This window comes from Staurois parvus, unplaced genomic scaffold (genome assembly GCF_062004578.1).
Source record: "Staurois parvus isolate SC_StPar_1 unplaced genomic scaffold, SC_StPar_1.0 ptg001284l, whole genome shotgun sequence".
Classification (NCBI taxonomy): domain Eukaryota; kingdom Metazoa; phylum Chordata; class Amphibia; order Anura; family Ranidae; genus Staurois; species Staurois parvus.
Genome location: NW_028319080.1, coordinates 484300 through 628478, shown reverse-complemented (window position 1 = coordinate 628478; position 144179 = coordinate 484300). Strand labels below are relative to the sequence as shown.

The window sequence follows — 144179 nt, the reverse complement described above, 5'->3', positions numbered from 1 at the left end:
AGTGCCCCACAGTGGAAATAATAGTGCCTTATATAATTGGGAGGTATAGTGCCCCAAGGGCTGGGTAAAAGCTAGCAAAGGGCTGCATCTAGCCCTCAAGCCGCTCCAGTTATATTTCCAGCAGACGCTGGCATGGTCAGTGTTTGAATGATCAGCAAAGGCAAACATAAAGTGGAACCTTAGTCAGAAAATGAATCACATGTGAACCTCCTGCCTGCAATGTACGGCTGACGGACTGCCCTGCAGGGACAGCAACATACTGGTACACCACTGTCTTTTTCCAGGTTTAGGGCTGCGACACCCCCCCCCCCGGCGACACCCACTGCGACAGTACACAGCAGGTCCTGTGATTCATGGCCAGGACCTGCTGATCAAATGTGTTCAATCACAGCCCAGAGCCCTGTGTTGACAATCGACACATGGTTCTGTAAAGAGGGAACAATCTTCCTGTTTCTCATCCCTGCTATGCAGGTATTAGAAACATAGAGATCTTTACTAAAAAGCAGCACATACTACACACATGACACATTGTTAGGCACACATTTAACCCCCTGATTACCATCGATGGTAACCCTTCCCAGCCAGTGTCATTAGTATGACAGTGTTAAGTATTAGCACTGATGACTATGTTAGTGTCACTGGTGATAACAGTGGCAGTTAGTCAGTTCCCACTCAGTGTAAGTTAGTGTCAGATTGCCCACCACACTGCTGCAGTGCTGCATTAAAAGTTGATGATCACCGCCATTAGTAGTATAAAAAAAAGAATAAAAATTCCAATATATATAGCATAGTTTTTAGACACTATAACCACTCGCTGACCGGCACATAACAATTCTGCTGCTACAGGGCGGTCGCTGTGTGCAAAATCACGTATATATACTGTACTTGATTTTGTACTTCTGCATTGCCAGCGTGTGCACTGCCGACATGCTACTTTTGCTGTGATTTGTAACAGCAGTAGCCGATCTGTTGTCCACCGGTGCCCTGCAATTGTCAAGGAGAAAGACAGGGTGGAGCTCTGCCTATGTAAACAATGAAGCCCTGTCCTGTCAGCAAGGATGTGATGGATTTTCTTTCCCTGCAAAGCAGGGAAAGAAAATCAGTCACATCCATTAGCGAAAGTACCTCACACAGTACACATAAACACTGGCTAGGCACACATTTAACCCTGTGATCACCCTAGATGTTTAACCTCCTTCCTAAACAAATAAATAAAAATTCCAGTATATACAGTCAGGTCCATAAATATTGGGACATCGACACAATTCTAACATTTTTGGCTCTATACACCACCACAATGGATTTGAAATTAAACAAACAAGATGTGCTTTAACTGCAGACTGTCAGCTTTAATTTGAGGGTATTTACATCCAAATCAGGTGAACGGTGTAGGAATTACAACAGTTTGCATATGTGCCTCCCACTTGTTAAGGGACCAAAAGTAATGGGACAATTGGCTTCTCAGCTGTTCCATGGCCAGGTGTGTGTTATTCCTCATTATCCCAATTACAATGAGCAGATAAAAGGTCCAGAGTTCATGCTATTTGCATTTGGAATCTGTTGCTGTCAACTCTCAAGATGAGATCCAAAGAGCTGTCACTATCAGTGAAGCAAGCCATCATTAGGCTGAAAAAACAAAACAAACCCATCAGAGAGATAGCAAAAACATTAGGCGTGGCCAAAACAACTGTTTGGAACATTCTTAAAAAGAAGGAACGCACCGGTGAGCTCAGCAACACCAAAGACCCGGAAGACCACGGAAAACAACTGTAGTGGATGACCGAAGAATTCTTTCCCTGGTGAAGAAAACACCCTTCACAACAGTTGGCCAGATCAAGAACACTCTCCAGGAGGTAGGTGTATGTGTGTCAAAGTCACCAATCAAGAGAAGACTTCACCAGAGTGAATACAGAGGGTTCACCACAAGATGGAAACCATTGGTGAGCCTCAAAAACAGGAAGGCCAGATTAGAATTTGCCAAACGACATCTAAAAAAGCCTTCACAGTTCTGGAACAACATCCTATGGACAGATGAGACCAAGATCAACTTGTACCAGAGTGATGGGAAGAGAAGAGTATGGAGAAGGAAAAGAACTGCTCATGATCCTAAGCATACCACCTCATCAGTGAAGCATGGTGGTGGTAGTGTCATGGCGTGGGCATGTATGGCTGCCAATGGAACTGGTTCTCTTGTATTTATTAATGATGTGACTGCAGACAAAAGCAGCCGGATGAATTCTGAAGTGTTTCGGGAATATTATCTGCTCATATTCAGCCAAATGCTTCACAACTCATTGGACGCTTCACAGTGCAGATGGACAATGACCCAAAGCATACTGCAAAAGCAACCAAAGAGTTTTTTAAGGGAAAGAAGTGGAATGTTATGCAATGGCCAAGTCAATCACCTGACCTGAATCCGATTGAGCATGCATTTCACTTGCTGAAGACAAAACTGAAGGGAAAATGCCCCAAGAACAAGCAGGAACTGAAGACAGTTGCAGTTGAGGCCTGGCAGAGCATCACCAGGGATGAAACCCAGCGTCTGGTGATGTCTATGCGTTCCAGACTTCAGGCTGTAATTGACTGCAAAGGATTTGCAACCAAGTATTAAAAAGTGAAAGTTTGATTTATGATTATTATTCTGTCCCATTACTTTTGGTCCCTTAACAAGTGGGAGGCACATATGCAAACTGTTGTAATTCCTACACCGTTCACCTGATTTGGATGTAAATACCCTCAAATTAAAGCTGACAGTCTGCAGTTAAAGCACATCTTGTTTGTTTCATTACAAATCCATTGTGGTGGTGTATAGAGCCAAAAATGTTAGAATTGTGTCAATGTCCCAATATTTATGGACCTGACTGTATCCCATAGTTTGTAGATGCTATACCTTTTGTGCAATCCAATCAACATACGCTTATTGGGATTTTTTTTAGCAAAGAAATGTAGCAGAATACATATTGGACTAAATTTATGAAGAAATTAGATTTTTTAAAATTCTTTATTGAATATGTTTTATAGCAAAAAGAAAAAAAATTGTCGTTATTTTCTTGTTTATAGTTCAAAAAAGAAAGTTACATTGTGGGTGGAAAACATATATATATATCGTTTGTGTGCACTGTTACATGACTGCGCAATTGTTAGTTACAGTATTGCAGTGCCAAAAAGCAAAAATTTACCTGGTCATGAAGGGGGGTAAATCTTCAAGTGGATAACTCTCTCTCAGAAACCAACCAATATACACTTAGGGTCCTTTCACACGGACATTCTGTTTTTATTCCTCAGTTCAGTCACATTTTTTCAAAGAAAAAACGGACGAGTTTACATCCAATTTTTCATCTATTTACATTGGTTTGCATCCATTTTTCTTCCATTTAGATCCGTTTTTGGATGGTTTTTGGAGGGTTTTCTTCCATTCAAAAAAACGGATGTTACCGGATGCGGACATTAACGGATGTAAAAAGATGTTCATCCGTTTACATCCTCAGGTCCATAGAAATACATGGGTGTCCGTTAATTCATCTGAAAACGGACAGATGAAAAACGGACATACGGAACGCCCATGTAAAAGGGGCCTTACTCACATTTTTGTTTACCAAAGACATGTAGAAGAATACATTTTGTCCAAATTGTATGAAGAAATTTGTTTAAATTTTTTTTTATTGGATATTTATTGGATATGATTTATAGAAGAAAGTAAAAAATATGTTAAAATGTTTGGTCTTTTTTATTAATATATAAAAAAAATAAAAACTCAGTGGTGATTGAATACCGCCAATGAAATCTCTATCTGTGCGAAAAAAAGAGGATACAAACCTTGTTTGGGAACAGTGTTGCATGGGCAGACACATGGGGGTGCCACCGTTTTTTCTTGATGGTACTCCATGCACCAGCAAAATGTGTCCACGAGCACTAATCTGCATGGTGCCACAACACCACTCAATTCTGTCTGGCACAGTTTAAAAAAAAAAGAAAAAGGCTGGGAATTCTTTACCCATGTTTTTGGCTGCCCTACCTGCAGAACGTAGGTTGCACAAGTGTGAGCCTAGCGTTATACAGTTGCAAGAAAAAGTATGTGAACCCCTTGGGATTACGTGGAGTTTTGCATGACTTGGGCATAAAATGTGCTCTGAACGTCATCTAAGTCACAACAATAGAAGAACACAGTCTGCTGAACATAATACTACACAAACATTAGATGTTGCCATGGTTTAATTGCACATAACGTAAACATTCACAGTGCAGGGAGGAAAAAGTATGTGAACCTTTGGACTTAATAACTGGACAGCATTTCAATCGGGCTGAGGTCAGGACTCAGACTGGGCCACTCCAGAAGGCGTATTCTGTGCTGTTGCAGCCATTGTTTTGTTGAATGACTTGTATGCTTTGGGTCATTGTCCTGTTGCATCACCCATCCTCTGCGGAGCTTCAGTTGGCGGACAGATGGTCGTACGTTTTCCTGCAAAATGTCTTGATAAACTCTGGAATTCATTCTCCTATCAATGACAACAATCCGTCCAGGCCCTGAGGCAGCAAAGCAGCCCCAAACCATGATGCTCCCTCCCTTATTGCTGCCAAAGGAGGGTCAACCAGTTATTAAGTTTAAGGGTTCACATACTTTTTCCTCCCTGCACTGTGAATGTTTACATGTTATGTGCAATTAAACCATGGCAACATCTAATGTTTGTGTAGTATTATGTTCAGCAGACTGTGTTCTTCTATTGTTGTGACTTAGATGACGTTCAGAGCACATTTTATGCCCAATTCATGCAAAACTCCACGTAATCCCAAGGGGTTCACATACTTTTTCTTGCAACTGTAGGTGGCTGTCATCATTGGTGAAGATCCTGTTGAGGCTGTAACTGCCTACGCAAAACGCGGCTCATGGAGCCTCTATACTGTGAACCCAGCGTTAAAAACAGGATCATATATACAGTAAGATCAAATCCATGCCTAACATATATCCATTATTGGACCCCTCTTTACACTGAAACAAGACTAGCAAGATGAAAGCAAACAGCCCATTAAAAGATACAACAACAAAACCAGTTTTTGATGTGCTATTCAGCTTCAGTCAGATATTTGCCCTGCAATATCTTTTCTGCCGCTAGATGTCCTCAGTCTGATGGCCAGCATCATTCAACAAACTTCCTCTGAGCCCAGGTCATTCTGCCCCAGAATTGTCCAACTCTACTTGGGAAATATGTATTGATATGTCAAATAAAATGTTAAATCTTTTTTTTTTTTAAATTGTTTGGTTTATATACTCTAAGGTTGCCTTAAAAATCCCACTAAATGTAAGGTACAAATCTCTTTATTAGAAGGATCATACTATTAGCCCTGATTCGCACTGAATGCAACTTTCAAATTGTGCTACTTCACTTGCAGTAGCACAATCTCAAAGTCGCAGGTCAGAGTGATTTCATGTGTGACTTGCCTGGAATCTCTGCGACTTCATCCACAGATGTCTATGCAGGTCGTACATGAAATCACAAAAATAGTGCAGGAACCTTTTTTCCAAATTGGTGCAGCACTGCAAAGTCAGAGTCACACTGATCTGAATGAATAGGATACACTTGTCAGGCAATTGGGAGCTGTCAAATCGCATGACACCAGGGTATAGACTAGGTTTACACCTGTGTGAGTGATTGTCACTGAGGGATTGTACCTGTTCCCGCAGCTGCCGCCACCCACACAGGAAAATGGGCTGCCACTTAGGAAATTGCAGCAGCTGCTTCCCATTCTGGGAACCATACTGCACTTGCAGTTCCCGTGTGGGCTGCGATTTTAAAAATTATGCAGGGACATTTTCCCTGTGTTATCAGGGCTGCCCTGCTTGCGCAAAACGTGGCTCATGGAACCACTATAGTGTGGACCCAGGGTTAAAATCAGGATTAAATATAAGGAGATCAAATGAATGCCAAACATATATCCATTATTGGACCCCTGTTTACACTGAAACAAGACTAGCAAGATGAAAGCAAACGGCCCATTAAAAGATACAACAACAAAACCAGTTTTTGTTGTACTATTCAGCTTCAATCAGATATTTGCCCTGCAATACCTTTTCTGCTGCTAGATGTCCTCAGTCTGATGACCAGCATCAATCAACAAACTTCCTCTGAGCCCAGGTCATCCTGTCCCAGGCTTTTTCCAAACAGTGAAAGGAGAAGCAGCACAATGATGGGCTCATTTATCTGCGGTTTTCCCCCTTATCAGCATGATTCTTGTCAACACAAGAATTTTGATTGGCTCCTCGTACTGCTTCTTCCTCTTACATTCCAGATCTACTCCACAGAGACTGCAATAGGCTGATATCAGGTTAGATTCAGGTATTTACACTGATTGTATTTAACTACTTGCCCTCCTCAGGATCCCCCCCCCCCCTTCCTGACCAGGCCATTTTTTGTGTTACGGCGCTGAGTTACTTTAACTGACAGTAGCGCGGTCATGCAATGCTGCACACAAATTAATGTCCTTTTTCCTATAAATGGAGCTTTCTTTCAGTGGTATTTGTTCGCCTCTGTGTTTTTTATGTCTTGCATTATACAAAGAAAAAGACCGACAATTTTGAAAAAAAAATATTTTTGACTTTTTGCTATTAAACATGTCCAATAAAAAAAGTTTTAAAAATCAAATTTCATCATAAATTTAGGCCAAAATGTATTCTGCTCCATGCAGGGGTGGACTGACCATTTGGAAACTCGGGCACTGCCTGAGGGCCCGGGGTCAGTAGGGGGCCCCATGAGATGCCCCTTGTACCTTTTTCATAGGGTTTTTTGAGTTTGGGCAAGGACACAGGGGTCCCATGATCCCCTATGGCCCGGGGGGTCAGTAGGGGGCCCCATGAGATGCCCCTGGTACCTTTTTCATAGGCTTTTTTGAGTTTGGGAAAGGACACAGGGGCCCCATGATCCCCTATTGTCCAGGGCCCCATGAGTTGTCAGTCCGCCCCTGGCTCCATGTCTTTGTTAAAAAATCCCAATACCTGTAATTTAATTGGTTTATGTGAAAGTTATAGCATCTACAAATGGCGATATATATTCTGAGATTTAAAAAAAAAATTATACTAGTAATGGCGTTGATCAGTGACTTATAGTGGGACTGTGGGACTGCGGTGAGCATTCCCACAGTCCCACTATATCTGACAAGTCACACTGACTAATTGCCACTGACATCCCCAGTGACACCAATACAGTGATCAGTGCTAATAAAAAGTAGACACTGTACTAATGACATTGAGCAGGAAGGGGTTAACATCTGGGGCGATCAAAGGGTTAACTGTGTGCTGTGTTGTGTTTTACTGTGTAAGCAGAGCAAAACAAAGCAGCATGCTGGAGCTGACAGGGGAGAGATCTGTATTGTTTACATATAGACCTCTCCACTGAATGCATGCAGCTGCTGAATACCTGCAGGAGGGAGAAGAGGAGAAGCACGCATTCAGCAGCTGCAGGAGGAAAATGTAGAGATTGATATCTCTATATGCAGCCACCCCTGGCCCCTGCCGCTCCTCCCATCCAGGCGTACGGGGGGGGGGGAGCACACAGCCCCCTGCAGCATGGGGCCAGGTTGCAATTGTGACCCCTGTAGGTACACCCCTGACTAAATGATATCCTTATTCTCAAAAAATAAATCATACACATCCACTACTTAATGGTCTTGTATTCCATTTTTCATAACATCGTTTCTTACTGTGTTTTTCTACTTCCTTGTAATGTACTTTGTAAGCTCCAGAACCTCCCCCTTTCCCCCTCACTTACGTTTGCCTGGAATGAGCGGTGCACATTAATTGTGGTTGTTTATGCTGCTCTGTGCACACTACAAATCCCATAGTCCCTAGTCCATGGTGCATCTCTGGAGCGAGCAAGAAAGGTTTGCTACGTTCCTACATACAGTGGGACCATGGAGAACGAACCTAGACACCCTCCAACAGGAAGTCAGATCACAGCAGCAAACAAAAAGGGATTTAGAGATTTGGAGAAAGCTGAGAGCAATAGAAGGGACTTTTTGAGTTAGGAACACACATTTGAGTAGAATATATTTTTTTAACTAGTTCCTGTCTGGGCTAAGTCTGACATTTCTCTCATACACAAAAACCTAGCCTGAGGGCCCGACGTCCTCTAGTGGGCCCTGTGCTCACTGCCCGGCACCATAGAGCTCGATTGGCATTTGCCATTGAACACCACAATTGGCACCCTGTGTTTTTCACAGATGAGAGCAGGTTCACCCTCAGCACATGTGACAGACGTGAAAGGGTCTGGAGAAGCCGTGGAGAACGTTCTGCTACCTGTAACATCATTCAGCATGACCGTTTTGGTGGTGGGTCAGTGATGGTCTGGGGAGGCATATCCATGGAGGGACACATAGACCTCTACAGGATAGACAATGGCACCTTGACTGCCATTAGGTATTGGGATGAAATCCTTGGACCCATTGTCAGACCCTACGCTGGTGCAGTGGGTCCTGGGTTGCTCCTGGTGCACGACAATGCCCGGTCTCATGCAGTGAGAGTATGCAGGCAGTTCCTGGAGGATGAAGGAATGGATACCAATGAATAGCCCCCACTCTCGCCTGACCTAAATCCAATAGAACACCTCTGGGATGTCATGTTTCGGGCCATCCGACGCTGCCAGGTTGCACCTCAGACTGTCCAGGAGCTCAGTGATGCCCTGGTCCAGATCTGGGAGGAAATACCTCAGGACACCATCCGTGGTCTTATTAGAAACATACCTCAACGTTGTCAGGCATACATACAAGCACGTGGGGGCCATACAAACTACTGAGGACCATTCTGAGTTGCTGCAATGACATTTGGACTCGCCTGCTGCATCATTTTGTTCACTTTGATTTTTGGGGTGTCTTTGAATTCAGTCCTCTGTTGGTCGATCATTTTCATTTCCATCAAAAGATGGGTCATCCTTACATTCCTAACACATTACCCCGTTCATATCAGGATAGATATCCAGCAGGAGATGTTTCCCCATTGAGATCTGATGTGTTTTCAAAGTGTTCCTTTCATTTTTTTATAGCAGTGTATTTTTTTTTCAGCAGAGACCCTGAAGAGTAAAATGGTTGTTATTGAAATTTTTTATGTTGCATGATATTTAATACCCAATTTTTTTGGTAAGACATAAAAGATGATTTTATATAGATACTGAACAAATGGGTGGACTGACCATTTGGAAACTCGGGCACCGCACGAGAGCCCTGGGTCAGTAGGGGGCCCCATGAGATGCCCCTGGTACCTTTTCATAGGCTTTTTTGGGTGTGGTTTGATTGTGGGCGAGGACACAGGGGCCCCATGATCCCCTTTTGCCCGGGGGCCCCATGAGTTGTCAGTGCTGATGCACGGGCTCACCTTTGCATGTGAGCAGGGGAGGTTCAGGGGCACTTACATTTTTTTTTTAATTATTTTATTTTAATTTTTTAACAACGTACCTTTAATTTTTGTTTATCAGCTTTATTGCTATCCAGGGTTTCTCAGAGAATAGGTGCAGAAACTCCCCCTTTCTGAATCACCCCTTGTCTCCATCCCTGGGTTTCACCCCCCACCCACCTCCCAGTACTGCCCCTTTTAGAGAATACAGAACCAAAGTATCATTTTGTGGTGCTAAGTAATTTGTATGGAATTTGTTATTGAAAACAAGAAAAGTAGTAAAAACAGATCTGCAGCCAGCAACAATAAACCCCATCCAACAACAAAAGATCCCACACAATAATAGACCCCCTCCAGCAAAAAATAGATCCCATCTACAACAACAGACCCCCAGCAACAATGGACCCCCAACAATGCCACCCCAGCAATAGTAGATTCACCCCAGCAACCACAGATCCCAGCAGCATCATCAATAGACCTCTCCCTCAACAGTATATCCTTCCCAGCAACAACTTGAACACCCAGCAACTATAGATTCCCCACCAGCAAAAATAGACCTCTTCAGCAACAATAGACCCTATTCAAAGATAGATCCCCTCCAGAGACAATAGATCCCCCATCAGCCAGCATCAATAGACCCTTCAGCACACTCCATCACCCCTTGCCTTGCCATTACATACATTCAGTGCTGGAGGTGCCGGAACTGCAATGGAAAGGGAGATCCCAGTAAAGGCAGCAGCGGACCCCCTTCCCCCGCCTGTAAAAGTAATCCAGTGACTGTATGGCTGCACATTAAGCATCATCACTAAATATGTGGCCCTGTGGCACTGGTGATGAGTGCAGAAGTCTGGAACTTTTTTGGTACGTGGCAATGTGTCTCAGTCAACAGTATAATGTGTAGGTATATAAAGAGGTACGGTGCTAAGAACAAAAATCAGAAATATAATAAAACATAAAGTCCAATCCAAAAGGCTTGAAACATGTAAGAAAAAAGGTCCTGTGCCACGAAACCACAGCAGTCATATAGACATCCCAGAAGCCACCAAGAGAATAGGAGGCAGAAATCCTTCACCAACACCGATCACACTGCCTCTTACTGAATGATCATGACCCCCAATTACGGAAAGGTCAAATTGCACGGTGTGATCCCCAAGGGCAAGCTGTAAGCTTGTGAACTCTTTTAGATCCGGATCTTCAAACTAAAGTGACTCTGGAATCAACCTATAATGAATGTTATCCTCATAGAGGACAATCCAATTCAGAGATTAAACGATTCCTCATAGTGTAGTAATTAAAATAAATTTTAATGCATCAACCACAGTAAAAAATGTACATCATGAATAGTAAAAAACAGCATGTCACCATATCACTGGTGGTTAGTTTCTAACCAACAAGATGGCATCCATGTTCTGGAGCGCGATGATGTCATGCGCTCCAACTCCTTTCTACGCATTTCGTTGTCAATGATGTCGTCAGGGGTGTCCCCTGAGTGGATTTTTAGCAAAGTGATAACTTGTAGTAGCTCTTGGTTACCTTTGTGAACAAAATACCTGGCTAAGGTATCTGATCCCAGAACAAGGGGTAGGGTAGTGTCAGGGAGCGAGGAGCCAGACACACAAGGAGGTGCAATAAAAGGTAGGTTTATTGTACAAAAACAAGACAGAGTCTATGCAAGTCCAACAGCAACAGCGGATGACTGGGTAGGACAGTAGCCAGGAAGGATGGTCGCCAGAGCCGGAGTCAGAAGCCAGGAAGGATGGTCGCCAGAGCCGGAAGCCAGGAAGGATGGTCGCCAGAGCCGGAAGCCAGGAAGGATGGTCGCCAGAGCCGGGGTCAGAAGCCAGGAAGGATGGTCGCCAGAGCCGGAGTCGGAAGCCAGGAAGGATGGTCGCTAGAGCCGGAGTCGGAAGCCAGGAAGGATGGTCGCCAGAGCCAGGTCAGAAGCCAGGAAGGATGGTCGCCAGAGCCGGGGTCAGAAGCAGGAAGGAGTCTTGCCAAAACCGAGTCGATATCCAGGAGAGCACTGAGACACTAACAGGAGCTTGTTGCAATTCAACAGACAGGACACGAATGCAATGAGCAGCTGCAGACAGCAGGCTTAAATGTGATAAGCTGCCACCTCCTGGAGGAGGAGCCGCAGAGGCTTGAAAGCATAAAGAATCCCACAATGCTTTGCAGAAACCTAAGATGTATGCCAGCACATGGAGCAGCACAAGCTCTGAGGAAAGGTAGGACCTTGACAGGTAGGCAATAAACTGTCCCCCGAAGACTTTCCAGGAACTTCCATCCAGCAGACCTGTCCCTCACAGGCCCTGGGGGTGTAGAGGTACTCACTGTCCTTGTCCTGTGGAGAGAACTGCCATCAGGCCTTTGTAGCTGGGCTGGTTCTTTTCCAAGCTTTGCAGGCTATCCTTCCTTGGTGGACCGCAGGGCAGTGGAGCTGCCACTTTCAGCTCTCTTCCTTCCTCCAACCTCCAGCCTGGAGGCAGAACCCCCCTCCTCTGGGGCCCCTCTCAGGTTGCACAGCAGCACTTCAACAATCTGTCTTCCACCCGACTTCCCTGCTAGCCAGGCTCTGTCATATTTGTGGGCTGATCTGTCACACTGCCAGGCCTCCTGAATGGGATTGTCCAGACTTCTATAAATATGCAGATCAGCTCCTCCTCGCCTCTGCCTACTGACTTCTAGAAGCTTCTCCAAGCTTGTAGAGCAAGAGGAGGTACCAGAGGAATGACCTTTTGAGCACTCCAGCCTGACCTGAAGTAAACCCTTCTAGCAAGCCTTTAGCTACATTAAATAATTTTATTAGACTGTGTCTATTAACAATTAAAACGGCATTATAAACCAAAACGAAAAATTTTATATACTGCAGCTTACAGATCAATAAATGTGGTGGCTGCATTAGTTTTCTTTTTTAGGATTTTTTTTCGCTCTGTTTTCACCTGGTGATATGGCCAATAACATACCAACAGTATTAGAGCACCCCCACTTTGGATAAAGGAGCACCTTTGGACTGCAGCATTGTCAGCCTGGTGGAAGGGGAGTGTTAGATGTACTAGCAGATTTAGATACACCAACAAAGTGAAGCAAAATGTCAACTAAAGCTGGTCATAGAGGGATCAATTTTCAGCTGGTTTGTCAGGGACCAGCTGAAGTTCAATCCATCTATGGTCATTCCTGCCAGAGGGAAGTTAATCTAATGATCAACTTCTCTCCAATGTTGGAAAATTTCCACTTGATCAGTGCCGGTTGGCTGATGAAAAAAAAAAAACCACTTTATAGGTAGTTACAGCACATTTGTTGTCCTTTTGTGTTTTACCTAGATAAAAACAATAATCTTTGTAAGCATCCCTGTCAGTGGTAAATATTTTGTCTCAACACTCCAACTGCTACATTTGCAAAACAGCTTATTCATTTGAAAAACAACAGACTTACCGGCAGGATCATCAGATGACAATAGAAGAAAGAAAGCCTAAAAAGAGAAAACTAATGCAGACATCACATCTAAGAATTGCTAAGCTGTAAAATAATAAATGTTTGCTTTTGGGTTTAACCACTTGTGCATGTACGTGATTAAATTCAAGTGGTTGTACTGGGGTTTTGGCTGCAGCTGTCCGGCATAACCCCGGTATTGTTTTCTTCAGCCGACGATGTTCTACAAAAAAAGCAATCCTAGCGGCTAAGTAGCAACTGGATTACTTTTACAGGTGTTTGAAGGGGGTCCGTTACCTGCCGCCCTCTGGTGCCTCTCTGGGCTCTCCCATCCTGGCCAGGAGCCCAGGATCCAATCCGGTGGTTGTGCTGGCTTACAATTGGGGTGTTCGGCTCTGATCGCCTCTGTGGTCTAGGAGACAGGAGGCAACGGGCATTTTCATTACTTCTGGTTGGGCAGATGTAAAACGCTGACATTTTTTTTCTAGGAAGCACAGGGGCGGACTGACCATCTGGAAACGCGGGCGCTGCCTGAGGGCCCGGGGTCAGTAGGGGGCCCCATGAGATGCCCCTGGTACCTTTTTCATAGGCTTTTTTCAGTTTGGGCAAGGACACAGGGGCCCCATGATCCCCTATTGCCCGAGGGCCCCATGAGTTGTCAGTCCGCCCCTGAGGAAGCATGATATCATTGTTTTTTTGTCATTGCTATTCTCATGCTTTCAGCCCTGGTTCACATTGATGTGAGTTTTCATGTGATTTGACCATTCAAATCACATGACAAATCGCATCCAGTGATCAGCCATGGAACCGTTCTAATTGTCAGAGTCGCACCGAATTAAAAAGTAGGTCCTGTACTACTTTTGCCGATTTTGGGTGCGACTTGCATAGACATCTGTGCATGAAGTTGCATAGATGTCTATCAAGTCGCACAGCCATCTGACCTTGAAATCTTGCGACTTCAAGTAAAGTTGCGCAATTCCAAAAAGTCGGATCCAGTGTGAACCGGGGCTCAGGGGTAGAGAAGAGATGTGGGGTCTTATAGACCCGGATGTCTTCATAAACAGAACCTGTCATGCTTTATTGCTATCTCAAGGGATGTTTACATTTCTTATGATGGCAATAAAAGTGATAAAAAAAAAAATAAGAGCAGAATAAAAATTAACTCTAAACTGGTAATCTGTAAACATTTTATAAGTGGAGATTTTGAAGAATTCTAATTTGTCAGCATTTCACAAGTGTGCGCAATTTTAAAGTGTGACGTGTTACGTATCTGTTCACTCAGCGTAACAATCTTTTATATTTTACCAAAAAATTGGGTTATATAATGTGTTTTTTGCATTAAAATTCCTTAAAGTGTATTTTTCCCAAAAAAAAAATTGGAACCACCATTTTATTCTCTAGCTACTTGCCGACCGCAGATAGCCGAATGACGGCTGCACTGCGGCCGGCCAGTTCTGGGTGGGCGTCATATGACGTCCTCCCAGAACGCGCTCTCCTGCGCACCCCTGGGGGTGCGCACCCGGCGATCTCCATGATCGCTGTGTCCTACGGACACAGCTGATCACGTGATGTGGTAAAAGGCCAACCACAGCGGCCTTTTACCACGTGATCAGCTGTGTCCAATGACACTCTGATCACCGGGAAATGTAATTGTCGGTTCTCAGCTGCCCTTTCCTCACGTTGTCAGATCATGAGGAAAGTACTGCTGAGAACCGGCAGTTGTTAGAGCAGGGATTGGCACCGATCATCAGGGCACTGATGATCAGTGCTCTGATGATCGGTGCCTAGCAGTGCCACCCACAAGTTCCGCCCACCTGTGCCCAGCAGTGCGCCCTCTAACACCACCCACCCGTGCCCAGCAGTGCATCCACCTGTGCCCAGCAGTGCACCCACCTGTGCCACCCAGCAGTGTCACACAAGTGTGCCCAGAAGTGCCACCCACCTGTGCCCAGCAGTGCCACCCACATGTGCCCACCCACCTGTGCCCACCAGTGCCACCCACCTGTGCCCCCCCAGTGCCCATCAGTGCAGCCCAGCAGTGCTGCCAGTCAGTGGCACCAGTCAGTGGCCAGCGGTTGTGCCAGTCAGTGTCCAGCAGTGCCGCCAGTCAGTGCCCAGCAGTGATGCCAGTCAGTGCCACCTATCAAAGCTGTCTATCAGTACCCATCATCAGTGTCGCCTATCAGTGCCGCCTATCCGTGACACCTCATTAGTGCCGCCTATCAATGCCGCCTATCCGTGCCACCTCATTAGTACTGCCTATCAGTGCACATCAGTGCTGCCTCATCAACGCACATCAGTGAAGGAGACAAATTACCTGTTTGAAAAATTTTATAATAGAAACAAAGAAACCTTTTTTTTTTTTCAAATTTTTTGCAATATTTTTGTTTATAGCACAAAAACTAAAGTGCCCAGTGGCGATTAAATACCACCAAAAGAAAGCTCCATCTGTGAGAAAAAAATGATAAAAATTTCATATGGGTACAATCTTGCATGACCGCGCAATTGTCAATCAAAGTGCGACAGCGCTGAAAGCTGAAAATTGGCCTGGTAAAGAAGGGGGTATAAGTGCCCGGTAGGCGAGTGGCTAGAGCCTCTGCTAACAATCTAATATAATGTTTGGGGTTCAAATCTGATTTTTACAGGTAAACAAAATAGGCCTGGTCTTCAAGTAGTCTTCAAGTGGTTCATACTGCAAGGCATTTTCCTAGCTACAATAAAAAACAAATATTTATTTGGCCTAACTGAAGTTTTGAACAAAGCAAATAACCGTTCCCTGCCTTCTATTATGTTTCACCATGACTACCGCCAAAGCACGGAAAAACACTGCGCTTCTAGAGAAAGAAAAAAATCTACAACGAGAAATTCTTCATTTACAGCCAATCAAAGTCCACAGAATATGATGCATCACTTGTTACCAAGGAATTGTTGTCTTCACAGGTTAGAACAAGAAAACTTTCCATTTTAACCACTTTCCCTCCACAGGATTCCCCTCCCTGACAAGACCAGTTTTTGCAATACGGCGCTGCGTTACTTTAACTGACAATTGCGCGATCGTGCAACGCTGCACCCAAAATTTATTAAACTTATGTCCTTTTTTCCCACAAATACAGCTTTCTTTCTGTGGTATTTGATCGCCTGTGCGGTTTTTTATTTTTTGCGCTGTAAACAAAAAAAAAGAACCAACAATTTTGAGACAAAAACAATATGTTTGACTTTTTGCTTTTAAACATGTCCAGTAAAAACATAAAAAAAATCAAATTTCATCATAAATTTAGGCCAAAATGTATTCTGCGCCATGTCTTTGCTAAAAAAAATCCCAATATGTGTAAATTAATAAGTTTACATGAAAGTCTACAAATGGCGGTATATATACTGGGATTTTTTTTTTTTTACTAGTAATGGCGGCGATCAGCGACTTATAGCGGGACTGCGACAGACATTCTGGCACTGGGGGGAACTGACATGGTGTCAATGACATCCCCAGTGACACCAATAAAGTGATTATTGCTGATAAAAACCACTGACACTGTACTAATTAGGCCCCATGCACACTGGGTGTTTTTACAGCTTCTGTTTTTGTCATCAGGCATTTTGTCCATGAACACATAGGCTTTTATCAGCATTTTTTGGCAGGGGCATTTTCAGGCTGGAAAAAAAAAAAACACAGAACTACTGCATTTTTCAGCTGCAAAAACACTCTAACACTGAAAAATGCTGGAAAAAACTCAGCTATCCTGTGTTTATGAGCATTTTTGAGCCTCAAGCTTTTGTGGGAGTATAGTTTTGCTAAAAACCACTAAAACCGCAAGTGCTGAAAAACACTAAAAAGCACGAATGCAAAACTGCTACAAAAATTCAACAAAATTAGTGTTTTTTTTAAACGCAGCATTCTACAGCTACCGCTGATGGCACTTTTCTTACAATCAGTGTGCATGAGGCTCTGATCTCACTGCTTCTCACATTGTGCATTAGAAGCTGCAGCAAGTCACACTGTGCCCCCCAGATGTTAGCTGTGCTCCCCCCAGGTCTCTGAGAGGGTATCCACTGATCCCTGAGCCAGTCTGATTGGCAGCAATTGATATAAGGGAGCATTCTGATATGATGCAGTAAGGCACACTGATTGGGACAATCCATTTAAGGGGGCACAGTGATGGGTATACCTGATCTAAGGGGGCACTCTGATGGGGACAGTTGATGTAAAAGGGAACTCTGATGGGGACACCTGACGGAAAGGGGCACCCTGATAGGGACACCTAATTGGGACCTTGATGTAAGGAGGTACTCTGATGGGGGCCCTGATGTAGAGGGGCACTATGATGGGGGCCTGATGTAGGGGGGCACTATGATGAGGGCCCTGATGTAGGGGGGCACTATGATGAGGGTCCTGATGTAGGGGGGCACTATGATGGAGATCCTGATGTTGGGGGGCACTATGGTGGGTGCCTTGATGTAGGGAGCACTACGATGAGGGTCCTGATGTAAGGAGGTACTCTGATGGGGGCCCTGATGTAGGGGGGGCACTATGATGGGGGCCCTGATGTAGGGGGGCACTATGATGAGGGTCCTGATGTAGGGGGGCACTATGATGGAGATCCTGATGTTGGGGGGCACTATGGTGGGTGCCTTGATGTAGGGGGGCACTATGATGGGGGCCCTGATGTAGGGGGGCACTATGATGAGGGTCCTGATGTAGGGGGCACTATGATGGAGATCCTGATGTTGGGGGGCACTATGGTGGGTGCCTTGATGTAGGGGGGCACTATGATGAGGGTCCTGATGTAGGGGGGCACTATGATGGGGATCCTGATGTTGGGGGGCACTATGGTGGGGACCGTGATATAAGAAGGGAACTCTGATGGGGACACTGATGTAAAGGGGGACACTGATGAGTACTAATAATGTCAAGTGGGACTCTATTGAGAACACCTGATATAAGGGGCATAGGTTCTGTTTAGTCTCCCTAATCTAATGACAGTCTAATACATAATAGTGTTTCCCAGTTCGTGACACCGTGGGACAGACTGTCTGTGACTCACACACAGTGTTGCCATTGCACCTCCTGACTTTTTGCTGCACCCCCAGATCAGACATTCTAAATCTGGCCTGGTCTAAAATAAGGTATGTAATGAAAACAGAAAGGTTTTACTAAAATATTTCATGAGCATTTTGATAAAGGGGGAAGGGAACCAAAAAAGGCAAAATTAGAGCAGAATAAACTTCAGTTTTAATAGTGTGACCTATAACAGCTTAGGTGGGTGCAAACTTTCACTTAAAGTAAATTAAAGGGTCGATTCACCTTCTCACAAAAAATGGAAAGGTGAACTTACTTATTTCCGGGCCCCCCCTGCATGCTGGGGGAGGATATAAAATCATGGGGCAAGCCTGGTGACCGTTCTCCTGGGGAGGTGCTGCTGGACTGAGCTATGCTACCCGGAAAAGATGCTCAGATGCTCCACATGTGTTGCTACCAGCCACTATGGCCAGCCACCAGCTTTCATGGAAACACATTCCTCCAGTCTGTGGTACGGAGGCATGGTATCAACCAGTGTATGGGTTGGCTCTCTGCCATTCAAGCACCAGGGAAGAGTTCCAAGTCCTCTGCCCTACATGCAAGAGGTGCCTGGCTACACTTATCCCTTGGGCTCGTGCCACATGTGCAACATACCACTGTTCAAGTGTGTCGTTGAGGAGGAACCCATTGGTGAGATCGGACTTGATGACCTGCCTAAGGCTACCACCGCTGCCTGAGATGCCACCCTAGCCAAACCTCCAGCAAAAATTCTCAAGCCGAGCTGAAGCCCACTCTCCGAGATGCCCCCCCACTACTTTTGGGGTCAAGCTGCTACCCTCCTTGCTCAAGGTTGATTCACCTCCTGCCATGCCTCTGGAGACTACCCTGGATGAGGTCTCCCCACCACCAACTCTGGTTATGTATTGTGATCCCCATATCCTCATCTGGACTATCGTCTCCCTCTCCAGACACAGATTATGTTGTCCCTGTGACTCTGGGAACGCTGATGATGCCAGTCTCCTCTCCTGAGCAGCAAGTGTCTACCGATGTCCACGAGGATGATGCTCAACTGTTCTCTACAGAAGATGAGAGTCACCCTCTACCACGAGCTTCTAGCTTCCTCTTCACCTTGGAATTTACTGCTCTCATGTACCAGAGCATAGCAAAGTTTCCACCAGCAAAATGAGTATGTTGAGGAGGAGTTCCACCATCTCTACAGGTTTTATAATATGGGAAGGCATATTTACATGAACCTCATAGAAATCATCAAGCTGGATGGATGCTTCCCTGTCATCAGAATTCAGGGTACTCACCCCGTTACAGGAGAACCTGTGTCACTTCTGGACCCTGACTTTGTTTAAGGACTGTTAGTTGCTTTACCCTTGTGGATACTATTTTACCTGACATTTACCATTGCACCATTGCTATTGATGACCTGTTGCACTTTGTTGTTTGTACCCTGTAAAATGTGAATTGTTGGGGTGTGTGATGCAATATTGTAAAGAACTCAGCGCAGTAATGGCTTATCTCCAGTGAATGTTAAAACAAGCATACAGAGTCCATAAATCCCAATAAACACCGTAACTGTATAACCGCTTTTAGGTGGCAGCCATCCAAGAGTGAGCCAACTCTATTTACATGGTAGGAAGGAAACGAGGAGAGGCGACTTCTAAGTGCAGTATAAAAAAAAAACTATTTTAACCACTTCAAGACCGGGCACTTTTTTTAAATCCAGTTTTGGATTCAATTTCATGGAAAAGCATTTTCGGTTTCAAGTGGAATTGCCACCCTTCTCAAATTACACACAATGGTCTATCATTTGGGTAGTCTACGTGTATTTAGATATTTCCACTAATTACCAACATTTTTCATACCTTTCAGGTCTGTAATCGCTTCACCAGTTTGATGAGGATCAATTCTTTTGATGATATCAATAGGGTTTTAGGGCTCTTGACATCCCGAGCCAGAGTGTCACTTACCTGGTTGGGGAGCCTGACGTGGAGAGGAGGCGTCCTCTTACTACTCCCACTCGTAGCCCCTGATAGTGGGAACAGAGGGTGCAGAGCCAAGAGTGGCACGAGTGCCGGGTAGGTCTGGAGCTGGCAGCAGGCAGGTGAAGACACAGGAGATCCGGATGCAGGCCCGGTGCGGATGCAGGAACATAGGTGCAGCAGCAGGCAGGTATGGCAGCAATCAGGATGCAGACTGGAACTGGACACAGGAGCATCGATGGGGCAACAGGCAGGTATGGCGGTGACCAGGATGCAGGCCAGGTGCAGGACCGTGGGTGCAGCAGCAGGTAAGTATGGCAGCAATCAGGATACAAGCCAGGTGCAGATACAGGTAAGTAGGCGCATCAGAGTCAGACAAGCCGGGTCAGGATCAAACGAGCAAATCAAGTACAAGGGAGCAGGCAAGCAGATAGTCAGGGATAGCTGGGTCGGTGCAGGCGGAGTTCATTCTTAGTCAGGTCAGATCAGATACAGGCAACAGAATCAGGTTATTGAGTGCAGGCCGTTATAGACCAGAAGGCATTGACTAAACTGTATTACAGGTTTAAATAGCTCGCCTTACGGTGACGTGAACGCTACTGCTCATGCGCACCCACACGCTCCTGCGCATGCGCACTCGCACCGTCGCGGCCCGAGGGGATCCGGAGTCATCGCACGGCTGCACAGAGGGGTCCCTGACACTGAGTCTTTGCCCACTATTATTTATTTATATTTTTGTTAACTTATTATGCATGTGCCTACATTGGCGTTTGTCCTTCTTATATAATGTCATAATAAATATGCTCTATTTTATCCAATATTGTTTATGATTATGCATCTTTATACTCATGATGGTATGGTACCTTAAAAGCTCCATTATTTTCTCCTATTAGGGTTTATTTTTTTCATCCCCCAAATGACCCCTTTTTGCAAAGTAGACAGTGCAACGTATTTCATTTTTTTCATATTATACTATGACCAAAGTAGTATAATGTTACCATAGTAACATTTTATTACTTTGGGTAAGTGATTTTTGTTGTAATTAGCTGTGATTGACCACAGCTGATCATATGACACAGATGGGCTGTAATTGGCCCAGCCTGTGAATGTGATCACTGTGACCATTCACAGCTAGACACACTTGTATACAATGGATGGCATGAAAATATGCCATCCATTGTATACAACTATCATGTGAGCTGCTGTGATTGGTCACAGCAGGTCACATGGTACTAGCAACGGGGCCGGTACGCAGATATGTCATCGGCCGTGTCCGAGGTACACAGCAGGTGACAGATCTTGCCACAGCGCGGCCCGGCGGGCACGCTCAAAGTGCGATCTAGGAAGGACGTCATATGACGCCCTCCCGGAGGGACGAGATGTTCACCCAGCCATCATTTGACCATAGGCTGGGTGCCAAGTGGTTAATATGCCACAAATACAACAACTCACAAAATTGAGGTGATAAATGAGCTCATCAGTGTAATTTGCAGTAAAGCCATCATCCGTGTCCTGCAAGGGTCCATACGGTGGGGTGATGACCACCGTAGGTGGTCCAGAACGCTGTGGATAGTCAAGAGTCCTGGAAACTATCGCCTACCTGTTTGTGACCAGCGTGAACCGCAAGCCGGGCGTATGTGACGTCACACAAGAGATAGTTCGGCAATGGAGGAGAGAGGCTATGTTCTTGGAGCTAACTGCTCCTTCTAGAGGCCTCTATGTTATGCAACTGGCATGTGTTTTAGGGGCCGGTATGTAGGCAGGTAGAGTTTAACACTGTCCCAGCAGGAAGGTTAGTGGTCATTTTGTTTCCCAGTTATTTTCCTGGAAGGCTTTCCTGGGTATTATAAAAGGGACAGTTGTCTGCACCCAAGGGGCTGAGGAACTCACACACACAAGAAGCTGTTGGTAGTGCTGCTGGACTCATGGTCTTGTTGGCCAGAATAGCCAGTAATGCACATCTCCCCTCAGGACTCTGCCACAGCCTGGAGGAGCTTCTGGGACTTGGTCAGCCCTGAAGATGTCAATCCTAGATAATACCATAATGGACTCTGCCAAGAATAGGCTATTTTCTGTTCAGGTACGCTGGGGCTGAGTTAAAGACTAGGGATGTTAGGAAAAGACTGCACTTTATGTTGAACTGTCGTGTTAACTTATTCTTCAGTAAAGCTTTCAAAACTTTGCCTTTGCCTGGTCTGCAGTTACTAAAGGGGTGTAATGTAACTCGGGTCACTAAGCACATTGGGGTATGAAGATAACATTACAAGAGTTAATACATTGTGAAGATACAGTGGTTACCAAGGGTAACGAAGGTCTCTCTAGCAGCCTGTCGTTAAGCATGTAGCTGTGACAGGTAGGGCAGCTTCTAGCAGAAGGCATTGTTGTCAGTACTCTCTCCATGAGCAGGTCCATCTCTCATAGCAACAGGAGCATATCAGCACCACCGAGGTCCCCAATCTGTACAGAAGAGGAAGAGTTAAGTGAAGTGCACACATGGATTCAGAGCTAGGTGCATGGCGGTGTTCCATACTGTTACCGGGAGTGAGGTAACGGTGATACACTGGACAGGTGGAGAAGGGAAGGGCTCACGTGTCCCTCCTAAGTGACTGTAGGGATGTCTATTATATCGAGAGTTTATTTTAGTTCAGTCATCTGTTCCTGTAAAAGTACTCCATGTGTAGTGCAGTGACCCTATCCAAATTGCCTAGCTTGGCCTGGAAGAACCCACTCTGGCGTAAGCCTCCCATGTGACCCTTGTGCGGTGCCCACGAGGAGCGGAAAATAGAGGATGTGACGACCACCCCATGACACTTACCACTACATGTTTGTAAGTCCTTTTGAAGAAACAATTCTCCAGACCACCTTGCAAGTGGTTGGAAGTAGGCCTGAAATAGTGTCCACAGTGCCCTAGTATCTGATCAACTTGTAGATAGTCTTTGGCTTCCACAAGTTGTGCTTCACTCCATGTAGCCCCTGCTCCTTGATAAACTTATGTGTCCAATTATTACCAAGAAGTGTCCCAGTTGTATGGGATGGAACTGTCCCATCAGAGGAACCTCCAGAGGGGCAGAAGGAAAAAATGGGACATGGAGTTTCCACCAGAGTCCATTGTTCTATCAAAGTCCTGTGGATGCAGTTGCAAGCAAAGTATACTCTCAGCTGAGTAGCGATGTAGGGTACACCCTTACCTCCTTTGAGGGGCTCCTTGGACATGACTGCGCTCTTCACTCTGTCCATCTTGGAGTGCCAGATGAAGTAAAACACTGCCCTAGCAATGGCTTTTCAAGTGTTGACCTAGGGGGGGGTCAGGCTTGGGTGAGGTACTGGAACACAGGGAGAATCCCACTGCAAAGTACCAGTGTCTTTCCTTTGATGGAGCATGACTTCTTACTTCCTACAGTTGACCTTTAACCTGAGGCTTGGCCGAAGTCTTTGCAGGTTGGACTTGCTGGACAAGCAAGTCAGTGCAGCACTGATCAACACAGAACATCGTATTGTTGTCCATGTAGAGCGAGCACGTGACTTCCCTTCTGTGTGAGCCTGGTGTAGTGATCCTTCTAATCTCTAGATTCCGTCTGATGCATTCGGCAAAGAGATACAGTGAGGAAAAGAAGTATTTGAACACCCTGTGATTTTGCAAGTTCTCCCACTTAGAAATCATGGAGGGGTCTGAAATTAACATTGTAGGTGCATTCCCACTCTGAGAGACAGAATTTAAAAAAAAAAAATTCAGGAAATCACATTGTATGATTTTTAAAAAATGTATTTTGTCTTGCACTGCTCAACATAAGTATTTGAACACCTGAGAAAATCAGTGTTAATATTTGGTACAGAAGCCTTTGTTTGCAATTACAGGGGTCAAACGTTTCCTGTAGTTCTTGACCAGGTTTGCACACACTGCAACAGGGATTTTGGCCCACTCCTCCACACAGATCTCTTCTAGATCTGTCAGGTTTCGGGGCTGTCGCTGAGCAACACGGAGTTTCCGCTCCCCTATTGGATTTAAGTCTGGAGACTCGCTAGGCCACTCCAGAACCTTGATATGCTTCTTACGGAGCCACTCCTTGGTTATCCTGGCTGTGTGCTTTGGGTCGTTGTCATGTTGGAAGACCCAGCCATGACCCATCTTCAATGCTCTGACTGAGGGAAGGAAGTTGTTGCTCAAAATCTCACAATAAATGGCCCCATTCATCCTCTGCTTAATACAGTGCAGTCGTCCTGTCCCCTTCGCAGAAAAGCACCCCCAAAGCATGATGTTACCACCCCCATGCTTCACAGTAGGGATGGTGTTCTTGGGATGCAACTCATCCTTCTTTTTCCTCCAAACACGACGAGTGAAGTTTAGACCAAAAAGTTCTACTTTGGTCTCATTTGACCACTTGACTTTCTCCCATGCCTCCTCTGGATCACCCAGATGGTCATTGGCAAACTTCAGATGGCCCTGGACATGTGATGACTTGAGCAGGGGAACCTTCCGTGCAATGCATGATTTGAAACCATGACGGCGTAGTGTTCTACCGACAGTGACCTTTGAAACTGTAGTCCCAGCTCTCTTCATGTCATTGACCAGCTCCTCCCTTGTAGTTCTGGGCTGATTCCTCACCTTTCTTATTATCAGTGATACCCCACGAGGTGAGATCTTGCATGGAGCCCCAGTCCGAGGAAGACTGACAGTCGTCTTTAGCCTCTTCCGTTTTCTAACAATTGCTCCAACAGTTGATCTATTTTCACCAAGCTGCTTGGCAATTGCCCCGTAGCCCTTTACAGCCTTCTGGAGGTCCACAATTTTGTCTCTGGTGTCTTTTGATAGCTCTTTGGTCTTGCCCATGGTAGTAGTCGCCGTCTGACTGACTGTAGGGTGGACAGGTGTCTTTAAAGAGCTCAGACAGGTGCTACTAAGTTAGATTAATGAGTGGAGTAGAGGTGGACTTTTTAAAGGCACAGTAACAGGTCTTTGAGAGCCAGAATTCTTGCTCTATCTTAGGTGTTCAAATACTTATGCTCAGCAGTGCAAGACAAATAAATTCTTTAAAAATCATACAATGTGATTTCCTGAATTTCTTTTAAATTCTGCCTCTCAGAGTGGGAATGCACCTACAATGTGAATTTCAGACCCCTCCATGATTTCTAAGTGGGAGAACTTGCAAAATCGCAGGGTGTTCAAATACTTCTGTTCCTCACTGTATTTACAATAAACAAAAAGGCAGAGGTGAGAGAGGGCAGTGACACCGTGCTGCAATTATCATGGTACATAGGGTCAACATATGAACAAAACATTTCCCCAAGACCAAACCTGCGCAGGGCTCTGCACATAGTGAACCCATGAGAGACACAGTCAAAGGCCTTCTCCTTGTCTAGACTGACTGGGGCCATGTGCTCACAGAGGTGTTTGGTGAACTGAACTGTGTCCTAGACAGGCGCAAGGCTGTTTGCAATCCTGTGACCAGGAATGCTACAAGCCTGATCCAGGTGGATGATCTGTCCAATGACAGCCTTCAGCTGGTTGACCATTGCTCAGGCATGCAGACAGAAAGTTGTGCTTAGCTGAGAAAGCTTTTCCTCCAGATGAAAGACAAAAAAAAAAGCCCATGAAGTCTCCTAGGATGTATGACATCATTTTGGCCTAGGTCAAAAACCAGGCAGCAAGGAAAGAAAGAAAAAAAAAAAGTAAAAAGGTTAAAACAAGTAAATATAATATACCTTCCTATCTATTTACTAAAGCAAGCAGCGTAAAGATTAAAAACCATTAATGGTGACTGAGAGAATAATATTTTTTGGTCATGTCATTGCATTTAATAAGGGCAGCACAGTGGCTAAATGGTTAGCACTTCCACCTGGCAGTACTAGGGTCCTTGGTTTGAATCTCAACCACGGTACCACCTGCCTGGAGTTTGCATGTTTTCCCTGTGCCTGCGTGAGTTTCCTCTGGGTACTCCCCCAAAGATTTTCTGGTAGGTTAATTGGCTCCTGTCTAAATTGTCCCTAGTATGTGTATGTATGAATGTGAGTTAGGGACCTTAGATTGTACACCCCTTGAGGGTTAGGGACTGATGTGAATGTACAATATATATGTAAAAGCACTGCGTAAATTGACGGCGCTATAAAAGTACCTGTAATAAATAATAAATAAAAATAAATCTAATAGACCTCTACTGAAATGTGATCTAGATGCATTATAAACATATGGAAAATGCTTTAGAAACACAGGTGAATGTATATGTACAGTAAGTGATGTGTTGTAGGTAATTTATTAAATTGCAGCTTACCAACCAAGTGGTTCTAAAGCCTAAACCTTTTTTTCTTTACTGCATTCCTTGCATTAAGGTAAAAAAATGTTTAGGCATCTGCATCACCCCTCACTCCCCTTTTACTTACCTGAGACCCCATTTGATCCAGCACCGTGTACATCTGCAGCTCTGATCTCCCCTCACTTCCATGACTTGCTGGGGCACTAGGAGCCATTGGCTCCCAGTTCTGTTAATCAAAGCCAGTGATGAGAGAGCGAGGGGCAGGGTCGAGTCCTTCTGTCTGTGTCAATGGATACAGCAGTGTGGCTCGGGAATGAGCACCCACGTGTGCCTCTATGGGAAGCAGCTTCCCATGGGGGCACTGGACAGAGAGGAGGGGTCAGGAGAGCCAGTCGGGGACCCGAGATTAGGAGGCTGGTGGCTGCTCTGTGCATTTCCATTGCACAGAGCAGATGAGTATAAACATATTTGTTAATATATATTTTTACACTTTTTACAATTGCTTTAATGTGGTGGCTGCATTAGTTTTCTTTTAAGGCTTTCTTTTATTTTCATCTAGTGATCCAGCCAGTAAATTTGTTATTTTTCAACAGAACAAGTTGTCATGCAGATTCAGCCATTAACCACTTGCCTACCGGGCACTTATACCCCCTTCCTGCCCAGGCCAATTTTCAACTTTCAGCGCTGTTGCGATTTGAATGACAATTACGTGGTCATGCAACACTGTAACCATATGAAATTTTTGTAATTTTTTTCTCACAAATAGAGATTTATTTTGGTGGTATTTGCTTGCTGCTGGGTGTTTTACTTTTACTATCAACAAAAAAAAAAGAGCAAAAAATTTGAAAAAAAAAAGTTTCTTTGTTTCTATTATAAAATTTAGCAAAGAGGTTATTTTTCTCTTTCACTGATGTGTGTTGATGAGGCTGCACTGATAGGGGGCATTGACTGGTGGCACTGCTGGGCACTGACTGGTGCAACTGCTGGGCGGCACTGACTGGCGCAACTGCTGGGCACCGATCATCAGTGCTCTGACAACTGCTGGTTCTTAGCAGTATTTTCCTCACGCTCTGACAGTCTGAGGAAAGTGCAGCCGAGAACCGGCAATTGCATTTCCCGGTGATCAGCGTGTCATTGGACACGGTCGATCACGTGGTAAAAGGCCGCTGTGATTGGCCTTTAACCACATCACGTGATTAGCTGTGTCCTTAGGACACAGCGATCATGTAGATCGCCGGGGGCGCACAGGAGAGTGCATTCTGGGAAGATGTCATATGACGATCTCCCAGAACTGGCCGGCCACAGTGCAGCCGTCATTCGGCTATCTGCAGTCAGCAACTAGTTAAAGGGTTGAGGCAAACCTTTTACCACTGACAGCAGTGCTTACAATGATCAGACTTTATATATGTAAAACCTTTAGCCCAAAAGGGGAAAAAACTGTTTGAGTAACTTCAGTGTGAGATGACGTTTGGCTTCAGTTTGTTAGTGTATCTAAATCTGCAAGTCCCTCTAACACCCCTTTCCCTCATGTACTGGCAATGCTTCTGTGCAAAGGTTCCCCTTGTGCTCCTTCATCCAGAGTGGGGGCACTATAATACAGGAGGTAAATTACTGGCTAAATCAACAAGTGAAAACAGAGAGGAAAAAGATTAAAAAAAAGAAAACTAATGCAGTCATCATATCTAATGATTGGTAAGCTGCAATATTTAACTTTTTTAGTGTCGGGTTTAATGCTGCTTTAAATTTTATATTTGAAGCTACAGTATATGTCTGTTGATTTGAATTCATAGGAAATATAATGATGTAGATAGGGAGCAGGAAACATATTGTAACTTTTTAAAAAAAAAACCCACAAGTGCTTGTAATCCTATTACTGTTTTGTCCTGTAATCAATACTACATATTGTGATGGAGCGAGGAATTGTGATTGTCTGAACCTGCCCTGTTAGGAGAGCTCTGTATGAAGCTGACTGCTGCTAACAAAGCTACTCAGCGTCATGAAGCTGCAGCTGCAAATTCTACTTTCAGTTTTACTTCAGGAAACAGAGACGTAGCAAAATGCCGGGACCTGGGAACCCCTTTTCCTCGTCTCTTGAGGTGTCCACTGGGGTAAGTAATACAAATCAGCTGATTCTGTGGTGGGCTACTAAAAGAGTGGGGTGTAGAGGACTCCGAGCTAAGAATGAGAGGGGTATGGTGTGCTGGGAGGGAGGGAGAGGAGAGGACGTGCAGCGCGGAAAGACAAGATGAGGAAATGCCTGGCCTGTATGTAGTATAGAAAAATAATTGCCCGGATGCTTTCAGTTAACAACCAGGGGCGGACTGAAAACTCATGGGGCCCCCGGGCAATAGGGGATCATAGGACCCCTGTGTCTTTGCCCAAACTCAAAAAAGCCTATGAAAAAGGTACCAGGGGCATCTCATGGGGCCCCCTACTGACCCCGGGCCCTCGGGCAGTGCCCGAGTTTCTAAATGGTCAGTCCATCCCTGTTAACAACCCAACTTTTCCGATCCACTCAAAGTTCTGCATGTAAAAGGTTGCCAAACATATAAAGAATTATTTCCAGCTTAGCTGATTGCCAGAGCCCTGGTAGGAGCAAAGGCAGTCACCCCAAAAGGAATTAAAAAAGAAGTATGTCCAAAGAAGACCAAAAAAAAGTTACATAGTTAGTCTGGCTGAAAAAAGACAAAAGTCTATCAAGTTCAACCATTAAAAAAAGCCGTCATTGTACACTTATTCATACCTCTGATGCAGCGTGGGTAGTCCTCAGGTAAGAGCGTATTTTAGGTTTTAGGAATAGCCTGAGCTGTTGGGCCAAGGCTTGGACTTCCAGTGCCTGCTGCAGATTTCCACCAATGGGAACAGATCGGATGCCCCCATAAGGGAGTCTTGAGGGGAGTGGGGGGTATGTGAGATGACCCTCTCATAGCAGCCATTACACCTGACTCTGTAGCAGCACCTGGGTAATCGGGATTATGAGCCTCTGCTAAGTGGGTTCTTTACTACCAAACTTATGAACCCAAACTTCAGTCCTGAAGGCCCTTCTAGATGGAGGCAATAAAGATTTAGGAGCTACTAAAGGTAAACCCCTCCCTGCTGCCACCAACATATGTTGATAGCAGTAAAAGGGTTCAATTTAAACCAATTCTAAAGGTTAATTGTTTTGGGTTTTTTTTTCACCTCTTCAAGCCTACAGTAGGATCTTGGCGGCTGGGCCTCGACGCCGAGCGACCGCATATTTGCAAACATGTGCTGAGAGCGCGCTCTTCCACAGAAAGGTCACAATCTCCTTGTGATTGGGACCTTTCCAATCATGCGACTACCTTGACAGCCAATCACGGCAAGGGAGAATGTCACCAGCACACCAGGATCACCAATATGGGTTCAAAAGTATTAATGAATGATCACATAGTTAGAGCAAGGCAACGTTTTGGAGTCTCGCAGGACCCCTTCATCAGGCATGTGACATGTGGTCCTCGGTGTGCTGGTGACATTTTCCCTTGCCGATTCTGTTCAGTTCCAGCCGACGGTCGCTGCAGCATCGACTTATACACACAGCCATTTTTAAACGCAGGAACATGTGCGTTTGGATTGTACACTTGCAGCCAATCATGGCAGTCACATGACCCTAAACCCTGCCCTGCCTCCCGGCGTCAGAAACCCCTTAAAGGGCCGGGAGGCACCAGCATCAAAGGGTTAAATAAACATGTCTATACTTACATGCTGTATGCAGTGGTTTTGCACAGAGCAGATCCTGTCATGGGGTTCTCCTGCCATCTTTTTTTTCTTCACAGACTCTTTACTTTAATAGTGTTTTTTTCTTTTTTAAAGGGATTCTAAAGGTTTACATTTTTTATCAAAAGTAACAAACATGTCTATACTTACCTGCTGTAGGTAGTGGTTTTGCACAGAGCAGCCCAGATCCTCTTCTTCTCAGGTCCTCCGCAGGCTCTCCTGGCCCCTCCCTCCTGTCGGTGCCCCCCACAGCAAGCAGCTTGCTATAGGGGCACCTGCTGCTTCATGTGTACATTCACGCACAGAGCCATGACTTGGCCCCGCCCCCTCTCTCCTCATTGACTGACTGTCTGTGATTGACAGCAGCAGGAGCCAATGGCTGTCTCGGGCAATGAGGAGACAGGGACCCTGGCCAGCCGAGATGGTCGTTCACATTGCTGGATCGCGTTAAGGCTCAGGTAAGTAATGAGGGGGCTGGGGGCACTACTGCTCACAGAAGATTTTTTAGCTTAATGCATAGATTGAAGGTAAAAAAGCCTTTACAACTGCTTTAACCAGTCTTGGATTACCAATGACTACAAAACCCCTGCTGCTGATGTTACAGACTGAACTATTAATTGTCATCTGGATCCCCCCCCCAAAAAATGATTCCTGCCCCCATTACCAGTTCCTGTCACCTCTTGGCCTTTTCTGGCTCTCCTGCAAAGGCCCTCGAAGTTTGCAGCCTATTCTGGTGCTCCAGCACTGTTAAGGTGCTACCCCAGGTTTCTACAGTTGCATCTTAGCTGCCAAACTTCTAATATTTGTTGCAGGGTAAATCCTGCTTTGTTTCTCAAAGCTTGCAGCTTATTCTGGTTCCCAGGCACTGTATAGGTGCCCCACAAAGTTTCCATAGCCAAACTGCCCTGGACTGAGATTCAATTCAATTCAGATGCTGAACTCAAACCTCAATAAAAATCAATGGGAGCTGAATCTGTCAAATGAAAAATGCGCCATTTCTAGGCTAATAGGCAAGGGGGTGTCTAAAACTAACATGGGGGTAGGCACTGCCTTGGGGAACATGTACCAATGGAAGAAATTTTAAAAAATCCATGTGGCCAGGAGCAGTGAGTTTTTTTTTTAAAGCTCTAACATTTACAAAAGGAAAAAGTATTAAATTGCCAGCAAACAACATCTCCCTTTTGGCTGTAGAGGGGTCTGTGTTCGCTTTTTTTTTAAGAACCCAGCAATGACGTTTTATTTGCCCACAATTTAAACTCTGTCTTTTTTTCTTTATAAATTTCACTTTTGATGTTGCACATCCTACAGCAAGAATTAAAAAACAAATGTGTGTAGAGTCTTCCCTAAAATGCATACCAGACCCATTGTGGGAGATGTACTAAACCTGGTGCACACAGAATCTGGTGCAGTTGTGTATAGAAACCAATCAGCTTCCAGGATTTATTGTCAAAGCATAATTGAACAAGCTGAAGTTAGAAGCCGATTGGTTACCATGCACAGCTGCACCAAATTCAGTGTGCACCAGTTTTAATAAATCTCTCCCTTTTAGTCTGGTATGGATTTTAAGAGGGCTCCACATGCATGCTAAACAAAAAAAAAAAAGGAGGTTCCCCAGGATATCCAAATCAGACCCTCTGGATCTGGTACAGATTTTAAGGGGGAATGCATGCAAAAAAACAAAAAAGTGAGATCCCCAAAAAATCCATACCGGCCCCACTCTCCTCAACCATACCAGGTCACATGCCCTCAACATGTTGATGAGGACAAGGGCCTCTTCTCTACAACCCTGGCCTGGTGTTTGTACTGGTTCAGCTGGGCAGGGGCTTATTGAAACCTGGAAGTCCCCTTTAATAATATGGGGCTGCCAGATACCACCCCCTCATGTGAATAAGTAGGGGTACTACTTCTACTCATTCACACTTAAAAAAAAAAATCCCCAAAAAAGTCTCTTATTGTAAATCCATTGTCAATAATGATGTCCTGCTGCCCATTGACTGTCTGAATAAACAACCCAATGACCTGCTGCACATGATTGATCCTGGAGTTCCAAATATCCGAATGACAGCTCCCTGAGCTGTCATCAGCTATATAAAGCAAGAGGAAGGAACAGTCATGATATCATTGGCCAAATATGCCCATGTGGTCATATTTAGACAATTATGTAAACCGCTCCATTCCCTTCCCAATTTTTTACATGGGCTGGGTGTTGTCAGTGGTTGGTAAGTGAATGGGCGGGGTGACATCAGGTTGGTAAAGACAATGGTGGGCAGAAGCACCTGCTGCTTCCCTAGCAACCATTGACAGTCAGAAGCTGTTACGTTTGTCCTTGCCGAACACCCCACACATTTGGCATTTCAATGAATGTCTGAATACTGAACTCATCCCTACTTATGATGATCAAGTTGGGCTTTAGAATGACAAACATTAACCTCTTGGCGCCGGCTGCACGCAAATGTGTGGCCTCCCGGTGTCTGGGCCTTGATGCCGAGCAGCCGCACATTTGTGTGCAATTAAGAAAAACATATGTGCTGAGAGCGTGCGCCCTGTACGTTCCCAGCACGCATGTCTGGTACTCACGGAAAGGTCCCAATCTCCTCTTTCGATCGGGACCTTTCCCAATCATGTGACCGCCATGACAGCAAATCATGGCGGTCACATGACTCTAAAACCCCGCCCCACCTCCCGGCTTCTGAAACCCTTAAAGGGCCGGGAGGCGCCGGCGCCAATGGGTTAAGATGTCAATAGGCTGTATGAACTTTGAAAGGTTCTGGGTCAGTTACGTGGGCTAAAACTATAAAGTAGGTCTTGCTTGAGACAAGTGGGCAGGCTGCCATTGCTGCCATCTGTCTGAACATGCTGGTTGCCTTACGGTCATACTGATACAGTAGCTTAAATGGCTTAAATCAGTGACCCCAAACAGATCAGACTTCTCTGATGTCACTGCTTGCAGACTTGTTTAAGATCAGTGACTTGGAGAGCATTGGCAGAGGAATATCACCATAGTCAGGCCACTAGCAGACACACAAGAGGCCACCATTGACAGCCGCTGTGTTTCTACTAGCCCAGGTTTCCTTGAAATTGGGTATTGCTTGTAAGGGCCCTTGGGAAAACTGTCTTCACCAGAGTTCCTTTGTGACCCTGTGCATACTCCACCAGCTGAGTAATGTAGTCAGCTTCGTTAATTTTTACCTTTTGTCTTTTTTTAGACCACCATCATTGCTATTGAATTCAATGGAGGAATCGTCATTGGATCCGACTCAAGAGTATCTGCTGGGTGAGTGTTTCTATGGTTGAGGGCTGGTTAATATTTTGGTACACTCCATTCTAGTGCGATCTTTAATAATGTCTAGTAATCTCTTTCCCATCTCTCTCCAGGGATGCTGTAGTAAATCGAATCTTTAATAAGCTGGCTCCTCTCTCTGATAAAATCTACTGTGCCCTCTCTGGTTCTGCAGCTGACTGTCAAGCTGTAGCTGATATGGTGACTTACTACTTGGAAGTGCATAGGTAAGACCATATATCTTCTATGGGGCCCAGCAGCTCACAGGGCCCAATACTGTCCAGCTAATTAATGAGATATACACATAGCTGTGGTATTTAGCAAATCATTTTGATACAGTCAGAGAGATAGAATGTGGGAACAGGAAAGAATCTGGTTTTGCTGGCTCTTAAATCTTGCAATACATTTGCTTCATGTGGCCAATGGCATTACTAAAGTTGGTGTCACCTGGTGCAGTAAAACATGATGTCACCCCCCCACCCCCAGCAGGAGAAGCAATAGGGCACTGAACAGACTAGTCTACCGGTGTGGCTCTCCCCCTATAAACGTCTTCAGTGACCCAGTTACTGTCCTTAGGCCCCCATTACTGTCCTCGGACCCTCAATAATGTCCTCAGCGACCCCGTTACTGTCCTCAGCGACCCCATTACTGTCCTAATTTCACCTTCCCACAGCGCCCCATTACTGTCCTCTCCCCACAGCACCCCATTATTGTTCTCAGCTCCCCCATTACTAGCCTCAGTCCCCCATTACTGTCCTCAGGCACCCAACTACTGTCTCCAGACCCCCCATTAATGTCCTGAGTCTCCCCCATTACTGCCACTCCCCACAGCACCCCATTACTGTCTTCAGCTCCCCCCCACAGCACCCCATTACTATTCTCCCCCCCCCAAAGCACCCTATTACTGTCCTCAGACCCCAAAAAACACCCCATTACTGTCCTCAGTTTCCCTTCACAGTGCCCCATTATTGTGCTTAAGCTTTCCCCCACAGCACCCCATTACTGTCTTCAGTTTTCCCCTACAGTGCCCTATTACTGTCCTCAGCTCCCCCCCACAGCACCCCATTATTGTCCTCAGCTCCCCCCCCCCCCACATTGCCCAGCTGCAAGCTGGTGACTGGTTGCTAGGACCGCCCTGCATCCTAACAACCAATCACCTGCTGTTAACTCTTGAGGTCCCACCCACTATCTACAGCTGTCCTGCCTCCCATAGATGGCTCTCTGGGAGAATGACATTGACAGCTTGTAAATGGCAGGACTGGTGTCTGGTGGGTGTCACACGGGTGTGGTCCGCACCCCTCGCACCCCCATAGTGACAGCACTGTACGAGGCAGAATTATTTACTGATCTGCCAGGTGGAATTATATTGGCGACTGGAGGCATAGAATGCTGACAGCAGCAGAGTCTACAGTAAAAGTGATGTTTGCTAATGTTGGATCAATAAGGTGGGGGGAAGACGCAGTCTGTGACTTTTCCAAAGTAGACTTGTCATGCGATTTGCCAGTTCCAAATCACATGGCAAGTCGCACCACTTTGCTGGCAATGGAACTGTTCACGTCGCCGCAACTTTTTTTTATAAAAAAAAGATTCCTGCACCACTTTTTGCTGATTTCATTGTATAATAGGCCGGGTGGGAACTGGTTAAAAAAATCCAAGGCTTTCTGTGAATGGCAGCAGTGCTGAGCAAGCAACCCACTGTGGCTGTGTATGAAGCAGGGAAGCCACTTGGCACTAGACCTGGAAGATCGTGGTGATCAGTGTATAGTGCCGACCCCTACAGTGATGGTTAGCCTCTTTAGTGGTCCTGAAGGTATGAGATATGCATACATACTGTACATTGGTCCATGCTAGACCAATGAAGTATGTATTGGGGATCATACTCAGAGTTCAGCTTTAATTATACTCTGTCACACTATTTCAGGATAAGAATACTAAAACAAATACATAATCTGCATAATAGAGGCAATCATAGCAAAGGGTGAGGTTTTGGGAGCCAATGACTGTGGGTTGTTACAGGCCCCAATCATGGAAATCCTAGTCATTGACACCCAATAGGATCAATTCCATCATTCTTTACTTTGCAGCTGATTATAAACACATAGAGCACATAGTCCTACCAGATATGAAATGCGGCTTTGTCTATGCCAATATGTCTTCTTGCCTATCTTCTTTCCCTGCAGTATGGAACTGGACAGCGCACCCTTAGTGCTAGCCGCTGCAAACCTGGTGAAGGGGGTCAGCTACAAGTATAAGGAGGAAATAAGTGCGCATCTTATTGTGGCTGGCTGGGACAAGAAACATGGCGGACAGGTGAGCGAGATCCTGCTGGAATCTAGTGGGAGAAGCAACGCAGAAAGCAGTATGGAGAATCAGGGAAATCTACACTGCCAAGTGAAAGACTATGGGGGGGATTTACTAAAACTGGAACGTGCAAAATCTGGTGCAGTTGTATAGATGTAAAGAAACCAATCGGCGTCCAGTTTTTTTTTTTTTGTCAAAACTTAATTGAACAAGCTGAAGTTAGAAGCTGATGCGAGCAAGTGGTTAAGGGCAGTTGAATGTAAATAGCTACCTCTGGATCCAATCCGTCAAAAAAAGCAGAAGGGGACCCAACCTGTTCCTCTCCGTCTGGTCAGATCAGAACAGAGTGCAGTCAGGAGTAAACAGGCAGCTGGTCCATTTCCATCCAAATGCCCATAAAGAAGAGTAAACTGTGTCCATGTTTGCATAAGCGGAGCGGACACAGGGTAAATGGTTAGCACTTCCGCCTGGCAGTACTAGGGTCGCTGGTTCGAATCCCAACCACAGTGCCACCTGCCTGGAGTTTGCATGTTCTCCCTGTGCCTGTGTGGGTTTCCTCTGGGTACTCTAGTTTCCTCCCATACTCCAAAGACATGCTGGTAGGTTAATTGGATCCTGTCTAAATTGTCCCTAGTATGTGTATGTATGAATGTGAGTTAGGGACCTTAGATTGTACACCCCTTGAAGGTTAGGGACTGATGTGAATGTACAATATATATGTAAAGTGCTGTGTAAATTGGTGGAGCTATATAAGTACCTGAAATAAATAAATCCGACTGCTCCACTCAGCTCAGCAGGAGATCTGTGGATGGATCCCTTGCTGAGAAAAAAATGGATCCAGCGCGTGTGAAAGGGGCCCAATGAAAACATCTTCCCATGTTATGTATTATATAAATGAGGCCAAGGTCTATGGTTCCACAAAGTTTGTAGGAAAGGTGCTTTAAACTGGATAAAATGAAAGTGGAACAAAGACCTCAAATGTCTGGTGTTATAACTGATCACACGTGCAGCACCATGGCAGCTGCAGGTCAAGCAGAGGCCAAGATGGCGGCTTCCTTGGCTGTAAAGGGTAAGAAAGGTTTAGTTCCACTTTACAGGTTAATTTATCATTTTACATTAGGCCCAACTTCAAGAAATTTCTGTTATTGGAAATATGGAGGATGCCACTGCTTGAAGTAAATCTGTGGCCCCCCAATAAAAAAAAAAAGATGTCGTGCAGCACTTAGTCCATATGCACTGCAGTTTTTTCTTAGCCCCCCTGCAAAGCCTCACAAATACTTGTTGATCCTGCCCAGGGTTGTGGATAAAAGGGGGTACCACCAGTCCTGCTGTATGGGGCCCAAGCCAGCAGGGGGGCCCAAGTAGCTGGGTGAATTGGATGTGGGAAGGTGATAAGCATGATGGGGGGCAATTACTAGAACCAATCTCCTGTGCGGCTCTATCTACAGCAGTTGAAAGCTGGCTTCCTCTCTCCCTCCAGCTGGCTTTCAGCTGCTGAAAAGAGGACCATACAAGGGATTGGTTCAAAAGACAAAAATTGAGCCCCCCCGCACTGTATCGATCACCCTTCCTGTGCACCATATGTTTCCCCCTGCTGCCCAGGCTCCCCTGTGTGAACCCCACTCCAGCACTACAAGTACACAATACAATCATTCAGCCTCTTCCTTTCCTGAAAAAACACAATGAGTGATCAGTTCCAATCACTGACCATATTCATTCATTCATAACTGCAGCATAGTAAACTGTATTTATTTGGTGGGGGAGGGCTTTCAGGTTGGCTATATGGGGCCTCTTGGTTTCTAACAGCATCCCTGATCCTCAGTGAAGTCCAACTAATGCAGCTTCCTTTGACAGGGTGGCAACAAGGCTGCACTGCTCCTGAATTCAGAGCAGAGTTGCCATTCTCATGTAGGCTGTAACTGCTTGCACTAGAGTGGGATGAAAAAAAGTTGCAGATGGAATGGCTATTAGCATTGTGACTGCTGATTCACACTCCTGTAGGTTGTCAATCAGCACCAGGCCACACTTAGTCCTACCCACTGCTTTCTGGCAGCACTGCCTTTGTTGCCGACACCCTCCTACTCTGAGCTGCAGTGTCTGGGAAGGGGAGCGTGTGAGACACAAATGAAGGATTTGGCTCAGTTGGAAGAAAAAGGGAGGCTTGTGCATCACATCATAATTGGATTTGGAGCTTACCAGAGTCATACCAGAGCCTTTATGTGTCCTCTAATCTTGGAAAGGCTTATTACCTGGCTCTTGCTGGCTTTGATACTTCGAAATACTTACCCGGAGCAAGCTGGCAGACTTGGGAAGTCAGTATGAAGACATAAAATTGGCTCAATCGTTCAGAGTACATACTGCTGGGGATATTCACCCATTTTTTGTCCTTGTGACCATTGTCACCGAAATAGAAAATGAGGGGAATTCCAAAATTGTACAAAGGTGACAAAAGCAAGAGTGGAGGGGAAATCTACTAGTGGGGCAGATCACCTTAGGGAGATTTTATCTCACTCCTGATGTGTCTCCAGGACAGGAATTGAATGGAATTCTCCCCAGCAGGTCACAGACAGCAAAAAAATAAAAAGTTTTATTCCTTCCTTCTATTCATAAATGTTTGGGCTATACACACACATTAAGGCTGAATTGTTAGTTTCCTGGCTGAGCCCAGTGTGGCTCGTTCTTTTTAAAATGATCATATATTTATGCTGTATTACATAATTTAAAATACATTTACATGCAAAAACTGTATATGAGAAGAGTAATTGATGTGAAATCCAAGTGCCATCACTCAAATGTACACATTATCCATCTCTTCTGACCAGGTGTATGGGACGTTGGGTGGGATGATAACCCGGCAGCCTTTTGCCATCGGAGGATCTGGCAGTTCCTATATATACGGTTATGTGGACTCTGTTTTCAAGCCTGGAATGACCAAAGAAGAGTGTGAGAGGTTCACTGTTCATGGTAAGGGGCTCTAGTGGGCCTTTACAATGGGAATACATTGAGGATTTGGTCACAAATTGGTTGCCATTCTGTTTTGTAGCATATGCTGGGCTTGATTTACATAAGGCAGTATTTCTCAACCTTTTTTTAATCAAGGCACCCTTTAAGATTATGGACAGTCCCGAGGCACCCTCTAAAATTAAGGACAGTCTTGAGGCACCCTCTAAAATTAAGGACAGTCTTGAGGCACCCTCTAAAATTAAGGACAGTCTTGAGGCACCCCATTTTAGAATGGGGTGCCTCAAGACTGTCCATAATTTTAAAGGGTGCCTTGGGACTATCCATAATTTTAAAAGTGCACCCATTCTAAAATGTGAAAAACTATTCTAATAGTTTTATATAATGCAGCAACATCCACAGACGTAGGACACCCAACTTTAGGCGATATATTCTTCCAGAGTAAACACACTTTTGCACACTGGTACTGACTAGTATTCCAATGTTTCTCTTCTCCCTCAGTTTTTCCCCATCACTGAGCCAATGTGACCCCAGCACTGACGGAGAGGGGCAGGGGAGGGGCAAACTAGGATGCTGTGCAGGCAGCTGACATCCTCCTTATCAACTGATGATACCAATGGTTGTCAGGACATGGGCGGCTAGAAGGTCTTAATGGTGTGCAATGAAAACTTGTGATTTTGTGTAATTAAAAAGTAGGCTTTTTCCACCCGCTGGATTGTATACAAGTTTTGGGCAACTTTTAGACATTTTGCCAAGGCACCCCTGAAGAAACCTCAAGGCACCCTGGTTGAGAAAGGCTGACGTAAGGCATAGAGACTGCTTGCTTAGCAAAGCGAATGTTCACCGAGCTTAGTGAATGAGATGGTGATGTTTTCACGCCAACAAACCACTCATGTTCTAGCAAAAATCCTGTGTTTTTTATTTCCCCCTCGCACATGTTTGATTATTTAGTGAAGTGAACACAGGCTCTTAAGTAGGTCCTGAAAGGTGCGCTGATTTCTCCCAGATCCTTTTACCAATTAAAGCCATAATTTGACCAGCATGTAGCTCTGGTGAGTTTATTTAATTCACCTGGTGGTGGATTTTTCACTGTGTTTTTTGGTTTTATTTCAAGAATTAAATATTTTGGAGCACTGAAGTTTAAGATAATACATTTTTTTTCTCTATCAAGTTGCACATTGGAAGTTGATTAATGCTATAAGTTTTTTTCATGTATTTTTTTTTTACACTTAAGTACACTATTATAGGTCCTTAAGTGTAATATCTCTATGTTTGGTATTGATTTTTTTAGAATTTTTTTTTATGATGAAATTGGACACTTTAGTTTGTTAAAATAGTTTGATATTTTATTTGTATATTAAGATCATTTGTTTGGATTTGTTTGGATTTTGATACACTTTTTAACTTTTTATATATATATAATTTTTTTTCATGTTTCGATGATGGTTTTTTGTTATTATGTGGTTAGAGCACTACCTTTTTTCTATTTTATTTGTATATTAAGATCATACTTGTTTGGATTTTGATACACTTTTTCACTTTTTTTTATTGATATATATTTTCTTTTCATGTTTTGATGATGGTTTTTTGTTATTGATTATGTGGTTGGAGCGCTACCTTTTTTTTGTCACTTTTTACCTTGTTTGAGGGTGAGGTTTTAGCTGCTCTTTTATTCACAGGATTTATATATTTTTTTGTTTAATTAGGTGTTTTCTAGTGGCGCTATCCATATCCTAAGCTCTTCAAAATATTTCTCTGGATGGTATAATTGAGTGAACACAAATAATATACAACTATAAAAAATACATATAGCAAAAGAACCAATGTAAATCAGTGAAAATGCTATTAGAAATATATTTGTGAACCAGTGTCCAACTAAAAGTCCATAAAAATATGTGCAAAAAAAAATTTAAAAATATATATTTAAATTATTAGTATGTGATCCAATAAATCTTCTTAAACTTCTCATATAATGAGATAAATCCACCACCAAATGAATTGAATTCACTCACCAGAGCTCCATGCTGGTAAGATTATAAACCATGCCTGTGCTCTAGGAGCAGGGGCGGACTGACAACTCATGGGGCCCCCGGGCAATAGGGGATCATGGGGCCCCTGTGTCCTTGCCCAAACTCAAAAAAAATTATGAAAAAGGTACCAGGGGCATCTCATGGGGCCCCCTACTGACCCCGGGCACTCGGGCAGTGCCCGAGTTTCCAAATGGTCAGTCTGCCCCTGTCTGGGAGCAATAATCTGCAGCAACATATATCAGCTGATGGGCAATCCTTCCAAAAGTAATTGGCTCCTCATAGAATCAGAGAACTCTTTCAGATATCACTCGCTCCTTATATACGATATAAATCTCCTTCACATAGCACTCGTTCCTCATATAACCAGAATTGGACCATCTTGTAGGGGATCTGAGTCCTCAGATATTGAAAAAGTTAGGAACAGCAATCAGAGGCTTCTAACATTTCCAGGGCAAAAGGAAGTCAGAAGAATCTGAGATTGGCTGGATCTGTAATGGCAATGGCTGTCCTTAGAGAAATCCTGTTCAGCTGTTGAAAGCAAAGAAAATACCTGGAAACTTTTAAGGAATAAAAAAAAAAAAAATACTCAGTACTTTCTAATATGTATTAGCGCATGACAATGCCAGTGCTTGGTGATTGGCCCAGCAATGTCACATGGGAGCAGGGAGCATCCTCAGCTCAGTCTAAGCTTCAAATGCAGTAACTCAGTGCCTTTGGTTGACAGTTTTTTTCTTCCTATTCTCCCTCCAGTCCTGGATATAATTTCTATAATGATGTTTCTATGCTGCTCTTCTTTCCTCCCAGCTCTGTCGCTGGCGATGAGCCGAGATGGATCCAGCGGAGGGATCATCCATCTAGTGACTGTAACAAAGGATGGAATGAAGCAGATTGTGATAACCGGAGATGACATTCCTAAATTCTATGACCTGTAGTGCTGTAATCACTGAATATAAATATCTGTGAGTGTAAATGTTTTAATAAATGCATCTCAATAACATCAACAAGATATTTTGTCATTATTTTCTACATATTGTACACCAGTGATTTCCAGTATCTGGGACAAGTACTACTAGGGTCACACATTAAGGCCCCAAGCTCCAAAATGCTCAGGGGGAAAAAAATCAATATTACTCTATGGAGATGGTTCACACCTCCACTCCCTGAAACAGAACACCTGAAGTTTTTAAGCTACTTTTGTAGCTCAAATTGGGCAGATTTGCATGTTTTTAGTGCATTTTTATTCCCACAGAAAGAATAGAAATGCACGTTTTGCATGATTTTCTGCTCCAGTGGAAAAAAAAATTAGTAATAATATATGAATAAATAAATGTCAAATAAATAAAATAAATACACATATAAATAAAAAAAATCATGATAAATACTTCATAATTAACCCCTAACCTTAAAAAATATTAAATAAATTATTATTAATAATAAATGATTGTTATTATTTTATTACTTTTTTTTAGGTTTTAGGGGGTTAAGGTGATGGGTTAATTATTATTAATTTATAATTAATACAAGTATTTATTTATGATTATTTTTATTTGCGTATTTTACATTGATTTATTTTTTATTATTAATAATGTATTTTTTGTTCAAGTTTAGGTGTTTATTTTGTATAATGATTTAATAATAATAATTTGTTTAATATATTTTTTAATAGTTAGGAGGTTAAGGTTAGGGGTTAATTATTATTGTTTTATTATTACATCATATTTATTTATGATTATTTTTATTTACTTGTGTATTTATTTTACATTTATTTATTAATTTATTATTATTATTATTATCACTCTAACAATAAATAAATACATAAATAAGAAGAAAATATTAAATAAAATACTAACCCCAACTCAAACCCTCACCCTAACTCCCTAATCCTCACCCTGACCTAACCTTAACTCTAACCCCATACCCTAACAAAAAACAAACTACATGAACTTCTGAGTTAAAATAACCCATGCAGTGTTTATCTGAAAAGTAGTAAATTCACTAAGAGGCATGCGTTATTTACTGAATGTGTTAAATATTTATTTTTTGTGATATTTAGCACCTAGATTTTGCATTATATTTTTGGCATTTTTGCAATTTTTTTTTGTAGGCTAACATTGTACCAGAAGGCACACAGCAACACTGTGAAACTATGAAAACACTGTAGTGTGCTTTCATTCACAAAAACCATCTCCTCTGATGAAATGTTACCATTTATTTACATCCCTGAGCTCAGAGGTGAATTTTCACACTGATACATTGTATACTTTTTACTTTCTGTCCAGTGCAGAGTTCCTTTAATTGTTATGTAGTACATTTCTAAAATCCCGCCAGCAAACACCAGGTGATAAATAACGAACGTGTGCTTTTTTTAACCCCTCACCTACCGGGCACTTCACCCCCCTCCCTGCACAGGCCAATTTTCAGCTTTCAGCACTGTTGCACTTTGACAATTGCACGGTCATGCAACATTGTACCCATATGACATTTTTATCATTTTTTTTTCACACAAATAGAGCTTTCTTTTGGTGGTATTTAATCACCTCTGGGGTTTTCATTTTTTGCACTATAAACAAAAAAAGAGCAAAAAATTTGAAAAAAAAAAGTTTTTCTTTGTTTCTATTATAAAATGCAGCAAACAGGTAATTTTTCTCCCTCACTGATGTGCATTGATGAGGCAGCACTGATAGGCACTGATGAGGTGGCACAGATAGGCAGCACTGCTAGGCTGCACTGATGAGGAGGCACTGATGCTGCGCTGATAGACACTGATATGTGGCACTGATGAGCAACACTGATGGGTGGCACCACTGGGCACCACTGTAGGGCACTGATCATCAATGCCCTCTCTGCTCTGTGGCAGCTGCCAGTTATCGGCAGCATTTTCCTCACACTGTGACGGCGTGAGGAAAATGTCAAAAACCGGAAACTGTATTTACTAGGTGATCTGCTTTGTCATTGGACGCTGCTGATCACGTGGTAAAAGGCTGCTGTGATTGGCCTTTTACCTCATTATCACACATACAATGGAGAGCCGCCTGTGTACTATTCCTGGAACACACAGACATCTTCTATTCCACCCCCAGACCTGACATCTACACAGAGCCTCCATCATCCAACTCCTCATGGAAGACTTCCTAAAGTCACCAACTACAAATTGCAGATAAAAGCACAAAAAGTCAAGTATTAGAAATGTTTACAGTGTTTCTTCTTTCAGTTTTTGTTTATTCACTTGCAGTGTGCCTCTGAACTTCCTAGAAATTGTGACTTCTCCAGGAGACTCATTTCCCAGGCACAGCACACTTCTTTCTCTCCTCTTCTGGAAGTGTCTAATTAATGTCTGTGATGGCCCAGCTCCTCTGTCCCTCACCTTCCTTCATATCCTTTTATGCAGCAGCCAGAGGAGGAGCAAAGGGGAATGCTACAGAATGACAGCTTTCAGTCTACTGAGTCTGCTTGTAGGCAGGTAGAAGGTTTGTTCCCCTTTAATTCTCGGACCACTCCCTGATTTGGGTCATTTCCTCTGGGAAGGCTCTGCCTGTTCAGGTTTGAGCTGAGTCTCTCTGGGGTCTTTCAGGAAAATGTTGGCCATGTGAGGAGAGGAGTGTATCGTGCCTCACCACAGGATGGCGCCCCTGCACCTTGGGGAATGCCAGGGAAGGAGCGGTGGAGTCATGTGACCTAAAAGGACTATAATGGCCGACCCGTCACAGGGCATATACTGCCGTGGATTGGCTCCTACGGGTACCATAATGTACCTGTACACCGGGGCTTTCTTCCAGGTCTGCACACACCCGGAAACCCCAGCTGTCATTTGCTGCAGCACTAACTGATCAGTGCATCCTGGCCAATGATTTATAGCCGAGACCCGCTGGTCGGCTGAGCAAAAGACAGAAGAGAGCTCTGTGTTGGTAAACAACACAGTGCTCTCTTCAGACAGCAGTGATGTGCCATTTTTTCCTTCCTGCACAGCAGAGAGGTAAAACAGTCACATCACTTTGTAAAAGAAGCATATATTATGCACCTTTCATTTGTAACCCTTTAATTGCCCCTAGATGTTAACCCTTTCCCAGCCAGTGTCATTAGTACAACGACAGTGTATATTATTAGGACTGATCATTGTATTAGTGTCACTGGTGATGTCAGTGGCAGTTAGAGTCCTTTCACACAGGGCGGACCCATTTAGCGGATCGGATTGCTCAGTGGGAATCTCTCCGCTGATCCCCTTTGAGCAAGCGGATGAAAGTTCTGTGTCTCTGGACACAGAGCAGCTCGCTCTCCTCAATGGGCGGTCAGATGAAAACGAATGGCCTATTCATTTCCATCCGACCAGATCCGATGGACAGGCGGAAGGGGAATTGGATCCCCATCAGTCCCTTTTTTGTGGATCAGATCAGACTGGATGCCGGCGGGTGTAAACGGATACATGTCCATTTACATCACAGCTCCATAGAGGAGAATGGAGATTCCGATCAGATCTGCCTGCAAAACGGGCAGTCGGACCCAATTGGAAAATCCATGTGAAAGAGGCCTTAGCTCCACTCGTGTTAGTTTGTGTCAGATTGCCCGCTGCACTATCACAGCCCCACTATAAGTCACTGATCACTGTCATTACAAGTATAAAAAATAAATAAATAAAAATCCAGTATATACCATTGTTTGTAGATGCTATAACATTTACACAAATCAATTATTATGCAGTGCTCAGCATAAATGAGAACACCCCAACAGACTTGTCAGAAAACCTTTACTTTCCTTTCAGAATCCACCTTTTCTATGGGACACTATACTACAAAATACTCCCACAAATGGGAGCCATTGATTGCAAACAAGATTTGTTAATTTGCACACACAAAAAAGTATTTTTCCCAATTCATTCAAAACCATGTTACAAAAATGAATACATCCCAATGAAAGTCTTATTTCAGACCAGGGGCGGACTGACCATTTGAAAACTCGGGCACTGCCCGAGGGCCTGGGGTCAGTAGGGGGCCCCATGAGATGCCCCTGGTACCTTTTTCATAGGCTTTTTTGAGTTTGGGCAAGGACACAGGGGCCCCATGATCCCCTATTGCCCGGGAGCCCCATGAGTTGTCAGTCCACCCCTGTTTCAGACAACAAAATCCTAATCCTAATTGAACTACAGGTGAGTCTAATTTTTCATTAAACAGGTGTCCAGCAGACAGGTGATTATAAAAGGGCGTTACTTAACTACTTGCCAACCGCAGATAGCTGAATGACGGCTACACTGCGGCCGGCCAGTTCTGGGAGGGCGTCATATGACATCCTCACAGAACGCGCTCTCCTGGTGGTGGCAATGTCCATCAGTGTGGCCGCATGAGTGCTGCTGGTGTCGGGGAGCTGCATTTCATTGATGGTATCATGAATTCACAGATGTACTGCTCTGTACTGAAAGAGAAGATGCTTCCATCACTCCGTGCCCTTGGTCGTCGTGCACTTTTCCAACATGGCAATGATCAAAAACACACATCTAAGGCCACTGTTGCATTTCTGAAGAACAGGGTGAAAGTGATTCAGTGGCCAAGTATGTCTCCTGTTTTGAACTCAATCGAACACCTATGGGTGTCACGATCGCAAGATCGGCGCCACCAACATGAGACAATCCCACGATCGCGACGTCTAATATGTCACGATCGCAGCGTCAGACCCCAGACCTTCTCACCAAACTCGTGACCGAAGGACTAGCCAATCTAAAACCGTGATGTGACGTGCGTAACAATGCCATGCCTAGCTTCACCCTGCACAACGATTTTCCAACTAACGGACCACAATCGATGTACCGGCAGCCTGGGCGATCGTTACTGGGTCGGGTTAATTATGCAACTAACCCTCCACACTGCCACCACCTCCTTTTTGTACAGAGAAAGAGGAAACGCGCGTTATCAGTTATAACACTATAATGATTGAAATAATCATCTGTATAAAACGGTCTGCAGGCCGAATATACAGAGGTTTAAACAAACAGTAGCGTCTCTTTAGAGGCAGGAATTCGTGAGTTGCAATACAGAGCTATAGAAACAGTTCAACACTTTCAGAAAGAAAGATTTATTACTAAAGGTCAAACGGGTGCAATAATAATATTTCCAGAAAAAAGATGTAACCAAGATATATATGTAAATATACAGAGAATAACAGCACAGCAAAAAGAGATCAGAGAGAGGTTAAAGGGTTAAGGTACTTGACATTATGCCTTGGATGTAAGCAGATCAAGTTTCTGAGCAGAAGGGGCATGGGTCTCCCCCAGGTGGTATTGATGTTAAAATGGGAGACGTCTTCAACTCACTACTCTTAGGCTTGACAGCCTGTTTTAAAGTTGCCCAGCAGGGGGTGGCTCTGAAGTAAAGGACCAATCCCCTGTTTAAGGAGGAATCGTCAGGTGGAGCCCTAAACTGGAGCCAACATCTTTCATAACTCATATTCTGGTCCATAACTTTCCATCTGCACAAGAGACAGTCCACCCGCGGGTATATTATTATGCAGACAAGTCTGAGGATTATTTAGATATGAATTATGAAATTATATACTGCACGGTTCACGGGTTCTATGTTTCGGCTTCCCTGATGGTCCAAGACAAAGCAAGTGATCAAACTGTTCGCCTGCTCATTGGCCATCTGACGAGGTGTCCAGTTTTTATGTAAGTCTTTCATATTCCAAGATATGAGACATAGGGGAAATATGGATCTTTTAAAAATTATATCTGGTGTGTGCTTCTTGGGAATGCCTTGAACTCCTGGGAAGGCTCCATTATCTTTTTACGAGGTGTGAAATTACACAGGTACTTTGGACAGTGAGACTCCAACTCTCTTGGGAAAGCTGGTCTTATCTCTTCCTAGGTGAGAAAGGATACAGCTTTCACAGACAGCTCGGCACCTAGCTCAGAGATGCCTTGGCTGGCCAGTGACCCATAACCAGCACACACACACACACACACGCACACACTGGCCAAATGTCTCCTCTCAGTAAGAGGGAGCGGTAGGGGAAGGATAAGGGAGAAATGGCTACTCTTAGCAAGATGGAGTCTGCGTACGGCACTGTGTGTTGCGCATGTTTGCGGCAATGAGGAATTCTGAAGAGATCGCTTCTCGGCCTTTTGGCTAAGATCAAGTTTAGTATCGACCTTGCCTTTAGGGGTGTCCCTGCTTCCAGCTAGGACGTTGAGAACCACTTGCATCTATCCCAGCCATTTGGTCTGTGTGGGGTACCCTCTACTCGGCCTGGTAGGATCGTCGATTAAATTCGGCTTCACCTGCTTGCTGCTATTGGGTTTGAGGCTTAGCCCCCACACAGAACGAGTTTGTGATCTTCCCCCCCCCTTGTTCACTCTGCGTCACTACCTCCGGGCAGTAGACGCTCAATAGCCTTTTCAAAGGCTAAGCAAGAGTGAAGCCGCCGAGGAAGAAAAAGGAGAAGGAATCCGCTAAAGATCTCTTGGAAGCCCTCCTGAGAACTCCTCTGCGACAAGATGGGGAAGAACAAGCAAACCGCCAAGAAGCCGCTGACCGCCGCCCCCGCCCCTGCCAAGACCCCGGGAGAAGCCGCCTTCACCTCCACCTCAGAACGCTCCGGCCCTGCAGAAGGTCTCCCCTCCCTGGAGCCCTGGATGAAGCAGACAGTCGTGCTGCGGCTGAAGGAGGTGGAAGGCAGAGTCCCGGACATGACCCCGGAAGTCTTCGGCAAGAAGATGATCCTGGAACAAGGATTCAGCAAGGCAGAGACCCTGTCGGTGCAGTCCTTCGTGAAAGGTATCTTCTTCATAACCTTTGTCTCGTTACAGGTCTGCAGAAGGTACTGGGAGATGGTGAAGACCTCTGGGCCCGATTCCCCTTTCCGCAAGTTCCTTGCGAATTCTCCCATTCAAAGGGACGAAAGGCGGATAACGGTGTCCATGAGGAACCCTCACGTCCCCGGAAGAGATATCGCCACCTATCTCCAGAGGTTCTGTGTCGTGTTGAAGGACCCAGTCCGGATACTAGACGCCAATGGCTTCTGGACAGGTAAGTGGGCCGTATTTTGCAGATTGCTGAGAGATCGTCCCGCTGGAGATCTCCAACACCTGCAACAGTGCTTCTCCCTGGGAGCATCCGCAGGACTTCTACACTACCCGGATCAACCCCAGTCATGCCGCAGGTGCGGACAGCCGGGGCACGAGGGTAAGGATTGCCATGTGCTCTCTTGTAGGTTCTGCCGGTCTGCAGGTCACGAGACCAAGGATTGCCCAAGGTCCAAAACCTGCAACCTCTGTGGACGGTCAGAGCACGTCTACAGGGACTGCCCAGAGAGAAGGACGTATGCGGGGGCCCTGAGCAAGGGCCCTGCTGCTAAACCAGCGCCACAGAAGCCTCAGAAGGACCCAGGTAAGAGGAACCCCCCTCCCCCCACCCCAGCCCCCCCTACCCCTCCGGTGTTGGAGGCCGCCCCCCCGGACCCTGGTCCCCCTGCCCCCGGCCCTCCTGCCCCCCCTGCCCCTGGCCCTCCTGCCCCCCCCTGCCCCCCCTGCCCCTTGCCCTCCTGCACCCCCTGCCCCTCGCCCTCCTGCCCCCCCTCCCGGGCCCGGTTCCGCCCCCCCCCTGACCTGTCCTCACAGGAAGATTTCCCGCCCCTTCCCCCTGCCACCCCTGCCAGCAGCTCTGCGGCGGGGAACAGGAAGCGGAAGAAGGAGCAGGCCAGCCCGGCGGCGGAGGACCCCTCCTCCTCCACCAAACGGCCTGCTGTCCTCCAGAATGCCGCAGGTTCCGACCCCGTGGGGGAGGACCTCGACACGCTGGAGGAAGAAGAGGTGGAAGAAGAGATGGCTCTGACCCGGTCGGAGCCAGATCTCTCCACCGACTTCGATGAGGTCCTCAACGAGGTCCTCAACCAGATCGGTCTGAGCCAGGACATTGGTCAGCCTGCAGAGGTCACCCCCCCTCTCCAGGGGAGGTAAGTACAGCCCCTGCCGACTAACCCCTTCATCTCTTTCCCATGATGGCTGAGATTTCTATCTTTTCCGTTAATGTGAGGAGCATCAAGGATGTGTCTAGGAGGCAGACTGTGCTGACCTTTCTCTCCACACAGCAGAGTGATGTCTACATGCTTCAGGAGTGCACCCTTCCCCCTCTGAGGAGGTACACTCATTTGTCCTCCCAGTGGACCCACGGTCTCTCCTACTGGTCTGGGGGTGGCGATTGCAAGTCTGCAGGGGTAGCGGTTCTTATCAGGGGAGGTCGTTTCACTGTTGACTCTGTCCACGAGCTCGTCTGTGGCCGCCTTTTGGTCATAGACGGCTCGTAGGCGGGGGAGCCAGTTAGGCTCATCAACGTGTATGCCTCCCCGGAGAAGAATGCGCGGCTGGAGCTTTTCCAAACCCTGCGGACGCAACTCGTCACAACGAGAACAGTAGTAATCGGCGGTGATTTTAACTGTCCGATAGAGGAGGATGGGTGCAGCTCCAGCATGTACGCTAAACTCGACGCCACCTCGAAGCTGCTCCGGGAGGTGATTGCGGAGGCTTCCCTGCAGGACGCCGTGGGATCCGTAGGGCGCGGCTCCGTGAACTACTCATGGAGCCACCCCGATGGATCTGTGCGTTCCAGGATTGACTTTGTGCTCACCTCTAGGGCAGTCAGGCACCGCGGGTTCTCCATGGTTCCCTGCTTTTTCTCTGACCACAGGGCCATTCAATTTCGGGGTGACCTGGGAGAGGGCTTTGCCCCGGGCCCAGGCTCCTGGAAGCTGAATTACACCCTGCTGGACGATGAGGAACTGCTAGAGGAGCTCAGGGAAACCTACGGTGCCTGGCGAGAGGAGAAGTCTTTCTTTCCCAAAGTAAGCGACTGGTGGGAGTTCGTGAAAGTCAAGCTGCGCAGCTTCTTTCAGGCCAGGGGACGCCAGCAAGTGTGTGCCAGGAGGAAGGAACTCAGGAGACTGCAGCATCAGCTGCAGTCCCTGCAGGACCTTCATCTCTGTGGCTGGGACGTGAGGCAAGACCTGGAGGACACCAAGAAGAGCTTGAAAAAGCACTTTGAGGAAGAATCCAGGCACATTGTCTTCCGTGCCAAGGTGGAGCATCTAGAGAAAGGTGAAAAGTGTAACTCTTTCTTTTTCAGGAAACTCCACTCAGGACACACACCCCTGTCGGAGCTGCGCGACAAGACTGGAACACTCCAGAAGGGGAAGGAGGCCGTGATGGAAGTGGTCAGCAACTACTACACCGACCTTTACTCCCCCAAAGAAACAAACACGGCAGCGGCCGACAGATTCTTGTCAGGTATCTCTAACACTATTGATCCTGCAGATTTGTCGGCCACCAACGCCCCCTTGACGTTGGAGGAGCTGCACTCTGCCGCTAAATTCTTTAGGCGGGGCAGGACCCCGGGCTGTGACGGTCTCCCAGCAGAGCTCTATGTAGCGCTGTGGGACCTCGTGGGTCCGGACCTGATCGAGCTGTACGAGGAGATGGTGGTGGAGGGCAGGATGCCTCCTTCGTTGAGGGAGGGGATGATCACGATCCTGTACAAGCGTAAGGGGGAGAGATGTGACTTGAAAAATTGGTGTCCCATCTCTCTCCTGAACGTTGACTACAAGATCCTCGCCAAAATCATGGCGAACAGGCTGAAGGCTGTCATCGGACAGATCATCCACCCGGATCAGACTTGCGGCATTCCTGGCCGCAGGATTGCGGACAGCCTAGCGCTTGTCCGGGACACGGTCCAATACATCAAGGACCGCCGTGTGCACGCGGCCCTGGTCAGTCTTGATCAGGAAAAGGCCTTTGACCGTGTCTCCCATGGGTTTATGTGCAGAGCCCTGCGCAGGTTTGGTCTCGGGGAAATGTTTTGTTTGTACGTTGACGTTATGTATAACGATATTTGCAGTTCCGTGCAGGTGAACGGCTGGAAAACTGACCCCTTCCCGGTCCTCTCCGGGGTCAGACAAGGCTGCCCTCTTTCACCTCTGCTTTTTGTTTGCTGTATAGAGCTCTTCGCCGAATGCATCAGACGGAATCCAGAGATCGGGGGAATCACCGCACCGGGACCAGACAGACGGGAAGTGAAGTGCTCGCTCTACTTGGACGACGTGACGGTGTTCTGTGCCAACCAGCGCTCCATCGACCTGCTTGTCCAGACCTGCGAGGACTTCGGCCAAGCTTCGGGGGCAAAAGTCAACTGCGGGAAGTCGGAAGTCATGCTCTTCAGAAAGTGGTTCCTGCCTTCTTCTGCATCCATGCCCTTTGGCATCAAGACAGACTTCATGAAAATTCTGGGAGTTTGGTTTGGTGTCGAGGGCGCAGCCCTGAAGTCTTGGGAGGAGAGACTAGCCAAGATGAGGCAGAAATTTGGACTTTGGAGCCTCAGAGACCTCACCATCGAAGGGAAGACACTGGTACTCCGCAGCGAGATTCTCCCTGTGTTGCAGTACCTCGCCCAGGCCTGGCCCCCACGGGTCAACACCTGTAAGGCCATCACCAGGGCGGTGTTTCACTTCATCTGGGGCTCCAAGATGGACAGAGTGAAGCGGGCAGTCATGTTCAAGGAACCCCTCAAGGGCGGTAAGGGCGTGCCCGACATCGCCACCCAACTGAAGGTGTTCTTTGCTTGCAACTGCATCCGCAGAACTTTGCCCAAAAGGATTATGGACTCTGGCGGGAACGCAATGTCACGCTTCTTCCTGTTGCCTCTCTGGAGGTCCCTCGGGTAGGACACTTGGGACAGTTCCATCCCCTACAACTGGGACACTCCTTGGTACTACTTGGATACCTTCAAGTTCATCAGGGAGCAGGGGCTGCAGGGAGTCAAGCCTGACTTGTGGAAACCAAAGACCATTTACAAGCTCATCAGAGCAAGCGACATTTTGGAGTTGGTTCCAGGCCTGCCTTCAGACACCTGCAAGGTGGTCTGGAGGAATGTTTCTTCCAACATTCTCACCAACAGGCATAAAGACCTGGCATGGATGGCAATCCAAGGGGGGTTGCCTCTCAGGACATTTATGCATGCCAGGAACCTGAGCAGATACAGACACTGCCCCTTCTGCATCAGCCATGAGGAAACGTCTCACCACGTTTGCTGGGAGTGCTCTTTTGCTCAGGCCCTGTTGGGGGCCCTGGAACCTGAACTCAAGGACTTTGTACCACAGACAGCCATCACTCACTTTGGGGTGTTGAATGGACTATTCTGTGGAACTTTTTCTCTGGAGGACATTGACAGCGCCTGGCGGGTGCTGTGTTGTTTTAAGGACGCTTTATGGTGCGCCAGGAAGCGCCTCATCCACCAGCGGGAGAGGATGTCCATTGAGGACTGTCGCAGACTGATCCTCAGTCTGCTCAGAGACTATTCCTTGATGGACTTTAAGGAGGAAGAGGACGTCTGAAGATTTCCCCTCCCCCCTACTCCCCCTTGCGTGTCTTTGTCCCTTCAATAAAGCTTCGGGCCTGTGTCCCCCCCCTTTTTTTTTCCCTCCCCCCCACACACCCGATGCTTGTTGTATAGTGTAACTTTCGGTTTTCGTTTTTTGCATGACATCGTGACATTAGGAAATGTTCAGTGTATTAGGATGCTATGGTTTCGGGGTAAGCGGCGTTATGCATGACGTGGTGGTCTGGAGATTCGTCCTCCACGCACATCACATCAGGCATCATACCGCTGAGCGAATGTATTTATTTCTGAATGTATTTATCGTATGCTTGGAACTGTATTGCAATGTGGTGCGCTGCGTTGCAGTACAGGGTGAGATGTACCCCGATTACAAAGTATCATGTTGTTTTTTATACTTCTGTAATAAAAGTATCTTTTCAATCAAAAAAAAAAAGAGGAATTCTGAAGAGATGAATTGAGCATCACTCTCCATCTAGCATCCAGGCTCTAAAAAACATTGTTTTTGAAGACTGGAAAAAGATCGATGCTGCAATATGTCGCCAACTTGTTCATTCCATGCCTAGAAGACTTGGTGTTGTCCTTACAAATCATGGAGGTCATACAAAATACTAGATGGAGTTGTTTTTGTGGGGTGTATTCATTTTTGCATCAACTAATTGGAGTAAAACTGAAGATTTTGTAATCTAAATTATATTATTAACCTTACCTTCATGTAATGAGCTAAACAAATGTTCTATAAAACTCAGTTTTGTCAAAATGTTGGAAATTGTTCTTGTGTTCATTGAGATATTGATTAAAATCTTATTTTTCAAAAGGGATGTACTCATTTATGCTCAATGGCATGAAGCAGAATACATTTTGGCCTAAATTTATTAAATTTTGTTTTTTATTTTTTATTGTCTAGGTTTTCTAGCAGAAAGTGGAAAACATTTTTTGTTAAAAAATATTTTAGTCTTTTTGTTTATATCATGAGAAAGCTCAATTTGTGTGAAAAGAAAGTGATATAAATTTCATTTGGGTTCGGTGTTGCATGACTGAGCAATTACCAGTTAAACTAGCACAGCAGTAAATAGCATGGCCATGAAGGGGTCAAACCTTCCGGGGCCGAGGTGAATAAGCAGTGTGCCCTATCAGTGAGGACACCACAGCACCCCTCCTGTAGAATGGTGGGATTTGGGGACCAGGACTTTGGGAGGTAAAGTGTTCCAATTATGAACCTTTGGCCAATATCCTGGATATATATATATGCGACATCTATGAGTGCGGAATTACTACCAACACTACGGACTGATATGTTATTCTTCTCGCACTAAGGGAAAGAAACTCCTGGCCTCTTTGATGTCTCAGTTGGGGAGCAATGTCCGGGAAGTGTGTCTTGTGAGGATGGAAATGACTGCTCTGCGGTATGTGTATATAAGAGGCTTCTCGGCCTTTTGGCTAAGATCAAGTGTAGTATCTGTTCTTATCAGTAGGGGTGCTCCACCATCATTCCTGCTTGCGAGGATGATTGGTTGTATAGTACCCCTGCTGGTAGGATGGGGGTCCTGATGGTTATTACAGGGCGGAACAGAAACCGAGGGGCCCACAGGTAGTTGGGGCCCGGGAGTAATTCCCCCCAGGAACGCCAGAGGGGCCCAGTTCCTCCTGATATGAACGGATCTACCTTGTCTGGCCAGGGGCCAGGGAGGCAGAGAGTCTGCGGAACAGTGCCCCCTGAGTGGTCGCCTCAGGGGTGCTCTTAGTAGCACATGGGGATGGGATCCCACGTGTGAAACGTGCACATGGTCACTGTTCTAAACACTTTTTCTGCACTTCGCCTTTTAGGGCTAGGCCTTTTGGCTAAGTCCAGGGCAATTTTTATGCTACGAGCCTCAGGGCCTAGCCAGTGCACAATTGCACGGCCACTTTTTTTATTTTTTTTTACTTATTTATTTAACTTATTTTTCTCCCATGGTTTGTCACTTTTCACTTATGTGTGTGTTTTTTTCCTCATGGATGGTAGGGTGTGGGTCCTCGGGCCTACTCTGAAGTCTAGGGGGAGGATGTGTGGCCTTTTGGTTCCTTGCTCCCCTGTCCCTATGGGGTTTCTCTTCGGGAGAGCCCCTTACCAAGTACTTGGTGGCTGGTCTAGGCTAGCCACAAGGAAAGGGGTCCACCAGGCCTTTTGGCTAGGTGGACCACATTGGAACCTTAGTCCCTGTCAGGAGCTTTTTGCCCCGGGGAATCAGGGTAGAGATCCTACCCCTTCGGTGGATGGACAAAGCACACCCCTAAGTGCACTTTTTTGTGTTGGTTTTGCACTAGCGCGTTTTTTGTCCACTTACGGGTTTTTGTTTTTCGCACGTCCGCGGACTTAAAAAGAAAAATGTGTATATAAGAGGGATTCAGTTATGAGAGGAGTCATGGTACACTGGGAGGTAACTGTGCAAACATAGCGGTCACAGAGCAGGCGGTGGTCGGAATCGCTCACCTGGCAGTGAGAGATGACCCCTCAGGAAACGTGTCAGATGCCTTTGTAACATGGCCCAGAGTGTTCAGATGGACTGGGAGTTTGGACCCGGACCACGAGTAAAACATGGGCCCATGTAAGGAGGTGCTCTTGGCGTGATGACAACCAGGAGGATGAGGGAGAGACTGTGGCCTATGGCCTGCATCCGTGCCTGTGGCTAAAGTGTGGGCTTGGAGAAAGAACCAATTAAATGTCTGAAGCTCTGCCTGCTAAGTGGGATGCTGTGCTGCATGTGCCTCTCACATGTATGGCATAGAGTGAACCGTCTACATGCTGACATCGCATCAAAGATGGCAGCACCTAGCAGATGTCTCGGCACTTTTGGATTTCTACACAAAGGAAGCTTTTACAGGTAAAACATATGCTTGAATACGTTAAATTCAGCAAAGATTTTTCTGGAAATGAATGGTCACATGACCGGGTTTATTCAAGGATTCATGTAAGGCAATCTGCAAGGAAAGGCCCTGGGGCAAAGATCTGTTCTGGGAGGAAAATGATCAAAATGAGCAAATGGGGTGGCCAGGCTTTAGGGAAAGCTAACAGAATTGTGGGGTGAATCAGTAGAGCGATCGCCAGCAGATGGAAGGAGATCCTGGTTCCTCTATATCAGGCATCACTAAATGGCGGACTGTGGTCTGAATCCAGACCAAGCCACTGTCCCATCTGGACCGCCATGGTTGCGCCATTTAGAAGCTTCTTCAACATTGTCACAGCAGAGCAGAGTGCGGGAGGCTCAGGTAGTGTTGCCACCTCATCCCTTTAATCCCGAACACATATTAATTACACAGGTTCTGGGGCTGATTAAGGTGGTAATTAAAATCATTTGGTGCCTTATCTGCATTAAATCAGCCCCAGAACCTGTGTAATTCATGTGTGTTCAGTTTTAAAGGGATGAGGTGGCAACCCTAGGCTCAGTGCAGCATTGAATGGAGGGGGGAAGCAGGAGCTGCCAGGTTTGTAAGCTACCCAGCAGGTGATTGGTTGCTAGGACACAGGGCAGTCCTAGCAACCAATCACCTGCTGGGTAGCTTACAAACCTGGCAGCTCCTGCTTCTGCTCTCTATTCAATGCTGTGCTGTGCCTCCTGCATGCAGTCCAGCACACTTCTTTAGGGGGGAATGACATAAAGGGGGCAATGCTGTGGGATGGTGACGTAAAGGGGGGCAATGCTGTGGGGGGGGGGGGGGGTGACATAAATGGGGACAATGCTGTGGGGGTTATGTAAAGGGGGCTATGCTGTGGGGGGAGATGTGATGGATGCAGTACTGTAAGGGGGGAGGGGGGCAGTGCTGTGGAGGACTTGATGTGAAGAGGGCAGAGCACACTACTGCGGGGGGATTTGTGATGTGAGAGGGGGGCAGTGCTGTGGGGAGTGATGTGAGGGGGGGCAGTGCTGTGGGGAGTGATGTAAGGGGGGGCAGTGTTGTGGGGGTGATGTAAAGGGGGGCAGTGCTGTGGGGAGATGTAAAGGGGCACTGCTGTGGGGATATAAGTGGGGCAATACTGTAGGGGGTTGGGGTGAAGGGTGCAGAGGACAGTACAGTGGGGGGGGGTGATGATTTGAAGGGAGGTTGAGGACACTGCCACCACAGTACCTTTTTTGGGCAGCCAAAAGGGGATTTCCTATGTAAATGCCATGCTGCAAATACTAGCTTTGTTTGGCCCACAGTTGCAGCACACCCTGTAGCAATCGAGCACACAGAGATGGACGCGGTCATCCATTTTGCTCCAAACCCTCCATCTTGTATCTCTCTCCTTCTCCAAAATCCCCCCTCCCTCTCTGTTGAATGACACGTGGTCTGATTGATGCAGAGAGCACAGGCAATCAGGCTCAGTGGGAGAGCTCCAGGGCTATAAAATCTCAACTGAGCTGGTGCCCAGATGTCTGTTAGCTTCTCAATCTGGGATATTGTAAAGCCATAAAACCAAGTCCTTCCCTGAGCTCAAAGACATTCCAGGTAGTCGTAAAATGGACTCAAATTTAAAAATCCCCTTTTCCCCTATGATTTTATATCTTGGATTATGAAAGATTTACATAAAAACAAGGCATATATTCAGTTTGGTCACTTTAATACAAGTCGCCTGATATATTACACCCCCTAGCTGACATCTACAGGAGAGCAGAAAATTATATCTCCTTAACCGTCTCAAGCAGGTATGTCATATTTCATATATAAACATTCAGCAGATGCTTCTGCATATTAATCTACTAGTGGCTAGGCTGCTAAATGCACCGAGGGTAAGTTATGGGTCATGATGTCAACTTGTGAGGGATTTTGGTCCTAGCTGGGGTCTCCACTAGAGATGAGCGAATTATTCAAAAATTTGATTCGGCTGATTCGCCGAATTTCAGGAAGAAATTCGATTCGATGCGAATTTATTCGCTACGAAGTTAACTTATAAAAAGGGTTTCTAGGCTTCAGAGAGCCTTTAAATTAGTGCAGAACACTGTACCTTTAATTTAAATGCCCTTGGAGATGAGGAAGGAGAAGGAGAAGGATGAGAAGAAGGAGAAGGAGAAGGATGAGAAGAAGGAGAAGGAGAAGGATGAGAAGAAGGAGAAGGATGAGAAGAAGGAGAAGGAGAAGGATGAGAAGAAGGAGAAGGATGAGAAGAAGGAGAAGGAGAAGGATGAGAAGAAGGAGAAGGATGAGAAGAAGGAGAAGAAGGAGAAGGAGAAGGAGAAGGATGAGAAGAAGGAGAAGGAGAAGGATGAGAAGATGGAGAAGGAGAAGGATGAGAAGATGGAGAAGGAGAAGGATGAGAAGATGGAGAAGGAGAAGGATGAGGAGAAGGAGAAGGAGAAGGATGAGAAGAAGGAGAAGGAGAAGGATGAGAAGAAGGAGAAGGAGAAGGATGAGAAGAAGGAGAAGGATGAGAAGAAGGAGAAGGATGAGAAGAAGGAGAAGGATGAGAAGAAGAAGGATGAGAAGAAGGAGAAGGATGAGAAGAAGAAGAAGGATGAGAAGAAGGAGAAGGATGAGAAGAAGGATGAGAAGAAGAAGAAGGATGAGAAGAAGGAGAAGGATGAGAAGAAGGAGAAGGATGAGAAGAAGAAGAAGGATGAGAAGAAGAAGAAGGATGAGAAGAAGGAGAATTCCAAGCCGGCAAAAAGTGTATCTGCAGAGCTCCGCTATTTCTTAGCGGAGCTCTGCAGATACACTTAGCGGAGCTCTGCAGATACACTTTTTGCCGGCTTGGAATTCTTCTTATTTTCATCCTACTTCTTCTTCTTCTTCCTCTTCATCCTCATCCTCTTCTTCTTCTTCTGAGGATGAGGATGAAGAAGAAGAAGTAGGATGAAAATAAGAAGAATTCCAAGCCGGCAAAAAGTGTATCTGCAGAGCTCCTCTATTCTGCAGATACACTTAGAGGAGCTCTGCAGATACACTTTTTGCCGGCTTGGAATTCTTCTTATTTTCATCCTACTTCTTCTTCTTCTTCTTCATCCTCATCCTCAGAAGAAGAAGAAGAGGATGAGGATGAAGAAGAAGAAGAAGAAGTAGGATGAAAATAAGAAGAATTCCAAGCCGGCAAAAAGTGTATCTGCAGAGCTCCGCTAAGTGTATCTGCAGAGCTCCGCTATTTCTGACAGTTCTGTGACATTCCCTCCATACAGCGGTTGAAACATTGTATCTATTTGTTTCCATAAATGGAAACAAATAGATACAATGTTTCAACCGCTGTATGGAGGGAATGTCACAGAACTGTCAGAAATAGCGGAGCTCTGCAGATACACTTAGCGGAGCTCTGCAGATAGATACAGCGGTTGAAACATAGGCTATGTTTCAACCGCTGTATGGAGTGAATGTCAGAGAACTGTCAGAAATAGCGGAGCTCTGCAGATACACTTAGCGGAGCTCTGCAGATAGATACAGCGGTTGAAACATAGGCTATGTTTCAACCGCTGTATGGAGTGAATGTCAGAGAACTGTCAGAAATAGCCTATTTCTGACAGTTCTCTGACATTCACTCCATACAGCGGTTGAAACATAGCCTTTGTTTCAACCGCTGTATCTATCTGCAGAGCTCCGCTAAGTGTATCTGCAGAGCTCCGCTATTTCTGACAGTTCTGTGACATTCCCTCCATACAGCGGTTGAAACATTGTATCTATTTGTTTCCATTTATGGAAACAAATAGATACAATGTTTCAACCGCTGTATGGAGGGAATGTCACAGAACTGTCAGAAATAGCCTATTTCTGACAGTTCTGTGACATTCACTCCATACAGTGGTTTCAACCGCTGTATGGAGGGAATGTCACAGAACTGTCAGAAATAGGCTATTTCTGACAGTTCTGTGACATTCCCTCCATACAGCAGTTTCAACCGCTGTATGGAGGGAATGTCACAGAACTGTCAGAAATAGCCTATTTCTGACAGTTCTGTGACATTCCCTCCATACAGCGGTTGAAACATTGTATCTATTTGTTTCCATAAATGGATTCCATTTATGGAAACAAATAGATACAATGTTTCAACCGCTGTATGGAGGGAATGTCACAGAACTGTCAGAAATAGCCTATTTCTGACAGTTCTGTGACATTCACTCCATACAGCGGTTTCAACCGCTGTATGGAGGGAATGTCACAGAACTGTCAGAAATAGCCTATTTCTGACAGTTCTGTGACATTCCCTCCATACAGCGGTTGAAACATTGTATCTATTTGTTTCCATTTATGGAAACAAATAGATACAATGTTTCAACTGCTGTATGGAGTGAATGTCACAGAACTGTCAGAAATAGCGGAGCTCTGCAGATACACTTATGGAAACAAATAGATACAATGTTTCAACCGCTGTATGGAGGGAATGTCACAGAACTGTCAGAAATAGCCTATTTCTGACAGTTCTGTGACATTCACTCCATACAGTGGTTTCAACCGCTGTATGGAGGGAATGTCACAGAACTGTCAGAAATAGGCTATTTCTGACAGTTCTGTGACATTCCCTCCATACAGCAGTTTCAACCGCTGTATGGAGGGAATGTCACAGAACTGTCAGAAATAGCCTATTTCTGACAGTTCTGTGACATTCCCTCCATACAGCGGTTGAAACATTGTATCTATTTGTTTCCATAAATGGATTCCATTTATGGAAACAAATAGATACAATGTTTCAACCGCTGTATGGAGGGAATGTCACAGAACTGTCAGAAATAGCCTATTCCCTCCATACAGCGGTTGAAACATTGTATCTATTTGTTTCCATAAATGGATTCCATTTATGGAAACAAATAGATACAATGTTTCAACCGCTGTATGGAGGGAATGTCACAGAACTGTCAGAAATAGCCTATTTCTGACAGTTCTGTGACATTCCCTCCATACAGCGGTTGAAACATTGTATCTATTTGTTTCCATTTATGGAAACAAATAGATACAATGTTTCAACCGCTGTATGGAGTGAATGTCACAGAACTGTCAGAAATAGCGGAGCTCTGCAGATACACTTAGCGGAGCTCTGCAGATACACTTTTTGCCGGCTTGGAATTCTTCTTATTTTCATCCTACTTCTTCTTCTTCTTCTTCTTCATCCTCATCCTCTTCTTCTTCTTCTGAGGATGAGGATGAAGAAGAAGAAGAAGAAGTAGGATGAAAATAAGAAGAATTCCAAGCCGGCAAAAAGTGTATCTGCAGAGCTCCTCTAAGTGTATCTGCAGAATAGAGGAGCTCTGCAGATACACTTTTTGCCGGCTTGGAATTCTTCCTATTTTCATCCTACTTCTTCTTCTTCTTCATCCTCAGAAGAAGAAGAAGAGGATGAGGATGAAGAGGAAGAAGAAGAAGAAGTAGGATGAAAATAAGAAGAATTCCAAGCCGGCAAAAAGTGTATCTGCAGAGCTCCTCTATTCTGCAGATACACTTAGAGGAGCTCTGCAGATACACTTTTTGCCGGCTTGGAATTCTTCTTATTTTCATCCTACTTCTTCTTCTTCTTCTTCTTCATCCTCATCCTCAGAAGAAGAAGAAGAGGATGAGGATGAGGATGAAGAGGAAGAAGAAGAAGAAGAAGTAGGATGAAAATAAGAAGAATTCCAAGCCGGCAAAAAGTGTATCTGCAGAGCTCCTCTATTCTGCAGATACACTTAGAGGAGCTCTGCAGATACACTTTTTGCCGGCTTGGAATTATTCTTATTTTCATCCTACTTCTTCTTCTTCATCCTCATCCTCAGAAGAAGAAGAGGATGAGGATGAGGATGAAGAGGAAGAAGAAGTAGGATGAAAATAAGAAGAATTCCAAGCCGGCAAAAAGTGTATCTGCAGAGCTCCTCTATTCTGCAGATACACTTAGAGGAGCTCTGCAGATACACTTTTTGCCGGCTTGGAATTATTCTTATTTTCATCCTACTTCTTCTTCTTCTTCATCCTCATCCTCTTCTTCTTCTTCTGAGGATGAGGATGAAGAAGAAGAGAAGAAGTAGGATGAAAATAAGAATTCCAAACCGGCAAAAAGTGTATCTGCAGAGCTCCGCTAAGTGTATCTGCAGAGCTCCTCTATTTCTGACAGTTCTGTGACATTCCCTCCATACAGCGGTTGAAACATTGTATCTGTTTCCGAATAAAAACATCTGTATCCTAAATGGAAACAAATAGATACAATGTTTCAACCGCTGTACATGTGAAGGAACTGTCAGAGAACTGTCAGAAATAGCGGAGCTCTCTGCAGGGACACTTTTGCCGGCTGATCGGGAAAAATCCGATTCGCGCACCCGAAGTAGGCAAATATTCGGATTCGACGCGAATCGAATTTTTCCTGAAATTCGTATCGAATTCCGGTTCGCCTGGTTCGATTCGCTCATCTCTAGTCTCCACCTACACCTCCCTCCCGAAATGAGGCGATTGGTTCTCTGCTTCAAGGAGACACCCTGCTGAGTTCCTAGAAAAGCTGTTATGCTTGGAGCAGAAAGTTAAGCTAAGCCTTGTAACATCGGAACCAACTTTGGGAGACGAACCTTTTGCTCTGACACTTGAAAGCTGCTTAAACCAGGACTTTTGGCAAGTACTTTATCTCTCTAAATTCCTTTCTGTTATCTCTTTGATGTGTTATTGCTCTCTGTATATTTATATATATATATATATATATATATATATATATATATATTGGCTACATCTTTTTCTGCAAATATTTTTATTGCACCCTTTTGACCTGTTAGTAATAAATCTTACTTTCTGAAAGTGTTGAACTGTTTCTAAAGCTCTTTAATGCAAACTAAGAACCCCTGTTTCTGAAGAGCGCTACTGTGTGTGTTTAAACCTCTATATACGCTGCCTGGGGTGACAGTGGTATGCAGTCAATTTTTCAACATCATAGTGTTATTGCTGATATTGCCGAGTTTCCTCTTTCTCTGTACAAAAAGGAGGTGGTGGCAGTGTGAAAGGTGAATTGCGTAATTAACCTGACCCAGTAACAATCACTCCCAGGCTGCAAGTACACAGATTGTGGTCCATTAGCTGGAAAATCTTTGTGCATGGTGCAGCTGGGCGTGGCATTGTTACGCACGTGACAGCACGGTTTTAGATTGGCTAGTCGTTCAGTCACGAGTTTGGTGAGAAGGGCTGGGGTCTGACACCGCGATCGTCACACACCCCATTCACTGAAATGGATGACATTTGGCGGTGATCCTGCCCGGTGAATGTGACATGGGGTATATCTGCCATGGCTGTGAAGCAAAATATCACAGCCGCTGCATGTGTGAGACCCCAAATGGATGCATATTGTCTTTAATTGTGGAACACCCTTGCTATAATGTCAGCTGCAGGATGCTAAAACCAACACAAGATGGCAGTGTCCTGCAGATTCAGTGGCACTCACATCCTGCAGGGCAGCCCCATGGACCTTGTACGCCGAATCGCAGGACTTTGCTAGGGAGCCGTATATCAGAGGACTACTTTTCCCAGAAGTCCTGGTGTGTGTGGGTGGGGGCAGATATATACAGAAGCCTGAGAGAATGGACAGGAAGTGAGAGGGGAGAGAGCCGGAGAGAGGAAGCAGAGAGAGAGTTGTGCTGACTGCCAGAGAACCGGACCAGGCCGCAGAGTCAGAGAGAGGAGAAGCAAGGAGGAGTCGCTGATCTTGTCACCTTGTTCAGTAAGACAGTCTGCCAGCAGGTGACCGGAGCGCAGTGACCGGATGGAACGCTGCACGTGAGGCCAAAGAACCTGTGGGGGCCCCCATCCGCCGGTAGAAAGACAACCAGGACCTGCTGGAAGCCATTGACCGGGTGAGAGAGTCCCATACACCAGTTAAGCCAGAGAACACTGACATTCTCCTCATATCTGCTACTTTTCCTGCACACAGTTGTGGACATTGCATTCAGTTAACACGTGTTGTGGCCTAGTTTTCATAGCCGCTACTGTGGAACACATTTGCAGGGCAGTCCAATCATCAGAGCTGACCGCAGTGCACACCTTCTACAGGTCAGATCACTTCAGTGCTCCATGAACCATTGGCCTACCCTCCTAAAGGAACTTCTACCACCATTACCATTGGTTACTGCATCCCAGGGTGGAGTTGCCCTTTTGCCAACAAGTCCATTTGCCTGTTTGACACTTTATTTGTCTATAACCTTTTCTCAGTGCATTAAAGGGAAAAACACCCAAGTCAAGTGTCATTTAAAGGGAAAGTCCTTGTCCTTTCTTCTACCTCCCCTTTGTATTAATCTTGTCAGGAATGATCACTTACATCACTGTTTACTTGTGCACCAACTGGGCCCCAGTGAGCGCACAGAAGAATCCTCACTGCATTTAAAGGGACATTGACTACCTTGGTCAAAAATCTCTTTTATCTCAGATTTAAGCCTTGCCATCAGATTCTGAGGGCCCAAAGTGAGCTAGACCCATTGTTGTTAGTTCTTGTTGCTCACTGGGGGTGACACCACCTCAGGTAGAAAGTACTGGATTCCATCTAAAAAGCAGGCCTGAGATTCTGCTATATGTGTTACTTCTTTGCTTTGAGTTGCTCAGAGTAATCATTGCCATTCCAGGTATCAGTACCAGTTTGTACTTTTCTTACTGTTCAGCCAAGCTTACACTGAAGTTTAATATAAACCTCATATCAGTTTACTGTAACCTGTGTGTGAGTCGGCTTTCTGGGGGTCATGTACTCTGGGCAAAGGAATCCTGTGGTGTCAGCAGAGGTTGGGCTTCCAGAGAGGGGTCCAGAATGACAGGGAACCAGAAAATAACTCAGCGACTCCTAAGGGGGTAGTGCTACAATTGTACAGTCTGGGAGCATTAAAGCCACGGATTATCTTTCTGTTTTTACTGCCACTTGGCTGCCCATGTGAACAAAGCCTAGAAGTGTGAACAAGTTCAGGAGGGGCAGTATTTTTTATATGAAGCGGATATCAAGAACAAGGGGCATGACCTCGAAGTAGAAAGAGGTAAGTTCAAAACTAACCACAAAAGAGAAGTTTGGGAATTGAAAAAAATATCCATACTCACCTCTATGGCTGTAACATTGCATCTGTCCTCCACTGGTGTAAAACTGAGAACTGAGTGATCAATGGCCACTGATCGCTCAGTTCTTATTCTTCTCAGGGTGGAGAACAGTTGCTGTCAATCACCTACTCTTCTCTCTGCCCCTCCACTGCTCACTGGTGTGGAGAGGGGGCAGGCACAGGTGGCTTCATCTCTCAGCATGACACTGAGAGCTGGTGCCAGCTGTCAATCAGGCAGCCTGGAAAAGCATTACAATATTGTCAGAATCCTTCCAGAGCCTGGAACAGCTACAGTTAGGTCCATATAAATTTGAACACAGGCACAATTTTAGTTTTTTCACTTATTTACCAAAACATATTCAAGCTATAGTTCTATAATGGATATGGGCTGAAAGTACACACTCTCAGGTTTAATTTGAGGGTATGTACATCCAAATTGGAGAAAAGGTTTAGGAATCACAGCTCTTAAGAGTAGCCATCCCCCCTTTTTCAAGGGACCAAAAGTAATTGGACAATTGAATCAAAGGCTGTTTCATGGCCAGGTGTGGGCTACTCCTTCGTTATTTCTTCATCAATTAAGCAGGTAAAAGGTCTGGAGTTGATTCTAAGTGTGGTATTTGCATTTGGAATCTATGACTGTGAACCTACATCATGCGTTCAAAGGAGCTCTCCATGCAAGTGAAACAGGCCATTGTAAAGCTTCAAAAACTAAACAAATCCATCAGAGAGATAGCAACAACATTAGGAGTTGCCAAATCAACAGTTTGGTACATTCTGAGTAAAGAAGAATGTACTGGTGAGCTCAGCAACATAAAAAGGCATGGACGTCCATGGTAGACAACAGGGGTGGATGATCATAGGATCCTCTGTGGTAAAGAAAAACCCATTCACAACATCCAGACAAGTGAAGGACACTCTCCAGGAGGTGGGGGTATCATTGTCAAAGTCTACAATCAGGAGAAGACTTCACGAGGGCAAATACAGAGGGTTCACCACAAGGTGCAAACCATTAATAAGCCTGAGGAATAGAAAAGCCAGATTAGATATTACCTAAAAAAAAAGCCAGACCAGTTCTGGAAAAGCATTCTTTCGATGAAATTAAGATTAATCTGTACCAGAATGACAGGAAGAAAAAAGTGTGGAGAAGACTTGGAACAGCTCATGATCCAAAGCACACAACACCATCTGTAAAACATGGAGGAGGCAGTGGGATGGCATGGGCATGCATGGCTTCCTGTGGCACTGGGTCATTGGTGTTTATTGATGATGTGACAGAAGCAGCCGGATGAATTCTGCAATGTTTAGATATATACTGTAAGCCCAGATTCAGCCAAATGCAGCAAAGTTGATTGGACGGCCCTTCACAGTACAGATGGACAAAGATCCAAAACACACTGCGAAAGCAACCCAGGAGCTTTTGAAGGAAAAGGAGTGGAATATTCTGCAATGGCCGAGTCAGTCACCTGATCTCAACCCAATTGAGAATGCATTTCACTTGCTGAAGGCAAAACTAAAGGCAGAAAGACCCACAAACAAAAAACAACTGAAGACAGCTACAGTTAGAGCCTGGCAAAGCATCAGAAAGGAGGAAACACAGTCGATGGTAATGTCCATGGGTTCCAGACTTCAGGCAGTCATTGTCCGTAAAGGATTTTCAACAAAATATTAAAATTAACATTAATTATTTATGATTATATTCAATGTCCAATTACTTTTGGTCCCTTGAAAAAGGGGGGATGGCTACTCGTCAGAGCTGTAATTCCTAAACCCTTCTTCCAGTTTGGATGTACATACCATCAAATTAAACTGTAGATCGTGCACTTTCAGCCCTCCTGTCCGGAACAATACTTTAGCTGTTTGCTGATCACTTCTTTGCCTTCTGCCAGTACTGACCTTGGACTGTTTATGGATCATGCTGCTGCCTGCTCCCTGGATGTCAGCCTGCTGTCTGTACTGACCCTGGCCTGTTTGTAGACCATGTTCCTGCCTGATGCCTGGACCAATCCTTTGACCCTTCAGAAAGGGTCAAGGGAGGTGGCGGGACGCGTCGGTGATGCGTGGCGTCTGGCGCATCGACGTCTGCCGGGGGTGCGATCGCGGCCATTTTGGAGTTGGGAACATGTGGTTATTGTTCCCTGGTTTGACCATACATTTGTCTCTGTTATGAGGAGCTGCTCCTTTCGTTTTTAGATGTAAGTTACCGAATAAATTAATATTTTATTTGATCTACCACATGTAATTGCGGATTCTTTTATGAGGGAAGTGGAGGAAAGTTCATAAGACCGAGTTGGATCCTGAAGAAAGATGTTATCCTAAATCTGTGATATGCCCTTCTGATATATTTATGGGGTGGTTGTCCATTACTACACGAGTTGGAGTGTTTTTTTTTTTTTTTTGTGTGTCAAGGGGTTTAAGGTGATCACTGTTTTATATAGAGTGTGGTTATACACACAGGAATGATTCACGGATTTGTTGCAGTGGATACAATTCAGAGTGTTTCACGTTTGAGAGTTTGGATATATATATAAGTTTGTAGAAGATATGTGTGTGTGTGTAGATATATGCATATATATCTATATTAAAAATATATTTTTTTTTTCCCACTAATTATGTATTTTGTATGATGCACAGTGAGTGGCACAGACTAATTTATTTTATAAAGGGTATGACACTATTTTGAGTTTGTTTCTTTTTGAGGTTTATGGTCATTGGATACTTCGTGAATTGAGAAAGATATCTATTTTGAAAGAAGAAAAAAGACTTTTACGTATGGTGTTTAAGACATTGGGGACATTTTGTTTATCCATTGGACACTTTGCATGTTTATTTAATTTGTAAAAGAAAAGCCTTTTATAGTTTGCTGACTATGACTGCTTGCTGTCTGGACAATTCCTTTGGCTGTTGCTAACCACATCTCTACCTGCTGCCTGGTCCAATCCTTCGCCTGTTTGTTGACCACATATCTGCCTGATACGAGTACTGACCCATCTGCAGTCCCAACCATCCTTTGTGGAATACTAGAATCACAGGTACAGCCTCCTGTACTTCCTGGCCAGTGAAGATAACATTGTTCTATGGGGGCAGTAGGTTAGGCCTGATTGGCTTTTAGGAACATGGACTGCTGTAGCTGAAGCTACATCATGTTTTATTAATTGACCATACAGAGGTAACCATTACAGTACATTGTTTTCTATACAGTATTGGCTGATTTCTGTGGTACATCGGTTGCAATGCTGGGTACATAATCAGTCCAGATATTGAAAATGTCTTACACAAGTGGTATCCCCATAATTGGGAGGAGTAGCAGAAGATAGTTTGGGGTGTAATTATAAGCATATCCATGCTGTTTATTAGAAATATCTTGTAAATTAAAAGCTTACAATACATTTTCATTTTCTTTCCACATTTTCCAAAAATGTGGCAAAAAATTACATTTTCAAAATACTCATTATGCCTCATAGAAAATACATTGGGGTGTTTGCTTTCCAAGAAGTGGCCATTTTGTGGGTGTTTCCACTTTTCCACTGTCCTGCTGCTCCAGGGACTCCAAAAATGTGATAGGTAGTCAGGAAATTAGATGCGTGATTCTTGGGTAATTTGTGCTCCTTGAAAACCCATAGGTAATCCTTGGATTTAGGGTCTCTCTATGTGACTGGGTTGTCAAAATGTTTCACAAATGTGGTTTCCTCATATTTGGGAAAAGTAGCAGAATGTGTTTTGGGGTGTAATTGATTTGGGATATTTTTATCAATAAAATGTAACAGAATACAGTTTTACCTACATTGTAAAGAAAAATTATTTGCAAAATGTAATAACAGAAATTGGAAAATGTGGATTTTTTTCCAAAACTTTCAGTATTTTATTATTAGGTGTGGGGTTCCGCCCACACGGCAATGTCATTCTATCACTGAGATCTGCAAATTAATGAACTACAAGTCCTGACAGCCTTTGCAGCTGCCAGCTTGTAATTCTCAATGAACTCCCACAGTGCTGTTGAGCGCCGTGGTAGTTCATAGATTCTTCCTGTCACAGTGTATTTGTGGAACGGAAGCGTAGGCAGGACAGAGCACACGGAGAAGATGGGGAACACACAAAACTTTATTGAAGCAACAAATTGACAGACACTCAATGGGGAAATGGCAGGGAGGGTGATGTGTGCGCAAACCAGGGATGATTCCAGGCACGGGGGGTCTTCAGCGACAGGCAGGCAATCTCCCCCCCTAGGCTTGGGGCCTCAGCCGAGCTCCCTCCGTGACTGGACAGCAGATTGGAGACTCGGGCAACAGGCGGCAACCTACCACTGGGCAGGGGCCACGGACAACCTACCACTGGGCAGGGGCCACGGGCAACCTATCACTGGGCAGGGGCCTCGGGCAACAGGCGGCAATCTACCCCTGGGCAGGGGCTCGGGCAACAGGCGGCAACCTACCACTGGGCAGGGGCCTCGGGCAACAGATGGCAATCTACCCCTGGGCAGGGGCTCGGGCAACAGGCGGCAACCTACCACTGGGCAGGGGCCTCGGGCAACAGACGGCAATCTACCCCTGGACAGGGGCTCGGGCAACAGGCGGCAACCTACCCCTGGGAAGGGGCCTCGGGCAACAGGCGGCAACCTACCCCTGGACAGGGGCCTCGGGCAACAGGCGGCAACCTACCACTGGGCAGGGGCCTCGGGCAACAGGTGGCAATCTACCCGTGGGCAGGGGCCTCAGGGACTCAACGGGACTCTAGCTGTGGAGACTGGCCACAGCACAGCTCCCACCCAGCTTTCTAGGGTCATTGGTTTCACGGGGACTTAACGGGTAGCGATGGCTCAAGCACTCAGGGGCACCACAGGTAGCTATACTCCGGGCATGCCATCAGGACACGGGTGGTCAGTGCACACACAGCGGAGACAGTTCAGGACACAGGTGGTCGGTGCACACACCGGGGACAGTTCCGAACATGGGTGGTCGGTGCACACAGCAGGCACAGTTCAGGACACAGGTGGTCAGTGCACACAACAGGGACGGTTCAGGACACGGGTGGTCGGTGCACACAGCGGGGACAGTTCAGAACACGGGTGGTCGGTGCGCACAGCTGGCACAGTTCAGGACACGGTGGTCGGTGCACACAACAGGAACAGTTCAGGACACGGGTGGTCAGTGCGCACAACAGGGAAAGTTCAGGACACGGGTGGTCGGTGCACACAGCGGGGACAGTTCAGGACACTCACGGTAAGCAGCTTGCACACCCTCAGTGGCAGGCGGCTCCAGACAGGGACGACCAGCGGTCAGCGTTCTAGGGACAACCAGTGATCAGCAGACAGCAGCAGCTCCCAGGGTGCTCAGCAGCAGACAACCTCTAGGGACACGCAGCCACGGACAGTGTGCAGGGTCCCTCAGCAGCAGCTCCCAGGACACCCAGCAGCAGACAGCTTCCAGGGACACGCAGCCACGGACAATGTGCAGACTCCCTCAGCAGCAGCTCTCAGGCACTCAGCAACAGACAGGGTGCAAGGGTGCCCAGTAGACAGGTTTACAGACTGGCAGGGTCTCAGCTGTGGGGTCTAACCTTTGAGGAGAAGGCTCATGCAGAGCTGTGGAGACTCCCAACCCTGGGGTATTGTAGAGGGCTACAGTCCTGACCTTTTGGGGTCTGCAGAGTGCGCAGGGGGGATGGCTGGGGAGGCTCGGTCCCCCTCACCCGAGCCGCCCAGCATCTTTCTGGGAGCAAGATGGTTCCAGCCGCATGGACAGGAACAGAGAGAGAAGGGCTACTTCCTGTGCGAGAGTTTTGAAAATCAAGTGGGACTCAGCTAGGTTGCCTCGGCAATGGCCGGCCCAGCATTGTCCATGGAAGCTCCCCAGACTTCAGAATGTGCCAGGGGGAAGGGAGGGGTGGAGGGATATGGCGGGGAATGGGAGAGGCACTGGCAGTCCGTGACAATCTGCTTGCCAGTATGAGGTACGAGCATACAGATACACTGACAGGTTTGCACTTCTTCATTACACCCAGGATCTGCTGATAGCTAGTGCAAAGCTTTCCAGGCTAAAAAAAAAAAAACAATAGTAAATGCACATTTTTTCTACCTGCAAGAAAATGGGCATTTATTATTTTTTAAAGTGAACTTATCCTTTAACTTTGATTGCAATTTATTTCAAGTTGTGAAAAAATATACTTTTTTTACACTGGGTCAGGGCCTGCTAATCTCCAAAAATGGTTTTGCGACACAGAACTCCAAAAAATGGTTTTGAGACACAGAACTTTCTCTGTGAAATTGGTCACATCCTGATTTTGTTAAATGCATTATAAACCTGCCTACCTGCACCTTATGTTTTTAACCTGCATAAGACACACATTGATCATGTAATTTCATGGTGTCATTTGTTGCCCTGTATGCAAAGCCTATATTTAGCAGCTGGAGGAGCAGATTGTGTGCTTCAGTGCCCACTCTCTTCCTTCCAAATCTCCCTCCCTGGGTCTGTGTGAAGATTCCCGCACTCGCTCCAGCACCCCCTCGCAGGAGAGAGAGAGAAAAAGACTGGAAAGCCCTTTGCTGTGCAGAGGACCGGAGATTGGGCACCAATGTTAGCCGGTTGAAGATTCAGGGCTAAAAACTGGCCATTTAAAGCAGCAGCACAAAGACCCTGTACATGGATTAGTTTAGAGGTACCTCTCAGGGGACACTACACAGAACTTAGCTATTTTTTGAGAGTGCACACGAAGCCAGTTACAGTATCCTTATTCACACTACAGTGAACATTTATTTTGTTTTATTAATATTTTATTAAGTTTTACATTTCATCTATTCCAACAATAAAAAAAAATCAATATCTCTTATTCATCTACTTTCATCCATAATACAAAAAATACAAAAAACTTCCCATCCCCCCCACCCTATCCCAATCAGTACATCTCCTTCCCTCCCCTCTCCCACCCCAACTCCCCGCCCTCCCTCCCTCTCCACTCTGCATCCTTCCCCTCTCTTTAAGAATCCTAGGGTTTTCAACCATTCCTATTATTATTATACTTTCAAATAGTTTCACTTTCTTAAACCTTTCCATTTCTCACGAAAACATTCCGTATTATCCTCATCTATATGGTATAGTTCCTCCATTCTTTATGTCTGATCTACCTTTCTAATCCAATCTGTTATTTTTGGTACCTCTTTTTCCATCCAAAATGTAGGGATCAGACTTTTTGCTGCGTTCATATAGTGCGGTAACCCACAACATTTGTATTTTTCAACCGTTAACTCTGTTCCATGCAAAAGACAAATTCCTGGGTCCTTTGGTATTTGTGTCTCAGTTATTTCTTGTATCTGCTGAATTATTTCTTCCCAATATTTTTGGATTTTATAACACTCCCACCAAATGTGACCTACTGTACCCCTTTCCCCATATCCCCTCCAACATAAAGGTGATTTATCTCTATTTTGTGTACTATATTTGGTGTCATATACCACCTCGCCAAACATTTATAATTCATTTCTACATCTTTCATACTCACATTTCCGTGTGTTAACTTATAAATCTTTTCTTTTTCTTCCTCTATCCTTAATCCTAATTCTTTTTCCCATCTCACCATATATGTAGGGACCGTGTTTGTTGTTAACTTAGTGAAAATCTTATATATTTTCAAAGTTCCATGTTTCCCCTCCCCCTGTGTACTAAACAAAAGTTTAAATGGATTCCAATTTTCTTTCTTCCTTAACCCCCTCCCGCCGGCACCTCCTGGCCCTTTAAGAGTTTCAGACGCCGGGAGGCAGGGTGGGGTTTAGGAATCATGTGACCGCCGTGATGACATGTCACGGCGGTCACATGATCGGGAAAGGTCCCGATCGAAAGAGCGGACCGGGACCTTTCCGTGAGTACCACACGTGTGCTGGGTGTGCGCAGGGCGCGCACGCCCTCAGCATATATGTATTTAGTTTCATGAACGCAAATGTGCGGCCGCTCAGCGTCTAGGCCCAGACGCCGGACATTCCTGTGCGGCCGGCGCAAAGGGGTTAAGGGCCTAGGAAGTTTTTCTATAACATGTTTCATTTGTAAATACCGCCACTCATCTACTTTAATGAACAACTCTTTCTTTTTCATTTCAGCTAAGGAGCAAATTTCCTCACCTTACATTAGATCTTTTAATTGTGCATCTCCTTTTTTTATCCATTTCCCTGTAATCCTTTCATTTCCCGGCAGGAAGAAATATGTGTTTACAATAGGCATCAACATTGAGTTATATTCCCATCCCAACTGTTTGTGTATTGTATCCCAAACTCTCATAACAATTCTTGTAAATATACTTGTGCTATCTATCATTCCACGACAGTGAGGTGGTAACCATATTATCTTACTCAAATGTGTTTTACTTAATGTGTTTTCTATATTTATCCAACTTTTCCCCTGTGCATTGTGTGTCCAATCAAAAATTTGTGCTATCAATACTGAGTTATATCTTTTAAAACCAGGAACACCCAGTCCCCCGTTTTCTTTGTCTCTAGTTAGAACTTCATAACTTATTGTAGGCTTTTTATCTCTCTATATAAACTTTATCATAATTTTTTTCATTATCTTAAAATACTGTCCTGGTAACTTTATTGGGATCATCTGAAATTTAAATACAAATTTTGGAACAATTACCATTTTAATTAGATTTATTTGTCCTATCCAAGATGTACCACCTATCCCAAATTTTATCATTTCGTCTTTGATTTCATTTATTAATGGAATATAATTTGCTTTACATAGATTATTTAGAGACATGGTTAAATGTATTCCTAAATGTTTTAGCTCTTTTTACTTTCACGAGAAAGAAAATTCTTTTTGTAAAGCCTTTTTCTCTCCTCTTGGAAGATTTATATTCAAGATTTCTGTTTTAGTTGGATTAATTTTTAGGTTAGACAGCTCCCCATATTCCTTCAGTGTTTTCATTAAATTGGGAAACGTTATCCTTGGGTTACCTACATAAAACAGCAAATTGTCTGCATACGCAGCTACTTAATGCTATGTCTCTCCTATTCAAATTCCCTTAATATCTATATTTTTCCTTATTTTTGCTAAGTGATTCTAAGGACAGGAGAAACAGCAAAGGTGACAATGGGCATCCCTGACGGGTCCCATTATACATCTTAAAGCTTTCTGATATTTCCCCATTAACCTATATTGCAGCAGATGGTTGACTATACAATTTCCCTATCCATATTCTCATTCTAGGGCCCATCCCCAGAACTTTCAATGTATCCAACATATACACCCAGTCTAATCTGTCAAACGCCTTCTCTGCGCCTACCAATAACAAAACAGGGAATATTTTTTATTTACTTTTTTGTATCAGCAATAACGATCTTATTCCATTATCCCTACCCTCTCTCCCAGGGACAAACCCCACTTGATCCATATGGATCCACTCTGGCATTAAATCCTTTAACCTATTTGCTAAAACGTTTGCATATAGTTTAGTGTCTGTATTTAGTAAGGATATCGGCCTATAGCTAGAATACTGTGTACTATCTTTCCCTTCTTTTGGTATGATTGCAATATGAGCCTGCAGGGATTCCTCCCTTATTTCCATCTCCCCTCCCAATGCATTCATATATTTACTCAGTTTAGGTATCAGTTGATCTTTAAATTTCTTATAGTATCTCACTGTATACCCATCCAGTCTCTGACTTTTCCCTGCCATAGTACTCTTCAATGCACTTTGAATTTCTTCTTCTGATATTGATCTCTCAAGGGATAGTAACTGATCTCTCAATTATGGTAACCCCGCCTCTTTTAGGTAGATCTGTCTTTTTTTACTTCTTTCTTCCTCTTCTCTTATGGACCGTTGAGGATTGATATTATATAATTTACTATAATAATCTTTAAACACTTTTGCAATATTTTTGGTAGAATATTTTAGTTCTCCTTTATTATCTCTTACTTTCTCTATATAGTTCTTACCTTTCTTTTTTCTTTGAGCTCTCATCAAAAATTTTCCTGGTCTATCTCCCCACCTATATCTTTCACTAATCATCTTATTAAACACTCTACTTTTTTCCTCATCCATTAAATTATTTAATTCTTTTTGTTTTTCCATTACCTTCTGTTTAATCTGTTTTGTTGTTTTCTTTTTATGTACCTGTTCTAATTCAAATAATTCTCTTAGAAGCATGTTAATTCTCTCTTTCCTTTCCTTTTTCACCCCAATCGCTATTAAGATTTCTCTTTTGTTTGTTCCGTCTCTTGATCCTGAAGAAGTGTCTCATTTAACCTTCACGTGTTTATCTTTTTATATTCTCTTCCCCAAAATAACCTCATTGTGACAGGTGCATGATCCGATAGTGTTATAACTTCTATCTTTGATTTCACCAGAGACTCTATAAGTCTGTCATCTAGGTTATATAATCCAATCTTGAATACGTCTCATTTGCATGAGAATAAAATGTGTAGTCTCTATCATTCAGATTTTTAATTCTCCAACTATCCACCAACAGACAATATTATATTTTTTTCTTTAGTACTTTCCAATATTTATTACCCTCTCTCAGCACATGTGATGTCGTATCTATCTGGGGTTCCATTCAACAGTTGAAATCTCCTGCCACAATTAATTTGCCTTTTTTGAAATCTAATAGCTTCTTCAATATGTTCTTTAAATAGACCTCAGGTTTTTTATTAGGGCAGTATATGTTTGCCAATGTAAATTCTACCTCTTGCAATTTCCCCTTTTAAGAATAAAAATCTCCCCTCTGGATCCTCCATTTTATCTTCCAAACAAAACCTTATATTTTTTGCAAACCCAATTGCTACACCTTTAGCACGTTTAGTTGGGGAGTCTGCATAATACCATATTGGGTAGTGCTTAGAATATAATTTCACATTTGTTTCTTGTATTAGATGGGTCTCCTGTAAAAAACACTACCTCAATAAATCTTTTTTGTATTTCTCTAAGTATCTTGAATCTTTTCTCTGGGCTATTTGACCCTTTAACATTACAAGTCATAAAGTTAACCTCTTCCATTACTATATATATTTTTTTGTTCTTCCTTTCCCTAGGATTCTTCCTAAATCTTCTAACTCCTCTCTTTATGCTGAATGTCCCCTTTACCCCTCCCCCTTCTACCCTCTCCCCTCCCAAGGCTACCTTTTTGCCTACGAATCAATTGTGGTCCCAATCCCACTTTAGATTCCACTTTGAGGTGGTGCTCCGAACATTTACGTTTCACCAGCCACCTATCCCTCTCCATGCCTCACCACTCTCTATCTCCAGTAGAAAATCTCCAACATCCTATCCAAATGGAAGGGTTGGAGAGAGAGAACGAGACAGGAGAGGGGGGGGAAGAAGGGAGAGGAGAAAATAAATAAATAAATAAATGTCCCCTCTCTTCTTCCCCTCCCTACTCTCTATCCCTCCTTCTAACTACCTGCCAATCCTCTTTTCCAATGGCCCCTATCTCTCCTTCCTCATCCTCCCACCCAGGTATCTCCATTCTCTGCAAACCAAGTCTCTCACAAGTCTCTCATATCTTCAGGAAATCTCAGTCTTGCTGTACACCCATTTTTCCATCCGATTAAACACGCCGGAAAGCCCCATCTGTATTGCACATTTTGCTTCCTCATTTGCTCCGACAATAGTTTCAAAGATCTCCTTCTTATCAATGTCTCTGCTGCTAAATCAGCAAAAATCTGGATATCGATTTCTTCATATTTAATACGTTCTTCCTTTAATCTTCTTCCATATCTCTTCCTTATCCCCATAATTATGGAATTGTACAATTACATCTCTTGATTTTTCTTTACTCTTTTCATCTTGGGGCCTTCCTATTCTATATACTCCATCCAATTTAAGAGTCTCTGATACAGATCTGTCCATTTATAGTATTCAACAATTTACATATTATACCCATTAGGTCTTCTCCATGTGAAATCTCTGGTACCCCTTGAACCCTTAAATTACCTCTCCTATCTCGATATTCTTGGTTCTCTATTTTATATTACAACTTTCTTTGTTCTTTTCTCATTTCTATCATCCATTTTTCTAGCTTCAAAATATTTTGGGCATTTTTGTTCACTTTTCCCTCTGTTTCTTCCACTCTTGTTAGCATTTGCCCCCGATTTTTCTGTATTATTGCCATCTCGTGTTATTGATTTTTGAAGACCTTTAAACATTTCTGCTATTTCTTTTCATTTAGCATTCGTAGGTAATTTTCTTGTTCTCCCTCTTCCACTCTCTCTTTAACTTGTTGACCACTATTCGCCATTCCGAAGGATAGTCTGGGCTGTCTTCCAAACTGATTTCCAGCTCACTCCTTTCACATATTCCTTGTTGTCTTTATGGGGTCAAATTCCCGTGTGGGTATATATTTTTTAATTGTACCTGATAGGGAACCCTTAGGCCCTCCTCCTTTGGCCACTTTGTTTTTCATGCCACTAAACAATTTAGTTCCTTTATCCCAATTCTGGGAGGGGAGGTGGGGGGGGAGATTTCCTTATCTTTTATTGTCCCGTTTGTCACTTTAAATCCCCCTCTACCAGCTTCTATATCTCCAGGGGCTTGTGCCATATTCCTTCCGACCTCCTTTTCTTTTGGACCCCCTGGATGATCTCCCCCTTTAATTTCACATTACAGTTCAGCTCTTTTCCATATAGTGCAGTAATACAGTAAGCCTTACCGCACTCATTCACCGTCCTGTGGTCTTCTCTTTTGTGCAGGCCGGCTTCAGGTTCTTTCTTCGGGGTCTGTGGTTCCCCACAACCCCTTGCTTGTTATACTGATGCTCTTTTGTGTAGGGGGAGATTTCCCCCACTGGGTCCTTTCTTTCCCTGTTCTTGTATGGCTGGGGCAACCACGCTTGCCCCGTTCACTCACAGAGAGAACCGACGTCTTCCTCTCTCTGGGAACGCCGGCCGGCTTCTCTCCCTCCCGGTACTCCTTTGCGGCGGTCATGTGGTCTACCCCACGTCCTCCTGGCTCCAAGCTGCCCATCGCGCCGGACGGGATTCATCGCCATCCCGCTGTGCACCAGCTCAAAGCTCTGTCCACTTCTCCAGCTGGCTCGTCCCACACTCTGCAGCCCACTTCAGACCCCCACTCACAGGTAGGTCTCTCTGTTGCTTATCCGCATCTCTTGATTACTTTTGGCAGGTCTCCCAAGGCATTAGGTAGCTGGCCAACGGAGAGCTCTCACATTGAGCTCTCACTCAATGCCATGTTCTGGCTCCTCCTTCCCCCCAGGGCCTACAGTGAACATTTCTATGCACCGTTTATTACTGATCTTGCTGATTTATGAGTGATTCCAGACTAGTGGTACAGAACTCTATTCAAAGTTACTTTGGCAAAGAGAATGGATTGTCTACTAGACTGCGTCCAAATCTACCCTCTGTATGCTCATATATACTCATATCATCATTTACACCATACTGTACCAATACATTGAGTCCACTTACCACTAAACAGTCTTGTGTCTATTTTCTAGAGCTAATTCACAGTCAAGTTAAAGGTATCTTTACTCATGTTATAATACGTCCTTGCAGTGACTTTTATTCAACCAGGTGTCAAAGGGGCTGAGGTTGTTCTTAGAGTCGAGCCACAGAACAAAAAACCCAAAATACCCAAGCAGCTCCTCCAGGGGTAGCGCTACATATAGTAGAGTAAATCCTCATATTCCTGTATAAGAGATTTGTTTACATTCAAACATAAGGCATTTGGCATGGCACTGTACAGAGTCTAATAACTGACACTTCCTGTGAAGTAACTATATATCCCACAATCCCTGGGCCTCTCAGTCTAGCACTGGTACAGGTGAGAGCTGCACAGTAATTAGATCTGACACAGACACAAACAGGCAGAACAATTAACAGAGATCATCATGCTGAGACAGATGTTTCATCACATTAACACTCCCGTAATTGTAATGCAGCACAGAGGAAATGGCTAGATTACAGAAAGACTTACCGTATTTTTGGCTACATAAGACGCACTTTTTTCCACCGAAAACATGGGGGAAATGTCTGTGCATCTTATGGAGCGAAAATGGAGTGGCCGGCCTGCTACTCCTGTGGCCGCCATGTCAGAATACTGGGCTGGCCTCTCGGCGCTTCGCTGTAGCAGAACCTTACCTGTTCCTCGGTCCAGCACTGTCCTCACGGTCTTCTCTCCCGGCGCCGGCATCTTTAGTGTGGGCACCCGGCTGTGACAGCTTGCGGCTTTACAGTCGGGTGCCCACTGTACATACGTGAGAAGCTCTGCACTTCGTCAATGGTCCAGCAGTCTTCTGGGACCTGTCACGTGTCATCTCCCTCTTCCTTTAGATTGTAAGCTCCACGAGCCGGGCCCTCACATTCCTTCTGTACTGAAAGTATTGTAATTGTACTGTCTCCCTTATATTGTAAAGCACTGAGCAAACTGTTGGTGCTATATGAATCCTGAATAATAATAATCATGTGACTAGTGTGGCAGTGATCTGGGATACTGGCTGGTGAGAGTGTGTTAAAAAAAAAAAAACATTTTTAATTACATTTTTTAACATTTAGTTCTTTTTTTTTTCTTACATACTTGGAGAACTCCCCAACATATACACTCAGAAGCTATCCAATGATTATATCTCAAAGCCATGTATAGGACTAGTCCGATCAGATTGGATGGTGTATGGGAGTCTGCACTAGATTACTGGGATCCACAAGTGTGTCATGGGGTAGTTCGCTCTCATTGCAGATGCATTATTGTAGTGAGTCCACAGCAGACAGGAACTATTTTTAAGGGCTTGGTAGCCCATTTTTATTTAAAAGAACGCAAAAGTTCACAAACAAAGGATTTCCCACACAAGGATTTCAGTTGCACACAGCATAAGTGGGTACAAATACCAAGCCACCTGGCTCTCTTCAGCAGTACCTCGGCTCTTGACATCGGTCACCCAGACCGCAGGTTCTTCCATGTACACAGCTTGAAGAACTTTGGAGCACACAGCTCATCTCTAATGAACACACCTTAGACATTCAGAGCACACAGCTCCTCTGATGCACACAGCAATCTTTCCTGGCTCTCGGGTTGAGCCCTGTCTCTCGGATTCTGGCTGGAGCCCCCCTGATGCCGGGGAAGACCCTCCATCTCCCACACTGGCAAACTGGAAGCCCCTCACACACTTTGACCTCCCTCAGGAGACCGGGCTCTGAGCTCTATCTCTGGCTCCCATATAAACGCAGCACACACCTGCATCATTAACGTACTTGTTTTCTCCAAAATATGGAGTAAACCACCATTTTCCCCAGTGGCCCGGGGTCACCCTGCTACACAAGCTGTTGAAGTACTTTCCAAAGAGTGGCTTTCTTTCTGATGTTCTGCCCAAATATCAAAATTCTGACTCTATGGAGTTTTTTTTCCTTTGTGCACAATTCAAAACACAGTTTTGAGGCAGCAAAATGACACAAATTGAAGTTATAGCGCATCCAAATCTAACTGTGTAAATATTAGTGAGTGGTGGAAAAGTTCAAGGATAAGAGTTGCTGCGGTGCTACTGCCCATCCAGTGATCAATCATTTGGATGCCTGTGTCCCCTGTGAGAGCTGTAAGAGGGCAGAGCGGTGCTGCAGCCGGGGACAGCACTGGATCGTGAGAGGAGACAGGTGAGTGTTTAGGGATGGCGGGGGTTGGGGGGGGGGGAGAGAACAAGTAGTGGGAAGTTTTTTACCCTAATGCAGAGAAAGAACACTTACACTTTAGAACCACATTCACTTTATTTAAAGGTGGACTCCAGACACAAAACATTGAATGTTTCCATCAATAATCACTGATCACTCAGTTCTCAGGTCTGCTCTGTGCAGAGAGCTATGACTGTCAGCCGACATATGTCATATGGGGTTTTAGGCCACGTTCACATAGGCATACTAAAGCGCACACCCGGGTGAGGGACATGTTTTGCCTGCACAGCGATACATAGGTGTTCCACGCAACTGCACCCACACGCATGTGAAATTGAGAGCAGCAACTGTGTCCATGAAGCTGCTCTGTCCTAAATGACATGAATGGGAATGCCTGCACAGAACACCTCTACACCCCATGAAGGGAAAAAGTGGCCCTCACATGGTTGTATGCCTACGTCCACCCGTGTGAATGAGGCCTTACACACACTCCTGCCTGTTGTAGCGAAAGGGTTAATATCCAAGTCTCCAGTGATCCCCCACCCCCAATATCCTTTCTTTATTTTTACACCTGTAATGCGATTTACATTTTTCAAAGGTAACATTTTTTTAATCTACCTGAAAATTAAAATTACAGTAAAAAACCCCCAACATTCAGCATACATTCTGAATCTATAACGTCAAGTAAAGCAATGACTAAATATTGTCTTACAATGTGGAGTAATATAAACCAATAATTCCAGTCCTAGATGTTTAATTTGAAATTCTATAAGTAAATATAGGACAATGAGAGCAAACAAGAGGATATAATTAAAACACAAACGCTCAAATCTTTAAAAATTCTGATCCTGATTAGCAAAGCAAATAAAATAAACAAGATTTTAAGACCCCAAAACCTGATTGCAGATACCGTTTAAATATATATCCAAAGGTTAAGCTATGTTTTGGCCATACTATGTAAAGTAACAGGTACACTTTAGTCTAAGGAATGAAATAATACACACTGCGTATGTTCTATGGAGGAAAGTGAACTCGTTCGTTTGCTTAGTATGGGCAAAGTATAGGTTTACTTTCAGCATAAAACAGTCAGTAATATGAATGTATAACATCTATAAACATTATATAGGAAAAGCAAACCTGTCATAACATGAACTATCCATTACTTATCTCTCAGAAAGGTAAAGTTCAAATATTTTAGTAACCCCCTTTATCTCAGTATATACATCCAGAGTGCACCGCTGGTGAAAATATTTCCTCCAAAAATGTCACGCCATATATGACAATTAAAGTCAGCAGAGGGCAGAATCCTGGCAGAATCAGATGGTAGAATGTGGCGGAATCAGATTCAGAATATTAGGACAGACAGCACAGCACAGTTCAGTGGTTTGGGACTCACACTAACTCAGCCTTTAGAACAGCACACAGCCCCACCTTTCTGACAGATCTGACACCGTGAGGGAGAACAGCGGTTACCTTGTCACTGTCATTCATGCCTCCCACAATCCAAAGACATGCTGGTAGGTTAATTGGATCCTGTCTAAACTGGCCCTAAGATGTGTATGTATGAATGAGGGAATTTTAGATAATTTCACAACACTTTCAATCTCTGTGCTAGTTCAATAACTCCTGGTTCACATCTGTGCGGGTGGTGACACTACGGGACCCGCAAAATACCTGCACCACCTACACAGAGGAATGCAGGACCCGTAGGCGGGTGCCATTAATTCTAATGGCATATTGCCCACACTGGAAATCACAACTGTACTGGGAACCTCAGTTCCCGTGCGGGCTGCGATTTCCCAGGTAGCGCAGGGACTGTGTCAACATCCAGCCATACACAATATACTTACCAGTGGGATGTCCGTGGGGTGCAGCCTTGTTTTTCGATTTTGTTATACATACTGAGCTAGACGAGCTCCTGAGACCTGCACCCAGAGCAGTGGACTTCCCCAGGGGCTGTTTTAGGAGCTGGAAGCAGTGCAGTCTTTTGCCATTAGGAATGCGGTACTATTCATTACCAGGGGGGTGCAGGAGATTAGGGGACATGACTGCCCATTTCCTTTTTCATAATCGCTCTAATACAGTAGTACAATAACGGGATAGAAAACAGGCTTCCTAAATTGGTAGCCACTAACTAAACTGCAAAGGGATCACAATTGGAGTAAGAGATTGGATAACCTGGACAAATCGGAGTTCTGCAGCAACATTGACTTGCCTGAACTACTAGTAGTCTAGAAAAGAGCCAACCAATCCACTAACCACGATTCTAACCATCGAATTCTGCCATTCCTGTCCAAGGTGTTAACATCTGGGCAGCACAGTGGCTAAATGATTAGCACTTCCGCCTGGCAGTACTAGGGTCGTTGGTTCGAATCCCAGCCACGGCACTACCAGCCTGGAGTTTCCCTGTGCCTGTGTGGGTTTCCTCCAGGTACTCCAAAGACATGCTGGTATGTTAATTGGATCCTGTCTAAATTGTCCCTAGTATGTGTATGTATGAATGTGAGTTAGGGACCTTAGATTGTACGCCCCTTGAGGGTTAGGGACTGATGTGAATGTACAATACATACATGTAAAGCGCTGCGTAAATTGACGGCGCTATATAAGTACCTGAAATAAATAAATAAATCTGCAAAGTAAAACCTTCAGCAGACTTTGCTGACCGCCATGATTTTCATATTCAGTGGTCTTCAATCATCTACAACTAATAAGTGAATATTTGCATAGACATGTTCCTTTCTTGGATTGGGTTAGCCCTATGTTTGTAGATTGGTTTTCCCAATTTGAGGTTCACGCAATTGCAAACGTCCAGATCATTTACATATTTGGCCATACACATCTACTGGCAAAGCAGTTATCCTGAAATCCAAATTTCTTCCTACCCATTTATTAATGACCGAGTGTGAGAGTTGAGGGTACCCTGTACACATGAGAACCAGCAAATCAAGCCTACAATGGCATTTCTTCGCTGTACAATTGTAAGCCTGTCATCTGAAAGTCTAAATGTGATTGGTGGTTGTGGTCAACACAGCAGTTCTTATTTAAGGCACATTTCAGAAGGATGACAACTGTGGACTCTGGAAGGTAACATGGCTCCCAGTATAGTACGGACATTTCTATTGGACACAGGTAATACTTCAGTAGGAATAATGGAACATGTATTAAATACTTTTTACAGAGATGACCTCAGTGTTCTGCATTACAATATCATATCATCCATGAATATGGAGAACCATGGAAATTCACCTACAAAATGCAGAATGAATGGTTGCCACATATCCCAGCAGCTGCTGAATGTATAATACTTAAAGTGCACCTGTCACTCACATATCTGGTGTGTTTGGTATGGATTCTAACATTTCCTAACGTCTTCCTAAAATTTTCAAAAAATCTTAACATCATCGAAGTGCACATGATTTATACCAACTAATTCTGTTTGCATATATACTGATTATGGAATATGACAAACTCTCCTTAATCACAAAGTGTGTATTTCTAAAAAGAATGAAGTCAAGCGAAAATTGTATACAAATAAAGAAAGCCGTCTGCATTCTTCTCCTTTGTGGACCTGCAAAGAACAAAAAGTATATATTTACATAGTCCTATATCAGACGTTTTGTTACTCTCAGTAGAAGTTTTTGGGCTAGTTCACACTAGATGCAGTCCAGTGCGTTTTTTTTCCTGCATCAAAAATGTAATAGAAGGATATAATAGAGGGTTGTAATAGAAGGTTGTATTAGAAGGATGTAATAGAGGGTTGTAATAGAGGGTTGTAATAGAGGGATGTAATAGAAGGATGTAATAGAGGGATGTAATAGAGGGATGTAATAGAGGGTTGTAATAAAAGGTTGTAATAGAAGGATGTAATAGAAGGATGTAATAGGGGGTTGTAATAGAAGGTTGTAATAGAAGGATGTAGTAGAAGGATGTAATAGAAGGATGTAATAGAAGGATGTAATAGAAGGATGTAATAGAAGGATGTAATAGAAGGATGTAATAGAGGGATGTAATAGAGGGTTGTAATAGAAGGATGTAATAGAAGGTTGTAATAGAGGGTTGTAATAAAAGGTTGTAATAGAAGGTTGTAATGGAGGACAATGAAAACCTGCAGCTTTGTGTAACTAAAAGACAAGCTGGCTTGTATACAATTTTTGGGCAATTTCTAGGCATTTTGCCAAGGCCCCCCTGAAGAAACCTGAAGGCTCCCTGGTTGAAAAAGGCTGATCTATAGTGATAACAATCAGTGGCAGCAAATATAAGTGGTGACGGCACGACTTTTTATAAATGGGTAAAAATCGCATTAGCCCAGGAGACCACTAAGAGACTTCGTAGGTGGAAGGAGGTGAAGATCGGAGTATAAGGGCCCCTGACACTGACTAGTCCAACCAGTTTTAAGAGTGAAACACATTTTCATGATGACATTTTTCTTTATAGTGAATACCAGATGTTGTCAAAGATGTGATAACCTTCCTTGGATATAAGAGGCAGTATGTAGTTGGTTTTCTTTGGGCAATATGTGCCATATGTGCAAATCTGAACATTAATGGAGAACTGAAAACTTACATTCAGGCCTTCACTTCCTTGGAGTTGTCAGAAGTAGTGTCAGAAGCTGGAAAATATAAAGCAATGATTACCATGTACTTCTATAATTCTGCTAGCATGGCTATATCAGTGTAATATCAGACAAAGCTAGCCGGCCCTCTGATTCCTCTTGTACCAAATTGTAATGTCTAATCTTATATTGTAAAGCGCTGAGCAGACTGTCGGTGTGATATAAATCCTGTATAATAATAATACTTACACACGGCCAGTATACAGCGCACTTGAATGGTGTAACAAGATGGAGGGCAGAGGCAGCTACCAATACCATACCTATAGTGGGGCCCCGCACTCACTTTGATACAAGAACTTGTTTTTCTTTCCTTCTCATTACACCAACAACAATATTAGTATGATGTGTTAGTCAGTCAGGTGATGTTTGTATGAGAAAAACTGACAACCTTTCATCATAACAGCAGCTTCGTTAAGGGTTCACCACAAGGTTTTTTTAACAGGAAAAAATTAGTGATGGGTGAATGCATTTGGGTTTGAAGTGCCGCAAACATGTCAGCAAATGCCAAACGTTAAAGCACAATTCTCCAATGGAAGGCAAAACTTGAAAATCAATTAACTCCATTCTCAAGGCAAACAGGCAAGGGCTTGTCAAACACGGGGCATCAATAGCTGGGCACTGCCCTAGGAAACGTACCAATGAAAATTAAAAAAACAAAACACAGTTCTCTAGGAAGCTGTAAACATTTAAAATACAAAATAATGTACCCATTCGGTGCCAAGGTCTAAAATGATTTTTGTACATGTTTTTGTGGGTTTTTTTGTACGTTTGAAAAACTATTTCAAATTTAAAGATTACTTAAAACCCTCAAAACAATATATGTTTTCTAAAAGCAGAGATTGGAGAATAAAATATTGAAAATGCCAGTTTTTTTTATGACATGATATTAGCGCAACAATTTATCAATCAAGAAACGTCAGTAAAAATTACACTAGAGTTAACTTTTTGGTAAAATGTATAATATGAGGTTGTAGAACATGTCAAGTCTTAATAATGTATGTGCCAATGAAATGGCAAGAGGCAAGCTTTGGTACCATAACTTTTTCTCTTGATGATACTAGAAATGTGCAGAATGAAAACATTTGTTTACATTCATTATAGTTAAATCATTTTGTTATTATTCGTTACTTTGTTAGTTATATTCGTTTAATTTGTTTTCGGAATTCATTTCGTTTATTTGAATTCAAAGTTTCTGAATTTGGTCAAATTGAATTCGAATTTATTCTCTTTGAAATTTGAATTTCAGAAGACAGTTATATTCTTTCTATTCTTTTTTATTCCATTCAATTCTTTTCTATTCAAATTTATTCTATTTGAAATTTGAATTTCATAAGATGGTTATAATTATTGTATTCTATTGTTTTTTTCTATTCTAATCTATTCTAATTATTATTTCAGGTACTTATATAGCACTGTCAAATTATGTAGCACTTTACATATATATTGTACATTCACATCAGTCCCTAACCCTCAAGGGGTGTACAATCTAAGGTCCCTAACTCACATTCATACATACACATACTAGGGCCAATTTAGGCATAAATAAATGAACCTACCAGCATGTCTTTGGTATATTGGTGGAAACCCACACAGGCACAGGGAGGATATGCAAACTCTACACAGGTAGTGCCGTGGTTGGGATTTGAACCAACGACCCGAGTGCTATTAGGCAGAAGTACTAACCACTTAGCCACTGTGCTATTCGAAATTAGAATTTTGGAATATGGTTATATTCTATTTTATTAAATTCCATTGTTTTTGCTATTGTATGCTTTATTTTCTATTCTTTTATTTTATTTTCTATTCTATTTGAAAATCCGAATTTCAGAAGATGGTATTTTCTTTCTAGTTTACTGGGTTTTTTTTATTCTATTCTTTTATTTTCTATTCTATACTGTTTTTTTTTTCTTTTCTAGTCCAATTTTTTTTAAATTTTCTATTCAAATGTATGCTATTCGAATTTCAAATTTTGGAAGACAGTTGTTTTCTATTTTATTCTATTGTTTTTTCTATTCTATTCTTTTCTATTCTAATCTCTTTTATTCAAATTTATTCTATTTGAAATCTGAATTTCGGAAGACTGTTCTATTCTTTTTCATTTTATTCTGTTGTTTTTGCTATTCTATTCTTTTCAATTCTATTCTTTTATTTTCTATTATATTCTGTTCTGTTTTTCTCTATTCATTTCTATTCTATTCTTTTATTTTCTATCCTATTCCATTCCCTTACTTTCTGCTCTATTTTATTCTATACTTTTCTATTCTATTCTTTTACTTTATATTCTTTTCTTTTATATTCTACTCCTTTCTTTTCAAATTCTATTTCAATTTCAGATGTAACTTTGTTTCGTTACTTCAGATTCGTTTAAATTAGCTAGATACTACAAAAAAACTGTATGTGAACACACTGCAAAATATATTTCCATGGGCAACAAGTTTAAAAAGCTAAAAATCAAACCTATGTGGCTTACGGCCAAAGTTAAAAAGGTTATAGATAAAAGGAAAAGAGCTTTTATTAAATATGAAAATGAAGGAACACAATCATCGTTTAAACATTACAAAGAATATAACAGAATATGAAAAAGGAAATAAAAGGCCGCAAAAATTGAAAACGAACGACAGATTGCAAAATATAGCAGAACACACCCCAAAAAATTCTTCAAATATATTATTAGTAAAAAGGTCCGGTCCGAGCATGTAGGCCCTTTACTGAATAATCTAGAGGGGGTGACTGGGGGACAAAGAGAAGGCAAATTTATTTAATCCGTTCTTCAGCTCTGTGTATACAAAGGAGCATGGGGGAGCTCTTGTCCATAATGGGCATGGTATTGACACAGCTCCAGATGATCCACATTGGCTCACAATTGATATGATCCAAAAATATTTAGACAGAATAAAGGTGAATAAAGCACCTGGTCCGGATGGCATACACCCACGGGGCCTTAAAGAATTGCGCTCTGTCATTTCAAAGCCATTGTTTATAATTTTTAGGGACTCTTTAATGACTGGCATAGTACCACTGGATTGGCGTAAGGCCAATGTGATGCCAATATTTAAAAAGGGGTCAAAATCTTTACCAAGTAATTATAGACCTGTTAGTGTAACTTCTATAGTTGGGAAGATACTGGAGAGTTTAATACAAAAAACACATAAATGAGTTCTTGCTGGAAAAAAATATTTTAAGCAACAGACAGCATGGATTCATGAAAGACTGAAATCGGATTTCTTTTTATGAGGAGGTGAGCAAAACCTTCGACAGAGGGGTGGCTGTGGACATGGTATACTTGGACAGAGGGGTGGGGTGGACGTGGTATACTTGGACAGAGGGGTGGCTCAGTGGATTGCTTTAAAAAAGTCCTGGATTCTTTCTTGGATACACAGAATATACTGTAACTGTATACTAACATTTATAGGTAAAGTTGATCCAGGGAATATCCGGTTGCCTTTCGGGGGATCAGGAAGGAATTTTTTCCCAACAGGAGCAAATTGGATCATGCTTTGCTGGGTTTGTTTTCCTTCCTCTGGATCAAGTGTGGGTATAGGATTATAACTTTGTTTTTTTTTTCAATGGTTGAACTGGATGGAGGTTTGTCTTTTTTCAGCCAGACTAACTATGTAGCTCTGTAACTAATGTAATTCAGAAATTCCGTTACATCTGAATCTCTAAATAACAATAAAATTGTCCGAATTTTAATTTGGAACAAAGCGAACTGTCTAGATGATTTAAAAGCCCCTACAGGTCATCAGTTGGGAGTTAACTGTGAATAATGGCCTTTGAATTATTGCTCTCACTCCAGCATGTACAGCATTATATAAATTGTGAATTGCAGTTGATGTTTATGTTAGTATGTGTATGTATGTGGGGATGGGGGCTCAAAAATCAGGGGCTTTAAGTGCTTTGACATAACTTTTTTTTTACACTTTTTTCACTAATCTTAATTTTTATCACAAAGGGAACAAAAAGTCCCCTATATATGCTTTTTTGGTGACAAGTTCTCTTTAATGAGATATTATGGGTCTTTTAGACCCCTGATGATTCACCTGCCTTTTATTGAAGCTGATCTGCCCTTCCCACCAAGAACCTCTGGGTCCTTACTAGGGAGGGAAGATCAGCAAAACGATGTTCACTGATATCCCTCTCCTCTACCTTGGCAGTACTGCCATGCCAGTCCCAGGTCCAGGAATATTGTTGGGATATGTGGAAATGATTGGACAGCTGTAAAGCTACCCGATCACTTCCATCAGACAGCCGACAGTTGGCTTGCCAGATTTATACACATTCTGTATAAAATCCCGCTGCTGCCAATGTACAGCATGTGTCGATGGCAGTGAAAAGGTTAAATATCATGCTTTGGGGATGTCCTACACCTGCCTGTGAAGTGGCAAAAATCTAATCAAAAGTGACATTTTGGAAAAAACAAAACATTTGCTCCTAAATGACAATATGCTGCCATTTTTTTTAAAAAAAAGGTAAAACTGTCACAGGGACGTCCAATAAATCCATACCTGACCCTTGTCCTTGGGTCCTAAGGGTACAATATGGATTTGAAGGGGAATCCCAGGCAAATCAAAAAAAGTGTGCATTCCCAAAAAATGCATCTTACAGGGGAACCCTATGTAAAAAGAGGACCCCCCTGATATGCAATCCTCCCGCTATGTGAATGAGTAAGGGATACGTATTACCCCTAGTCATTCATTCACCAAAAAATTCAATAAAAATAAACACGGCATGATAAAATAGGGTTTAGTGCTGAATATACAATAATAATATGGTGAGAAATTTTAATTTTAAGAACATTTATTTGATTTTATAATTGTTAGTGAGGAAAAATCAATGTTAGTTTTCAACCTCAGTGATGAGACAATTCAAAGCAGCTGGATGGAATTGTTTTCTAGAATGAATGAACTTCTATCAGTGTGTGTGGTTTTTGTTTGAGAAAGTCCATTCACTATGAATTGAAAAATAAATGCCACAAATTTGAACTGCTTTTATACAACATTTTTCCTGTCAAATGTGCTGAGAATTTTTATATGATGTTTAAACAAATTTTTATATGAAAATCTATTAGTCTATATCCAGCCTAACTAGTACCATTCATGTCTTGGAGTACAGTGCCGGCTACAGGCTCCTTAGTCTTTACAAGAGGTTATATTCAGTTATCTAACTACACAAAAAATGTCAGCCGGCCCAACCTATAACCAGCCTTAGCAGTAAGGTGCACATGGAAGGGCAATGCACATCACAAACAAACAAATGATTTCCCAGCAACACTTACCAGCCAGCCTGCAGAACAACTAATTTGTCCCTGTCTGACAGTATGTGGTAAATACAGAGGGTTTTATTTGCACACATTTACAAATACATGCATAAGCCACACTCCTACGTCAATGGTCCTTTGTATACTGTGGACTGAACTACAATCTCCAGAGCCTCCATAGTAGGAGCACATGTATAAATGGAAAGGGTAAGGGCAGGTGTGCCTGGAGGAGCCCATCCCTCCTTAAAAGGTACAGGGACACACGTGACGCCCAGCTATACCAAAATGACAGCAAAAGCATCCAGTGTCCCTGCGTCCAAATTTAGCCAACTACATTCTATATTCTACTATATTCAGTTGTCTTCAGGTGATTGGTCATGGGCAAAAAAAGCTGCCGGGACCTCTCCTACATAACCCCGCCCACTCCCAGCTAGCCTCAGTTTTGTAGCAAGCAATAGGGAGATCAAAAGAACAAAGAAGGGACCTGTGTCCTGTACTATACTCCAAGATAATGAGCTTACTGGTCAGAAATATCCCATACAGTACGGCACCCGGATCTATTGTCTTTACCATGGGAGCTCCAAAAGCAGTCCACCCGTGTGGTGGGAAACATGACATAAAACACACATAGGACCAGGTAACAAGAGGTCAAGAAGGGAAAACCTCCCCCCCAAACAGAATGGCCCAGGAGCACTCTGTCTTCTTTCTGTACTTTGTATGATGCATTAGGGGGTATGGAAAGTACTAATAACAATCATGTGGAGGCGGACATGACAGTCTGGATTAGGTTGTGTATCAGGCTTAGAGGATCCTTAGAAGATCTTACAGAAGGATTACAGTCTACACAGCATTATGATATAAAATACTACACAGAGGAACACAGCAATCAGTACTCACTGTTGGTGCTATTATAGCCAGCCTTCTTCTTCTCTGAAATATGAAGACATGGAGTTAGAAACCAGAAATGTAACCCATAAACTGTATTTTAAATACAGTAAATTGTTAATAAAAGCCTTTGACACTTATGAAATGCTTGTAATTATACTTCAGTATACCAAAGTAACATCTGACAAAAAGATCTATAAACACTGAAGCAGCAGATTTTGTGAAAATTTATATTTGTGTCGTTGTCAAAACATTTGGCCAGGGCTGTATATCTGCTAAACTGCACTGCTGTAAAGAGAGAAAATCCCTCCCCTTCCTTATATTTCCATTCTTCCTTCATCCCTCCCTGCCTTTTGTCGTATTCCCCCTCCATTGTATCCGATTTGCCTATGCATATACAGAGGGGTGCCCTTTACAAATGTAAAGTGGAATTCACTCTCCTAACATGGGCTATTGTTCGTCTTTATGCTGCTAACATTAGTAAATGGATAGGAAAGTATATCATATTTTCTTGTTTTAAACTTTTGTTTAACATTTCTTCAGTTACTTCCTGGTTTCCATGCCTAGGCAAATGTCCACATACATTCCAGCAGTCTTCATGAGGGGAGGCAGAGTTCTCAGCTCAGCCTATGCCTGAGCCAAGGGCAGATGGATTCCAGAAAGTAAATACTACATGAATTATCTGCACTTACTCAAGATGGCCACTGCTGGAAATTCCAGGAGGGTGTTTTCAACAATAAAGCATGGACACATGGATGGATGGGGGAGTTGGCTTTAAATATTAACAATGAATTTAATAACATTTTGGGTTTGTGGTGTTCAGATGCAATGCAGTTCCACTTTAAGGCCATGAATGCTTCTTTATATAACCTGTGTGTGCTGAGATGGTATATAAACAGAGACTACACCCCCTGACACCTATTGTGATTTCTATGTTATCTTTGTCTTTCAGGCTGTTTAATTGAATAATTTATTGTAATGGCAATTCTAATGAATCTGGAAAGTACTAACTGTACGAGGTATACTGGGAGTATATTGTGTGTTACTATAAAACTCAAAAACTTTACCTGTTAAAAAAAAAAAAACTAATAAAATCCATTGTGAGTGTACCAATAACAATGATTACTTCCTAATCCTTATACTTACTCATCCAAAAAACAACTGCGACTCCGATAACAGCAGCAAGAAGAGCAAGGATTCCAACAACGGCACCAATGATCACTCCGACTGAGAGGCCATTGCTTGGTGGATCTGACAGATAAACATACAGAGAATGGGAGATATAGAGACTTTGGCATACTGGGATCTACAGTGTTGAGTTTACAAAATTCTGACAAGTATTGACCACCTTTAAATACATTATTCCTGCACTATAAATAGAAGAATGTGTAAATGTCATTTTTGAAAAATTAAAATTGGTTTAAGGAACTACATTGTAGTAAATACAAATTACAAGCTGAATTATTAGAGGGGTTTCGATTCATGTTTATTACAATTATAGGAAACGTAAGCTGCCATGAGATGAGTGAAGAAGAGAAGGCAGACATTTCCCGATCACCTCCTACACAGAGCTGTGTGATGTGTACAGACAAAGACAGAGTGTACACACAAATGTAGAAGACAGAAAGGTAGGAAACTTTTACAGTTGCAAGAAAAAGTATGTGAACCCCTTGGGATTACGTGGAGTTTTGCATGAATTGGGCATAAAATGTGCTCTGAACGTCATCTAAGTCACAACAATAGAAGAACACAGTCTGCTGAACATAATACTACACAAACATTAGATGTTGCCATGGTTTAATTGCACATAACATGTAAACATTCACAGTGCAGGGAGGAAAAAGTATGTGAGGCCCTAGCTTAATGACTTCTCCCAGAGCTAATTGGAGCCAGGAGTGAGCCAACCTTGACTCCAATCAGTGTGAGGATATTGGATGTGTTGCTGACAGCTGTCCTGCCCTTAAAAAACACACACCTGTTTTGGGTTTACTGGTTTCAAGAAGCACTGTCTGATGTGAACCATGCCTCACAGAAAAGAGCTCTCAGAAGACCTACGATCAATTGTTGACTTGCATGAAGCTGGAAAGGGTTACAAAAGTATCTCCAAAAGCCTTGATGTTCATGTGTCCACGGTAAGACAGACTTTCTACAAATGGAGAACGTTTAGCACTGTTGCTACTCTCCCTAGGCGTGGTCGTCCTGTAAAAATGACTGCAAGAGCACAGCGCAGAATGCTGCATGAGGTAAAGAAGAATTCCAGAGTGTCAGCTAAAGACCTACAGAAATCTCTGGCACATGCTAACATTTTTGTTGACACATCTACAATAAGGAAAACATTAAACAAGAATGGAGTACATGGGAGGACACCACGGAGGAAGCCATTGCTGTCCAAAAAGAATATTGCAGCACGTTTGAAGTTTGCAAAAGAGCACCTGGATGTTCCACAGCACTACTGGCAAAATATACTGTGGACAGATGAAACCAAGATTGAGTTATTTGGAAGAACACACAACACTATGTTTGGAGAAAAAAAGGCACAGCACACCAACATCAAAACCTCATCCCCACTGTGAAACATGGCGGAGGGAGCATCATGGTTTGGGGCTGCTTTGCTGCCTCAGGTCCTGGACGGATTGTTGTCATTGATGGGAAAATGAATTCCAGAGTTTATCAAGACATTTTGCAGGAAAATGTACGACCATCTGTCCGCCAACTGAAGCTCCGCAGAGGATGGGTGACGCAACAGGACAATGACCCAAAGCATACAAGTAATTCAACAAAACAATGGCTGCAACAGCACAGAATACGCCTTCTGGAGTGACCCAGTCAGAGTCCTGACCTCAACCCGATTGAAATGCTGTGGCATGACCTTAAGAGAGCGATTCACACCAGACATCCCAAGAATATTGCTACACTGAAACAGTTTTGTGAAGAGGAGTGGTCCAAAATTACTCCAGATCGTTGTGCAGGTCTGATCTGCAACTACAGGAAACGTTTGGTTGAGGTTATTGCTGCCAAAGGAGGGTCAACCAGTTATTAAGTCCAAAGGTTCACATACTTTTTCCTCCCTGCACTGTAAATGTTTACATGTTATGTGCAATTAAACCATGGCAACATCTAATGTTTGTGTAGTATTATGTTCAGCAGACTGTGTTCTTCTATTGTTGTGACTTAGATGACGTTCAGAGCACATTTTATGCCCAATTCATGCAAAACTCCACGTAATCCCAAGGGGTTCACATACTTTTTCTTGCAACTGTATGCAGAAGAGACACACTATGTGGTCTATGTATAAAACAAATTGCTGTGTGGCTGTCTTAAGCATTCACCCCGGTACAAGGAATGATCAGTGTATTGTTTGTGGTATAATTATTTCCTATGATCATCAGCTCCATCTAGTGGCCATAATGCATATTTGTTATTATTGAGCCATTTCTGAGAAATACCACATTATGGCCAGTAGATGGAGCTGATGATCATAGGAGATAATAATATTACAGACAATACTTTGATCATTTGTTATACATGAGTGAATGCTTAAGACATCCACATGATATTTTTTTTTAATACACAGACACCATGTCTCATCTGCAATATAAAACCTTCCACTTTGCACTTTTTAGAAAATTACTATAGTTTTGCTTCAAGTGCAGTAACTTATAGCAACCAATCAAAATATACTCTGCTAAAGTCAGACTATTATAGGATAGACTCTGATTGCTTGCCATGAGTTAGCACACCTAAGGATACAAAATGTCTATATCTGCAAGTATTACTGGGAAGGGAGTGGGACGGCTCTGTGTGGAGATGAAATGTCATCGATATTTAAATATAGGAATTTCATAGAAAATTGATGTCACATGGAATAACAAAAACACTTTCAGTTGCACTCTTCCTCCACTCTTCCAGGTGTCATGTATTCTCTGTAGATATCACTCACCCCATATCACACTGAGAGTCTCATCCTCCAGACTGCTGTGGTCCACATGACAGAAGTAAGTGTCTCCCTCCTTGGTTGGCACTTCCACACTGACTCTGATCTGATAGGTGCCATCAGGATGGGGGAGAATTGGAGTCATTTCATCTGAAGGAACATGGTCCTCCCCATTCCTCATCCACTTCACATCCACAGGTCGGGGGTGAAACCCGTACACCAGGCAATGAAGTCTGGTCACATCATCCGACTGACGACGGCCCCACACCTTCACCTCTGGACGCACTGAGAGAGAGAAAGAGAAAAATATCATTCTGCTGGTTGTACAGGAGGTCATGTTCTGATGAGTTTCATATGAAAAATATATAAAATGTGAAACGTCCCTGGGATAGATCCGTGTAAATATGGATGATAGTAGCCAACCGTACAGTGAAAAGGATAAAAAACAATCACACCTGTGCAATACATTTCTGTATAAATTGTTTAAAAGCCTCTACAACCGATTCCTTTTCCTCATACAGTCATCAGTGTGAAGGTGTGACAAGTGAATGTATGTAATGGATAAAGGAGACTGAATGGTATAGGAAGCAGCATGTGACATCATCTACTGGAATTATTATTTACAAAGAAGTAATTTAACTGGTACTTGTAGTCACAATTGTTTATGTACATCAAACCTATTTGTCCATTACATGTGACAGCTGTGCTTCCTGTTTAAGGTGTTACTAAACCCCGGACCCTGCATTCACTATATCCGGTCTCCCGGACCCTGCATTCACTATATCCGGTCTCCCAGGACCCAGCATTCACTATATCTGGTCTCCCCGGACCCTGCATTCACTATATCTGGTCTCCCCGGACCCTGCATTCACTATATCTGATCTCCCGGACCCTGCATTCACTATATCTGGTCTCCCCGGACCCTGCACTCACTATATCTGTTCTCCCAGGACCCGGCATTCAATATATCCGATCTCCCCGGACCCTGCATTCACTATATCTGATCTCCCGGACCCTGCACTCACTATATCTGTTCTCCCAGGACCCAGCATTCAATATATCCGGTCTCCCCAGACCCGGCATTCACTATATCCGCTCTCCCCGGACCCTGCATTCACTATATCCATCCTCCCCGGACCCTGCATTCACTATATCCGGTCTCCCCGGACCCTGCATTCACTATATCCGGTCTCCCCGGACCCTGCATTCACTATATCCGGTCTCCCCGGACCCTGCATTCACTATATCTGGTCTCCCCGGAACCTGCATTCACTATATCTGGTCTCCCAGGACCCGGCATTCACTATATCTGCTCTCCCCGGACCCTGCATTCACTATATCTGGTCTCCCCGGACCCTGCATTCACTATATCTGGTCTCCCCGGACCCTGCATTCACTATATCTGGTCTCCCCGGACCCTGCATTCACTATATCTGGTCTCCCACAGTACACAGAACATGGAAATGCAATTATTTTAGTAAATATAAACTGCTAAATAACTTTCTCATCAGCAGTTAGAGCAGTCTTGTGACTTCTATCAGTGTCAAGCAGGGCACTGGTTATAGCTTGTAGGAGGAGTTTTCAATTCCCTGTAGCAGGATGCAGGACTTCTGACCTCTGTCTGGACAGTGCTGATTGGCCCTGTGCTGATCACAAGCACCCTCGCAAGAAAAAAAAAAAAACCTCTCTAGCAATACACACCAAACTAAGCATGTGCAGCTTGCTCCCGAGCCTCTGTTCTATCAGGAGATATTTGTGAGACACTGGAAGAAGGGGAGGATCAGAGAAGACAGGATCAAACATCCTTTTTACACAATGCAGAGGATTAACCCCTTAGGTTCCACAGTGAGTATAACAAACATGCTTTACTGCATCTACAGACTGATTTTACTGTTGTGGGTTCAGTAACACTCTAACATTGTCGCACAATTGTGCTATATACAGAGCGGATGGAGGAATCTCCCTCTGTGGTCATTGTATTTTCACAGCCTCAGCCTATCAGAATACCAGAACAGTGGCTGCATATAACTGAATGCAGCTGCTGTCTGGCCCACAGTTTTCTGCTGGTCTTCTTTCCATTTTGTAAATGAAGGATGTCAGGAGGGAGATGGAGGCAGAGTCACCCTTGTAGAAAATGTTGTCTGTTTCCTTAGGAATCGGCTATAAACACGTAGATGTGTATGCAGCTTATGGCCGACCCCAGTGTTCTCACAACCAGGGAATCATCGTCTGGGAATCCAGAGGTATCCGACTTTTATCTGACATCCTTCACCCTAATGGGAATATTGTGTCATTCTACCTGGTACAAGACACCGCACCGAAATCCCACTTCTCCAACCACATACAAGTATTTGGAAGACTCCAAAACCTGGAATACAGACCATGGCTCCCAACTGTCCCTGATTTCAAGGAACTGTCCCTGATTTGGACCAAAGTCCCTCTGTCCCTCTTTCCTCCTCATTTGTCCCTCATTTTGGTCTGATCTGTATAGTTGTACATAAAACGCACTGTTTAGATTTCAGAAAGTGTCTCACAGTTGTAAGGTGTCCCTCGTTCCCATCTCTAAACGTTGGGGGTGTGATAGACTCATCTGGGCTTAGATCATTTCCATAATGTGGCTGTAAAGGCTCGAGGGTTTTACCTTCAAACGTTTTATGCATGAAGGTAAACCTTCCAAAAAATAAAAGCCGCACAGGGGATCAAATACCACCGAAAGAAAGCTATTCGTGGGAAAAAAAGGATGTAAATTTAATTTGAGTGCGGTGTTGCATGACCGCGCAATTGTCAGTTAAAGTAACGCAGCGCCGTATCGCACAAAATGGCCTGGTCAGGAGGGGGGGGGGATCCTCTGGAGGGCGAGGGGTTGAAGATCATTAGTATGTGTACACGCGGTATCAGCACAGACACTGTACGGCCACAGAGGCATCTCTGCTCTTTCCGCTGCTAAATGCAGATGTACAGAACGGCTCCACATGCCCGTCTGAACGGCCCCATAACTCTCTATTATACGGGGTACAGATGATTGTAGGACTAGAGCCGGGACACCTCTGTATACAGCATTGTGTTTATGTCGCTGGGAATGAAGAAAGATTCATTGTATTTACTAACATTACAAAGGAAATTCTCAGCCACAATCCACAAAGTAATATACAAGAGTCGGGTTATCAGACAGATGAGAAGAACATTCTCACCCGGCAAATATACAGATGTGACACTTCTACCTGTGACATCCTTCTCTGATTGGCTGCGGGATCCTCTATCCTCCGGCTCTCAGACTGGTAGGTGGACACATAACATGGATGACTCTCTCTGTATACAATGTCCACCACTAACAGACACGTGTGGCGTCCTCCATGTGTGCGCACGTTGTGCTGTGCAGAGAGTGGCCCCTGTGCAGCCGCTGTAATGAGCGGAGCCCGCTGTTCTACCATGTAAGTCACTGATTACGTTTTCATTCTCCACTTCACCTCCGGGAGATTTCCCCCCTTCCTGACCAGGACATTGTTGATATACGGCACTGCGTTACTTTAACTGACAATTGCGCGGTCATGCAACGCTGCACCCAAAGGAAATGTATGTCTTTTCCTACAAATGGCGCTTTCTTTTGGTGGTATTTGATCACCTCTGGGATTTTATTTTTGTGCTATAAACAAAATAAGACTGACAATTTTGCAAAAAAAAGAAAAACAACAACAAACCCAATATTTTTCACTTTCTGTATTAAAACATATTCAATAAAAATGTAAAAATCTAATTTCTTCATGAATTTCAGCCAAAATGTATTCTGTTCCATATTTCTAGTAAAAAGATTCCCATAAGCTGATATTGGTTGGTTTAGTGTTCTAGTTCTAGTGTACAAACTATGGGATATATACTGGGATTTGTATTTATTTCTATACTAGTAATGGAGGCCATCAGCGACTTATAGTGGGACTGCGATATTACGGCGGACAATCTGACACTAACTGACACTTTGTGGGAACCAGTGATCAGTGCTAAAAATATACACTGACACGGTACTAATGACACTGGCTGGGAAGGGGTTAAACATCTAAGGCAATCAAAGGGTTAAATGTGTGCCTAACCCGTGTTCATGTGTACAATACTGAGGGATGTGCTGGATTTTATTTATGGCTTTGCAGGGACACAAAATCCAGCACATCCCTGCTGACAGGACGGAGCACAAACCAATCAAAAATGCACAAGTGTTGCGTTTTTGATGCGGTTTGCATTTTTTAATCTACCCAGCAACAAGTTAATTAAAAAAGAACTAAAATTCAAAAAAACGCAAAACACAGCAGAAAACACATCAAAAATGAATTCTTGATGTGTTTTTAATCTGCTCAGCAACCAGTTGGACAGAAAAATAAAATTCAAAACTCATAAACTGCATCAGAAAACGCATCAAAAATGAAAAAAAAAACCCTGCAAAATAGGCAATGCACAAACTGCATTGGTGTGAGACAGGCCTGAAATGTATTGAAAATGCATCAAAAATGTGCACACACTGCGTTTTTAATCTGCCCAGCAACAATTTGGTAAAAAAATTATTTAAAAATTGCAAACCGCAGCAGAAAAAGCAAAGAACACTGCAAAATAGGCAAAGCACAAACTGCATTGGTATGAAACAGGCCTAAAATGCATTTAAAAGGCAACAAAAACGCACACGTGTTGCGTTTTTGATGCGTTTTTAATCTACCCAGAGACAAGATGGCCACAATTTTTTTTAAAAATCAGAAAACGTGTACATGTTGAGTTTTCAATGCGTTTTGCATTTTGAATCTGCCCAGCAACAAGTTGGAAAAAAAATTTAAATAAGCAAACAGCATCAAACAACACGACAAAAACACACTGCAAAACGGATAAAAGCAAACTGCATTGGTGTATAAAAGGCCTGAAATGCATTGAAAACGCAGCAAAAACACATCAAATACGCACGAGTTGAGTTTTGCATTTCCAATGTATTTTGCATTTTTAATCTACCCAGCAACACACACAAAAAAAAAACCCATTAATAAAACGCATAAAAAAGGCACACGTGTTGCGTTTTTGATGTGGTTTGCGTTTTTAATCTGCCCAGCAACAAGTTGGTAGAAAAAAAAAAAATCAAAAATCACAAACCGCATCAAAAGATCAATAAGAAATGCACACATGTTGCGTTTTTCATCTGCTCAGCAACAAGTTGACGAAAAAAAACGCAAACCGCATCAGAAAACGCAAAAAACACTGCAAAATAGGCAAAGCACAAAATGCATTGGTGTGAAACAGGCCTGAAATCTATTGAAAAAGCAACAAAAACACACAGGTGCATTTTTAATCTGCCCAGAGACAAGTTGGCCAAAAACATTTTCAAAAACCACAAACCGTATCAGAAAACGCATACGTGTTGCGTTTTTAATGTGCCCATCAACAAGTTGGGCAAAAAAAAAAAGAAAATAAGCAAACAGCATCAAACAACACGACAAAAACACACGCGCAGAAAACGCACTGCAAGACGGACATAAGCAAACTGCATTGGTGTATAAAAGGCTTGAAATGCATTGAAATCACATCAAATACACACGTGTTTTCGATGCATTTTTAATCTACTCAGCAACACGGCCAGAAAAAAAACCATTCACACAACGCATCAAAAACGCACACGTGTTGCGTTTTTGATGCGTTTTGCGTTTTTAATCTGCCCAGCAACAAGTTGGCCCAAAAAATTTTCAAAAATGGCAAACCGCATCAGAAAATACACCACAAGTGCACAAGTGTTGCACTTTTGATGCGTTTTGCGTTTCTAATCTGCCCAGCAACAAGTAGGCCCAAAAAAATGTTCAAAATCAAACCGTATCAGAAAAACACATCAAAAACACACGTGCTGCGTTTTTGATGCATTTTGCTTTTTTAATCTGCCCAGCAACAAGTTGGCTAAAAAAAATTCAAAAATTACAAAATGCATCAAAAATGCACACGTGTTCTGTTTTTGATGCATTTTGCGCTCTTAATCTGCCCAGCAACAAGCTGGCCCAAAATTTTTTTTAAAAATCGCAAACCGCATCAGAAAATGCATCAAAGACACACTTGTAAAAAAACGCACTGCAAAACGGACAAAAGCAAACTGTATTGGTGTGAAACAGGCCTGAAACGCATTGAAAACGCATTTCGGGCCTCTTTCAAAACGCATCAAAGACACACACGTTGTGGTTTAATCACGAACCACATTAAAAACGCACAAGTGTTGCATTTTTTATGTATTTTTAATCTGCCCAGCAACAAATTGTCCAAAAAATAAAATTCAAAAATCACAAAAAGCATCAAAAACACACACGTATTGCGTTTTTGATGCGTTTTTAATCTTCCCAGCAACAAGTTGGCAAAAAAAAATTCTAAAATTGCAAACAGTTTCAGACAACATGACAAAAACAAGCATGCAAAACACAAAACGCTGCAAAATGGGCAAAGTGCAAACTGAATTAGTGTGAAACAGGCCTGAAATGCATTGAAAACGCATCAAAAACACGCGTGTCCCTGACCCCTCCCAACAATGCTGCGGATGACAAACACATGGATGTGAACGTGTCCCATAGGAAATCATGTTATATCCACTGTAGTGTGTTTCCGCAAAACGTACTAAAACCGCATAGATGTGAGCCACGCCTTATACAGTATATCTCTGGTGCATGGCGTGTATATCATGTGGTGTGACTACATACAGCCGTGTACATAGAGCCGTGTACATAGAGCCGTGTCTGCACAGTGTAGTATGTGTACTGTATGCAGAGAGTATATAGTGTGTATACAGTGTGGTGTGTATATACAGCGTGTAGATGTAACATATATGATGTATGTAGTGCGGGGTGTATATACAGCGTGTAGATGTAACATATATGATGTATGTAGTGCGGTGTGTATATACAGCGTGTAGATGTAACATATATGATGTATGTAGTGCGGTGTGTATATACGGTGTGTAGATGTAACATATATGATGTATGTAGTGCGCTGTGTATATACGGTGTGTAGATGTAACATATATGATGTATGTAGTGCGGTGTGTATATACATCATGTAGATATAACATATATGATGTATGTAGTGCGGGGTGTATATACGGCATATAGATGTAACATATATTATGTATGTAGTGCGGGGTGTATATACGGTGTGTAGATGTAACATATATGATGTATGTAGTGCGCTGTGTATATACGGTGTGTAGATGTAACATATATGATGTATGTAGTGCGGTGTGTATATACATCATGTAGATATAACATATATGATGTATGTAGTGCGGGGTGTATATACGGCGTGTAGATGTAACATATATGATGTATGTAGTGCGGGGTGTATATACGGCGTGTAGATGTAACATATATGATGTATGTAGTGCGGGGTGTATATACGGCGTGTAGATGTAACATATATGATGTAAGTAGTGCGGTGTGTATATACGGCGTGTAGATGTAACATATATGATGTATGTAGTGCGGGGTGTATATACGGCGTGTAGATGTAACATATATGATGTAAGTAGTGCGGTGTGTATATACGGCGTGTAGATGTAACATATATGATGTATGTAGTGCGGGGTGTATATACAGCGTGTAGATGTAACATATATGATGTATGTAGTGCGGTGTGTATATACAGCGTGTAGATGTAACATATATGATGTATGTAGTGCGGTGTGTATATACAGCGTGTAGATGTAACATATATGATGTATGTAGTGCGGTGTGTATATACAGCGTGTAGATGTAACATATATGATGTATGTAGTGCGGTGTGTATATACAGCGTGTAGATGTAACATATATGATGTATGTAGTGCGGTGTGTATATACGGCATATAGATGTAACATATATTATGTATGTAGTGCGGGGTGTATATACGGTGTGTAGATGTAACATATATGATGTATGTAGTGCGCTGTGTATATACGGTGTGTAGATGTAACATATATGATGTATGTAGTGCGGTGTGTATATACATCATGTAGATATAACATATATGATGCATGTAGTGCGGGGTGTATATACGGCGTGTAGATGTAACATATATGATGTATGTAGTGCGGTGTGTATATACATCATGTAGATATAACATATATGATGCATGTAGTGCGGGGTGTATATACGGCGTGTAGATGTAACATATATGATGTATGTAGTGCGGGGTGTATATACGGCGTGTAGATGTAACATATATGATGTATGTAGTGCGGGGTGTATATACGGCGTGTAGATGTAACATATATGATGTAAGTAGTGCGGTGTGTATATACGGCGTGTAGATGTAACATATATGATGTATGTAGTGCGGTGTGTATATACGGTGTGTATATATAACATATATGATGTATGTAGTGCGGCGTGTATATACGGCGTGTAGATGTAACATGTATGATGTATGTAGTGCGGCGTGTATATACGGCGTGTAGATGTAACATGTATGATGTATGTAGTGTGGTGTGTAGATGTAACATGTATGATGTATGTAGTGCGGCGTGTAGATAGAACATGTATGATGTATGTAGTGCGGCGTGTAGATAGAACATGTATGATGTATGTAGTGCGGCGTGTAGATAGAACATGTATGATGTATGTAGTGCGGTCACCTCTCCTCTCCAGATCTTCTCTCCCATTGTTGATGTGTTTCTGCAGGAACTCTATACATTCATTCTCCAGATAATTCTTGTGTCTCTCCCCCGATCTGACCTCCGGACTGTTCCATCTCTGTGTGGAGATCTGAGCCTCATTCATGGTCGGGATCCAGATCCATCTCTGTGTGTCCAGAGAGGAGAATTCTCTCCCATCATATCCGTGCTGACCATACCCCGCAGTGGTGCCGTCATCTCTCAGCTCACAGCCGTACATCCTCTGGACGATATGGATCCCTGCAGAGAGAAGAGGGAGATGTGAGCCGGTGTGGCGGTAGGATGGAATCTACACTGGGAACCCAGGAAGAGAACGGACATCTCCTCTATACAGAGGACCTTCTACTACAATGTACCGACACCGGGGCGCCCGCCCCTCCCCCACACTCAGCTCTGCATCACACATATACAGGAAAGCTGAGAATCCCAAATCCCACAAACCTTCTCCTGTACAGGACTAGGATGACCTCTGATGGGACCGGGATCCATTGTGAGGCCCGGGGAGGTCAGGGACAGGAAGGACCCGGGAGGGAGACGAGGACTTCCCATGGATCTTCCTTCCAGGTGGTATTTAGGGGGAATCCTCCTATACAGAGATGATATGTTAGTCCAAGGTCACTAGGATGGGATCTCCCACATGGAGGGTCTTCCATCATAGTCCGGAGACCTGCCTTCTGCATTGGAGTACACAGCTCACTGCTGGACACATCCTGTACATAACAATTGTATTCTGGGGCCCCATTAACAGCGCATTGCTGGCGTGATGTGCGGAACATTGCAGAAATATATACCATGTACACTGGATGTACTGCATGTCACTGCACTGCTGAGCAACACACCCGCCTGTGTGAATGAGGCCGTATACATCTGCTGGGGGGACCTGTGTGTGTCATTTCTGGTGAAGCCTCCATCTGTCAATACACACAGCAGACCTGACAGGGGACAGCTCTCCATACTTCTCTATGGAGTCCCCAGACAGGAAGTGAGCTGTGCATGGAGGAGATTCTTCCCCTCACTCTGCATTGTGTCCTGTGTTCACTTACCAAAAAAAAAAAAAGGTAAAAACAAAATAGTTGCTTGCACACGATTGGTTGATTGAAGTGAACACAGATTCCATTTATTTACCAATATTCACTTTGCTGAGTCAAGAAACTTTACATTTTTATCCCCCGAGCAATCTAGACGTTTATCTCCAATGTATGGGGGTCCGGGGTTTAGCTGCAGGAGGAGGGCACGGGGGTCCTGTCCAGGTCCACTGCTGTGGGGGAAGGGCACGGGGGTCCTGTCCAGGTCCACTGCTGTGGGGGAAGGGCACGGGTGTCCTGTCCAGGTTCACTGCTGTGGGTGAAGGGCACAGGGGTCCTGTCCAGGTTCACTGCTATGGGGAAGGGCACGGGTGTCCTGTCCAGGTTCACTGCTGTGGGGGAAGGGCACAGGGGTCCTGTCCAGGTTCACTGCTATGGGGAAGGGCACGGGTGTCCTGTCCAGGTTCACTGCTGTGGGGGAAGGGCACAGGGGTCCTGTCCAGGTTCACTGCTATGGGGAAGGGCACGGGTGTCCTGTCCAGGTTCACTGCTGTGGGTGAAGGGCACAGGGGTCCTGTCCAGGTTCACTGCTATGGGGAAGGGCACGGGGGTCCTGTCCAGGTCCACTGCTGTGGGGGAAGGGCACGGGGGTCCTGTCCAGGTTCACTGCTGTGGGGGAAGGGTACGGGGGTCCTGTCCAGGTCCACTGCTGTGGGTGAAGGGCACTGGCGTCCTGTCCAGGTTCACTGCTGTGGGGGAAGGGCACGGGGGTCCTGTCCAGGTCCACTGCTGTGGGGGAAGGGCATGGAAGTCCTGTCCAGGTCCACTGCTGTGGGGAAAGGGCATGGGGGTCCTGTCCAGGTCCACTGCTGTGGGGAAAGGGCATGGGGGTCCTGTCCCGCCCCACTGCTGGCAGCCTGTTAATCACTTGCACTCCAGAGGATTTACCCCCCCCCTTCCTGACCAGGAATTTTTTACGGCACGGCGCTGCATTATTTTAACTGACAATTGTGCGGTCATGCAACACTGCACCCAAATGAAATGTATGTCCCTTTCCCCCCACAAGTAGCGCTTTCTTTCGGTGGTATTTGATCGCCTGTGCATTTTTTAATTATTTTGCATTATAAACAAAGACCAGCAAAAAAAACATTATTTTTGACTTTTTTCTATAAAACATGTCCAGTAAAAAATTTTAAAAAATCAAATTTCGTTATAAATTTAAGCTATTAAAATGTATTCTGTGTCTGCTAAAAAAAATCCCAATAAGTGTAAAATAATTGGTTTACATGAAAGTTATGTGTTTACAAATGGAGTACACATACCTGTATTCTGGAATTTAAAAAAACATTTTTTATACCAATGGCGGCGATCAGCGACTTATAGTTGGACTGCGGCGGGTTGTCTGACACTGGGGGGGGACTGACTAACTGTTACTGACATCCCCAGTGACACCAATACAGTGATCAGTGCTAATAAAAAGGACTGACATGTACTAATGGCACTGGGCAGGAAGGGGTTAACATCTGGGGCGATCAAAGGGTTAACTGTGTGCTGTGTGTGTTTTACTGTGTTAGGCTCAGTTCACACTAGCTTTGTCAGCAGGCATCAGACAGGCATTTGGGAAGCGTTTTTAACACTTCTCAAACGCCTATGAAAATTCTGCACATGGCAGCACACAGTGCTGTTCACATGGAAGCGTTAGCGTCGCGGCAAAACGGACGCCTCGTTTCGAGTCAGAAGGAGTTGAAGCCTCCCATTCAAGTCTATGGTGTCACTCTGCAATTGCCTGGTAGGTGTTTGCGACATGGCTGCAGAGTGTTAATACCATTTAACTTCATTATAGGCGTTTGTGGTGCGGATTTAACTCTTGGCAAACGCCTATCAACCGCCTCAAAACTGTTCATGGGGCGTTTGGGGAGCATTAAAACCGCTTCCCAAGCGCTATAGAGGCGTTTTGCAAGAGTCAGAAATAAAGTGAAGTGTGAACGAGCCCTAAGAATGCTGCTATGCAGAGCAAAACAAAGCAGTGTGCTGGAGCTGACGGGAGAGATCTGTATTGTTTCCATACAGACCTCTCCTGTCAGTGTTTGTCGATGATCGCCGGGTGCCGGTGGGGAATCTCCGGCCAAGATCCGGGGACCGACACCTCTAGCCACCAATGGCAGCGCAGGTGGGGCGGCCCAGGCACGAGCGCCCCCTACCCGGGAATACAAAATCACGTATATATACAGTCAGGTCCATAAATATTGGGACATGGACACAATTCTAACATTTTTGGCTCTATACACCACCACAATGGATTTGAAATGAAACGAACAAGATGTGCTTTAACTGCAGACTTAAGTCCTTATTTTCCCAAAAGGATTTTCAAAACAATGTTCCAAAATGTGCTTCCACCTAATCACCACGTGAAAAATAATATTGACCGCACTCACCAGATGGAGGTGAGTAATAAGCCTCATAGGATATAAGGGATCCTATAGCCCCTCAGGAGGAACTCAAATCGCCTTCACCCTGCTTAGATACAGCAATCGACTCCACTCTACTTCTCCATGGAATCCTCAATAGTGTGCAAGGAAAGAAAGGCTACATAGTGTAATACTGCCACTCAATACCATATAAATCCATAGAATAAGGACACTCACATGTTTCAATAAAATAACAGGCCTTGTTTAACCGTTAGCCGCCCGGCCAATGGCCGTTTGGCGGCTTGAAAAGCGCTGCAGCTTTCCGGGTGCACGCCATTTGGCGTGCTCCCGCACATGCGCCGTTTGCGCTATTGCAGAGCGGCGCAGCAGCGGGATCTGTCACCGCCCGTGCACCTCGGACACGGCCGATGACAGATCCGAGTACCGGCTCCCGTTGCCGGTACCATGTGACCTGCCGCGACCAATCACAGCAGGTCACATGACAGTTGTATACAATGGATGGCTTCATTCATGATGCCATCCATTGTATACTAGTGCCTAGCTGTGAATGGTCACAGCTAATCACATGCACATGTCATGTGATTAGCTGTGACCAAATCACAGCTAAGCACAAAAAAAAAAAAAAAAAAAAAAAAGCTGAATGAATCGATTTCATTCAGCTAAATGCTTGCTTATAGCAAAGTAATTCTTTGCTATAAGCAAATTGTGTAAAAAAAAAAAAAAAAAAAAATACTGATCACTTCCCCAAAGTAGTACAATGTTACTATGGTAACATTGTACTATTTTGGTCATAGTAAAATATGAAAAAAAATCTTAAAAAAAATAAAAAAAAATGTAATAAAAAATTAAATATAATAAAAAAATAAAAAAAAATTAAAAAAAAAATATAATTTTTTTTTTTTTTCATACTGTCACCAGTCAGTGTCCCTGTTCACCGCCATGCCAGTTATATGATGACGCTGTACTGCACTGGTGACAGTATGTAAAAAAAAAAATAGTGAAAATAATATTTTTCATTTTTTCATTTTCGGAAAAATTATGACAAAAAAATACAACTTCAAAAAACTCGCCAGGCCTCTTATGAAGTACGTCGGACTGTCTACTCTGCAAAAAGGGGTCATTTGGGGATATCTGTACTGTTCTGACATTCTTGGACCTCAAGAAATTAGATTGGCTGTCAGTACTTCAGGATTGATCAATAATCAGATCTATACCATAGTTTGTGAACTCTATAACTTTCCTACAAACTAAATAATACATCCTAATTTGGGTTATTTTCACCAAAGACATGTAGCAGAATACATCTCGGCCTAAATTTATGAAGAACAATTATTTATTTGTAAACTTTTATAACAGAAACAAAGAAAAATGTGTTTTTTTTTCAAAATTTTTGGTCTTTTTTTGTTAATTTAGCAAAAAATAAAAACCCCAGCGGTGATTAAATACCACCAAAAGAAAGCTCTAGTTGTGTGAAGAAAATGATAAAATTTTAGTTTGGGTACAGTGTTGTATGACTGCGCAATTGTCATTCAAAGTGTGAGAGCGCTGAGACCTGAAAAATGGCCAGGGCAGGAAGGTGTAAAATTGCACGGTATTGAAATGGTTAATAGCCTCAAAGGCTTCAAAGGAACAAGTTTCCAAATTGTAAATATAGGGATCTCACGCTTTAAGGATCACTGTAGAGGATGACCAGCTTTCCACCTCAAAAATGGCTGCTTGAACCGCAAAAGTCAGCGTGTGTTCCAAATACCGGAAGTGCGTCAACGCGTTTTGCCCCACCCACAGTTGCTTGAAAACGCCCTGTGGGTGGGGCAAAACGCGTTGACGCACTTCCGGTCTGCCGTCTTCTTGGCCTACGTCACTTCCGGTATTTGGAACGCACGCTGACTTTTGCGGTTCAAGCAGCCATTTTTGAGGTAGAAAGCTGGTCATCCTCTACAGTGATCCTTAAAGCGTGAGATCCCTATATTTACAATTTGGAAACTTGTTCCTTTGAAGCCTTTGAGGCTATTAAACAAGGCCTGTTATTTTATTGAAACATGTGAGTGTCCTTATTCTATGGATGTTTGAAATATTATATATATATTTTTGCACGGACATTTATTTATTTGTGATTATTTTTATTTATTTAATTTTTGCGCTGTTTTTTGTGTTATTTATTATTGGTGGTTTTCACTGGTGCACAGCTGCATAATTGTATACTTTCTTTGATTGGCGCTGGGATTTTTTTTAGTTTGTTTAACTGCAGACTGTCAGCTTTAATTTGAGGGTATTTACATCTAAATCAGGTGAATGGTGTAGGAATTACAACAGTTTGCATATGTGCCTCCCACTTGTTAAGGGACCAAAAGTAATGGGACAGAATAATAATCATAAATCAAATTTTCACTTTTTAATACTTGGTTGCAAATCCTTTGCAGTCAATTACAGCCTGAAGTGTGGAACGCATAGACATGACCAGACGCTGGGTTTCATCCCTGGTGATGCTCTGCCAGGCCTCTACTGCAACTGTCTTCAGTTCCTGCTTGTTCTTGGGGCATTTTCCCTTCAGTTTTGTCTTCAGCAAGTGAAACGCATGCTCAATCAGATTCAGGTCAGGTGATTGACTTGGCCATTGCATAACATTCCACTTCTTTCCCTTAAAAAACTCTTTGGTTGGTTTTGCAGTATGCTTTGAGTGATTGTCCATCTGCACTGTGAAGCATCCAATGAGTTGTGAAGCATTTGGCTGAATATGAGCAGATAATATTCCCGAAACACTTCAGAATTCATCCGGCTGCTGTTGTCAGCAGTCACATCATCAATAAATACAAGAGAACCAGTTCCATTGGCAGCCATACATGCCCACGCCATGACACTACCACCACCATGCTTCACTGATGAGGTGGTATGCTTAGGATCATGAGCAGTTCCTTTCCTTCTCCATACTCTTCTCTTCCCATCACTCTGGTACAAGTTGATCTTGGTCTCATCTGTCCATAGGATGTTGTTCCAGAACTGTGAAGGCTTTTTTAGATGTCGTTTGGCAAACTCTAATCTGGCCTTCCTGTTTTTGAGGCTCACCAATGGTTTACATCTTGTGGTGAACCCTCTGTATTCACTCTGGTGAAGTCTTCTCTTGATTGGTGACTTTGACACACATACACCTACCTCCTGGAGAGTGTTCTTGATCTGGCCAACTGTTGTGAAGGGTGTTTTCTTCACCAGGGAAAGAATTCTTCAGTCATCCACCACAGTTGTTTTCCGTGGTCTTCCGGGTCTTTTGGTGTTGCTGAGCTCACCGGTGCATTCCTTCTTTTTAAGAATGTTCCAAACAGTTGTTTTGGCCACACCTAATGTTTTTGCTATCTCTCTGATGGGTTTGTTTTGTTTTTTCAGCCTAATGATGGCTTGCTTCACTGATAGTGACAGCTGTTTGGATATCATCTTGAAAGTTGACAGCAACAGATTCCAAATGCAAATAGCACACTTGAAATGAACTCTGGACCTTTTATCTGCTCATTGTAATTGGGATAATGAGGGAATAACACACACCTGGCCATGGAACAGCTGAGAAGCCCATTACTTTTGGTCCCTTAACAAGTGGGAGGCACATATGCAAACTGTTGTAATTCCTACACCATTCACCTGATTTGGATGTAAATACCCTCAAATTAAAGCTGACAGTCTGCAGTTAAAGCACATCTTGTTAGTTTCATTTCAAATCCATTGTGGTGATGTATAGAGCCAAAAATGTTAGAATTGTGTCGATGTCCCAATATTTATGGACCTGACTGTATATGTGATTTTGTGCAGCCCTGCCGCCCTGTAGCAGTACTTCTTCTATAGGGCGGTCAGGAAGCAGTTAAACCCAATGAGGCTTTCAGCTGCTTTGTCTGGATGGGGCTGAGCACTTCACCTAGTAATATGTACAATTAGGGCAGAGCCCCCCGGGACACATCTACAATACAAGCAGTCTGTGTTCTGGGCATTCATCCCCGGCCACATACTGCAATAAAGGTAAGTACCACTCGGGGCCCCATCCAGACAAAGCCGCTGTCACACTCTCAAAGCATCTGACAGGCTGCTGGCCGTGGGGCTGGACAGGACACCTCTGCCCTCCACCTGCAGCAAAATGCCAGAGACTCATGACTGGAGATAAATGCCCACCATGTATGACGCCTTAACCAGCCCACAGATGAGTCTTTTTTCCTTTAACCAGCTGATTGAATGAAGAAATATGACTCGATTCCCCCATCTTTACCATTTGAGGTGGATGGGGAATCCTCCCTGCTGAGTTATTGTACTCTGACAGCGGGGAGACTTCCCTGTAGTCAGAATACACTGATCAGCATTGCAGGCTATAGCCAGCAGCACTGATCAAGCAGAAGAAACCTGACAGGCTGTTTGTACAGAACCCAATCGGTAGATCAACTTCTGTACAACCAGCCTGCCCATACATGGGTCCAGATTCGTCCACTCCCTGCTGAACCAGCTGAATTTCGATCCCTGTATGGCCGGCTTTACTGGTGATGGCTATTGTAAGAGATAAGAGATGGGAGATAGAAGTAACTGACTGACAGATAAGGATTCCGGCATTATTCTCACCTCAAATGACAGCTAAACGCACAAGGTGCATGAGGCCTTACGCCAAGTACACACTGATTGAAATTCAACAGGTGCAGCAGGGATCGGCCAATGATCAATCAGTGTGCGGACACTCTCATTCAGCTGAAGCTGATCAATAAATTGGCTTTTGTCAAATGTAACTGCTGGAAAACCTCCACTGATCAGCGGCTGCAGCCAATCAGCTGCATTACAGATCTGTGTATTCTGACAGCGGAGCAGTCCCTGTGTCAGAATCCAATAGCACAGCGGGGGGACTCCTGCCTCCACCTTGCTGGTGTGGAATGCAGGAATCTGTGTTTTCATTCCGCCTGGTTGTTGAACATAAATCTACTGTTGTGTGCCTGGCTTAGGGCTCCTTTCATACAGCATCACCAGACGGATCACAACGTTTGTTACAGCGGAACTAACCCTCATATTATGGAGACTCTGAGCAGGCAGATCTTTATTGCAGAAGAGACATGCTGAGTCTGTACTGAAATAATACCCACTGATCTGTCTGAATGCAGGCTTCTACTGAATGGACACCGAGCTGTGCATGTGCAGCTCAGCTTGCATCCCACCACACTCTGCCTGTGCTGGAATGACCGACTTCTGTGCGCATTCAGGGGATGATGTCATCTCCCACCAGCCAATCAAGAAGCAGAAAACTCAGCACCTGGGGAGAAGGTGAGAGCGGCCAGGGAGGGATGGAGCCGTCACATCACTGGAAGGCAGAGGTGAGCAGAGCAGGGAGGTTAGTTTAGGGATACAACTGATGAATGCGGATTCCAGTTCCATCAGAATACATCACAATACACCTCCGGCTTCACTTCACTTCACTTTACATCAGCTTTTGCCTTTCTTTAGCTGGTGAAGAAAGTAGTCAGAGGCAACAAAATATAAACAAAGAAAATGTTTCTTACCTAAAAACAGACAAACAGAACAGACATAAATGGAGGACATCTGTTTACATTTGTTTATGTCCACAACAATGGAAAAGGACGCAGAACATTTCATTTCCTGCTGCAGGCAAACTGATTTGTCTATCAATAGACCTGCGTCTGTTTACATCCACCCACCCATAGACATACATTGTGCTTCAGTCTGGATCCCCCTGAAAAAATGACAGATGGATTCAGACTGAACACTTGTGTGAACGGCCCTTAGTAAGTCACCCCAAATGTGTCCCATAAACAGAACCACCAAGAAGGGCCACACATACTATAAGCACATCCAGATGTCCCTTTAAAAGCCCCCCAGCCTGCAAATGTGACCCTCCAACTGCCTAGTATGGAGGATAGGAATGTATCGACATTTCCCACAATGCACTGCTCTGGGTATCCTCTCCATAGGGGTGATATGTACTAACACCGTATGACACCTCAGATTTATTGGCCAGTTTCACTTTAGAGATTTTTGGCTATAAAATGATTTCACCCCCCAGAACATTGTATATTTCCTGATAGGAGAGCCCTAGTAGAATACAAAGATGGTAGTTGCAGTTTTAATGTCACAACATATTTGTGGAACTGTTAGGCCTCATTCACACGGGGCGATGACATGCATGTCCCATGCAGGACCCTGTTTTGCCAGCACAGGGATGTAGAGGTGTTGCATGCATCCCTGTGCCGGTTGTCCATTTTTGTGTACCGGGACACACGGTTACACGGACACAGCTGCTGTGTCCCCATGTGACATCCATGCGTGTGAGAGTTCATGGCCCCGAATGCACCCAGGATGAGTTTGGAGACACGCACCCACACCTGCACGGATGTCACATTGGGGGACAGCAGCTTTATCTGTGCAGCCGCTTGTCCCAAAAGACAACAATGGGAGATCAGCACGGGAATGGCTGCAACACCTGAGCCTCCCTGTGCTGGCAACACACGGCCCTGCATGGGGCAAGCATGGCATCACCCGTGTGAAGGAGACATTTATCAGATCTGTATTTTCAGGAAGTCAGTATTTCTGTACATAATAAAAGATGAGGTAGTACAGAGTGTAGTATGAGATAACAAATGTGTCAGCCCTCAAAACTGCGTGCCCCCGCAAAATGGCACAAAATGATGGTGACACCAATACATTATATACAGCACTACGTGTAATATTAAGAAGAAACCCTCAACCTATACAATACCTGTGCAAACAATTATCCACATATTGAAATGTCTATACATCACGCTGAGACGGGCCAGAAAGTGATGTCATCCCGCACAGTACACCTGGAAATGACGTTGTATACACCCGGGAAGGAGCAGGAAGGGACCGCTCAGCATGTAAATTATGGAGCAGGTACCCAAGGACTGCTAATAACCTATGTACATGCACCCTAGTGCTAGGGAAAGAACTTTGTATTGTGATAAAATGTTTGAATGTTTTCCACTATGGCGGTCTCCCTCTATTCCCTCTCTATGTGGCATGAGGTCATGTGGCTGGAACAGAAGTACAAGGAGAGTGCAGTGTTTGCCCCCGGTGGGAAGTGGATGATGCCATAGAAGACCCCGGATAACAAGCACATTATGACTGACCTATAGCGGATGGTCATATAGATCTGGTGGGTTCTCTGTGTTGGTGGTGGGGGATCACTGGAGCACAGTACTAAAACTACACTGTGTTTGTGTGAAGAATATGCACAGAGACCCCTGTATGACATGAACGGCACTGACATTTTATTGAGGCCATAGAGCCAGAATAGAGCTAGAACTGTGGGAAATAGTGGCACCAGATCACTTGTAAGTATGGACGTTTCTATATGTGGATAAATGTTTGCAGTTACTGGATAGGTTGAGGATTCCTTATTAAAGTGGTTGTAAAGGCTCAAGGTTTTCTACCTTCATGTATTCTATGTATGAAGGTAAAAACCGTCTGTGAGCGGCAGCCCCCCATAATACTCACCTAGACTCTTCTTGAACAAGATATGTGCACGAGAGTCTCGGCTATCCCAGGACTCCCTCTGCTGTCAATCACAGCCAGTGAGCAATTGAGGAGAGAGAGGGTGCGGGGCAGAGCTGGGGCTTCGTGTGTGAATGGACAGACAGAGCAGTGGCTCGGGGGTGCGCCTGCTTGGGTGCCCCCATAGCAAACAGCGAGGATCAAGGCTGCTCTGTGCAAAACCACTACACAGAGCAGGCAGGTATGATGTGTTTGTTTGTTTGTTTAAACCAAGCCTTTAGTATCGCTTTAATATCACACATAGCGCTGTATAGAATTTATTGGTGTTAGTATTGAGTGCATGTATGGCACTGTGAGTACAGCTGCTCTAGTGGGTGTTTTTTGTTTCTTCAGTATTTATTTTTCAGTATTTATTTGTTTTAATCTCAGCACTGCTGTACAATATTAAGGATTGAATAAAGGATGGTACCCAGAAATATTAATAGGCAATTCTTTAAATTCCTTTACAGCTGATCAGTTTACACCATAAATGATGGTTCTAGAATTATTTCTCTCACTCAGACGTTTGGGGCAACATACGTGGTGCATTCATAGTTTACATACATGTGTGCACGTTTGCATTTCCAGGTGTGCACAGAGCAATGAGGTTACTTTAAGTTGCTTTACTATATATATATATTTTTTTTTTCTTCATTTATCTTTATTGCTATCACAAGGGGACTATTAACCCCCCATGTGATAGCACTGAGCAGGTGACAGGTCCACTTTATGGAGACATCAGGGGGCTATAAGATTCCTAACCCCTTTCCTTCCCTTCACGTGATCTGTGTTTGATTAGCTGTTTTCCTGACTGTAGTATCCAGGGAAAGAGAGCTTTTGAAGCTGGAAATGCTCAGAACTGAGTGCATTCATCTTCACAGCAGAGAAGATAGGAATGGATATTCCTCCATCCCCTCCTGCTCACCATACTGAAACTGTCTGATGTGATCCTGGGCTCCCCTGCTCCTCCCGGAGGGAAGACCATACTGGCCACTCTGCAAAACTAATCAGACGGTTATACAGCGGGGCAAAAAAGTATTTAGTCAGCCACCAATTGTGCAAGTTCTCCCACTTACAAAGATGAGAGAGGCCTGTAATTGGCATCATAGGTAGACCTCAACTATGAGAGACAAAATGAGAAAACAAATCCAGACAATCACATTGGCTGATTTGGAAAGAATTTATTTGCAAATTATGGTGGAAAATAAGTATTTGGTCACCTACAAACAAGCAAGATTTCTGGCTCTCACAGACCTGTACCTTCTTCTTTAAGAGGCTCCTCTGTCCTGCACTCATTACCTGTATCAATGGCACCTGTTTGAACTTGTTATCAGTATAAGAGACACCTGTCCACAACCTCAAACAGTCACACTCCAAACTCCACTATGGTGAAGACCGAAGAGCTGTCAAAGGACACCAGAAACAAAATTGTAGACCTGCACCAGGCTGGGAAGACTGAATCTGCAATAGGCAAGCAGCTTGGTGTGAACAAATCAACTGTGAGAGCAATAATTAGAAAATGGAAGACATACAAGACCACTGATAATCTCCCTCGATCTGGGGCTCCACGCAAGATCTCACCCCGTGGGGTCAAAATTATCACAAGAACAGTGAGCAAAAATCCCAGGACCACACGGGGGGACCTAGTGAATGACCTGTAGAGAGCTGGGACCAACGTAACAAAGGCTACCATCAGTAACACACTATGCCGCCAGGGACTCAGATCCTGCAGTGCCAGACGTGTCCCCCTGCTTAAGCCATTACATGTCTGGGCCTGTCTGAAGTTTGCTAGAGAGCATTTGGATGATCCAGAAGAGGATTGGGAGAATGTCATATGGTCAGATGAAACCAAAATAGAACTGTTTGGTAGAAACACAACTCTCATGTTTGGAGGAGAGAGAATGCTGAGTTGCATCCAAAGAACACCATACCTACTGTGAAGCATGGGGGTGGCAACATCATGCTTTGGGGCTGTTTCTCCGCAAAGGGACCAGGATGACTGATCCATGTACAGGACAGAATGAATGGGGCCATGTATCGTGAGATATTGAGTGCAAACCTCCTTCCATCAGCAAGGGCATTGAAGATGAAACGTGGCTGGGTCTTCCAACATGACAATGATCCCAAACATACCACCCGGGCAACGAAGGAGTGGGTTCGTAAGAAGCATTTCAAGGTCCTGGAGTGGCCTAGCCAGTCTCCAGATCTCAACCCCATAGAAAACCTTTGGAGGGAGTTGAAAGTCTGTGTTGCCCAGCGACAGCCCCAAAACATCACTGCTCTAGAGGAGATCTGCATGGAGGATGGGCCAACATACCAGCAACAGTGTGTGCCAACCTTGTGAAGACTTACAGGAAACGTCTGACCTCTGTCATTGCCAACAAAGGATATATAACAAAGTATTGAGATGAACTTTTCATATTGACCAAATACTTATTTTCCACCATAATTTGCAAATAAATTCTTTCCAAATCAGCCAATGTGATTGTCTGGATTTTTGTTCTCATTTTGTCTCTCATAGTTGAGGTCTACCTATGATGCCAATTACAGGCCTCTCTCGTCTTTTTAAGTGGGAGAATTTGCACAATTGGTGGCTGACTAAATACTTTTTTGCCCCACTGTATAGCCACCTGGATCACTTTTACATGACAGTCCAAAGCCAACTATACAACACAAACACAAGCTCATGTCTGAAGATGTTGAAGTGTATGTATAGCCACAACTTTTTTCAGTTATGGATAATGTAACAAAGGGTAAATCTTTTATATTTGCTGTTTGTATCTTTGAAGGACATCCTAAATTGCGATGTGGAGAAATCTTCCAATTTAAATTGAAACACTATTAGATGGGCATTTTAACAACTGCAATATGCAAGGATATGGGAATTACTATTGAACTCACGCACACACACACAGGTTGAACTGGATGGACTGGTGTTTTTATTCAACCTTACCAACTATGTAACTTTCTGATGGCAATGGTCACTAAGACACGTAGCACCCTCTATTGTAGAGTTTTTTTATCTTGTGTATAGCTAGAGGCTTGCCAAAAACCTGGGTATGAGTCATCAAGGTTACTTCAGGTTAAGGCTGGAGGGCTCTACAGGTCAGTCCTCTGGCACTTCCCCCTGCTCTAGAAACTTGGAGAAGTTTCTATAAGTCAGTAGGCGGAGGTGAGTAGGGACTTATCTGCATATTTATGGGAGTCTGACAAATCCCAGGCAGAAGGCCTGGCAGTGTTGGAGACCAGCCCATAAATATGAGAGAGTCTGACCAGCAGGGGAATCAGGAAGATGGAGTGAGGAAGTGCTGCTGGTGTGAAGCTTCGGAGGGGATCCTGGAGGAATGGAAGTCTACCTACAGGCTGGGAGCTGGAAAGAGGGACCTCCACTGCTCTACTGAGAAGGACCTCCTGTCAGCAGGGGATGAAGCCAGTGTAAGGTCTGAAAGCAGCTTCACCCTTTAAAGCTACAGGAGCAGTACAGTGTGAGCACCTCTACACCCCCTGAGCCTACAAGAGACAGGGCTGTCAGGTGCCATGCCCAACTAGTTCTCCCTGGGACAGCATTTACATGTGTCTTGGAATCCCTTGCCCTGGGATACACTTCATGACAGCCAGGTGGATGAGGAGATTTTAATCCGGGGTCTGAAGAGGTTCATTTAAAGGGATTCCTAGTAAAGATTGCCACTCCTAAAAGGAGTAGAGTATCTAGGATCTATTTTTGTACTTTTTGCTGAATTCTTTTTGTATATAAGAAGTTGTCCTCTAAGTTGTTTTGGTTTCATTGGGTATCCCATACACCCCTAGACACCATCTAGGTTGTTTAACTCCTTAATAAAACAACAAAACCAAGATCATGGATGGATTTCTGACTTCTGATATGAGTGGAAAATGCGTGTTTCCTGGTTGGTCTGGAAATAGGGGTCCCAAAACCGGGGGCTTCCAAGAGGGTAGTGCTACAGACAAATAGGAAAATCTCCGCAGAGGAAACACAGAGATCAATGAACTGACATTAACCTCTATAGAAGAATAAATGTACAAACTGATCTCTAACATTAACTGATCAGAAGTTTGCGTACATTGACACTAGTAGAGTACTGTACCGTGTTATCCATCATTTCATGCAGAAAGTTTGGAGTATAAGTGATCCCTTTATTACATAAATTTAGTTTAGATGTAAGATTTCAGTATAACTCAGATCCCTTCATTAGGATATATATGTAGCGCTACCCTCAAAGAAGCCACTTGAATGTTTGGGTCCCCTTTGGCTTTGCCTCAACCCCAAGAACAATCTCTACCCCTCTGGCACACCAGGTTAGAGGAGTCACTGCAGACACCAACACAGATATTAGAATTTTAGATACTTTACTGGATATATGAAGTCAATAATGAAACAGACCTTGGACCAACAAATATACTCTCTGACTACGGAGTTCAGTCACTCACAGATTTATAACAATATATATTGAGACAAATCTTCAGTAGATCTATGATCCCAGGGGTAAGAGGGGGAGAGGAGACCCTTGGTCAGTCAGCTCCCTCTAGGCCCTGACACCACAGGCAATAAACAGTACAATATATTGACTCTGGGTAGGAGTTTCCCCTTTAAATGACTAAGCAGTAATTCAGCAATATTAATATATAGTCAGCAGCCTCCCCACAGATGGAGGCCCTTTGGATGGGGGAGTCCCAACGGTGAGTGTGTTCCTTAATTCCAGCCTGCTTATGATGAGGCACAGATTTGTCATTGTACAATAGTAACAACTGGATGAAAGAGATTAGCAGATAGAACTCCTCAGCAGCAACGTCTGGTAGTTGTAATCCAGATCATGCTGAGGAGGACAGTATAACTAGGCTGGAAGACTACAAGTCCCAAGATCCTCTCCTTTCAGACACACTTCCCACTCTGTCAGCAGGAAATGACATGTTTACTCTGCACTGAACACTACAGGGAAAGGAAGGGAGTCCAGTCTGTGCAGCAAATGTCTTTGAATTGCAAGACGATACAGCCTGACCCAACTACATATACATTTCTGATGGGACACAATGGTTCTGAAGCTCACATATATCTATGCAGAGAGTTACAAGGAGGGGCAATGAAATATACACATAGAAAAGTACAACGTTTGTTTTTACACACTTTAGGCCTCATGCACACTGGGCATTTCTCTGTGGCTGGAGGGCACAGGCACACCATATATCCCTGCTGCTGGCAGCCTGTCCATCTCCTTGGGGGTCTGACAGCTGCTGCGGCTGGACAGGGCTGGGCAATGCACTTAGCAGTTATTCTATCTAGGGCAGTATACACCCAGAGACAATTTCCTGGAATGCAGATTGGTTGTGTTCTAGGCATTCATCTCTGGGCACATACTGCCCTAAACATACATACCGCTAGGTGCCCTGTCCAGCCACAGTAGTGTTCACATTCACACAGTCTGCCAGGCTGCCAGCAGCAGGAATGGATTATTTTGCTTTTGGCGCCACTTAAAGAAGAGGTGAAAGTACAGTGCCTTGAAAAAGTAATCATACCCCTTGAAATTTTCCACATTTTGTCCTGTTACAACCAAAAATGTAAATGTGTTTTATTGGGTTTTTATGTGATAAACCAACACAAAATGGCACATAATTGTGAAGTAAAAGAAAAATGATAAAAGGTTTTTAACATTTTTTACAAATAAATATGTAAAACATCCGGTGTGCATTTGTATTCAGCCCCCTTTACTCTTATATCCCTAACTAAAATCTAGTGGAACCAATTGCCAACAAACAGCATCATGAACTCCAAGGAACACACCAGCCAGGTCAGGGATAAAGTTGTAGATAAGTTTAAAGCAGGGTTAGCTTATAAAAAATCCCAAACTTTGAACATCTTCTGGAACCCTGTTAAATCCATCATCCGAAAATGGAGAGTGTGACACAACTGCAAACCTACCAAGGCGTGGCCGTCCACCTAAACTGACAGGATGGGCAAGGAGAGCATTAATCAGAGAAGCAGCCAAGAGGCCCATGGGAACTCTGGAGGAGCTGCAGAGATCCACAGCTCAGGTGGGAGAATCTGTCCTCAGGACAACTATCAGTCGTGCACCCCACAAATCTGTTCTTTATGGAAGAGTGGCAAGAAGAAAGCCATTGTTGAAAGAAAGTTATAAGAAGTCCCGTCTGCAATTTGTGAGAAGTCATGTGGGGGACACAGAAAACATGTGGAAGAAGGGGCTCTGGTCAGATGAGACCAAAACTTAAATTGTTTGGTCTAAAAGCAAAACGCTATGTGTGGCTGAAAACTAACACTGCACATCACCGTGAACACACCATCCCCACCATGAAACATGGAGGTAGCAGCATTATGTTGTGGGGATGTTTTTCTTCAGCAGGGACAGGGAAGCTGGTCAGATTTGATGGGAAGATGGATGGAGCCAAATACAGGGCAATCCTACAAGAAAACCTGTTAAGAGTCTGCAAAAGACTTGAATGCTACAATGGAATGGTTTAGATCAAAGCATATTCATGTGTTAGAATGGCCCAGTCACAGTCCAGACCCAAATCCAATGGAGAATCTGTGGCAAGACTTGAAAATTGCTGCTCACAGATGCTCTCCATCCAATCTGACAGAGCTTGAGCAATTTTACGAAGAAGAATGGACAGAAATGTCCCTCTCTAGATGTGCAAAGCTGGGAGAGACATCCCCAAAAAGACTTGCAGTTGGAATTACAGTGAAAGGGGGTCCTACAAAGTATTGACTCCGGGGGGGCTGAATACAAATCCCGCCACACTTTTCAGATATTTATTTGTACAAAATTTTGAAAACCATTTATTGCTTTCCTTCCACTTCACAATTATGTACCACTTTGTGTTGGTCTATCACATCAAATCCAAATAAAATACATTTACGTTTTTGGTTGTAACATGACAAAATGTAGAAAAATTTCAAGGGGTATGAATACTTTTTCAAGGCACTGTATATCCCTGTGTCCCAGAGCATGGGGTGCAGGCTTATCCCGATACCAATCCAGACAGCTAGTAATTGTAAAGAGGAAAGGATTTCTGCTACTCCTGACCAGCCCAGGTGAAGAAATGATAATGAGCAGCCTCAGCCTACATGTCTCCACCACACCGCAGGAATGGATAGTGCACCTGTGCCCTCCTGCTGCAGCTAAGCACCAGAACCTCATTCTCTGGGGATGAATGCCCAGTGTGCATGAGGCCTTAAGCCCAACATAGACAGATTGAAATTCAGCCAGTTCAGCAGGAAACAGTCAAATTTTGATCCATTTTTGAGCACGCTGGTTGTACTGAAGTCGATCTATTGATCAAAGTCAATCTACTGATTGAATTCAATACAACAAGTAGGTTGGGTTTTTTGTATGACCACTGCCAGCGGCTATAGACACCAGCAGTGATCATTGCATTCCGACAGTGGGAAAACCCCCCAGAGTCAGAATAGAATATCTCAGCGGGAGGGATTCCCCAATTGACACTGACTGTGCTGACGGGGGAATTGAGCAATTGTCTTTCCTTCAACCTGTGGTTGAAAAAAAAGAAAATTACATAATGTATGGCCAGCCTTAGACGGTGTACACTCAGACTGAAAAACATCAGAAAACAGTTGGTTCAGGTGGGATCGGCTGACGTTCAGCCAGTGTGTACGGCTCCCTGTACATGCTGGAAAACCATCTTCTGATCATCTCTTACAGCCAATGAGCACTGGTCAGGGTGTTCTGTCATTGGGCAGTCCTCCTGTCACAACACAATAGATCAGCGGGGAGATCGCAGTACTATCTTTGTGTTATTGTAGCAATCAGTCATTTTCTTTCATTCAGCCTGCTGGGTTGAAGGAAAAAAAAAAAAAACTTCTAGTGTGTACCCAGCATTAGTTGTAAAGGCTATTATATTAGAGATTAGAGATAAAAGTGTTATTGGGGTAATTAACTCAGAGAAAAGGATAAGAGGCATTAAGCCGGCCATAGATGGTGAAAATCTCAGCGGGTTCAGCAAGGACTGGTCGAGATTCAAACCATGTATGGGCAGGCTGAATGCACCCAAGTTGACAACACTGACTGTGTTGATGGGGGAATCAAGCACTTATCTTTCCTGCAACCGAAAACACTCCGTCTACGGCTGGCTTTATTCTCACTGTAAATTATAGTCCTCTGAAATGTCCATAGAACTAACGATTGTCACCTCAACTGTCACCTCATTGATTCCTTCTGAACTGCCTATTCCTTCAGTGAAAGGCTGTGTATAAATATGGGAATTTCAACATAAGTTTTTCAGAAATGTACAAAGGTGATGCCAGAATGGCTGTAGGAGATGATGGGTAAAAGAAGGTTTCAGTCAATTCCTTTCTTTTGAGGTTTTGTCCCTCCACTGAGGCCTGGAACCGTCCTCAAGAGGCCATTCATATACTGACTGTGTCAATGTCAGTGTACTGTATGTATGACATTAGGCACACAACCCGTCTGCTGGGGCTAGTCACGGGCGCACGATCACCACCCTCAACATGCGACGATCGCACGACCACGACGTCCAATATGTCAGACCCCAGACCTTCTCACCAAACTCGTGACCGAAGGACTAGCCAATCTAACACCGCGATGTGACATGCGGAACAATGCCACACCCAGCTGCACCCAGCTAATGGACTACAATCTGTGCCTGCAGCCTGAATGCGCTTGTTACTGGGTCAGGTTAATTACGCAACTAACACTTTCACACTGCCACCACCTCCTTTTTGTACAGAGGAAGAGGAAACTCAGGGTTCAGCTAATACACTATAATGATTTAAATAATTGTCTGTATAAAACGGTCCGCGGGCCAGTTATACAGAGGTTAAAACAAACAGTAGCGTTCTCTTAAAAGGCAGGGATTCGTAAATTGCAATTAAGGGCTATAGAAACAGTTCAACACTTTCAGAAAGGAAGATTTATTACTAAAAGGGTCAAACAGGTGCAATAAAAATATTTACAGAGAAGATGTAACAAAGATATATATATACATACACACACACAGACAAAGAACCATAGCACAGCAAAGAGATATCAGAGAGAACGGGAAGAGTTAAAGTACTTACCAAAGCCCTGGGTCAGCAGATCCAAGTTGCAGAGCAGAAGCAGAATTTGATCTCCATATGTTACGATGGAAAGATAGGAGATGTTTTCAACCTAACTTTTTAGGCCTGCTAGCCTGTATTTTAAAGTCCCCCAGCAGGGGGTGGCTCTGAGTAACTGACCAATACTATATTTAGGGAGGGATTGGCAGGCGGAACCCAAAATTAGAACCAGCATCTTTCATAATTTATATTCTGGCCTATAACTTCCCAGCTGCACCAGCGACAATCTCTCCGCGGGTATTTTATTATGCAAATAAGTCTAAGGATCATGTAGATATGAATTATGAAATTGTACGTTACACGGTGTACGAGTTCTATGTTTTGGCTCCCCTGATGATCTGAGGTGGATGAGTGACCCATCAAAATGTTCGTCTGCGCATTCGCCATCTGACAAGGTGCCCAGTTTTTATGTAAGTCTTCCATATTTCAATATATGAAACATAGGGGAAAACTGGATCTTTTAAAAATGTTATCTGGTTTGTGCTTCTTGGGAATGCCTTGAACTCTTGGGAACGCTCTGTTATCTTTTCCCGAGGTGTGAAATTACACAGGTTCTCCAGGGAGTGAGGCACCACCTGGCTCCCTGCTGGGACCTGGCCTATGACACTTTTAACACACAAACTGTCACTGTGCCTCTCAGAAAGGGACGGGGAAGGAGAATAAGGGATAAATTAATACTTTTAATAAAAGGGGGAATCTGTGTCCATCTCTGATGTGCAAGTTTGCTACAGGGCTCAGTACAGGGCCGGCATTAGGCTGCATTTACATCGATGCATTTTTGGAATACACACAGAAGCGTGTATAAACATGTTCTTGTGCGTGTTACTGAGTGAAAAATGCATGAAAAACACAAGTCGCGCTTGCAGTACCATTAATTGCACTCCAAACATGGGCAGCAGATGCGGGTTTTTGCGTGGAGCAAAACGCGTGACAAATGCACCACAAACATTCTAAAATGCATGTAAAAAAACAAGCAAAGCTCTACATCTGAAAAGGTGCAGGAACTCCATCAGCAAGTTTGTCACTTGTAGAGCAGCCCATTCAAGTGAATATACTGCCCTATGCGTGTTGCATGAAAACACAAAATACATGGAAAAAAGGCGCACACAAATGTACATTCAGGGGATGCTCAGGAGATGCTGGGAGTGAACTAGGCCTTAGGAATTCAATAGATTCCCAATGTCTCCATAATAAGTACTCTGCATCTGTGACATCTGCACTAGACATTGGGGTTTGTGTTAAATAATATTAGGGTAAATAAAGTCCCGTTCACACTTGTGATTAGGTGTGATTACATGCCGAAACCTCAGCGGTGATTAAGGGCTCTTTCACGCGGACGTTCCATTTTTCAGGGAGACCCAATTAGAACCTCCATTCTCCTCTATGGAGCAGCGGATGTAAACGGACATGTGTTATGTACATCCGCCGACATCCAATCCGATACGCCAAAAAGGGACAGGTGGAGATCCAATTCCCCTTCTGTCAGTCGGATGAAACCGGACAGGTGGTCCATTTTCATCCGATCGCCCATTTAGTAGAACAAGCAGCTTCGTGTCTGTTCACCAGCAGTGGAGTGGACACAGAGTTGTCATCTGCTTGCTCAGCGGGATCAGAGGAGAGATCCCCCACTGAGCACCCAGATCTGCTGTCCCATGTGAAAGGACCCTAACTGGGGTACGCATCACCTTGAAATCAATGTAAGGCCCCTTTCACACGGGCGTTCTGAATATCCGTTTTTCATCTGTCCCTTTACGCATGAAAAACGAACAACTATGTATTTCTATGGACTAGCGGATGTAAACGGTGATCATCTGTTTACATCCGTTAATGTCTGCATCCGTTAACATCCATTTTTTTTAACGGAAGAAAACCCTATTTTTCTTCTGTTAAGAAAAACAGAAAGGACAAAAAAAACGATGTACATGGACAAAAACAGATGCAAACGGATGAATAAAAATCAGATGTAAGCGGACGTAAATGGATGTAAACGGACAAAAAAGATGTAAACAGATGAAAAACTGATGTGAACTGATCCGTTTTTTCTTGGAAAAAACGTGACTGAACTGATGAAAAAAAACGGAACGCCGTGTGAATGGGGCCTAAGGCCCCGCAGCTAATCGCTGCCACTTGAATGTAATTGCTCATTACCTGCAGTGATTGTCCCAGGATGCACACAGACTACATTCAGGGCAGATCACTTTAAGGTTCCATGCACACTAGCGTTGCTTTTTAAGCTCAGAAAATGCTGGATAAAAAACGTTGGTAACAGCGGTTTTTAGTAACATTATAGTAGCGTTTTAGTAGCGTTTAGGAGCGTTTGTATTTTGTTAGCGTTTTTATAGTACATGTAGAAAAAAAAGAAAGCTGTTAGTATCATTTTCGTAGGGTTTAGCATTTTTTTTCTGCTAGAAAAACGCTCCAAAAAACTCTACAAAATACAATTTTTTTTCTGCTCCTGGAAGTTGAAGCTCAAGAAACGCTAACAGCCTAAAGTAGTGTGCATGGACACATAGGAGGACACTATTTAGGAGCAGAAATAAAAATGCTATTAACAGCTTCTAGCAGCTTAAAGAAATGCTAGTGTGCATGTTGCCTCAGGTAGTTACTTCATGCGTTTTATGCGTTTAATTGCAAGTGGCTGTGATTACCTGCAGGAACTGTCAGCCTATCACTGATTTCCATGGGTCTGCCTTCTGCAGCTAATTGCTGGGAACTCTGCTGGGATTCCTGCATGTAGTCACACATGACCCCATTCACAAGTATGAATGGGGCCTAAAGAAACAACACATATGGGCCCCTAGAATGGACGTGCAAAAGTAAATGTCAACTACATAGCACATCATAGATAGGAAGGGCAGAAGTAGAGGAATAAGACGGGGGCCATCATTTTGGTTTAACTCTAAGACCCCGGTCACACTGGGTGCGACTTGGCATGCTATTTGTATGCCATGCGACTTGCAAATTGTATGCCAATCCGCACCCTATTGTCCGAAATTACAGCCGTCATATCGGTGCGGTTCCGACTTGGTTGGACCCGCACCGATTTCCAATGTAGTACATGCACTAGTTTTGGTGCGATTTGCATACAGATCTGTGTCAGATGTCTTGCAAATCGCACCTAAAATCGGCGTGTCCCCCAACTTTGAAATCGTGCAAATTCACTGTTAGTCGCACGATTTCAAAGTCGGCCTTGATGTGACCGGGGTGTAAGAGGCAAATTTAAAGTAGTTGTAAAGGCTCGAGGTTTTTTACCTTCATTCATTCTTTGCATGAAGATAAAAACCTTCTCAGTGCAACATCCCCCACAGCCCCCCCTAATACTCACCTAAGCCCCCTCTTGATCCAGCGATGTGTTCTGGAATCTCAGCTATCACAGGACTGCCTCTCCTCATTGGCTGAGACAGCAGTGGGAGTCAGCCATTGGCTCCCATTGCTGTCAATCACAGCCAGTGAGCCAATGAGAAGAGAGGGGGGCAGGGCCGAGCCATGGCTCCATGTGTGAATGGACACACAGAGCAGCAGCTGGGGAGTTTGCATGCTCGAGTGCCCTCATAGCAAGCTGCTTGCTGTGAGAGCACCTGACAGGAGGGAGGGGCCAGGAACGCTGGCAGGGGACCCGAGAAGAGGGGGATCTGGGATGCTCTGTGCACAACCACTACACACAGCAGGTAAGTATAGACATGTGTGTTATTATTGTTTAAAAAATTTACACCTTTAGAATCACTTTAAAAAAGAAAAAAAAATATTAAAGTAAAAAGAGTCTGAAGAAAAAAAATATGGCAGGAGAACCCCATGACAGGACCTAACAAAGTCATATGACCAGCGCTCTGCCAATCACACAGTTCTCTCCGCTGAATTGATCAGAGATGACTCTGTAGGATAGTGAAGGCTCCGCTCCGTGGCCTGTATTCCTGTATTTAGGCCCCATTCATAGTACTGATACTGAAACACACACACTCCCATGCCCGGTACCATGATATCTGGCATTGCATGCTACTTGAGATGGGTGATGTGGTTCTGAATTGCACCCAATGCACCTTGCTGATAAAGGTGAGCTACACAGCAGCACAATGTGTGGTATGGCGCTCACATACGCTGTAGTGTGGTGTGCTGCCATGAAAGGTGCAGGTCTGATTCCTGGGCAGCTGAGGTGGTATCCCATGTATTCAATCTGAATTGGATACCTAATGCAGCACATATAAATGTACAAAAACATGCGTGCTTTACCACACCACAGCACTTCACGTTACCCTCACCTGAATTTAACTACTTGCCAACTGCAGATAGCCGAATGATGACTGTAGACGGTCAGTTCTGGGAGGGTGTCATATGACATGCTCCCAGAACGCACTCTCCTGCGCGCCCCCAGGGGCACGCACCCGGCGATCTCCATGGTTGCTGTGTCCTACAGACCCAGCTGATCATGTGATGTGGTAAAAGGCCAATCACAGAGGCCGTTTACCACGCGATCAGCTGTGTCCAATGACATGCTGATCACCGGGAAATGCAATTGCCGGTTCTCGGCTACACTTTCCTCATGCTGTCAGAGCGTGAGGAAAGTACTGCCGAGAACCGGCAGTTGTCAGAGCGGGGATCAGCACCGATCATCACGGCACTGGTGATTGGTGCCCAGCAGTACCACCCACCAGTTCCGCCCACCTGTGCTCAGCAGTGCGCCCACCTGTGGCCAGCAGTGCCACACACCTGTGCCACCCAGCAGTGCCACACACCTGTGCCCAGCAGTGCACCCACCTGTGCCAGCCAGCAGTGCCACACACCTGTGCCAGCCAGCAGTGCCACACACCTGTGCCCAGAAGTGCAACCTACCTGTGCCCAGAAGTGCCACCTACCTGTGCCCACCAGTGCCACCCACCTGTGCCCACCAGTGCCACCCACCTGTGCAGCCCAGCAGTGTTGCCAGTCAGTACCACCAGTCAGTGCCCAGCGGTTGTGCCAGTCAATGCCTAGCAGTACCGCCAGTCAGTGATGCCAGTCAATGCCACCTATCAGTGCTGGCTATCAGTGCCGCCTATCCGAGACACTTCATTAGTGCTGCCTATCAGTGCCGCCTATTAGTGCCCATCAGTGCTGCCTCATCAACGCACATCAGTGAAGGAGAAAAATTACCCGTTTGAAAAATTTTAAAATAGAAACAAAGAAACTTTTTTTTTTTTTTCACGTTTCTTGCATTTTTTTGGTTTATAGCGCAAAAATTAAAGTGCCCAGCGGCGATTAAATATCACCAAAAGAAAGCTCTATTTGTGATAAAAAAAATGATAAAAATTTCATATGGGTACAATGTTGCATGACCGTGTAATTGTCAAAGTGCGACAGCGCTGAAAGCTGAAAATTGGCCTGGTAAAGAAGGGGGTATAAGTGCCTGGTAGGCAAGTGGTTAAACCCAATGATTTATTATTTTTCCAAAACAGATACATCCAAGGCCAGCCATGAATTGCTTGTACTCAACCAAACTGTCAAGTCATCAAATGGCCGGTGTCAGAGGATTCAGTTCTGCTTTAAATCAGTATTGTACCCCAGAGCAAAAATGTAATACATTGCAGCTGACCGATTCCTAGATATGGTGGCTGCATTAGTTGTTCAGACCAGGTGATACAGCCAGTAAGTCTGTTGATTTTCAACCTCCTTTAACAGACCAAGCTGTACAGAAAAAGTGTCAGTTAGAGGGTTGAGACAAACCATTTACCACTGACAGGGGTGCTTACAATGATCAGCTTTTTATTCATTTATGTAAGACTTTTATCGCAAAAGAAATAAAAACTGTTGCTTTATCTGCTTATAAAGTGTTAACTGGAGTTCAGTTTTTGTTAGTCAAGTCTAATATTCCCCCCAGAATGGTAATGCTGTTGTTGGGTCTATCACCATCCACAGTGGGGACTCCTTAGGACAAGACACGTGTTACTAACTGGATCACCAGGTAAAAATAAAGAAAAAATAAATCCTCCTCTGCTCCACTGACAACGGTTTTCCTGTACAGCTGAATATGGCTGCTCACAGGGACTTCCTTGTGCCGTTGTCAGTGTCTGTACTAGCAGGACAGCACAGCCCACCCTGGGCAGCCTCAACCTATCCGTCCCATTCTGCTCCTCAGTGATCACATCCTCCAACTGCAGAGGAGCAAACACATCACTTCTGGAAGCAATCCTCCTAGGTAAAAAGGTACAAAAACAAAGCTTAAACTGGCCATAGATGGTGCGATTTGTGGTTGCAGGAAAGAAAATCGCTGGATTCCCTCATCATCACAGTCAGAGTTGATGAGGAAATGCCTCCCATGGAGCTATTGCTGCCGGCAATAATAATTGCATGAAAAATCCAACATGCTGGTTGTACCCAAGTTGATTGATCAATAAACTTGGATACAATCAGACCACACACAGATTGTTCGAATCTCTGCCTGTCCCTTTTAAACTGTGCAAGATTCGAAGTGTCCTGGCCGGCTTTAGTCAGACCAATTGATTTACATTCCTGAAATGATCGAGGGATTTATTTAAACACAAACCTTTTATTCCACTTTCAGTCTCTGTTCACATCTCTGCTTTTTGCTTTTTTCTGCTTTGCAGTGTTTGCATTGGCACAGGGGCCCATTTATTTGAATATGCTGCTCTACTTGTTAAAAATGCAGAGAACAGATCCTTCCACCTTCTCTGAAATCACAACCACACAGAAACCTCATGGTTCTCTGTGTTCCTGTGGACAAGAACATGCCCCACATTTTCCAATACGTGGGGGTGCCATTAAAGCCTAAGTTCACCCTTAGAGTCCAGCACAACCCAAAAACAATTGATCATGTTGAAAGCAATCAATATAACAATAACATACAGTGCATGTAAGTGAATATAATACACAAATAAAAAGATCCAAATCAATCCAAAAGTGATTGCTCCACAAAAAGTGTTAAATAACCCGAATGTTGTGCAATAAATACAAAATAACACTGAAATAGTGTCCAGGTGTGTTATTTTGAACATCAAAAACAAATCGATCCAAAAAACAATCAACCTAAACAAACAAATTGAAAAACAATCTTTTGTCCTATATTCTCTTATATGCACTGTATTTTATTGTTATGTCTATTGATTGCTTTCCACACAATTGATTTTTTGCTGCATTGCACTCTCTGTATATACATTTCCAGTTGTGGGAACACGTCAGTGAATTAGTGGTAACCTGCATTTTGTTTTCCTAGATTAGGGGTGGTGTGGGGGTATTGCTTTATTTTTATCACCTTTGGAACATGTTACACCCACTTTTAGGGTGGAACATGTAACATGTTCCAGCATCTGCACCTTCTCCCCAGATCCCCCCTCCCTGTGATAGCAGATGTGGGGAGAGGATCCCCAGTTCGCTGTCACAGGGAGGGGAGATGGGGGAGAGGAGGCAGGAGCTGGAACATCTTACATATTCCACCTGTAACGTGTTCCAAAGGTGAACTTAGCCGTTAATTGTTGTTTATTCAGAGATTGGTAAAAGGGATTAAAGTGGAAGTTCAGCCAAAACCGAACTAATGCTAAACCTGCTCCCACCCCCATTCTAATCCTCATCTATCTAACCCTGTAAAGAAAAGATCGCTGTACTTACCTGATCTAAAGCTGCTCTGGGCTGGTCTCCAGCTGTGGCTTCTGTGTAGAGAGAGAAAGCCGACAACTGCTGGGAAGTGACTAGGAAATGGAGCCACCCATAGACTTACTATGGGGCATTCGTTGTCGGCTGCCACTGCTCTACACAACAGCCACTGCTGACAGCTCAGCCTGGGACCAGACCGGAGCAGCTCCAGAATAGGGGAGTATAGAGCTCTCTTTACACAGTTAGATAGATGTCCTGCTTTTCAGGCAGAATTGAGCATTTTTGTCCTCATAGGCTTCAATGGAAACGCCTGAAAAGCACGACATGAGTTTTATTTTTGGCTTTTTTTCAAGCGTTTTGTCGTGTGTTTTCTGCTGAAACAGCAGCTCTCCAGCCCTGGAAGTTGAAAAATGCCTGACAAAAGCTGTAAAAACATGCAATTCTGCTCCAGAAAAATGCTCAAACCATTTGAAACATGCCGCTTAGGTGTGAATGTAGCCTTAGTGTTAGATTCAGGTTTTGGCTGAACTTCCACTATAAATGTCTCTACAGCACCCATGACACTTTTAAGGTCCCTTTCACACGGGTCCATTGAAAAGCTTAGTAATAATGCAGAACGTGTTTTGATGCGTTTTTGGTGAATTTTCTGGTTGCGTGACTCCCAGCAATGCACCCTTGACACATGGACATATGACTCAAACAGCGCATCAAAAATGCAATCACGGTGCTTTTTTATGTATTTTCTATTGATTCAATAGGAGGAGTGTAGTTGGTGCTCTTTTTAGACAGGTTACCAAAGATGCAGCATACAAGACTTTTTAAAATGCTCCTCCCCCACAGTGCACTGGTGTGACGGATCCCATAGGATATAAAGTGAAATATTTTTTCTGCATTTTTCTTGTGTTTTTAGGGCAGTCTATTGAAATGAAATGAATGGTAAAAGTGCAGCAAAGATGCATGAATGTGAAAGGGTCCAAACTGAAAGTCCGGAGATTGCTGAAGAGAACAGAAACATCTCACAGCTGCTATTGCAGTCATCAGCGTGTTTTACCCCTTTGAGGCCAGGTTCAATGTGATCATGTGACAGAGCTCACACGCATTTCCATGTCACATATAGGGCAGCCCATTCATTTTAATAGACTGCCCTACATGTGAGAAATGAAAAAAAGTACCTGACCCTCTTCCAAAATCATGCCGCACTGATACACATGGATTGTGTATGGCTGTGGCTCCATGTGTTTCGGCATATGTGAAAACGCACACAATAGCAGATATGTGAGATGCCATTAACAGTTAGTGACACCTCCATGCATCTGCAAGAGGGCGGTGTGTCTCTGCGTGTATCTGGAAAGCACAAGATTCTGCACTTTCCCGGGACTATTGTGAACCTAATCTACCTGCCATAATGATGATCATGTGCTTTACTACAGCAGTCAAAGGGTTAAAATGTCCATAAATCTGTACTAAGAGAAGTCTGCTGGCTGCTATTGTTACCATTCTCCTGAAATTGCTGGTTGCCTGGCTGTCTTTGGCTCCGTATGTTGAATCTCTAACCTGGAACAAGCATGCAGCAAGTAAAGTCAGAGTGAAGTCTGGAGTAGAGGAGATCAGCTATGTGTTTGTCGGCCTTTCCCCCCCTGTATCCTGTCTGCAGGGTTTGTATTTGGTGTAATAAAGAAATAGAAATGTAAGAATTGTCTCACCTCCAGTCTGGTTGAATCGGCTCATCAATGTCTGTACATTGTGCTTGTGAACAGGCTCAGCGCCCCGACATCTTTGTGTGTTATCTTCCCAGTAGTTAGGTTCCAGTTTCTTCATCCATTCAGTCTTGGGAAGATACTGCCGAGTGTCGCTGTTATAATTTACTATCTCCTTATCATCCACATATCCGACTATAGAGAACACAGGGAGCCCGGATCCCGGAGAGGAGACTGCAGTGTAATAATACCGCAGAGAGTGACTGTCTGATAGAGAGACATACAGACTGTTATATATACATCCTGTACACATCACACAGCATAATGTATATAATGGATACATACAAGTGTCATCCCTGACCCAGATCACTGCCGGAATAAGATCAGATCATGTCTACTTCAGTGTGAAGAGAATAATGTACAGAAATAATCCCCTCCAATGTGATAACGATGATATGAATTTACTATTATTAGTACAACAATCCCCCCTATGAACTGCAATCCCAATCTTGTATCGCTGATCAACACTGACCATAATGTATGATGTAATTAGGGATGAGCTCAGCCATGGCTGGACACAAGTCTGGACCTGCCTCACCGATCCCACCAGGATGTTGTCACTGCGAACAGCGAATCACAAGCAGCAGAGGCATCCCCCACCCTGTATCCGCACATATACAAGGGGGGGGTATAGTAATGGCTGACAGGCGTTCAGGAGGCGCTACTTACACCTGATAATGCATTTTTTAGACTATTTTAATTGCTGAAGTGCGATTTTACATCGTGTGACATTTCTAAACAGTGAGCCAAGTGTTTGGGTTATAGTCGTGGTGCGGCCCCATTGGTCTCAATGGGTGCGTTTGACAAGCAGTGCGACCCGTCAGACCCGGCAACCCAAGATAAAAATGGTGCAGCCATGAAGCAAAGCATCGCAGCCACAGCATCTGCACAGCCCTGTCAGGCTGTAATATTAGCGTTTGGGTGGTCGGGGGGCAGTAAAACTGTGGATCAGCCACCAATTTGCATTACCTCCCAGCTACCCATGTGAAAGAGTCCTTAGTGGTTAAATGTCTGTACTAAGATCTACCTCTGTGCAGGAGAATACCCCCCAACCCCCTCCCCTACACACAGATCACTGAGGATTCGGGGCAAATTCACATTGAAAAGCCATTAAAATCGCAGAGCAGCCGGAGCAATTCACCACCGCGGCCGCTCTGCATTGTCGGCTGTACTAGGGGGGCAGTGTGGTACGTGACTCAGCGCATCACATGGCTCCCTTTTTTTGTTTTGTACCAGCTTTATTTAAAGTGTACAAAATGTGCTGTCTGACATTGCAGTGCGATTCGGCTCAAGGCACTGCGATAAAATGCCGCATGTCTGCATTATACCGCAACACTAGGCTGCATTGCAGTGTGAATGGGACACAGAGGAAGCAATCGTTTCCTGTCACTGCATAGAGTATGAATTGGCCCTTATACAATCTCGGGTTTATTACAACATCCTCTAACAATCATTGTATGTACATGACGCAGCTTTATTGTTATATAATACTGACAGAGATGAATACATTTTGTGTATATGTTGTAGTCTGTGTGCACATTGGTACACATGGAGGGTGCACATTGGTACACATGGAGGGTGCACATTGGTACACATGGAGGGTGCAGACTGAATGCTGTGATCATAGGATGTCACATGAGCTCCAAGCCCTGCCATACACACATATATGGTTTAGTAAATCAGACCCAAAATAATTCATCCAATCACCAATGTTTAATCTGCTACAAATAACAAGGACCATTGTGTACTGAGGATACAAGATTGATGTCCACAAACAAATATAAAGTGATGGGAGGAAAATTATTGAAATTTAAATTATGAAAATATGTGATGAGAGACAGTAAGGGTGGGGGAGGGGGCCCTGCACTACTACACAATGATGAGAATTACAGGACAATGTGGGGTCTGTGTATGAAAAGTGATCTGAGATCAATGATTTGTTACCAGCAACCAACTCTCTGCAATGCAGTGTTGAAAAATAAACAAGGATCCTTACTGTAGGAGAGAAGAAAGCTCCTGACCGCTGCAAACCAACGAGACCCGACGGTCATAGAGGTGAAAGCAGCCTCAGCCAGCTCCATCCAAGCCACGCCCCAATCTGTGTAACCCTGTGGGACAAAACGCGTCGGGGAGGCATGGTCTGGATGAAGTCTGGTTGGTGTGCGGCAATCAGGAGCTTTCTTTTCTCCTACTGAATGTATTGAGCCGGAATGGGCTCTTCCCAAGCCAGTACCATCAGTGGGGTCACCGAGTTTGGATTAAAACCTGTAGAGGCACCCAAAGTTTTCACAATACAGGTTCACAAGGATCCCGACTGGTTACTATTGGCAACAATTCATCTTTTTGTTATATATATATATATATATATATATATATATATATCCCATTATTTTAGTAGAATTGAATGTAAAACGTTTTCCCATTTGAATAGAGTAAGGGAGGGTTATGACCTTTGTCAGTTTTTGCTATATGTCCCATTGGTGAGTCTTCCCTTTACTTCCTGTACTATAGCCAACCCAGGAAATGAGAAGAAATCCCTCCAAAGTTCGGTAAACTATGGTTGTCACCTGAACTAGTGTCCTCATTGGAAGATTTCCCTTCTATTCCTGTTCTGGATCTCACCATAATTTGGGATTTTCTTCCACATTTAGGCCGGGTCCACAGCAGTACAATCTGAGATGTGATTTCAGTTTCACAGAATCGCATGACAATGGAAATCACGTTGTTCTCAATGGTGCCCATTCACATCAATGGAACTCGGCATGGAGTGATTTTGGAAAACGTTGCTGGACTACTTTGCTGTGATTCCGGAGTGATTTTGGACCCAAAGAATATGCAAACCAAATCCAAAACACAACCAAGTCACACGACATAATCACACTAAAAATCAGATGAAAATCAGATAGCCGAGCCTCACCCTCAGGGATACCAGTAATAGGATATATAGAGGGTACATTGGGGGGTCTCATCCCTCCCACTCTGTCCAATGATAACAAAATACTGCCATTACTTCTACTAGAATCTGGAGAGCCCCTTGTAAGGATCAGCCACAAAAAAATGATTTTTGGGCATTTTGCAGCATCCCCCACATTCATATACAGCTCAATGAAATCTCTGATTTGCTGAGGATTTACTCCGACTTTGGATTTGGTTTTATTGTACATAAGAAAAGTTGCAGCTAAAGGAATGAGACTCTGGAACAGGCTGATCAGAAATGGCTATACTACTGATATATTCCTCCCTCTGAGGTATCTGAGAGATAGAAATTGATTTAGGAAGAATTTGGGAAGAAAACCAATTAATCTAAAAAAAGTTCTCTACAGGGGGGAGAAAAATCCCAGAAAAGTGTAGAAATCTCCCGACTCCCAACTAGAATCCTGAATCCAGCGATGTATGAAGAGCTGTAGGTGTCCTTCATAAAACTAGCAAAAACCAAAATCAATGCATACAAATAGGGACGCAGCGATGTTTCTGCTGCCAAATGATTGGCCGAAAATAGGGTTATCTGCGTTCTGCCGATAGAAAAAAAGGTGCCGGTAATGGAAGCCAAAAAGGTGCAATTTTGCTGAATTTTTGCTGTGATTTTACCAGTTTATGGTGTTTTTCAGAGATCATGTGACTCAAAAACCGCACCAAAACTGCAACACGCGTTTTCAATCCATTTGCCCTGGGTCATACTTTTGCAATGTGGAAAATGCATAAAGTCCTGTGCGTCTCCCACATTGCAATCACATGGCGTCTATGCAATCTGCTGCAGGTGTCAATGTTGTTAATTTAATACTCTGAAACAGATCGCAAAACACAGTGTGATTGCCAGAATCGCATTACATGGGTGTGAACACTTGTGCAACGCGATTCAGGTACGGCCGAAAAAAGGGTCCAGCAATTTTGGTTTGGATGCGATTTCACCAAGACAAAATGTACGGTTCAAATCATACCGCACAGACATTGCATGTGATGTGTACAGGAATGCAGTGCGATTCCTGTGTGAATCACATGCGGTGTCCCACACCACATAAGTGTGAACCTAGGCCCAATGGGGAGGTAAGCTTTAGGTTCGCTTTTTTTTTTTAACTTAACCAAATATGCAGCAAATATGCAGAAAGCAGGATTTACCCTACAAGGGAAGTGCAATGGACCAGTGTGAAGGCATACATAGAATTTAATGGAGGCATTTTTTCAGCTTTTCTTGCACTCTTAATCGCAAAAGTGCTTCAAAAACTTCTCTGTGAAACCAGCCGAAAAGGTGCAGAAAATAAATTCATATTGATTTAAATTGATGATATTAAGTAAGAAATTGAACACAATTACAAATAAAATGTATATAAATATATACGGGGCTATTTTTCCCCAGAGAATAGGTGCAGGACCTCCCTCCTTCTGAGTCACTCCTTGTCTCCACCCCCTACCCACCTCTGAGCACCGTCCCTGGGTTCCACCCCCTACCCTCCTCTGAGCACCGTCCCTGGGTTCCACCCCCTACCCTCCTCTGAGCACCGCCCCTGGGTTCTACCCTCCTCTGAGCACCACCCCTGGGTTCCACCCCCTACCCTCCTCTGAGCACCGTCCCTGGGTTCCACCCTCTACCCACCTCTGAGCACCGCCCCTGCGTTCCACCCTCTACCGTCCTATGAGCACCGTCCCTGGGTTCCACCCCCTGCCCACCTACCACCCTCCTCTGAGAACCATCCCTGGGTTCCACCCCCTACCCACCTCCCAGTACCGTCCCTGGGTTCCACCCCCTACCCTCCTCTGAGCACCGCCCCTGGGTTCCACCCCCTAACCACCTCCCAGTACCGCTCCTCTTAGAGAGTACAGAGCCAAGTATCATTTTTGGATCCAAGTAATTTGCATTGAATTTGTTAATAACAAGAAGAGTAGTAAAGCAGATCCCCCGCAGCCAGCAGCAACAGACCTCCCAGCAACAATAGATCCACCAGCAACAATGGACCCCTACAACAAAATATTACCCCATCAACAATAGACCCCAGCAGCTACAACAGATCTCCCAGCAGCCAGCATCAATAGACTGCCCAGCAGCCAGCAACTAAGACCCCTCCCTCAACAGTATACCCCGTCCAGCAACAATGGACACCAAAAACAAAATACCACCTCATTAACCATAGACACCAGCAGCAACAATAGATCTTCCAGCAGCCAACATCAACAGGCTGCCCAGTAGACAGCAGCTAAGACCCCTCCCTCTACACTATACCCCTTCCAGCAACAATAGATCCCCCACCAGCAACAACAGACCACAACACATAGATCCCCACCAGTGACAAGAGATCCCCCAGCAGCCAGCATCAATAGACCTTCCAGCACACACCAGCACCCCTTGCCATTACATACATCCAATGCTGGAGGTGCCGGAACTGTATTTCCCCGCGTTCCCACTGGAAAAAGCCCTGTATACTTCGGCCAAATGCATCCTGAATTTTCAGTTTTGGTCCAGAATTTTAATTTCATTTTTTTAATTTCATCACATAATTTTTCCATCTTTCAAAAGATGTTTTTGAAGAATATATATTTCTATTCACAGAACTGCACCCCCAATAATAAAATAAAATCAATTCCACTCATCACATCTCCTAGACGGATCTGATGATAAATCTAAAAATCAGAAAAAGGAAATTAATTAAAAATAGATAAAAAAAAGAATAATGGAAAATGATAAATTATAGAAACATTCTACATAACCAATAATGAACAGACCGCACTTTCAAAACATAAAAAATCTAAAGTAAACCTTTAATAAACCTAAACCCCTCAGTAAGCCTAAAGTAAACCTTTTCTCCGGCCTCATTCACCCGAGGGGCGAGGACTGCTATGCCTCAGAAAAGTCATCCAAAGCTGGACAGGCAGCGAGGGGGAGATATGTTCTGTTACTTTTAAAACTTTAAAGAAGTGTGGTATGTCAAAGAAGCAAAAATTCATACTGACCTATGCAGCTGCAGCTCTCTCCTCACTGGCTCTAAGACCAAGCTCTGAGTGATCACATCACCGCTGATCATTCAGTTCTCAGTCTTCAATCTGCAGAGAGCAGGTGACTGTCATTCACCGGCTCTCTGCTCTGCCCCTCCAGCGCTCACTGAAGTGTCAGGCTGTGGAGGGGGCAGTGGCATGTTGACAGTCAGCTTCCAGTCAGACATCTGGGTGGATCCTGACATTGTTGGCGGGATACATCCAAAAACTGGAGCGGCTCTGTAATGTCAGCTGACAGCAGACTTTAGCAGGAAATAAGGTAACTCCTGTGACCCAGAAGAGAAGTACAACCAAAAATGCTTTGCCCATACTTCTCTTTTAACAGTGATTGCAGGTTCACTTTTAAGGAGAACTCCGGACACAACACAAAACTTAGCAATCATCTGGAAAGAATATATTCAGTATTTAAATGTCTCCAGGCTATTTTTTGTCCTATGATGGTGAGTACACACTGCTGGGGACTGGAGGAAATGAAAGTAAACGTTACTCAGCTCTGTGCGGGGAAATAACTGCTTCACTTTCAGGCTGAATTCACACTTCTGCGTTCCCTTGTGGTGCATTAATGGCGGTCACAATGCACACTGAAATATGCCGTGTTAAAGGGGTTCTAAAGATAAAATATTTGTTACCTCAATGCATCCTCTGCAGGTCTTCCCTCCCCTCTTCCTGATCTAACAGACTTTGCTGAAAGCAGTGGGAGCCATTGACTATTGTTGCTGTCGGTCCAATCCTGTGTGGAAGGGACAGGGACAAGCTGCACTGTGTGTGTCTATGGAGGCACACAGCCTGGCTGGGGATCAAGCCTGCATATCTGACCCCATAGCAAGCAGCTTGCTATGGGGTCAGAAAAGAGGAGGAGCCAAGATTGTAGGTGGGGACTTCAGAAGAGGAGGTTTGAGGCCTATCTGTGCAATACCATTGCACAGGTCAGGTGAGTGTAACGTGTTTATTATTTTATATTACAAAACAGTGTCTGTAGAAATGCTTTAATGCAGTGCGATCATTATAAATGTCCTGACAATTTACTGCAACAAATAAAAAAACTACATCTGATCGCATGTTAGCAATGCGGCACCACAATGTGCAGTGAGTTGTAGTGCAGTGCATTGCCCTTTGCTGTACTAAGCAATATTTCCCCTTTATTTTAATTGCAGAAATTTGCAAACCAAACCATTAGGGCTCATTCACATGGGTGCTTAGTCATGTACAGCATGCAAAGACATTTGTTTACTTTTTTCCACCAATGAGCTGCATGCAGGCAGTCCATAGAAAGTAGATAGAAATGAGCAGGTATGTAGAGATGGGTGCAAAGACTGTACATCCAGGTCCTATGTGAATGAGTAGGAGTACATTGTACCCCTACTCATTCACTAAAAAAATGTCAAAAAGTAAATAAAAATGCACACACAGTTTTTGACAAGTAATTTATTGAAAAAAAATGAATGTTCCAGGATGTATATCCATCATCAGTCATCAACCATGATGAACGCCGGAAAAAAAAAGGTCCGACGAAGATTCCGCCGTCTGACAGTTCTTCCATCTCCCGCCCCTAAATAAACTGATGTCACAAGGGAGCTCAGCAATATGGTGACATCACAGGATGCCCCACCCCTTAGTTTATTTCTCTGGTCAGTGGCCAGTGTTCATCCTGATTGATAATGGATCTACATCAATTGTGTGTTGTTTTTTTTTAAATAAAGGAATTGTCACAAACAGTGTGTGTGTTTTTATTTACTTTTTCACACTTTTTGGATAATGAGTAGGGGTACAATGTGATCCGGCAGCTCCAGAACCACACAATCACTTATAAAGGACTCTGCAGGCGCTGTCACTCCCCATCACCCCATAAACACAACTATTTTATTGTACCAAAATCTCTGCTATGTGTTTGCTCCAAATGTCACTACAGTGTGTTCTTTCCTGAAATTAGGACTTTGATAAACAATTTTGTAACTGCAGCCATTTTATTCTACAGGGTCTCTGCTTTCAGAAAATATACAATAATTTGGGGATTTTAGTAATTTTCTAGCACAAAATGCTGATATTAACGTGTGATAAAAAAATGGTTCTGGTAGAGAAGTAGTCAAACCTTGTCTGTGTCCCCATGTCCTCTTCCTGCTCTGTGTGACACCCATCATCTGGACAGGAAGCGAGGGAGAATCTGTCATGGCAGGACAGACACCAATACAATGCAGACAGAGGTCCTAACACTTCCCCAATCTATCCGAAACTGAAAACGTTTTTCCTAGAGTTGGGTTTAGGGCTCATGTACACTGCAGCTGATAAACTCACATTCAGGAGATGTTCAGCGTTTTTTTCAGCAGCCCCCGAACTCTCCCTAATGTTCTCCTATGTGTCCATGTACAAATCTTCGTTTTCAGTCCTTTACAGGCATTTGAGTTTATAGTCGTTTTTTTGAACGCAGAAAACTTGCGTTCAGCAGTTGATTTTATCAGCGTTTCAAATGCAAAATGCTTGTAAACGCAGAAAATCAAGTTTATAAGCATTTGCATTTGAAATTTTAACTCTTCCAGTTCCCGATGTGTCCAGAGCCTTTTTTCATCATGAAAAATGCATGTAATGTGTTTTCAAGGTGATCAGATGGACAAAACACTGAACACAGGATGTTCCTACCAAGCTTGTCACACATTGTAATGACCAATTCACACCTCAGACCTCTCCCACCCTTGGAAACAAACGATATGTTAATGACCATTCACACCTCAGATTCCTCCTCAAGACCCCCTGCCAGGTGACCTTAATGACTCCACCAGACACCTTTCCCACCCTTGGAAACAAAATGTTAATGAGCAAGTCGCACCTAAACTAATCTCAACACATACTGCTGTCTCTGCTTCTACTCTCTGTATTTCTCTGAAACAGTCTGAAATAGTTAATAATTTACCACTTTTCAGTGCATTCTGGGCATTTGGGAGGTTCTCCTGTGCTTATTTTTAAAAAACGCTTCTAAACGCAAACGCACATAAACGTGTTATGCAAACGCAGCTAAACTGATGTTTTTTAACCTACGTTTTCCAGCAGTCAGTTTCCATCGTTCAGAAGTGTCCCGTGTACATGGGGCCTTAGGTTTGGTTCACACTGGATGCGATTTAAAATAGCGCTTTTTATTTGCAATTTCACCGCGTTTTCTGAACATTTGTTTGCAACTTGTGAAGATTTCCCAACAATTTCTTGCGTCTTCCATTGTGTTTTCTGGTGATTTCTTGCATTTTCCATATCCTGCTACTTGTCAGAGGGGACATCAGAGGGGATGTAGGGGGGGCTGTACTAGTCTCAGGGAGGAACAATGTGAGGGTCCGGCTTGGACAGGCAGAGACAGCCGGAAACAACTAGGAAAGGCTTAATGAAAATGATCACAAATTTCCACACACTTGCGTTTTGCGTGCGATTTCTATTGTCGTCTATGTATGTGAAATCGCAACAAACTGCAGGAAAAGTCATACAAGAATGGCTTTGGAAATGGCGCTGCAGCAAATGGCGTATGTTCAGACACTCACATTCACATTCATTAGATCAGATTCCAATTCCCAAATCTCGGCGGTGTGAACCGGCCCTCATCCTCCGCTCACATCAAACCCGACTCTGAAATCCTGCGACTTACAGTGAAGTAAAGTCGGGGGACCCGCCGATTTCAGGTGCGATTTGCAAGACATCTGATACAGGTATCTATGTAAATCGCACCAAATGTAGTGCATGTACTACTGTAGAGATCGCTGCGGCTGCGACCAAGTCAGAACCGCGCCGATATGATCGCTCTGATAGCGGACAATAGGGGGCGACTTGGCATACGATTTACAAGTCACATGACACACAAATCTCATGCCAAATCGCACCGATGTGACCGGGGGGCTAAAGGAAGATCTAAAGCTGAATGTTTGTTATTGTGGATAAAGTAGGGGAGGGAACAACCTCTGTATTCTGCCATCTGGGTCTCATTGGGGGGATTTTCCTTCACTTCCTGTCCTATAGACTCAACAGGAAGTGAGAAGAAATCCCCTCCTAGTTGTCACAGAAACAAATGTCCCCATTCTTCCTGTTGTGGTGACAACACATCATGTTGGTTGTGTCCTCACTATTCTTCCTGTGATTTGGTGATCAGCACACATGGGGGGGGGGGTGAGTCTCCCTAACGGGGACACAGACAGCAATACAATCCATCCAGAGGATCTGACCCCTCACCACTCCATCCAAATCTGAAATACAAGTCCCCCCCCAGTTATATGTCCATGTGACAGAGGAGAATGAACACAGCGCCCCCTCCAGGATCACATCTAGAACAGGAAATAGGTGTGAGCAGTGAGAAGGTGAAATGTATTGTCAGCGGATACACTGTGATGTCTGGTGAGCCCTGACCTCTCCGCCCATCCCCCGCTCCGTACACACGATCCAGGAGCAGCCTTCAGAGCCTGGAGAGCCGTATTGTCATCTTCACACAGACAGGACATGGCTGTCACTTCCACAATACTTCTACCTTTATCACTACACATTGATTTCTACCATTCTATACAACACTTGGAGGAAATCCCCCCCACTGACAACATGGCATCTATATTGTCCTCTACTTACCACACTGCACCCCTGACACCCCCACAATCATCAGGATGAGGGGGGTCACCATCTTCATCCTCCCCGCTGTCATCTATAGAGACCCCAAAACACCTCACCGTCCACTTCCCCCAGCTCAGGGACAGTCTGTGTACAGGAGGGCGGAGCTCTGTGCTGATTGGAGGAGGCTTCCTCTCTACCCAATAGGAAAATCAGGAGAGGGAGGGTCAGCAGTTACCGGGCAGAGTGACAATGAGAAGGTTGGAGAGGAGAAGCCGCAAACTGAAAGTGAAATCTGGAGACATCCAACCAATAGGATTCCAGGAATCCAAAGATTGTGAATGTGCAAATCCCCCCAATCACCACCTGATACCGGGCATGGGAGGGATCCACAGGAAACCCCGGAGACCAATCACAGGAGGGACCTATACTTATTGATCTACAGAGATCCCTCCGCACCATTCCACACCAGAGAAGGAGCTTACAATCTAATGCCCCCCCACTGACATACAGACACACTCAGGACAATGCCGGGGAATCCCCATCATCTCAGAGAGACCATTCCCAGCTTGTTCCCAGATTCCCCCATCCATTTCCCA

The 144179-nt window shown here is 44.0% G+C and overlaps 3 protein-coding genes and 1 pseudogene across 5 annotated transcripts; 3 read left to right on the top strand and 1 right to left on the bottom strand.

The window, feature by feature from the left end:
• The first annotated feature begins 28031 nt into the window (after positions 1–28031).
• On the top strand, positions 28032–41372 carry PSMB9 (proteasome 20S subunit beta 9). Its single transcript, XM_089660849.1, has 6 exons — positions 28032–28169; positions 33003–33070; positions 33172–33303; positions 35257–35386; positions 38200–38341; positions 41173–41372. Exons 1-6 carry the CDS (start codon positions 28119–28121, stop codon positions 41298–41300), a joined length of 651 nt encoding a protein of 216 aa, XP_089516975.1. The 5' UTR covers positions 28032–28118; the 3' UTR covers positions 41301–41372.
• A 6473-nt stretch (positions 41373–47845) lies between these two features.
• LOC149437509 (uncharacterized) lies at positions 47846–55685 on the top strand. The gene is made up of 2 exons (XM_089660870.1): positions 47846–48737; positions 55627–55685. Exons 1-2 carry the CDS (start codon positions 47846–47848, stop codon positions 55683–55685), a joined length of 951 nt encoding a protein of 316 aa, XP_089516996.1.
• On the top strand, positions 54151–54324 carry LOC149437510 (U2 spliceosomal RNA; annotated as a pseudogene).
• A 24672-nt stretch (positions 55686–80357) lies between the features above and the next one.
• LOC149437508 (class I histocompatibility antigen, F10 alpha chain-like) lies at positions 80358–143749 on the bottom strand. 3 transcript variants are annotated; one of them, XM_089660844.1, is made up of 8 exons: positions 143602–143749; positions 132976–133236; positions 103575–103853; positions 94975–95253; positions 92181–92285; positions 91047–91079; positions 84844–84889; positions 83684–83848 (listed from the first exon to the last, which is right to left on the bottom strand). In XM_089660844.1, exons 1-7 carry the CDS (start codon positions 143672–143674, stop codon positions 84846–84848), a joined length of 1074 nt encoding a protein of 357 aa, XP_089516970.1. In that variant the 5' UTR covers positions 143675–143749; the 3' UTR covers positions 83684–83848; positions 84844–84845. The 3 variants fall into 3 exon arrangements, with proteins under 3 accessions (XP_089516969.1, XP_089516971.1, XP_089516970.1); XM_089660843.1 differs by lacking the exon at positions 84844–84889 and having other exon boundaries at positions 80358–83848; XM_089660845.1 differs by lacking the exons at positions 84844–84889; positions 132976–133236 and having other exon boundaries at positions 80358–83848.
• Positions 143750–144179: the final 430 nt, after the last annotated feature.

Excerpts from the sequence above, each read along its gene's own strand:
- PSMB9 (XM_089660849.1), top strand. The coding sequence starts at position 28,119 with ATGCCGGGACCTGGGAACCCCTTTTCCTCGTCTCTTGAGGTGTCCACT. Across the intron at positions 33,071-33,171 it reads GACTCAAGAGTATCTGCTGG|GGATGCTGTAGTAAATCGAA; the intron begins GTGAGTGTTTCT and ends ATCTCTCTCCAG. Across the intron at positions 35,387-38,199 it reads ACAAGAAACATGGCGGACAG|GTGTATGGGACGTTGGGTGG; the intron begins GTGAGCGAGATC and ends TCTTCTGACCAG.
- LOC149437509 (XM_089660870.1), top strand. The coding sequence starts at position 47,846 with ATGGGGAAGAACAAGCAAACCGCCAAGAAGCCGCTGACCGCCGCCCCC. Across the intron at positions 48,738-55,626 it reads GAAGCCTCAGAAGGACCCAG|CAAAGATTTTTCTGGAAATG; the intron begins GTAAGAGGAACC and ends CGTTAAATTCAG.
- LOC149437508 (XM_089660843.1), bottom strand. The coding sequence starts at position 143,674 with ATGACAGCGGGGAGGATGAAGATGGTGACCCCCCTCATCCTGATGATT. Across the intron at positions 103,854-132,975 it reads CCGATTCAACCAGACTGGAG|GGATCCATATCGTCCAGAGG; the intron begins GTGAGACAATTC and ends TTCTCTCTGCAG. Across the intron at positions 83,849-91,046 it reads TGGCTATAATAGCACCAACA|GTCCACAAAGGAGAAGAATG; the intron begins GTGAGTACTGAT and ends TGTTCTTTGCAG.